The following is a 144179-nucleotide window of genomic DNA, read 5'->3' on the forward strand; positions in this document are numbered from 1 at the left end:
TTATAATAATTCATTTTTTTCACTTCCATCAAACATATGTAATAACAACATTTTGTAAGTAGATATTAGGTACTTCAAAATGGCCGATCAGATACATAATTATATCTGTTTTGGTGTATATTGATTATAATAGACTTCTTTGTATATTAATTTAGTTCCTGTATTTCATCGTTTGGCATATTAGGTACTCTTCGTAGCGGTTCAGTCTCAAAGCATTGTTGATTTACGTAACTCAATAGAATCCATAAGTTAATATTTTCTACTATTTCATTGAAGCTTGTGGCTCACCGTCGTACTATTGGATAATATTGCTTTGAAGTGACGTAATTTCTATCGGTTTCTTGAAATTTTTTGAAGAGCAGTTCTATCGAACCATTTGCCGGGAGACACGAGTTAATTATAACTTTTTGCTTTTTGTCTGCCCTATTCGCGAAATTCGTTTTACTAGATTTGGCAAATTCCACAAACGACTATAGTATTTTATTGAATTGTGATTCAAATTTGAACGAATTGTTGAAGATTTCGAGAGCTGAAAACAGTTTTTCAGATATTTTGAACTACGCTGACATTGTCAATTGGATGATTTAAAGATGATAAAGTTTATGACTCCTGCCTACATTTCAAGTTAACCTCATTCTGAAACTATAAACAATAAAAAATATCATCATTCAACGAGAGAGTTTTGTTCAAGTTGCCAACCAACATTTTTCATGATAATAACTATTTCATTGACATAACTTTCTAGGGAATCTAGTGAATGTTGTGTGTTATGTTTGATTTCTAGGGATTTTTTTGACAGATGCTATGCCATTCACCAATTTCACAACGTACATTTTTGAGGATGGATAGAAGTGTTAGAATATCACGCAGTTTCTCATTTTTAATTGTTCTGGAATAATTTTTACAGTCATTAAACGAACATCTAGTTTTAGTGAGATGCTTAGCAGTTTATGCAACCAACAGAAAAAACTAAATTCTATCTGAGCAATTATGACCAAAACTAATATGTTATGTATATATTTTCAATTTGTATACACAATTATATGAAAATTAGGACAATTGAAGCGATAGATGTATTTTCATGAAAAATGTAGGTTGACAACTTAGACGAAACTCTCCCAGAATGTGAATAAATTTTGCTGGCAAGTATTTTTTGACTACCATGAGACCTAATGAGAATCTGATCTGTGAACTATTTAAATTATCGGCTACTAGTGAGCCAATTTATTGTAAAATTCTAAATGAGATTGAGCATTTCCGACAGGAGTGTTATTTGACGCCCGACGTAATATGAATGGCACTAATAACCGATTGGAGGATGATTTTTATTTTGAATCTGATACTGATACTAGCTTTCGAGTTCAAAGACAGCGAATAGTAGCGGGAGGCATTTTGAATATGGAAAATATTTGTCGAGCAATTACGTAAAAAAATTCAAATAGAAATGAAGGAAACGAATCGAATGTGGACTAAAAAAACTAAAATACACGCTTTTAAAGAACATCGAACTAAAAAGTTAATTTGTTTGGAAGTAAAGGGAAAATTTGCAGTAATACTTTCAGAAAACAATTCAGTCTTGATATTTTGATTTGAAGTTTCATTCAAAATATTAATGGACTAAAAATATTTTTTCAGTGAATAATTTTATTTTTAAACCAATCTCTTGATTTGATATGTATGTCAAGCACCTAAATTCTAATTTTTCGATTTTTTGAAATATTTAAGTAACTGAATTTTCTAGGTCTAAGTACAATCCATATTCTGGTTTGCTTTCAAATAATCGAATTAGATTTCAAAATGTATCTTCCGTTTCGTTCAAAACTTTTTTTTGTAGTGAATCACGGTAATTGAAAATATTTAAATATTTCATCTGAGCTATTGGCGGGCGCCATCTGCCCGCGAATAGCTCAAGCAATAATCAAAGTTACGTATCTGCCCGCGAATAGATCAAGAAATATCAATCTTTAGACAATGCAATGAGGTTACGTACAGCGCCATCTGCCCGCGAATAGATCAAGCAATAATGCCGATAATTCTGTCAATACAGACCTCGAGCTTGAGAGTTACAAACGAACATAGGTACATACAAACATACATACAGGTGAAGTTAATATAAAGCGTGTAATAATAATAATAATAATAATAAAAAACAAAAATAAATATTGTTCATTATCCGACAAACTTTTCATAAGATCACTTGGCATATTTGAAATAGGAATGTCTTCCAATTCTGAAGATTTGTGATTAACCTGTCGAAATCAGAGTTAGCAAATTTAACGTTTTCAAAATTTATTGCTGTTCAGAAGTCTCATGATTTGCAGGATAGAAAAGTGATATTTTCAGATCATTACTGAAGTGTTGAAATAGCATTTTTTTCTATACTTTTTAACTGTAGATAAGAGCTACCTAGCAGGGTGTAAGTACAGTTTATCGCCATCGTTACACTATTCGCGCCGAAGCCATAGACACCTATACGTTACGCCTTTGATGAATAACAATGTAAAAAGGGAGAGTTTGAAACACGAGCGTTGTTGAAACACTTCTCATCAGCCTATTTCTGTTTAAAATCTGTTTTTCCAGCTGTCGCACCCCTACGAACGATAACCCTCAGAAATCGAAACTTGTGCGAGCTAAGGATTAACGAGGTCTTACCTTTTAACGTGTGATTCCTAACACAAGTTGGACGATAGCAAGTGAAAATCGATCGTTCAGCCTGGTGCTTGAACCAACGACCACCACTGCGATTAATTCGAGTGAGTGAACAAAGCACCCACGTGGAACCGACCGGCTACCGATGTACTAAGATGTCTGTGGTAGCTATGGTTTGTAAGCTATGTAATGTTTTCACATGGTTACTCAAATGTAATAAAAATACCATGACGATATAATGAATTCTGACAAAAATAATGAATTCTGAAAAAACCCTTCCTGAGCCCATAGAAATAATTTCGACTAGTGCAAAAATATATTTACTTTTCATATTGGTGCTGTAAGGTCATGTTTTTCATATCAAAATCACAAGTGAAAAACAGATTTTAGTCGTCAGTATCAAAAACAAAGCTACTGTGGTAACTTGGTTATGGGTACCTATATTTTAACTTCAATGTGAACCAATTTTATTATTTGAATTGGAGCATACTCTTCTTAGTTGTTGACTGGACAATTTCAATAGCATTGAATAATGATATTTTATTGTTACCATAAAAAAACATTTTTTCAAACAACGAATGTATATTCTCAGATAATAAAAAAAACAACCGGAAAATTTTCGTTATGTGGACACCTGGCGATTTTGAAAAAATTTTTAACTGTACTTAGTATTTTGATGCGTAGATTACGAATCCGAAAGAAAAAAGCGGCGCTCTCCCTTATTTAAAAAGTTACGGCCCTTCAAAGTTCAGAAAAGGGCAACTTTTCAGCCTTCTTTTTCACTAAATAAACTATTTAAAAACACAAGCATTTATTCACTAGGTCACCTTTACACCTTATTCCTCCTTCTTTAACACTTTTCACTTCAATAATCAATATTTTTCTTATAAAAAACTTAATTTAAAAACGAATGTTCCTCCTGGTGACATTATTCTATTTTAAGGTTAGTTACTAGTGACATTTCAGAAAAAAGCGGTTGGTATTTGCCGTCGCCTACTATTTCAAATTCGTAATACACCACCAAAAACCAATTTACGATCTAAAGAATGAAGGTAAAAAACATTTGAATTACTTCAGGAATATGGACTGCATCAGTCGTACCAACCATATCATTAACCTTAAAAACGTAAAATATAGTGATATGTAACCAAAAAGCAGCTCCGTACATTTTTTAACATTTTTATAAGAAAAATGTTGATTATTGAAGTGAAAAGTGTTAAAGAAGGAGGCATAAGGTGTAAAGGTGACCTAGTGAATAAATGCTTGTGTTTTTAAATAGTTTATTTAGTGAAAAAGAAGGCTGAAAAGTTGCCCTTTTCTGAACTTTGAAGGGCCGTAACTTTTTAAATAAGGGAGAGCGCCGCTTTTTTCTTTCGGATTCGTAATCTACGCATCAAAATACGTAAGTACAGTCAAAAATTTTTTCAAAATCGCCGGGTGTCCACATAACGAAAATTTACCCTAGTATGCAACAGTTAACAAAAAATCTAAACATCAATGATGTACAACACTTTACTGAATTCCATCATGTATAGGGTGACCATATGTACTTTTTTTATTAGGACAGTACTTTCTTTTTAAACACTGTCCTACGATCTTCGAAGGTTTATGAAGTACGCCTAAATGTACTTTTTTTCAGAGATACCTACTTATTGTTTCAATAAAAAAAACGAAATAATTAAACTGATTTTGGTCACAGACTACAGAATTGTTTACAATCAGTATTCTGTGATTTTGTTGTATAGCATAGCGATTGGTTTGGTTTAACCCACTGTGCAGCCAGTGATCGCCTTGCTGTGAAACAGCGCGCAACAACGTGACGCACGTAAACTAGCTTGCCGATACGTTTATCTCGCTGTTTCATTTTACCGCAGTTCGACCGCTATTTGGCCATCCCAGTCACAACGATTTTTTAGCATTTCTTTTGATTACGTTTGCATTCGCTGTCGGCTGTCGATAAGATTCCTAGAAAGGGTATTCAAGACAACCTCGGTGCACTGTATTCGAACATCGCGGCTAGTCTCGCTCTTGACGAATTCTCGGTGGTAGTATTACTGGATATCTCATCAGCATATGACAATGTCTCAATTCCTAATTCACAACAACGTCTCTTGGAATATCGTATACCCGAGGACATCACAGACCTTATCATCTCCCTCCTTTGTGACCGACAAGTATATGTCATTGATCCTTCCACTGGAGCCAGAATAGGCCCAGGAACTGCAAATAGTGGACTCCCACAAGGTTCGCCCCTTAGCCCTTTGCTCTTCAATATATACTGCGATCCTTTGAAGCACCTCGTGGAGGATGGCATAATGCTTCTAGGATATGCTGACGATTTTGCCCTGGTCGGCAATGGACAGAATATCAATAGTATTATCGGCAAACTCAACAATTCTATTGCCGAGTTTCTCCAAACAAATGGCCTTCACTTGTCTGCGAATAAATGTCACGCCATTACTTTTCGGGACAGGCGCAGGTCTATCTTGTGCCGGCGGTCGGTGTATATAAATCATACACCAATTCCATGGTGCTCTCAAATTAAATACTTAGGTGTCATTTTTGACGATCGATTATCGTGGAAACCGCATGTTCAGATGATTAGTAGGAAAGCCCAACAAGGCATCAACCTATTGCGGTCTCTTTGTAGGACCTGGTGGGGTGCAGCTCCATCCACACTTCTTCAGCTATACCGTGCTCTTGTGCGGCCTCACTTAGATAACGGGGGTATTCTACTCGGACGCTGTTCTCAACACGTGTCGAAACAACTTGACAAGATACAATATCAGGCATTACGGGGTGTGCTGTGCTTCATGAGGTCCACCCCTATAAATATAATCCTGTCGGAGGGAGGGGAAACCCCTTTGTGGATTAGACGACGATGGTTGGCTCTCAAATGGGTGTCTTAACTCCTCTCGTATCGCAACCCTATCATCCACCTCGTTACAGAACTTCATGATACCTACCTTCAGGACCCCCAATATTGGACGAGGAGTAACCTCCCTCCCATCCTTGAAGCATATCACACCTTTTTCAATCAATCAATCAATCAATAGAAGACATTCTCCTTCTCCCAACCCTTTCCTGCTATACTGTTCCCTTGGATATCCTTAAATTTCAAATCCCCTTCCATGAACTCAAGTTATCTAAACATACTAACAATAAGACGGATTTCGTTCGTTTAGCCGACCAGATGTTTCCAAATTTTACCCCATGTCTACACAGACGGCTCTAGAGACCCATTTGGCAACGTTGGATTTGGAATCTATTCACCGAACACAATCGAAGTCAGCGACCGACTTCCCTCTACTTTCTCAATTTGCTCTGCCGAACTTTGGGCTATCAAGGAAGCACTGAAGATTATCCTAGGACAGAACATCACCAACGCTGTGATATTTAGTGACTCCAAGAGTGCACTGTCCAAAATATCACGTCAAGACATTTCGGCCAAGATGGACCTGTTATCACTCCAGGCTAAACGCCTTATGCTTCGAGCCCATGATCAAGATTTTAATATTGCTTTAGTGTGGATACCTAGCCATTGTTGCATATCAGGCAATGACAAAGCAGACTGCCTGGCTTCCCTAGGGCGCAGCAAAGATCTCACCAACTTCCCCCAAGCGGATTTCCGAGAGTTCCACTCTGAACTTAAAGCGAATCTTTGGATTAGCTGGTCAACTGAATACTCCCGACAAGGTCAATACAAGGGCACTTCATATTATTCTTCGATTCCACATCCGCTAAAGAAGCCCTGGTTCACTACTTTCACTTCATGTTCTCGAAATATCATCACTACTATCACAAGAATGCGGAGCAACCATTGCCTATCCATGGCACATTTTCATAAAATTCGGGTGAAACCTCATGACAGATGCGAGTGCGGGGAACGACAGGACCTGTGGCATATCTTCTTTTCATGCCCACAGAATCAAGACAATATCCTCAGACTTCATAATTCTCTTCAGACTACCCATAATCGACCTGGTCCAATATCTCTTAATGACCTGCTATTCGATCTTTTGAACTATCATAATGTTGAGGCAATACATTCCTTCCTTTCCTCCTCCCATTTAAAGCTGTAATTATTTTGTGTTTGGTGCTTCTGTGCGGTGATCAGTTTTTTGTGATTCACCTGTGACCCACCGTTTTAAGTGCATGGACCATTGAATGACTCCTACACAATGTATCTTACTGGGATTTTCTCACTTTTTAGCCATACTCCCAACCGAATGTGGATGGGTCCATCCCAGGCTCACTTTATTGTGGCCACGTTCGGCTCTAAAGTATCAAATTTGTTACCCACTGGCCGGATAGTCCTGGTAGCTGAGGCCATTACAAGAAGAGAAGAAGAAGAAACCCTGGTGTAGGCAACACTTAGATTTTGTTTTGAACTTTTTGAAGGAACCACCTGGATCATTCGTTGATTGACTGTTGAGGTGTTTGCATCGTGCTGTCTACCCAGGAGTTTTTTGCGACGAAGTTGGATTCAGGTGTGCTTTTTCCTACTAATTTTTCACATTTTCTCAATCTAAAATTTCATTCTCTTTTAACATAAAAGAAAAAAAAAACATTTTCTTAGTTTGAGCTAATTTATAATCATGAGTGTTCATTCGGGTGGCGGTTCCCCGCCACCCACAAAAAAATCGTTTTTGCCGGATGATAAAAACTTGAATTATGAAGAGGATCAGGAAAATATTACTTTGGACGAACTTAATGATAGGGAAGTTGAGGAAATAATGAGTTTTAGTAACTCAAGGGCAACTCATTCATCAGATAAGGAAACAGAGGACGATTATAATGGAGAAAAAAGAGAAATTATTCTTTACAAAGAAAACGACCTTGGACCTTATCTGGTGATAGTAGAGGCCAACGAGACCTCAGGCAACAATATTGGTCGATTCAACCACCTAAAGATAGCAAAAGACATATGTGATTTGAAACTTAACCATATTATTAGAATTAAAAACAAAGGAAAAAATAAGATAGGGATTGAATTTAACAATAGGCATGCAGCCAATGATTTTGTTACAAACAAAGATTTAATTGAACAAGGTTATCAAACATTCATTCCGTATAATAGAGTAACATGTAAGGGAATTATTAGAGGAATCTCAGAGGGTATTCACGAGAAGTATTTAAAAAAAATTATCAAAAGTCCATATAAAGTGTTAGGTGTCAAGAGAATGAACAGGAAAGTGGTAAAAGGGGACATAATAGAATATCATGCAACTAGTACTATTCAAATTACTTTTGAAGGCATTAATCTCCCCAAACATGTAGAAATCTGCTACATGAGCTTTAACATTATTCCTTTCATTCCACCAGTCACCCATTGTTTTAATTGCCTCATGTGCGGACATACTAAAAAGAACTGCAAGGGAAAACGCAGATGTCACAGCTGCGCAGAACAACACGAGGATGAGGAGGGTTATAATTCATGTCAGTCTGTAAAATGTTTCAATTGTAAAAGTGAATATCACAAAACTCTCAGTAAAGAATGTCCGGAATTTGACAGGCAGAAAAAAATCAGAGAAAAAATGAGTCTAGAAAACCTCTCATTTCATGAAGCCATTCAATTCTTTCCAAAAAATAACCACTTTAATACTAACAATATAACTGAATTCCCTACCCTTAGAAATAGATCAGAACCTCCCCCAAACAACATAATTACTACTTCCCAAAGAAGACATATCTACCATACAAACACAATTAATAAAAGAACCTTTTCTCAAACAATCAAAACTTCCAAACTTCCAAATGAGATGGAAAACTTAAACAAATACCTAATACATCCAAATGGACAAATACTACAACCTAAAACAGAAGTCATGCTCAACAGGACTGCTAACACAAACGCGGGAACTTCTCAATCTACTTTTAATGTTTTACATCATCCGAACGAGGAATATAATATTATTAAAAAAATGAAAGATTTACTTTCGGGACTTCCCGAAAGTATTAAACCAAAAATAATTAGTTTATTAAACACGTATGAATGGTTGAAAAATTCCCAACATCCTGACGAAACGAGTCAGGATGAATACTAATTAATTAAATCAATCTAACAAAGGGGAACTACAGGGGAACAAGAACAGTACATTAATGATAATCATTCAATGGAATATTCGAAGCATAACTAGTAACAGAGATGATCTAATTAAATTAATTGATGAACATAACCCAGATGTAGTAATACTAAACGAGACTTGGTTAAAAAAAGACAAACATTTTCAAATTAAATACTATAATATTTTCAGGAAAGACAGGGAAGATGGATTCGGAGGTATAATTACCTTGATTAAAAATAATATCAAAGTAACTGAAATTAAAATAAACTGGGACGAACAATGGGGGATATGAACGGACACCACCCTTTGTGGGGTAGTAGCTATACTAACAAAAATGGTAAAATTATTCACGATATATTAGAAAGAGATGACCTCGTAATATTAAATGACGGAAGTGCCACAAAGTTTTACTATCCCCAAAATAATAATAGCCCAATAGATCTCACAATTGTATCAAACCCAATCGCCCTACAATGTCATTGGAGGGTATTGGAAGATTGCGGTAACAGCGATCACTATCCCACCATGTGCACATATCAAAAAAATATTTCAGAGTTTGAACACATCAATAATAATTTAAGAAAACATAGAAATTTTAATAAAGCCAATTGGAAAGGATATTATGATACGGTTCATAATCTAATTGAAATTAATGAAAAATACACATACGAAGAACTAATAACAATCCTAAATCAGGCTGCAGATACTAATATACCAGAAAAAAATACCACTTTCACTCAAAAAAAACCTTCGAATCCGTGGTGGGATAATGAATGTGACGAACAAATCAAAATCAGGAGGGAAAAACTCTCATTATTTAAACAATTCCCCACTCTAGAAAATTATATAATAACAAAAAAACCATAGCCCAAACCCGTAGATTTAAAAAAAAAAAAAAAGATCAAGTTTTATTTCATTCTGCTCCACCCTAAATAGGGAAAGTAATATTTCTCAAGTCTGGAGAACATTAAAAAAATTTGCTAATAACTCAGACACATATAGTAATAACAAGAAATTACCTAACAGTACAGTTGCTAAAGAAATTCAAGACAAACTCTCTATATGTAATATATCTCCAGAGTTCACTTTACAAATAGGAACCTCAGATTCGGATCCATTTTCCCTCCCAGAACTCAACCTCGCGTTGCAACGCAGGAAAACCAAAACAAGTCCAGGGTTAGACGGAATTTCTTACAGCATGCTTACGAATGTACCTGAAATATTCAAGATTAAATTATTAGAAACATTTAATGAAATACTTAAGGGGGTAATATACCCAAAGAGTGGAAAGAATCGCTGATTCTGTGCTTACTTAAACAGGGCAAACCGGACGGTGAAACCAATAGTTATAGACCCATAGCTCTAACCTCCTGTCCTCTGAAATTATTAAAAAATAATTAAATACAGAGTAGAATGGCAAATAGAAAATAACAATACATTATCATTGTATCAATACGGGTTTCGTAAAGGTAAAGGAATTATGGACAATATATCACACTTAGTAACATACATCCAAATAGCATTTGGATTAAACCAATCAGTCATAGTGGCCTTTCTAGACATAAAAGGAGCGTATGATAATGTAAATATACATAAACTATACAAATACCTTTTGCAGTATGGAATAAACTCAGATATCAGTAATCTTATATTTAACATATTAATGAACAGGGAAAATATAATTATGGACAATGAGGGAGAGAAACATGGTCCAGCAGTAACAACCAAGGGTCTTCCACAAGGGTCCCCACTTAGCCCTACCCTGTTTAATATTTACATTGCTTCACTTTTTCAAATAATTCCCACTCACAGTAAATTAATAGCATATGCGGACGATTTAATAGTAATGGTGAAAGGATCAGATATTTCTGACATCAATCAAAAAATTAATAAAACCCTAGATATTATCCATCAATGGATGGATTATCACGACCTGACCATTTCACACGACAAATGTGAGGGTATTTTATTTAATAAAAAAAAATACAAAATAAATCTCTTAACATAAAGATAAATAATGCAACAATCAATTTAAAAAACGAGGTTAAATACCTAGGTATGGTCATAAATTTCAATCTGAAATGGGATAAACATATAGACTACATTACTAGAAAAGCAAGGGAAGGACTTAATGTTCTGAAATGTTTCTGCAAAGTATGGTGGGGATCTGATCCTAAAACTATGATGCTAACTTACAAGGGACTAGTACAATCACATTTAGATTTTGGCTCCATGTTCTTCAAACCCACCACTAGATGAAACTTAAACACTCTTAACAAAATTCACAATCAAGGGCTAAGGTTAATAACAGGTACAATGAAATCCACACCCATAAACGCATTACTAGGGGAAACTGGGGAAATAAAATTAGAATATCGTCAACTCTTGTTAGCCTCCAAATTTCTGACATACAGACTGGCATGCAACTCACCAATAATCCAACTTATCACTACCCTTAAAGCAATCTGCGATGAGAAATTAGGTTACTGGAAAAATAGAGAAAAACCATATTTGGTAACAGTATTAGAAAATCTTCAACCTTATAAAACTTGGGTATACACTAATGAGATTCCTCCTTGTTTCAGCTTTAACTTTAAGACCTACACACATGAAATGACAGTAATAAATTTAAATATGGAAAAAACAAATTTTAATAATAATATGATATTTGAAATAGCCACTGAAGAATTTAAAAATCAATATAAGTTCGTATATACAGATGCATCCAAAAAGGAAGGAAAAACGGGTATAGGGATCTTTATACCAGATATAGATTATTCCTTTGTGACGCAGAATTAATAGCTATCCACGAAGGTATTATGACATGTTTAAGAAAAAATTTAAAAAAAAATTTAATACTTACGGACTCCAAAAGTGCATTAGAAAAAATCTTGCTGAAAAAGGTCACGTCCAAAATCGACCACATTAGTCTTTCGATCAGGAATATGGCATATCACGCTTCTTTAAACAATATCATTTTCAAATTTGCATGGATACCTGGACATTCAGACATCATAGGGAATGAGAGAGCAGATTGCTTAGCAAAAATAGGAACCAACTTGAACATCCCATTAAAAATCAAAATAGACAACAACACAATATACTCGATTTTAAAAAATAATATCATAAAAAAATTTGAGTCGCTATGGGAAAATGACATTATAAAAACAGGTAAATCCTATAACAAAGTACATGAAAAATACCCCAGTAAAATAGCAATATTCTCCCTACCGTACATAGATAGGAGACACATCACCACCATAATACGGATGAAAACCGGTCATTGTCATACTAAAGAACATCAGTACAAGTTAGGAATAGTTGATCACCCATACTGTGAATGCGGTCTAGTAGAAAACGTAAACCATATTTTCCTGGAATGCCCTATCAATGTTATCCCTAACAGATATTTATTTTGAACTTATTAAACATGGTATTAATTCCCCCTTTAACATATTTCAAGTTTTCCGTAATCTGAATATACAAATCACAAAGATTCTTATCCAATTTTTGGATTACAATAAAATCAAACTATAAACCTTTAATAAACTAAATTCCTATACTTAAATTCCTTCATATATCCCAGAACATTTTGTTTGTGTATCTTTGTCAATCCCTAACATTCTCATAGCACGAGAAGAAGTAGACGAACAAACACTAAGAAGACGACAGCATGATTCAGAATTAAAATATAAGGGTTGTTACTGAGTGCTAACCCAGACAAGGACAACCCCCCGTATTGAGCTGGCCCCAATTGCGCCTGAACAGGAAGCATCGACCAATAAAGAAGAGAGAGAGAGAGAGAGGAACCACCTGTTGCTTTCAACTATACTTACGAGAGTTTTCCCAAGATGGCGCTATTCTGAATTGTTCGAGTCCCCGCTGAGTCAGTCAAATTAATTATTATCTGTCATTGTCAAAAAAAATTTCAACTTTTGGTATTTTGATATTTTTTGTCATCCAAATCTTTACATTTTTCGTATTTTTTATTATTGTTTTCGTTCGTTAGTTCTCAGTTATTTTAGTTTCGTTACATTTTTCAGTACTAATAAGGAATAGTTTTATATAGTGTATAAGGATACTTTTTGTAATATGGGACAATTCTTTATTTTGTGTGGACAGTGTAATCATCATCGAGTAATCATCTGTATTCAGTGCCAAAGGTAAATGAAACATTTTATTATTACTGTCAGTCCACCAAGGATAAACTATGTTTGTATCAGCCTACACCAAAAACAAACTTAATATTTTGAATAATCCTTCACCCTTTCAAATCCACCTTCTGCTACTAGAGTGTCATCACTTTCTTAATCATAATATTAAATTGAAAATAAACATTCACTTATGCTTTTTTTAATTTTTTTTATTATATGTATATTATGTTACACTAACGATAAAAATAAAATAAAAACAACAATAAAAATTAATTGGCGCTCCGGGGCGACTTCATTGATTCCAGTGGCGCATTTGCTTTTTCAGCTGCAGGAAAACCCGGAAAAACCTGCAGCACCACATCATCTGAAGATCTTGATCTAACAATGTCCTCTCTCTCATAAAACAAAATGTAGGGTGTCTCCAGAGGCTCCAATAAATTCAATGCATCGCCAGAACACTTCGTGACACGACTATCGTCAAACTTAAACCAGTCCGTTTCTTCTTTGACCAAGGCATAATAATGACCACATTCAACGCCAGAACCACAGTGAACAATGACTGCATGAATATTATAACAGTGGTCTGCTAGGTTGAAATGTTCATCTATTTCGAACCTTCCAAAGAGTTTCTTGCTTCCGTTAGAGGTTGAGTCTTGTTTGAAAATCATCAGTCTTATTATTAGATTGACTGGTGCCTCAGCTATACTTGTTTCCTTATAACAGTCAGTTAGTTTGGCGCATGTTTGACAATACAGTTGATCATCACCTGTTAAAAATTCCATTTTCAGATGATTTAACAATAAGCTTTGCACGGACTGGTAATTAGTCGTATTAGGAAAAGCTAGATGAAGTTTTTTAAATACAACTTAATACCTAGTTGCAAGAAAAGTCTACTCATAGAGTCATAGATACCTACAGATGAATATTACAGTATGCAGATGATTTATTGCATTTCTACAGAATTATTATGAGAAGTAAGTTTACACTTACATAAAATTTTAACATCCATTTAAAATATCATGAAATTAATATCAGCATAAAATTTAAAACAAATAAAAAATTAAATCTATATCAACAATTATTAAATCATAGATTAAGTTTGAAAATCACTGACTGAGTAGGGCTCCATGTCAAACAAATAGTTCCCCAATCCTAACAGAATGTTGTATATTTTTGAAATCCTGTGGAAAATTATTGTAGAACTCGAGGGTGTATTGTGGACTTGTATAAATATTTTTTTTATTGGGTGGTTAAAAGACTACTCATGTATGATGAGAAATCTAATGTTCTCTTAAATATATACTTATAGTAATTGTTAGCATATAGCATTCCAAGCAACCAAACAGTATGCTCTTTTAACTTTACTTGTTCTCAATTGGTGATTTAAATGGTTTTATTTGTGCATTGTACCTGATCAAAATCTGTAATTTATAGTATGAAAATAAGAGAAAACAGTGGATGGATGCTGTCAGGAAATATCTGCCTGATGGTGCTTTCATTTGCTCAAAGCATTTTCCCATCCATTTCATTGGTGAGAAAAAGCTATTGAAAGGTGCCAAACCATCATGCATGTGAGTATTCAGTTTCTACAGCACTACCTATAAATCCTATCGAAGATTTGTATATTTTTTCAAGGTGCACTTATAGAGAAGTATTTAATTGTACGAATTTCAAGAAAACGTGCACCATTTCCAGAATCAGTTTTCTAATAATTTCTGTAGTTGGAAAGTATCCGTTGAATAAGGTATCAAAAGCAAATGTGATCACATACAAATCAAGAGAGAACACTTGGTGTTATCAGAATGATAAATATCTAATTATTCATATATGAAATGATAAATAACCCCTTCTAGCTTTACCTACCTAGAAAAAAAAAGTTCTTTTCAACCGGCTGTTCTCTAACGGTGACCCTCAGAAGTTCGCAGTTGGAAACAAACACTTTATGCCATTCATTTCTCTTGAAGATAAAAGATTGCTGTTTTCCGTTCAACTCAAGCATATCAATGTCCCTTTACAAATTTCATATAAGGCTCATAACGGACTTTAAAGAAAGTTATTGATAAGATAATATGAGAAGAGATATTTATGTAACCATTATTTAATTAAATCATGTTGAAAAAGGGATATGTCACAAATTGTCCGAATGTGTGGAGTTTAGTTATAACATTTCATATTATTTTTCATTTCAATGATCGCAACTGCTGTTTTGTTCAATATTTTACATCATATTTTCCCTTGATACCTTTTATAAAAATACATCATTATTCAATACGAGCTAATAGGATATCATTCTATAAGTAAAAGGTGATAGTGGAAGAAAGGGGTAAAGTTGAAGAACATTTTCTACAAATGCCTGATTCACAGAAAATTAACTTCATCAACTTCACCCTGCATTTCCTGATATTTCATATTTGTCAATATCTGTGTAAGCGTACTGCTTACACATGGAAATAATAAATACGGGATCATTATTATAAACACTGAAAACATAATCAAAAAGAGGTGTATCTTTTAGAATCTTTCTTGGTTATAATGAAATGCCAGTAGGAATTTAAAAACAATTAATGGAAAAGTTGTTATCGAACAAAGGGTTATATTTAGGTATTCATGCTAAGAATCGCACGTTAAAAGGTAAGATTTCCTTAATCCCTGTTCACACAAGTTTCGACTTCTGAGGGCTGCAGTTCGTAGGGGAACGACAGCTGGTTGATAGAAAAATCAATTTTAACAAATACCATTTTAGTTTGTCCATGTTTATTTACAGGGATCTCAATTTATTCATTTGTATATATGTGAACCCCAATTTTTGTTTACAAATATAACAAAGAAAGCTTGTACTGTAAACACTTATACTCTACTACTATAATTATTATAGACATATTTATGTGTGTTTAATGAACGACAATTAAAGTAATGAAAAACATTTACATGAGCAAAGAGTGAGATTCTTAAAAATATTTTCATTATCACAGAAGAAATTGATTTTATCAGAGTAGTTATTTTCAAGTTTCAACATTTCAGATAAAGGAGAATGATACCACTAGTTAGTTAGGTGATATGGTCTAATAAATAACTTTATTTGTCTAATGGACCTCCGTGGAACGTTGGAAATTATAAGGGAGAGAATTTCTGGACAATCAATGAAACCAGATATAAATTTGAAAAGATAAACTAATGATTTAGTGTAACTTCGATTCTGAAATCTGCATGAAATATTTCTAAAATCGAATTGAATGTATGAACCCATCCTGCCTAATTTTGTGTTAGTTAGTTTCCTGGTTTTGCCCTGATCATTTTCGGTAAAAATATTTGACTGCAACTGGGGTAATCATATTCAGTTGCGTTGATGAAGTAATCTTAGAGAATAAAGTTGATACTGAAATTAGTTTCAATGAATATCTCATAAAGAGTACTTCGTCAACGCCGCTGAAGGTGACTGTCGTAGTTGCAGTCGAAACGTTTGGAGTTTACCACAGAAGACAACAGTAAAACCCGAAAACCAACCAAAACATTGAAGTCAGTCATGAAATCATACTACATGAGCTATTGAAAATTATTGATGAAGGATGCTGAAATTTTCCCAGATTCAAAGATTGATTTTCATTTTTTTATAACTGGTTTTATTTTTCAGTTTGCAGTTGGATTATCCAGTGGAAAAAACTCCGTTTGAAACATGAACAACTGAAATACTTGAATCCCTATATTTAGTTCTGTGATCAGTTTTTTCAAAGAATATTTGATAAAGCTTCTGCCATATATCTGATAAGGATTGTGTGATTATTTATATAGTTTGATCAATTTAATCAAATAACATTTATTGATCTAAATGTAAAACATGTTTTAGACAAGTAAATTGATGGATATATAGCCGTTACTACGTGGTAGAAGATCATCATGAAAAATTTAGATTTTAGACAAGTTCTATTGTGAACATGATGTGATAGTCATTTTTATAATAAAAATAGGTATTTTGATATTTTTTATTCCTCAGTGAAACCGCTCCTGAACTTCCACTAAACGTTTTTCCTAGTCCATCCTAGTCACACTCTGTCACAAAACATCCATTGGTAAATTCTAGCAGTATTCAACTAGAGAATATTCCTAACCCCATCTTGGTTTCAAATACTTGATGACTTCCAGATTAAACCAAGATCATTTGGAGGTGATAATGTTCACATATCCATAACAATTCCATCCCGAGTCAATTCAAGTTGGACAAATATTCCACCTAATGTCCCTCTATTCTCTGATAAAACCGCCCAGGGAAAGTAATGTTAGTGGAGGAGAAATTATGAAATCCCTTCTTCATATTTTTTTTTGAAACGTTAAAATATTCCCAATGATTTTTTTCTGTATTTCCAAAAATAGAGAGACTTCTGAATGACTTTTTGAAAATCAACTTCTATAACAAATAACTTTTTTTTTGTGACATTCAGAGTAAAATAGGTTTTAATTTGTTGTAAACTTCTTGTGACATACTGCATTTATATATAACACAGGTACATTCATTATCTTGCACGCTGTTGATTCACTTTTCTTGATGCAATAAGAATATGATGAAAATAAAAAATGTAAGGAACCTACATCAGATTCTTGAAGGAAATATTGTAGTTCTATGAGTTGTGATATAAATAAATATTGCTATCACACAAATAAGAAATTTCATGTTTAAAAAGATCATGATTAGCTTCTGCCCAAAATAAAACGATTTTTTTCTGGAAACATAGAGTTTGAGACCTATGTGGCTGGATAAAAAAGTTTTTCCATTCCAATACCATACCAAAAACATTTATTCGAGTATATAATCTTTATACCTACCACCTGTTTTGCGGAATTCGTTCCGATAAACAACCAGTGTCAAGTACATAATAGGTTTGTTCTAGCAAGAAATTTCGGATGTTTTGAAGCTGGTGTTATGTACTGGCCAACTGCGCATGTATGCCGTGAGACTGGTTGTAAATAGTTTGGGATTCATGTCCTGCTAGAACGCTTATTTGTGTTGATAAATGTCAATTGTCATTTAAACTGACTTATTAGTTGGAAATTTGAAATTTATATTTTGTGCAGCGAAAAGTGAAGGTGAAAACCGATAAAAATAAACATATTGAATTGGCTTGAATAGTCATCGGCTTGGTCAAAATGGAAAAATTCAAAATAGAAGAAATGTTAAAATTGGAAAAAGAAAAGTTATAAATAAAAAAGAAGAGAAATGAACTATTAGAAACAAGAAATAATTTGCTCAGACAAATGAGCAAAAATAAGAATTCAGATGTTGATAAATATTCTGAATTCAATGTTAGTATGAGGGATTTAGTTTGATATCTTATGTCATACATAGGTTTCCTGTTATGTGATATTATATAGAAAGAAGTTATTAGTTTATGTGTTAGGACGAGTACTTTACGACCTGATTAACAGCCCGTTAAAATAATCAGTGCTGGGGCTGTGCTGTCTCTCTAGCAAATGACAGGATGTGGTGTCATTCTCAGCACCGATTATTTTAATTGACTCTTAATCCGGTCGTAAAGTACCCACCCTTGAGCAAATTATATTTTTATACTGTTTTAAAAATCATTCTTATTTTACCTGAATGGATGTTTATTTAACGTATGCCAAACAATGAAATGAACATCAACAAACAGAAATATTACAATTTTATTGCTATCTTAAAACTTGTCAAGCTACAAAATTTCTGTGGTCTGCAGCATCTCTATTGATGTGATTATCTTCATCCTCTTCCTCATGGTGATGAAACAGCATTTCGACAAGTTCCTCATCATTGGATGATTCAGAATTATTTCCCCAATTTGATTCAGAGCTTGATGACTCTGATGACATTTCGGCTAATCCTACCTGTAATAATGGAGTCGAATAGTTGATGCTTAGTTGAAAATCACCAAATGCTTGCTTGATTTTCATTCAAAAACATAAAATCATTTTACTCACTTGAATTTCCAAACGCAAATATGAAAAAATTGACAGTTTTGAGGATTGCCGTTCTATAAAAAACAAGATTTTCAAACCAATTATCAGGCCACTAAATATTTCTATTTTGGTTTCTCATTTCTTTAGTACATAACATAACCAACAAATCCATATTCCAAAATCATAACAAACGTGATATCGGATCACTCGATCACTCCGAATATTTGCGCATGTCACAAACTGAAAATCCTTACGAATTCCTCTGGACTACTTCGACAGTTCTCATACGGTTTGCAAACTGGATTTCGTCTTCGCTAGAACATGCGACTATTGGTTCGAATCCTGGATTTGCTTTGCTAGAACGCCTATATTCGTATGCGCATGCTTCGTACGATTCCGTATCGTTTGAAATCGCTGCTAGAACAAACCTATTATCACCTGATGTCAAACGCATAATGAATAGTTTGAAAAGGAGGAAGTAGAAAAATATTTTCAATTCACGCAGTTACTTATCACGGTGAACTAAAATGTTCACCTTTTTTACAAATGTATTAAGTTCTCTATTACAATTTTCATGTTTCAGATTATGAAAGGTAAAAATACCCAAAGAAGGTCGATAATGAATTGATAGCATTGTATTGGAGCAGGCAGCAAAAGTTCAGTATCTGGCCAAAAAATCAGTACTTATCATATTAATTAGTCGCTAATTGTTTTCCAAAATTTTCACCAAATCTACAACGCAGTAACGTAGTTCAACATTTCGTTCTGTGTATTGAAGTGAAATTGTTTTATTCTAATAATTCAGTCGTATACTAGTTCCGGTTCTAATGGTGTTTAAGAATAGCATATTTGAATAGTATGTGGTGAAAGATTTCAATTAAAGAAACAATTAATTCATCCTATGTTTGAAGGTGGTTGGCGTTTCGTGGTGAATTTCATTAGTTCGGACCTCCATTGTCTAATATGATATAAATTAATTTGAAATCCCTGAGAAAATTTGTAAAAAATTAAAAATATTAGATGAAAAATAATTATATTAGGTCAAAAAAACTGAAACTACATTGAAATAAAATACAAGCATGAACCGAAAAATTTAAATATTAACACGAATTGAAAATTAAAAATTGAAAAGTTCCAAGGCAAGTTACTTCACGACGTTCCGATTGTTAGCTTCAAGAATCGTCTTCGGGTGATATTTCATTGTAATTTCAGTTTTTTTTGCTTGATATAATTGTTATTTTTCAGCTAATCTTTTCAATTTTTTATAGATTCTTTCAGGGATTTCAAATCAATTTATATCATATTAGTCAATGAAAGTCCGAGCTAATTAAATATCTCATCCTAATTGTTTATATTTTCAAGTTTTTTCATAGCAGTTTAATAATGGTAGTGCTCTTCTTCTTACATTTACATTTTTAAATTGAGTATTCGAAATAAAATAGTGGCTTATAATCTGTTTGCATTAACTTTTCTGAAGCTGCTATTAACATACCTTGCGCCCATATGTCCTACTAGTCGATGAAAAAAAACTCATTTCACAAATTATGAGACTTTTTCAGTCTCATCTTCTATGCCTCAGTATTACATAATTTCATATTTCACATTGAATGAATTTGAATTTTGTGTAGCGCGTCATATTTTTTTGTCGGGAGGTAGATGTTTCTTTTGAAAGATATTTGACTGAATATAGTGGGTATTTTTTGAGACGAAAACAGTATTTTGTCATTCATAAACATATAATTTTTGCAAATAACAGATAATATAGATTTCTCATCATTTCTCTGTGAGTGTAAACGATAAGATATAAAATTTTAAAGATATCAAGTCGAATACGAGTCGGTTCCGCACTAATACTAGTCAATTTTACATGACACGCTGAAACATTGTCTAAATAGAGTGAAGCACATAAGATTTCTCCTTCTCAATACTTCGGAATGTATTTAAGAGGCAGCATCTACTATTCATTTCCAAAGTTATTGCTGGATAAAAGTGATCAGTGTCTTCACCAAATTTGAAAATTTCAAATTCAAAGTTGAAATCAAAGCTAACGACAGTGAAATAGTATTTTGAGGATAAAATGGCAGACGAAAATGAAACGAGGAGTTTTTTCACACTTCTTCGAGAACTGAAAATGAAGCATGATGATACAAGCCTTTTCAAATTATTAACCTCTATTCAAAGCCGAATAATGTGCAACGCATACGAAATTTCGAAGTTTGTAGAGATGGATTACTTGGAATACGTACTGAAGGCATTAGAAACGAATGAGAAGAATATAATCTACGTTTCGTTGAGAATCATAGAAAATTGTGTCATGGATTATGATAATACTCGTAGGCTAAGAAGTACCAGAAGTTCAGTAAGTACCCGTTTTATTTACCTTTTTTTGAACTACGTAACAAATTCCAAGATAAAAATCGGCTGAATCTGCTAACAAATAGATGAAGTGAATAAAAAATATTACATATTTAGGAAACTGTTTCACACATCATCTGTCAAGGGCGGAACTGATTTTAGAATTAAATTTTAGAAAAAGGTGTACTTTATTCAAATTACAGCTAATAAGTGAAAATCTCAGAAATAAACTATCTTCATGAACTTCCATCAAGTATTAGAATTATGGTATAAAATTTCCGAGTTGCTGTAGTTATTTTAGCCGACACAAGTTGAGGTAATAACTAGTTAATTTATTGAATAATTCATCATGCAAGGATAATACTTTCAGATTTGTTCGATTGATGACCTATTCATTTTGTAGCAATTCGGTTACGGTTCTGTAATTTGGAATGGAAAATACCAATCACAATTGAGAACTTAATTTGATATACCCTCCTTAGACTCTAGGCGAAAAATCTTTGCACTAATTTTTATATATAAAATTATCAATAACAATATGAATTCCGCAGAATTATTGTCACTATTACCAATTAATCCAAGTATCCTGAATAATGCCCTATCATAAAAACACATTTCATTCTGGTTTACCCACATAACAATATATATTCCAGGAATATTTCATGAATATACATTTAAGGATATTGTATTATGCTATTAATATGTGGAAGTGCTCCTGGCGAACCTTTGATACATGCTAAGAATATTCCTGGGGAAATATTCTCAGAATATGTAAGGTATATTCTATTGAGAATATTCCAGGATTAGAACTCGAGGAATATTCATACAATATTCGGGATATTCTAAGTTAATTGGAGGATTATAAAAAAAGGTATCACCATAGAATATTCTTCAAATATATTTTATGAATACTGTAGGAATATTTGGTATATTCCAAGAATGTGATGAGTAAATGCTATTAGGCAAATATAAATATATATATATATATATATATATATATATATATATATATATATAAATCGAGAAAGAAAGGTTAATGCAGTCGAACTGCATGAACTCCAATTTTCATGGAATTATTTTCCAGCAGCTTGACTGCATTAACCTTTCTCGATTTCATATCATTTCTAGAAACATGTGGATTCGTTTTCCGATGACATTTCAGGTTAGCTTCCCAAATTTCTGCCACCGCAGTTGTCGGTTGATTGGTCAAACCACCAACACTGACATAATGACTTGGCAAGTTGACTTGGGTGTCACACCAATAGGTGGTTCCACTTATGTTTCGCTTGCGTTTACGCAGCTATTTTTATCAAGTACTTTCTTGGTTTTTCTCATTTTGTCTTCAATCGAGGACAGCCTGCCCAGTACTGACGATGCCCAATAGGGTGAAACAGCTGTATACCGGTGGCTCTTAAATTGAAATCAATATGAAAATGATCAAAAAGTACTAATCTATTTATATATATATATATATATATATATATATATATATATATATATATATATATATATATATATATATATATATATATATATATAGAATAGTTGTTGCAGGGAATTTCGTAAACTACATATAGGTCAAACAAAAAACAATTTGAAAACCCGCATAGCTCTTCATAAAAGTAATTGTAAAAATTTAAAACGAAATTCTTGTGCACTCACACAACATGTTCTAGATAATGATCATTCAGCCAATTATACTAAAACCAAAATTCTCCATTTCGAACCAGATTCAAATAAAAGGCAATTTCTGGAAATGGCTGAGATCAAAATTAAAGAAAACAATATCAACAAAAAGACAGACATCGACAACCTCAGCAAAATTTATTCATTTTTACTAACAAAAAATATAAATCTGAATACATCCTGTAATAGTAACACAGTATAAATCCCCATAATGAACGATAATAAAAATTTGAAAAAGTATTTCACATTATTCAATGTCAAAAAGTTGTCATTTTGATGTTGAAGACTTCTTTCAAAATTGAAATTTTCAAATTGAATATTCTCAAATAGCACAGGTATTCTGTTTTATCCGTTATTATGTTTTATATATATATATATATTTTTCATGTCCTTTTTATATTACAGCCCTCGATAAAGCTAATAAACATTAGCGAAAGCTCGGGCAGCTAAAAAGAGTAAATATTTATTCTAATCAGACCGAATCCCCGAAAAACTACTATTCTATACATACATACGGTCGTTACACTATCAATTATATATATATATATATATATATATATATATTCCTGAATTTTCTCAACACTCTTCACGATAAGATGGAATTCACGGTCCTTGATCTTTTTAATATTTTAGGTGGATGATCCAAAATTAAACTTTAGCTTTACCCTTTTTTGTGTTTTTATTCACCATACTCAAATACATATATATATAACATAACCTTACATACTCTAAATAACAGTTTTTCTTTAACTAGAGAACTTTTAATATAGAACTTAAAACTATGACTGACTTATGTCAAGAGACATTGTGACCAACACAATGTTTGGCTTTAGGGACTTTTGGCGTCACCTTTAACACCCCCCCTCGCTAAAATCCCTAATGCCAATGAGGAACTTAAAATTTTTAAACAAATCATAACTTAAACCTTTTGTTAAAATATCAGCTTGTTGATATTTTGACTCTATATATTTAATGTCTATATAACCCTTATCTAAATTTTCACATACAAAATGATACTTCAATTCTACATGTTTTACTCTCCTATTATTGCCGGGATTGTTCACTATAGATATACACCCTTGGTTGTCTTCATAAAATATTACCTTTCCTGGATCAAAATTAAAATCAAGTAAAAGTTTTCTTAACCATAGGCCTTCACATACTGAGTTACTTAGAGCCACCAACTCAGCTTCTGTGGTAGAAAGTGTGACACAATTTTGCTTTCTAGTTGTCCAGCTTATTGTGTTTGAAAACAATTTAAATAGAAATCCACTAACAGATTTTCTGTCTTGTAAGTTACTACCCCAATCGGCATCAACATAACATATAAAATTCAATGTATCTACTCTTTTATATTCTAAACCTTCATACATAGTGTTTTTTAAATATCTTAACATTCGTTTCAAGTGTTTCCATGATTCATCAGTTGCCTTGTCTTGAAGGCTGCTAAAATAATTTAGTGCGAAACATATGTCTGGACGTGAACCCACCATTAGGTACATTAAACAACCTACTAACTGCCTAAATGGTTTATTTGTTAAATTATTATTTTCAGGACAAATATTTAATTTTAATTTTTTATCTATTGGTGTGTTCACTCCCTTACAATTTACCATATCAAACTTAGCTAAAATTGTTTTTATATATTTTGATTGAGAAATATTTAAAATTCCTTCTTTCCTATCATATTTAATTTCTAGACCAAGGAAATGTTTAAGTTGCCCTTTGTTCTTCATTTCAAAACGATTCATTAACTTAGAAATAATTTCATTTAAAATTATTAAATTAGGCCCTGCCAATATTATGTCGTCTACATAAAGCAAAAGATACATTCTTTCACTGTTTGAATCCTTAAAATATAAACAAAAATCATTTTCAGATCTGATAAAACCTATTTCCAACAAAAAACTATTAATTTCATTATTCCAACACCTGGATGATTCCTTCAGGCCATAAAGGGACTTCTTTAATTTTAATATTTTACCTGCATGTGATGACATACCCTCTGGGTAATGAATATACACTGGAGACTTTAAAATCCCATTTAAAAACGCACATTTTACATCTAATTGCAAAAAATAATAAGCTAATTGATTACCTAAACTTAAAAGTGCCCTTATGGTAGTCATTTTGCCACTGGTGAATAAATATTTCCATAATCTACATTATTTTGAGCAAATCCCCTAACTACTATTCTAGCCTTAAATTTATCATTTTCATTTTTCTCCAATGGTTTTTTAGAAAATACCCACTTTGTATCTAAAATATTACTAATTCCTTTATTTTCAACTATTTCCCACGTTTCATTTTTGTGTATTGCTTCTAACTCTCTATTTACAGCTGATAACCAAGAATATTCATCTTTATGACCTTTTATTTCCTCATAAGTCTTAGGTACGTCTTCTATGTAATTTATGGCATTGAAAGCCATATATAATTCATAATCATTATACCTGTCTGGTAATTTTATCTCTCTTCCCCTCCTATTTATCATTTCAATTTCATTTTGTTCTAAATTTCTGACTTCTGTATTTCTTACTTCCTCTATATCTCTGACTTTCTCTATATCAATGGTATCATTTACTTTAATCTCATTTTCTGTATCTATTTCCTCTGACTTAATTTCTATATGATTTTGTTTAAGGTAACAATGATTCTCGTCAAATTTAACGTCCCGAGCATAAACTATTTTTTCTTTTTTAATATCCCATAACCTATAGCCATTTTCAACATACCCAATCATAATTCCCTTTTCAGTTTTTTCATCAAATTTTCCCCTTTTCTCCTTAGGTATGTGATAATATGCTGTACTACCGAAAACTCTCAAATTACTCACATTTGGCCTTTTATTATACCAAAGTTCAGCAGGTGTGATCTTATTTTCTAAAGCCTGGGTAGGACTTCTATTTATAATATACGTTGCAGTTTGCACTGCTTCCCCCCAAAATTTCTTGGGCAACCCTGAATCGAATATCATTGCGCGGCCCCTTTCTACTAATGACCTATTCATTCTTTCAGCCTTACCATTTTGCTGAGGTGTAAAAGGGATTGTATAATCTACTCTTATACCATTTTCTCTACAGAAAAACTTTAAATCATTAGAAACATACTCGCCCCCATTATCACATCTTAGTTTTGAAATTTGACTGTTAAACATTGATTTTGTCATATTAAAATATTCTTTAAATTTGCCAAAGACTTCCCCTTTATGTTTTATTAAATATACTATTGTAAAATTAGTGAAATCATCAATAAATGTTAAGAAATAATTGTATCCCTCATTTGAAACTGGACTTATTGGTCCACAAACATCTGAATGAACTATTTCCAAGACTCTATTACTTTTACTTCGGGTTCCAAAAGGCAACCTAGACATTTTTCCTGTTATGCAAGGCTCACAAAAATCAACTTTCAATATAGGTATATTTTTATCAACTCCTTCTATTAAATCACCTTTTATTAATTTTTCTAAGCTATTAAAATTTATATGGCCAAAGCGCCTGTGCCATTTCATAAAATCATTATCATTGCTTATTACATTCAAACATTCAGTTTTGTTTACATTAAATTTTATTTCATACAAATTTTCTCTTTTTCCTAAACCTATCAAAATACCATTTTTATCATAAAGTTTTACTTGTCCACTTTCAAAAACAACCTTTATCCCTGCCTGCTCTAACCTTTTTACTGAAAGTAGATTTTTTCTTAAATTAGGTACATAAAATACATTCTTTATTTCACATTCAAAATTTTTTCTGTTTACATTACTAAAACCTACTATATTCCCTACTGCAACTGCAGCTAAATAATTATTTTGTTTTGCAACTGCTATCTGTATAGGGTGATCTAAGGTAACTAATTGAGAAAAAATTGTCTTTTCATTCACTAAGTGATCTGTACATCCAGAATCTATATAAAATGTTATTTCATTTTTACTTAAAACATTTTGCATTGCATTTATTTCATTATTAAAACAAATTCTGGGTTCATTTTTATTTTCAAAATTAGAAGGTTCATCTTGGTTTTGATTATTTTCATTTTGCACATAATTTGTGTTGTGTTGAAAACTCATACCTGTGTTTTGATATCCATTTTGATATCTACCTCTCATCTGGCCTCGAAAATGCCCTCTTCCATAATTTCTTCTATAGTTTGTAGTACCTCTATAACTTGTATTTCCTCCTCTATAGCTTGTATTTCCTCCTCTATAGCTTGTATTTCCTCTGTTTGTAGTTCTTACTCTGCAATCTCGTTTGAAGTGTCCTATTTTACCACATCTAAAACATCCCTCTGTCATAAAAGCTACTTGATCTGTACTTCCACTGTCTTTGTATTTTTCTGTCATCATTTGCCTCTTTTCTGCCTCACCCTTTAGTTTTGCTTTTACTTTATCGTAAGTTAATGTATCAGAATTTTCAATTATTGTCACAACTGTTTCATAGGACTTTGGTAACGCTATTAATAAATTACATATTATGTCTTGTTCTTCTAGTTTTAGCCCACTAGCCTTTATTTTTCTCAGTACCTCTTCGAACTCTGCAAGGAAATTATCTAGAGATTCACCTTCTTTCATTTTCATAGATAGTAATTTCTTTTTCAAAAATAGTTGTCCTTGAATTCCTTTCTTCTCATATATCTCTTCTAATGTTGCCCACATTTTATGTGCTGTATTCTTTTCCCTTAAATTTTCTAGCTGTGAATCATCCACACTCTGTATTATTAGTGACTTTGCTTTTGAATCCTTTTTTAGTAATGCTTCTCTTTCTTGTGCTGTTCCCTCGATAACTATTTCAGCCTGGACCACATCCAATACTCTGTTTTCATCTAGTATTCTTTCTAATCGAAACTTCCAATTATAGTAATTACTTCCATTTAATGGCTCAATTTGGAAACTTCTTACATGTGCCATTTTCACTTACGACTTATTGAACTTTTATTCCCGTTTGCCCAAAACTATTATTTCCTTATTATATCTCCTTTATTTACCAGTATCCTGGGCCCATAACCTTTTAATATTTTAGGTGGATGATCCAAAATTAAACTTTAGCTTTACCCTTTTTTGTGTTTTTATTCACCATACTCAAATACATATATATATAACATAACCTTACATACTCTGAATAACAGTTTTTCTTTAACTAGAGAACTTTTAATATAGAACTTAAAACTATGACTGACTTATGTCAAGAGACATTGTGACCAACACAATGTTTGGCTTTAGGGACTTTTTGGCGTCACCTTTAACAGATCTCACTATCTCAAGAAATAATAATAAATTTCACTTCAACATATTTATATAGAAGAAATTATTGGTATTCAGATCAATTAAACATAGAGCATTTATGATTACGTTATCAGAGACAGCTTTTCAAGAAGAAATGAAGATTACAAAGCAAAAAGCGCTAAATAACCATATTCCAGACTTATTTGAGGATCTGATATCCGATGAAAACAGAAACTGATCAGAAATAAACTATATCGAAGTCATGAATAAGCTGAGAAATATGCTAATATAAGCTAATATATGCTAACATAAAAAACTATTTTTCAAAATTGAACATCGCACACGTCATTCACTAGTTGAAATAATCAAAGGAACATGTTATTCAATGCAAATCCAAAAGGGATGAGTGGACAAATCGGACATAAAGGGAGAAATTTGCACATTTACCTGACTAACAATATGTCGTTGAGAAAGTTCTGAAATTTCGAGTATATCCGGGATTATCCGAAAAAATAAACAGAAATTTCGGAAAGGGGTTTTTATGTTTTCTGACTTTATTTCTCGAAGGATTCGAAAATGAATTGCACTTCCACATTGCCACTTTTTTTCTGCTATATAATGGTGTTTTAATGTATGCTATCTGACGTTTCGTCTTCCGGCCACCATCATCAACTTTATTTTTTCTTATGGGCGCTACATTAAATTCTTTCTGTTTTGAATAGATCCAGATTTATCATTCTTTTCCGAAAAATTGGAGATATTGAAAAAAGTAATTCTTATCATAATAGGCTTTGACTTTGATGTTTCTAAATTTGACTTTCAATTTGTTACACTCAATGGCATTTTGTTATTGTACAAGAATATAAGTCATTAAATTTTTAGCGAAAAATAGCTTTCACGAATGAAGAAAAAAGAGATATAATACATATTTATTACAAATACGATAGAAACAGTATTATGACATCGGAAATGTATTTAAACTTGTATCCTGAAAGACGACAACCACATCGAACTATGTTCAAGTTATTGGATCAAAATCTCACCGAGTTTGGTTCGTTTGAAAAGCCAATGAAAAAATACGGAGACAGAATCAACAATCAAAATTTAATAAATGAGGGGGGTATGAGGTGAATTAGACATTGTGTCCTTTTCAAACAAATAACAATAATTAAATAAAATGTAAAGACAAAAGTAAATCACAGCAAATGCTCCAAATGCTGGCCTTGTCCATGATAAAACAACTGTGCTCTTTTTCGAATATTATTCACTATACGATTGATTTCCCTCCTCCTCAATCTCCCGAACTCCCTAACAATGCTATGTTGAAGGTCCTCAATATTTTGATATTCCCTCTGACCATAAACTCTATTTTTCAGTGTACCCCATAAGAATGTATCCATAACACTAAAGTCTGGAGACCTTGCTGGTCGCCTCACCGGCCCATTATTCCTTATCCATTTATCACCAAACATTTCAGTCAGGTAATTAGATACCCGTCTGGTAGTGTGCGGTTGAGCACCATCATGTTGAAACCAGATGTTGTTAGGTATAGTTAGCCAGAGGAAGATCATCCAAATATTCTTCGAAAATCGACAATAAAAACTGGTGATAGGTTTCTCCTTTCAGAATTCCGTCAAATAAATGAGGACCCAAAATTCTATCTTTGTAAATTCCTGCCCACAAGTTATTACTAAATCTCTCGGAACTGCCTGGGGCTGTTTATGCTCCAAATGTGTTCGTTATTTCAGTTGAATATCCTTCAATTCGTAAAAGTGTTTGAAACATGTGTATTTTGTAACATTTCAAACCGTTTTTTTTTAGATGTCTCCATGCACTTGTATGACAAATATTCATTTCGGAGGAAATTTTACGTGTAGATTTTCCCAGGTTCATGGCTATCTGCGAGTTATTAATTTTTATTGAAAAGAACACAATGTCTAACTTACCTCATACATACCTCATTTATCAAATTTTCTTCAGTTTCCTGGTCCATTCTGTATCCGTATTTTTTCCTTGGCTTTTCAAATGAACCAAACTCGGTGATATTCTGATCCAATAACTTCAACATAGTTCAATGTGGTTGTCGTCTTTCGGGATACAAGTTCAAATACATTTCCAATGTTCTAACACTGTTTCTATCATATTTGTAATGAATTTGTTGCATATTTCTTTTTTCTTTTCTTCATTCGTGAAAGTCATTTTCCGCCAAAAATTCAATGACTTGTACAATAGCAAAATGTTATTGAGTGTAACAAATTGAAAGTCAAATTTAGAAATAGCAAAGTCGAAGCCTATTATGATAAGAATTATTTTTTTCAATATCTTCCATTTTTTTAAAAAAGAATGATAACTTGTGATACATCATTTAAAAAGTAAAATCTGGTTCTATTCAAAACAGAAAGAATCCAATGTAGCGCCCATTAGAAAAAATGAAGTTGATGATGGTGGCCGGAAGACGAAACGTCGGATAGCAAATCTGAAAACATCATTATGTAGCAAGGAAAAAGTGGCAATGTAGAAGGACAATTTATTTTCGAATTGATAGTCAGGTGTTAGTCAGGTGAATGCGCAACTTTGCTCCAATTTAACCGTCTTCGTATCTCTCATAGTTTTTGAGATCCCAATGGTGAGGATCGAATTTGAAACATCCTGTATATAGACTAGAATACGTGCAATAATAGAAGGAAGAAGAATTTATTGAAAACATTGGAAATGAATAAATTGTATAAAAACCCCAATTCCAAAACCCTCATAGACCAGCATCTCTCCCCTTATGAATTTTTGACAATTATAATAATGATTATTATTATAATATTTTATTTTCCAATTCACAATTGAAAATTGTATTGGATTCTTCAATACAAGTTTCTAAAATAAAATGAAGTTGAACACACACATAATATAAAACTAAACAATTACATCAGCAGAACAAAGAAAGGAATGAGCAGATAACATGTTAAGTTTGTAAATATTCCTTTACAGAATTGAAACATTTTGTCACTAGGAAGTCCTTCAATTTATTCTTGAAACAATAGAGTGTTTCACACTTTTTCATTCCGTCGGGTAATGAATTGTAAATCCAGGGAGTCATTGCTCTAGTAGGATTATAATGAATTTTTGTACAACTGAAAGGAATAAAAAAATGGTCTATTGGAGAGTTTTGTTTGCTATATTTTAAACTAAACCGTAACAGATAGGAACACGAATAAATGGAAAAAAAAAGTAACTGTCATCGGGAACAATATAATGGTCGAAGAAAATTTACGGGGACTCTTGCCCTTCTCTAGTTATACGGGAAAACCCAAAAATGCCGTTTTTCGTTATTCTCGAATGGAATTGTTATTTCGGAGAATATGAAAAAATTCGAGGTGTAGTATGACGATGTAATAATAAATATTCAATAAAACGTTTCCTGTCAACATGGTCACCATCAACTTGTTTTTTTAAATACACACCTTTCTTTTTTATTACAGATATTGATAAAGCGATAAATTCACAATCCAAGAGTATATCATATTTGATATTTTCATAGCGTTTCATTTGAAATAACTACAATCATTAGTGACACCAATCAAACAGAATAATAATTTATTTTGTCATGAACTTTTGGGGAAAATGAAACCAATACTGAAAATAAAAGCTATATGGCAATCTACATTGAAACTTTATCCTTCATGTATCCCTAGACAAAAATCTAAAGGAGTAAGATCTGGGGATCGAGCTGGCCAATTGGTCCATTGTTTCCGATCCATCTTCTTGGGAATATTGCATCTAAATGTTCCCTTACTATTGCTGCATTATGGAGGGGAGCGCCGTTCTGGCGGATAATCAGTGGTCATTCATCTAAGTAGCCATCGAATTCATTGAATAGAAAATGAAGATACATTTCACTATTCAAATGAGTATTGTAAAAGAAAGGACCACGGATGTTTGTTTCCACAATTCCTCACACTTTCAGTAACCACACATTTTCTTGTTTTCTCTCTGTCAAATGCACCGTAGTCCCTCAAATTTCTTTCTAATCGTCTGAACATTTGGATGTTCAGAATAAGACGATTCGGGTATAGCTCAACATACATATTCCTTGCCAAAAGAGAATTTCGATTTGATTTTGCATAACTAAATAGCATATCAGTTCTTTTATCATTTGAATAAATCTTTGATATGTTCATAAACGTGTGACAATTCTCAACAGATGTCAACAACTTCTGCCATAGAAACCAAGCAAAGCATTCCCGTTTGAGTTGGTGAATGAATTGAGATGCTATTTGATCATACCAAATTGTACAACAATCGAATTTTGAACAATAACTGATATTTTCGTTACTTCCAGAATTGAGAATTATAAAAATTTTACGAATTATAATGGATTGGAAAAAAAATAAGCCTTGAAAGAAGGATTACGGTAATACAAAAATTTCTAAAACGAAAAAGAACAAATTTCATTGTGTTAGGGTACCTACCTGTCGAATTTATTGGGTTGTCTGAATTATGTTTCGAAGAAATCGATACAATTTACAAAAGAAGTAACGACAGGACCGTAATTTAAAATTGTTGGTGATGATGATGGTAGTTATTTCAAATGAAACGCTATGAAAATATCGAATGTGATATACCCTTGGATTGTAAATGTATTGCTTTATCAATGGATGTAATAAAAAAAGTCCGTATTTAAAATGAAGTCGACGGTGGCCATGTTGACACGAAACGTTTTATCGAGCATTTATTATTACATCATCATAGTACACTTTGAATACAATAACATTTTCTCTTTCCATTTTTTGATATTCTCCGAAATAACAATTCCATTCGAAAAAAAAACAAAAACAGCATTTTTGTTTTTTCCCGTATAACTAGGAAAGGGAGGGAGTCCCCGTAAATTTTCTTCAACCATTGTATTGTTCCCAATGACAGTTACCTTTTTTCCCATTCAACCGTCTTCGTATCTGTTACTGTTTAGAATACAGCAAAGTTACCACATGATAAAATTCAAAAATTAACAGTGATGGATTTTTAGGTTCTTGAAGTGATCTTTACAGGATGAAAGTTTTGAAACTCCAACTAAAGTACCAATAATGCGCTTCTGTGCAATAAAAACATCTGATGATGAGGTGGATTGGCCCCAGAAGCGCACCCCGTATCTTAGTCTGGAATCAATTTGAGCATAATATAATTTCAGGAGTTGTTCTTCGTTAAGGACGGGTTTAAGTTTTCTGAATTGATATCTGTAGGAGTTTAATTTAGATTGTAGGTTAGGATCCATTGGTACTAGTACTAATCCACAAGTATAATCTTCTAAATAATTTTATTGTTTTGGGATTATCGATAATTCAGGTACCATTTTGTTATTTCAGGTACCAAAAGCACGTATAACTACTATTTCATTGTATATTCAAGAAGGTGTTTGTGAAAAATAATTGAGTTACTTGAAAATGATTCAATAAACTAACACCGGTCGTAACAAATAAAAAATCATTGTAGAAATCAGACAAAAGCTATTTTTTCATCCTTCATTCAATACTTTTAGAGGCACAGTTTTTTGGAACGAAATCTGATATGATACCTTATTGCAGACATTTATAGGACATTAAAGTTACTAGTTATGATAATGATAGGCATGTATTGGGAGAAATGGAACAGGAACAGGAAAAACACTAAAATGGAAGAATGAAATTCTGTTGGTCACTTATAATCTTGTTGTCAGAAAATAACAAGCGAGACTGTCTATAGAAGAAGAAGCTGCTGTCTGCAGACTTTTAAGAATTAGTGAAATTCCAAGATTTGGTAGCGTGGTATATATAAGTCGTAAAATTTCTAGAAAAAATATGTTGCTTTATTTCCATACGATGATTGCTGTAGGTTTTGTTTGTATATCATTTTATTTGAGTATGGTGTTTCATAGAGAAAAAAAAATGATTATCATTCTTAGACACAATCAAATATATTCACGAATCACTTAAGGATGATAAGTCAATATGCTACTTTTGATGTTTTGATAATTACTGTGAAGAAGTCGACTTTGAACCTCATGTCCCTATCAAATTTTGCTTCATAAATATAATAGTGTTTTCCTGTATTGATATTGTGTTTCATGGATGAATGATTTGAGAAGAGAGATACATTTAACTTATATTTCCAACGGTTTCTTTTGTAGCAATGCTTTCATTTGTCACACATTTTTCCAAATTTTTTTTATTATTCCCTTCACCTCTTCAATATTTCTGAAGGAAATAACTCGTATTGAAGAGCCGTTTTATGTTTCAAACAAAACAAATAATTTTTCAGTCCTGCTTGACAAAACAGTGAAACATGTTTCGAGAAGGTTTGGAAATTGTTATATTAGAAAATTTTTATAGTAATATTCATCAAGTATCTGCCATTCCATTATGATGGAATGTTATTATGATATTAAGTTTTTTCTATACATTACTTAACTCGTGAGCTACTTGAATTCGTTCAGATTTTACTTTATCAAAATATTCGATTGGGTTAATTTCTGGATTATATTTTTGAATGAATTCCATATAATAGTACATGAGTTCATTGATCATACTCAATGGTTCATTTGATTTTTTACGTTTTAGGTGGATTTCAACATTATGATATCATTAAACAGATTGATGAGACAATATCCCGAAGAAACTTCAATCAATGAGAGAATATTCTATATTCTTGGAAATATGTGTAAAAGAAATAGGGAGTATGCTTACATAATCACCACTAGATATCCAGAATTTGTGAAACGGTCTTTAGTGTTTTTGGAAAAGGCTCCAAGTGAAAATTGTTCTGAAACTGCTCCTGACCCGACTTTACTGCTTATTAGGTAAGAAGCAGAGAATGATACTACATTTTGAGCTATGAACTTGATTTTTCATTTCCTTTAGAGAGGCTTTGATTGTTTTGGAAATATATTTTGGAGTTTTCTGACCTGATTGATTCAGAATAATCAAATTCTATCATTTATTGGCAATGCAATTTCCCATTGAGTTGTTCAAACAAAAAATACATGCAGGTGTACCTGTCCAATGAAAAAAATGTTTAGCATTTCAGGCTAACCAGTAGTATCAGAAACTAATGTTATGATCAGGGAATATATCGAAATAAAAAACCGGTTTACGATTGAGATATATTTTTGACTACCCCAAATCAAATAGACGTTCACTGTAACTCAATACATTCGAGTAGAGAGTTAGATTTTCAAAAAACTATTATCAAATGGGAATATAATTCTGTTTTTAGTAACAATTTTATCCTCATCATTTTGTATGACTACCAAAATTCACTGGTTCACACTTATTTGAAATTTGACACAGAGAATGAAATGTAAAATATTATTGTCAGATGAAAACTGATTCAGCAATATCGAGTCAGTTGGTGATTGGTCATAATTGAAATGTATGTCAGCAAATGTATTTTCAGCGACATCGCTCACATGAACTTAGTTTTGGATTTTTCCAGATATTCTCATATATTTACCCATCTTTGATCAATGAAAAATTCATTTCAGAAACTATGAATATAGTGGAGTAGTTTCAGCCAAATCAACTGAACGGTTTTTCTTGATATTCTTTCCAACAAATCAGATACGCTGAAAATTACTTTTTCCAACCGTCAAACTGATGTTTAACGGTCTGGTCTAATGACCAGATTGCTATCATGCCTGAAAATAATCATCAGCTGTTATGATCTCTTGTTAGCGAGCAAACGGTAAATGACATAGTTTCGAAAGGAAGGAATTTCACAATTTTGGAATTGAAAAAATTTGAAACATTAGGAGAGCAGTTCGTCTTGAAATCTCCAATTTATATCATCATCTTACTGTTGATTTGATTCCGTAAATTCATACACTTATATGTTTATATACTTATAAGGGAAACATCGTTTATTCTTTTGGTTTTTTAGATTTGCTGTTAATTTCCCAAAATCTAATTTCTTCTGAGGGGTCCGGTTTTGATTAAGTAGAATACTGTCGTGCTTATCAGTTACTTTTCAATTCGCTCATTTACTTTTCAATTCGCTCATTTGCAGTGGAATTTGATTTTGAAAAAAAAATTATTCTCGTAACTTCTTAGTGTTTACATCAGTCACCTTACTAAAACCTGCAAGTCAATTCATTTTACCATAAATTGTCCTGTTGGGGCAATCTGGTTTAGCTATCAAGGACAAATATCAGCCCTTCTCAGAGTGTCCCAACTCACATGGTCAGGGCCGTAATACAGCACCAATGAAATTAATTTCTTTACTATGAATGAAACATTGAATCTGAGTACTTCTGACCCAAAACACACCAAAACTGTTCTCTTCTGTACTGAACCAACCTAACTCATCGATATTCTCCACAAAAAAACAAGATATTTTTTCAATGCACTCGATAATATCAAACTTAAAGACTATCTAGAAGCGCTAGGAACACAAGTCGACCCTAAAAATATTTTATTCTCATCAAGGATTTCAAACAATAGAATATGCATTTACTTAGCAAGCGAATAAATAGTCGATGACTTTTTCCATGAGGCAGAAGAAAAAATTATAGTAAACCAGGAAATTCTATTGGCAAGAATACTCATAATTCCCAATGAAAAATTAATCATTCCGAATATATCTCCTACGATTCCCCACGAGAAGTTAAAAACGGAGCTGCGCAACCTGGGCTTACACTTGGTCTCTCCATTATCTTTCCTAAGAATTGGATTCTCCAATCCTAATTTAAAACATATCCTTAGTTTTCACACCCAATCACACTATTATAATTATTCCACTAGTAATGCAGATAAACTGAGACAACCGCTGAATAAACTAGAAATGTCTACACGAAATTCACTGAACCTCAAGTTGTACAACCATTGTACAACCATTTACCAGTTGACCTCACTCAGCTCACTACTCCATCATTCAAGATCCATTATCTACTGATTTAGAAGCTGTGACAATCACAATTCTGGGACCGCAAAAATTGCACGTCTGCAATGTATACATTCCCCAAATCAGAATCCAAGTATAGTAGAACTGTCCAACCTCTCCAACCAACTACCTACTCTACATATAATATTAAGAGATTTCAACTCACACAACCACATATGGAGGTCGACGAAAACAACACAAAATAAGCAAAACAGTAGAAACCGTCATCTGTTTAAAAAATCTGTTTTTCCGTTAACCAGCTGTCGCACCCCTACGAACGACAACCCTCAGAAGTCGAAACTTGTGCGAGCTAAGGATTAACGAGGTCTTACCTTTTAACGTGTAATTCCTAACACGGGTTGGACGGTAGCAAGTGAAGATCGATCGTTCATACTAGGGCTTGAACCACCGACCAACACGGCAGTCAATTCGAGTGAGAGAACAAAGCACCCACGCCGAACCGCTTGGCTACCGACTGACCTAAATCTTAATCGACTAACCTAAATCTTAATCTTCTCAATAACGAAGGAATACTAGGTTCAATACCACAAATAGTGTATTTTCAGCAATCGACCTTTCTCTTTGCGAATTGCCCTTGGGGCATTCTGCACAAGTCCACCCGAAAACTTACAATGTGAATCAGGCGAACCATCTTCAGCAACCCGAAGGCAGTTTTTAACCCTCATCAATGCTGCTTCCATAACAGCGAACCCTGAAAACCCAGCATACCATAATGTGATTGCCCATAGATTTTCGTCAACATATGCTAAGAAAAAAAGAGCTGACCTCCTTTTTTGCGAAAGACAAAAATCAGTATTTGCATAATTTGAACCACCATCAACCAAAAACCTTTTCCGACCCGAATATCCCTAACCCCACTTCATGGAATACCCCAAAAATTCTCATTGATACAAACCTTAACTAGTTCAATAAGAGAGATATCAAGTACGAAGTCATCAAATGTAATTTGTATGAGATGATTCATTCGAAATGCCAGTAGTATGACACAATTTACATGGACGCATCCAAATCTGAAGACGGTGTAGGATCCGCTTTTACCAGTCTTCAATCTAGTTCATTATTCAGATTCCCCCTAGAAAGCTCAGTGTTCACTGGGGAACCTTACGCCATATGGAAAGCACTGCAGTACAGAGAGAAGAACAATTCAGATTCTTTAAGTGCCCTGGAAGCAATCAACTCATTATACTCCAACCATCCCATCAATCGTCATATGAAAGAACTGATCAATATTTTCTATAAAAAAGGGGTAGTCATGAAATTTATATGGGTTCCTTTTCACAAAAAGGCTGAGAGATTAGCTGAAGAAGCCACTATCAGGTTTCATAGTTTTCTGTACTATCAGTACAGAAAACTATGTTGTCTATTCAGATATGAAACCGCACTATAAGAAAATCCTCACTAAATTATGGCAAGTTTAATGGAATGAGTCTTGCAGTAAACTTTCCAAAGTAAAAACAAGTGGATACATCTTCCGACAAGTAGGAAAACCCGATCATAATATCCCGCCTGCGAATAGGCCACACTCGCCTCACCCATGGATACTTCATTGCCGGCGACACCTGCCATATGTGCGAAGTGTGCGACTCTCCCGTAAATTTAGACCATACCTTAACAAAGTGTGTGCTATATTCCAACGAAACACTAACTCAGGGCATCCCGCCTTCAATTAACAACGCATTAGGACCTAAGTGTAATATTGAAAATACTCTAAAGTATTTAGAAAATGTCCACTCGTTCAACTTTATATAATACCACTGCAACTGACGCATTGTTCAGTCGCTAATAACCCTGGAGGTTGATGCGACTTTTACTAAAGTAAATAAAAAAAAAAATTTCTCCGGAGAAAATATACTCCTCCCTCTTGTGTTTGATTTTTCTAGGTGAGTTAAGATGATAAACTGTATCTTTTTATTCTACTTATGTTCACTATGAATTTTGTTATTGAATGCTTTCATTTCTACATTTTGAAGGGTGATTTTATTAATTTCAGAAATCTTTTGGACTGCCATACGTTTTCGGAGCTCTTCGGACCCTTCAAGGCGATGCATGTTCTGTGCTCCGTGTTTATGAAGATCACCGCGGAATGGGAAAAGACCGGCGCCAAGGAGAATTTTTTGAAGGAAATCATCGAAGCGTTGCAATACTTTTCATGCTTCCACATCAGTTACGACATTTTTTTCAATATGAAAAATATCGAAGGAGAAAACTGCTCAACGTTTCTAATAAAAGTTCTGCTCCTGTCGCCAAAACATACAGTGAACATCGTTCAACACTTTTATCGCTCTACAAATGAGCGTGAACTGCCGATTCGGGAGATATTGGATATTTTCAACAATAAATTGTTGAAATCAGACTTGAGAGGTAAATGAATGAAGGTTTTTCTCTATAAAATCTCAAATCGCTGCTGAATCCAATTTAGTTTTGAGTAATGAATTGAAAATATCACTACTATACATTTTTTTCAATTATTGTACATTTTTATAGGAATTCGTGAAACAAGATTTATATCATTTGTTTCTCTTTCAAAATAATACATGCGCCATGGCTCCTGAAATGATACAATGAATAAAGTAGGCCTGAAAATTATATATTGCTGCATCGGAGTCTCACTACAAATCAACAAGGTGAATATCCCTATAAAATATATCAGTATAACAGCAATCATGACAATATAAATAATTATATCAGAAACTATACCTATGTTGAAAAATTTAATCAATATATTACACTGATTTTACTCTCCAAAATATATTTTTCAAGCTTTATTAATAATTTCTCAGAGATCACCTTTTTGAATGGAGTCACTTCAGTTCTGAGGGTGCGACAAGTAGCTATGAAAAAAAAATTCAAATGAAGTTACTACTCCTCTGTCCATGGGTCTATAGCCATTCAGATTCTTTCATTACTGGTATCCGGAGAGCAGACGGAGAGGGAATTATCAAACCACTAGCGTCAACTTTGTCTTCGTGGATTCAATCTTCAGACAATGTTTCACAAAGCTCATTCGCTGTTGCCGTCTACTTCTACTTTCACGATGATTTTGGGCAGCCTTGCCATGCACGAAACGACTGTGCATTTGCACACTGTTCTGGGATATAAAATAGATTCCACAGGTTGCACATATTCCGTTCTTGAGGTACTGATGGGCAAATAATTCATAACGAATTTGCTTAAACCCTTCCAGAGCAGGCGACAGATCAACATATAACCTCACATATTTCAATGCACTCGATTCGTCTGAGCATTAAATCACCTGCAAGAAATGTTACGATTCACTTATTACGATTACTCATTTTATTTTCAAGTTTTCAGTTTCCAATTTCGTTACTCAATTCTTCTCATTCTGTTTAATTCATTTAGTCCTCAGTATAACAAGGTAATATGTAATTCGCCATTTTATGGCTGCAGCCATCTTGAATTTGTATATTTTTCAAAGGGTACTACTATTTTACTAGTCAAACCCCGTCATTTGATACCTATATTGAGGTAGTTGTGAAAAAATATTCAATTCGACATTTTGTAGCTGCGGTCATCTTGGATTTACAATGATACAGAATGTATCAAATAGTATTGTCATCAAAACTAAATGTGTGTAACAAATATCAGATCAATCTGTCAACAGGAAGACTGTCAAACTCCAATTACAAAATTTGACCTAAACAAACAGGGTAACCTAAATGAAACCGTTCATTAACATACAATACAGTCGGGGGATTCCCCGTAAAATATAAAACATAAAATCTTGCCAACTTCCTGATTCTATTTTTGAGTTTGAGAATAATTTTAAGAAAATTTATCTCGAACGGTTTTTTTGAAAAAAGAAATGATAATAATGATGTAGATGATGTACTAAAATTCAAAAATAATTCGGAAGGTCCTAGGTAGCAGTCATTACACCGCTCTCCTCAGCAATCGACGGTATTGATTAGATGATGCGATAATAAAATCGTTGGGCGTAGCGTAACCTGAGTAAATATGTACTGGTACCGCCGCAACTGCTATCTATTTGCATTTCAAATCTATAATATCAATTAAATCACATGCTGTAAGCGGCCATATTGATATAGATCAAAGGACACTATATTTAATGTACTAAATTGGATGAGGATTATTATGTTGCTCAAAATCCCTTCGTAAATAAGCCATTATTTCTCGTAAAAAGTAAAGAAAAAAAAAGGTTATTGTGGGTTATCCCTAAGAGATAGACATATATCATCGCGGATTTTTTTCTAGACCTTTTCAAAACTCTTGTACATTATTTTGATATATCTCGCAGGGTTCAGCCTGTCTTTCCAACGAGAGCGTAATAAAATGTGTTTATTCACATCGTATTAGAAATTATCAGTGTTTCTCTACTACATTATGCATGTTATTATAAACCTTCCTATTGAATCACTCTATCTATTAAAAAGCCGTTGCGTAGTTTTGAAGATCTAAGCATACATAGGGATACACAGCGAAAAGCGACTTTGTTTTATACCATGTGGTGATATACGGTTAGTCGTATTTTGGGAAATAATAGAATTCATATCCTGAAAATCGATAAATGCTCTTTTCATACAATGAATATTATGGTGTTCTTCCAAAAACTCCGGTTATTCCAGAAATTGGTACCAACTTCCATAATTCAAATGAAACACCCTGTATATTTAGATATAACCTAAATTGTTGAGAAAATGCCATTATATTCCTTGTTCGATTAATGACCTATTTATTCATTTTGAAAAAATTTACATTGAATATAAGACTAAGACAATAACTTTCATCTATATTTACCAATTTCTCATTTCTTACTACCGGTTTCGGTTTGGTAAACCATTTTCAAGTAGTGAGTACTACAGCTTTCAAAATCTGAATCTCTATGACACTCTAAAGAAACTTTGTTGGAGTCTGGATGATATGAAATTCCCAAATAAATAGTAGGTACTTGCCGAAAACCCATTTCTCCTCACATTTTCCTTAGTTGGGTTCTTTAAGGTTCGTGACAAAACTCCTCCAGAATCCCAAGTCCGGTCTTGTTCCCAACATGAGATACATTGATGCACCAACTGCTCTCAATATGGAAAGTTGTGTATTTTTTGAATTCCGTATCTGGTTTTGGACTTTTTTTGCCTTTCAGTAACCGCTCAACAACCAGTGAAGAAAGCACATGCCAGGGTCAATTGTCAGTTCTAAATAATATGTTGCTGAATTTTAGATCAAATTTAAGTTCTTTTTTTTATTTCACATAAATCTCTGTTATATGTGAGTACTATCAAACCATAATCATCATTTACTCATACGATGGCTTTCTTGCCATATATATCTTTGCTGTATGAACATGGATCGGTTTCTTTAATTGTGAATCCTTATTTTCCCAAAAAGTTACAAAAGCGGCTGTACCAATATCCAGGAACCTGCATCAAACCTGACAATTTTTTTTTTTATTACTACGGACTGTAATTGCCTTATCTACTATATAAAAATTGATGTTTGTTGGTTGGTTGCTTGGTAAGTGATAAACTTACATCGCTTACATTGCTCAACCGATTATGATGAAACTTGACATGTATGAGTAATTTTTGATAGAAAATGTTTTTAGGCTATCAATTTTTCTATAACTCGCCACTAGATGGCGCTGTAGAATAATTTTTGAAAGCACTGTTCTATAACGCTGCGCACGCCTAAGTTCGTTGATTCTGATTCTGTAAAAACATTAGAACAGCAGCGATACAGCAACATAGTACTAGTATTATATAAAATGATCTGAAATCTCTAAAATAACCAATACAAATGAAAAATTAAAAACAATAGCTAAAAATAACAGTTATATTTAGCAAAAAATCCCTGAAATAAAATAACAGTAAAAAATAGAACAATCAAATGAAAAATATTCCAAAGAGATGGAGCAACATGGAGCAACACTGGTTTGAGAGGAAAGTCAAAGAAGTCGCATACATGTTGCCCAACAAAGTATTCAGCCAAGCTAACTTAAAAATACGCGACTGGAATCAAGCGAAAAATAGCCAACTCAAGTCAAACAGTAGTCTTCCACGAAATCGCCGAAGAAGAAAGATGAGGTAGGTGAAAGTACTCGAATGACCCATAAATAATTATCTCTCGGGGGATATGTCCAGTCATCATCCGAAGATGATTGTGGATACGAACAATTGAAACATCGTGAAGTAACTTGGCTTGGAATCTCGTATTTTTTTATTTTTTGTTCAATTGTTCTGTTATTTACTTTTATTTTATTTCACTATAATTTCATTTCAGGTTTTTTTTGCTTGATAGAATCGTTATTTTCGATTATTGTTTTTAAATCTTCATTTGCATTGGTTTTTTTAGGATTTCAAATCATTTCATATAATAGACAATGAAAGTCTGAACTAACGAAATTCATCATGAAACATTGTCGATCACCTTTAAACAAACTGACAAAAGTTATTTTCTTTATCCTATAGCTATCATATTCATTCGATGAAGCATACTGAGAAACTCATTTTCGCCAATTTTCGGGATATGAATTCTGTTATTTCCCAAAATACGGCTAACCGACGGACATCGCGTGGTACCCTGTATACAGGGTGTTCCTTAAACACATGCTAATATTCAAGGAGGTAATTCTTAGACCCATTTTAAGAAAAAAACGTCCTATGGTCGTATGTCCTAAACGCCTTAACTTTTGAGATACAGGGTGGCAAAGTTTTCAAAAATAATCAGTCTTTTAATAATAACTGAGATAATTTTGTAGACATCTTTGGCATATTTGGTACATGTGTTCCATGCCTCAAGGCGCATTTCCTGATGTACAATTTTCTTAATTTTCTCTGCACATTTGATCTGCTGGGTTTATTTCTTTGTCCGACGCATGGTTTTCGCTCAAAAAATTAAAAATCGCTTTACTTAAGGATAAATTCCTTAAAAATGTGATGCGGTATCGTGCATCGACTGAAAGCAAACTAAGAGATCAGATTTGTTGAAAAATAATTGAGGATCTAAAAGGTATTCGTTTGTTGTCAGATGCACTGTTCTCAATTAAAATTACGTCATAACGCAGCACCGCTTAATAATTTTTGAAAACATAAATTTAGTTATCCTGGAATAAATGACGTGTAGCAGAATTTATTTACTGCACCTCTTGGAAATATGCGAGTTTGTTGATATGTGATTTCTTTTAAAGATTTAAAGCAGAAAAAACAGCGTACCCACCATAGCAATAAAAAACGAATTCTCTGTATGTACAAACGTCAGTAGCTAATATTGATGTTGGTTTAAAGTAAGGTGTTGGTGTTAAAAACTGTCACAGCGCGTTTTGATTGATTTTGAAGTGTTATTGAAGTTATTTTGGTAGTCCGCTGTTTTTCTGAATATCAGTAAATATGGTAAATTATACGAATGCGGAAATGGCGCAAATGCATTACGTATATGGCCTTGCCGTTGGTAATGCAACAGAAGCCAGGCGCATTTATCAGGAAAGATATCCTAATCGTGCCTTACCAGATAGCCGGACCCTTTCAAATATTCATCGTCGACTTGGGGAAACTGGTAGTTTCAAGAAAGGGACTCTGGAAGGTAGACCTCGTGTAGTAAGAACTCCTGAAATTGAGGAAGCGGTGCTGCAAGAAATTGAGGAACATCCTGAGACGAGTACGAGGAAGATCGCTAGAACTCTGGATATTTGTCATCAAATTGTTTAGCGTATTTTGGTTGATTTTTTGTTATACCCATACCATATTTCAAGAGTGCAGGCATTACTCCCCAGAGATTTTCCACAGCGTGTGAACTTCAGTCAGTGGTATCTACAAAGTATTGCACTAAATCCGCAGTTTGAGACACAAATTTTGTTCACAGACAAAACAAATTTTTCGGAATGCCATTCAAAATTTCCATAACAATCATGTGTGGGCTGAAGAAAATCCCCATGCAATAACCGAAACCCATTTCCAACACCAATTTTCGGTTAATGTATGGGCAGGAATTATAGGTGATCATCTAATAGGCCCATTTTTTTCTACCAGGAAGCCTTGATGGTCGTTCTTATTTACACTTTCTCGAAGAAGACTTACCTGGGTTATTGGAAGATGTGCCACTTGCGTTAAGGAATCGAATATGGTACATGCACGATGGCGCCCCTGCTTATTTCAGTGTAATTGTCCGAAACCATTTAAATACAGTTTATCCTAATCGTTGGATAGGTCGCGGAGGACCTCAGCAATGGCCAGCAAGATCTCCCGATCTCAACAGTTTAGATTTTTTTTAAGGGGTCACCTTAAAACTCTTATGTATAAAACTCCCGTTAATACTTTAGAAGATTTAAGAGAGCAAATAGTTGCCTCGTGTGAAACTATACGGAATACGCCGGGAATATTTGAACGGGTGCGTAATTCCATGCGTAGAAGGGCGGAAGCATGCATACTAAGTGCAGGTGGCCACTTTCAACAATTTCTATAATCAGTTTTGGTATTATTACTAATTAACAAATTTGTGCTAATCGTTTAGACTTACTGTCACAAAATAAAATAAAACTCGATTTTGTGAAAAATTTATTTTTTTGCAGATTATGTTTACAAATATTATTAGGGAATTGGTAATGCGTTATGAAGCAATTTTCAGATTCTCATTAATTTTAGAATTGATCTAATTTCTTAATTTGCTTTCTGTCGATTTTTATTTTTTTGAGTGAAAATCATGCGTCGGACAAAGAAATACCAGGAGATCAAATTTTCTCAAAAATAAATAAGGATTTCAAAAATGATTTTATTTTGAAAAGAAAGCATTGGCGTAGTACTTTTTCCCCAAAAATATTCAATGCGAAACCCGTAGGGATGCCACTGTTTGAAAAAATACAAATTTGTGTACATCAGAAAATGCGCATTGAGGCATGGAACATATGTACCAAATATGCCAAAGATGTCTACAAAATTATCTCAGTTATTATTGAAAAACTGATTATTTTTGAAAACTTTGCCACCCTGTATCTCAAAAGTTAAGGCGTTTAGGACATACACCCATAGAAAGTTTTTTCTTAAAATGGGTCTAAGAATTACCTCCTTAAATATTAGTATGTGTTTAAGGAACACCCTGTATATGTATACAGCTGTTGTGCTCGGTTTCGATCGCGTGGATTCTAGTTTTCAGGTTTCCCCATATTTTTTAGCTGCGAAAAGTTGTCATTCATTTGCCTATCTATGATTTATGAAAAACTAGTTTTGCATACTATAATGGTTTCAGTAAATATGGCTCAAACATATGGTTATGTTTGGCATATTCAGTGGAAGCATAGTTCACTTTTTGAAGATTTTTAAATAATATAATAATATCAAATACAAGTACGAACAAGTATTTTTTGGTCTGTAAAATATTTTCAAATCCTTTTGATTGACTGTTATAGTTCATGGAATTAACAGGAGTAGGCTTTGCTTTAGAGGTGTCTGGCAAATGAAATATGATTGGCTGTTGGCTGGCGAGATTGAATAATTCAGTTTTAACCTTTACGTTGTGTCTTAGTATTTCAAAAAATGTTGCAAAAAGTTTATAAAAAATGAATAGAAGGAAAAAGCTGAGTTGTGTTAACAAATATTTGCTGTCTGGAGCTTCATCCTTAATGAATTGATTTATTTGTTCAGTGGTAAACGTCGACGATTTCTTCGGTTTATAACCATAAGATTTGCGTTTCAGAAAGGCACGTAATTTTGAATATTCGCTGATGTCCACATTTTTCTTGCTATTAAGGATACTTCTCAGCATGGAGTAAATTGCCCATAATGACGATTGTTTCAAATTTTTGCTAAATCTTCGAAATGAACGGGAAGAACGTTTTCGGACAACGAAGTTATCTCTTTCTTATTTCGCCAACTCATAAAATTTTAGAAATTAATTCGTATTTTTCTTTTGCTTTTGCTGGCAGCAAATCATTTCTCGCAATATTGCTATCGTTATAACTCATTTTGAACTTTTACGAGATACTGAATGACAGCTTAATAATTGAAACAAGTGGTTGTTGATTCATAGATATGACTAGATTCATTACCAACCCACAAACTGTTGAACAATGAATTTACTGAAAATATGATTTTCATTTCGATTCTACAGGATGAATGTATTCATGACATCATATTTATCAGAGTAAATGTTACATATCTTGTAATTTTTTAGAATACACGTGTATTTTAAATAAGCCATTATCTACCTGCTGTCAAACACGTAATGATTCGTGTTACATGAAAGGAGTAGAAAAACAGTATTTTCATAGTTTCTTTCTCAACAATTATCAGGCGCGAAGTTCTCCTAATTCTTCAAATTGACATAACCTTTTTATTCATGAACTGATTGAAATGAATATAAAACTCTGTTGAGTGACCACTACACAGCACAATTCAATAGTGAAAAATTCACCAAATTAGGTCGAGCGGTTTTTTTAGGTAAGCACACGTAAACTCAATACATTTCTTAAATTCATTGCTTAAATAACGATCCCCGATTATAATTCTCATTTGAGTTCAAATAGCGATCAGTTCCACTTTTGTTATATGTACCGACAATGGTTTCCTGAAATTAATATTTTGCAGAACCTCAACTTAATATACTGGTGTTCCTCTAATGATTTTCTTGTTACAGAATTAACATGTGAATGTGAAATTTACATCGAGAGTATCTGTGCCATTGTGTCTCGCTCTCTGAAACATAATTTGGAACAACACAGGCAGTGCATCAAGGTGTTGCTCAAAGTCATAGAAACATTTAGCTATACTTCCAAGAGGGAAATGAAATGCCTTCTCCTCATTGTCAGAACTTTCGCCGATTGCCATTATGATGTCGAGTTCATGAAAGATCAATTAGACTGCAATATTATTCCATCACTGACGAATAGTCTGCATCGTGCCCTGGGAATACCGAATGAGCTGAAGTTTAAACTTATGGATGCTTTTTTACTACTCAATCGTCTAGGCCGTGACACAATAACGGTAAGTTTTCACAAATCAATAAAATCACAAGGAATACTGTAAAAAGTAAACAGTTATAACCCCAAATTACAATTCACTTTAGAACTGGAAAATAATAATATAACTTTTTTGGATACAAAAATAACCCGCAGCGATGACAATTCATTAATAATAGATTGGTATATTGAATCAATAAGTTCAGGGAGATATATTAGTTATAATTCGTTTTATTAAAAATCGATGAAAATAATCTAATTCTCTGTCTAAAAAATGGAATCAAAAAAACTAGTTCATCCCTCACTGTAAGAAAAAAATTCCATTTATTGAAAATTATACTGATACAAAATTCTTTTCCAGAGTAATTACTTGACAAAATTATTTTTACTACTGTCAGTAACACAGAAAGTATAAAGAATTTGAATTCAAATTGAAAGATGAAACGGATACTACAAAAATGTCTAATGTGATTTATAACAATTGTAACTTGAATTATATTGGAACAACATCATACGCATTAGCACAACATTCTATATACATAGGACATAAACCAAATTACTCTAATATCAAAGTTTCACATACAGAAAAAAATATTCCCAATCGCCTTTTTCTTGAAATGGTTGAAATTAATAAGTCTTCTCATTGTATGAATAAGAAAACTGACTTCAAAGTAATAAGGTAGTCGGATAGTCAAGTTGCAATATTCCCACCTTGATACCCACGACAACCTTCCCATATGAGGGTTTTTGCACGTCAGCTACACCTGACGATGCCTCAGATTCAGCCGTGCAGGGCTTTTTCACCTCAGGTTTTGGGGAATTATAACTTGAGCGAGAACTTTTGCTAACCTGATCATGGGGGGTTTGTTCCCCACCTGAGACAGATTCTGCGTACGCCGCTCAAGAATTTGGTGCAAGGCGGTTTTATAAGGTACTCCACTCTTGAGGAGAAGACTCAATCGTTTCCTGGCTGCACCACCAAACTTTTTTTGAGGTTCAGTTGTTGAATCAGGAGTTGGAGAGTTGAGAAGCTCTGGATCCTAAACTAAATTTACAGGGAGGTCAGTTGGAGTCGTAAACTCGACATCCATCTCCTCTGTAGACTCGCCCCTGAACCAAATTCACAGGGAGGTCAGTTGGAGTCGTAAGCTCGACATCTATCTCCTCTAGAGACTCAGCGTAAGAAATAATTTTTAAGTTTACTGTGTCCATAAAAGTCTCACGAGTAACTAGGGAAACAAGGTCAATCACGGCAGAGCCCCGCATTACCGTGACAAGGCGATGCTACGACGAGAGGGCGCCCGGTATCTCGAAGGTTCCGTAGAGACAGCTGATAGGCTCAGTGTCATTCATCTTCTCGGCACGGATACACGCACCTTAGGATTAAGCCATCGTTGGGATGCCATTCAGTTAGGTAATAACAGAACCACAAGTGATTCTGGCATTCCCGTATCCAGCAGGGCTGCGTGGAAGCAGGCATCCGATGGCCTGTTTGCTCAACTCCCACGTCCCAAGCCAATGCACTCGCCGAACAGTGCACAGCATGCACAGTGGTTCAGGCAGTGAAAGATGAACAAGGATAGCCAACCCGCCTACAGTAACTTACTGGAAATAAATCAGAAACATAATAATAATGAAAATTGTATCATTCAATGACTCTTTCTTTAGAGTCAAAGATTATGAAATCTTCATACTAATTGATATTTGTCAAAACCAAAATAATCCCATATATGTTTAACTTTATTCATCAATTTATATGTTTCATTTATTGTTTTTCACTCATTTTTACTGTAAGTATGATTTGTAATTATATTCAATGGCGAAAAAATTCACAACTCAATAAATTATATGCCCTGGAGAAACTTCCCGTTAGAAGCGAAAGCTTGCCAAAGTATAGCACAGTTTTGATTTTTGATTTTTTTACTGAGAGACCCCGTTAATTCATTTTACTGTACCTACATTTCTCCAGTCGCTAAGATTAACCATTTTGTAATCCTACCTATTTCTGTATGCTTTTGCAACTGAGTTTTATTTAGTAGTTCAGTTCAGTTTGCCAGCTGCCCTTCTGAATTATTTTTTCAACATAATTTCTCTCTCCTGTAAAATGCAACGTTTTTCCAGTCAGGTATTCATATGTATATCGCCCCCTTAACACTGAGTCATGCAAAAAAAATACAGAAATGTGTGTCCAACGAGAGAGGGAAAGAGCCTGCCTGTCAAGACCGTATGTGCGAGAGAAAAGGAAACCAGACAGACCGGCGCCGTTACGTGTTACGTTTCCAAGCGGTTCACCCTTCCATAAGAAGGTATCACTTCAAAAATTGAATGACCTGAAAATAATTCATGTTTGCATTTGATGGCGCTCCTTTTGTTATTTTTCATAACACCTATAAATCAATGGGAATCTTTCAAAGAAAGGAAGAAAGTAATCAATTTTGAAACAAGTAACTCTATACATGGATGTGTAGATTATACAAAGAAGTAACTTTAAAACACAAACTGGAAGAAAAAGCCGCCCTGAAAAAGCTACTTTCATATAAACATTGAATTACATAAAAGAAAAATTATTTCTAAACAAATTATATAGAAGATATATAGAAGATATATAGAAGATACTTTTCTCTACTCACTTGGTATTCCAAACATTCGTTATGAAATAAAATCAGATATCATTCACCGGAGTTCTACACTAAATGAATGGTAAAAAAATGCACTTACATGGAACACTTCCATCCTCACTAGTAGTCACCGATGTTTCACCGTAAGACACTTGCCTTAAGGCTCTTCAGTACCAATCTGGATAACATTATAAGAAAAACACACAATTCATTCATAGGTGAATGAATGTCATCGATGACATAAGTGAATCAAACTCATTCCGTGACATAAAAAATCATGATAAATGAATGAACTGTGTGTTTTTTTTCAATAATGTTATCCAGATTGGTACTAAGGCAAGTTGTCTTACGGCGAAACATCGATGTCTACCTGTGAGGATGGCAGTGTTCCATGTTAGTGCAACTTTTTACCATTCATTTAGTGTAGAACTGTGAGTAACATCTGATTTTATTACATAACGAATTGTTACGTTTATTTTTCGCATTGAGAAGAATCACCCATATTATATTTATAATCTGCAATGGTCTTCATGACCGTAAATTAGTCTAGTGTAGAACACCCTTTAGTTTCTGCCTGAATGAAGGGCTACGTTGCTAGTATACTATTTTCGCTACATAGGTGAGTAATCTAGTCACTGTTGGATGGCGTGGGCATGGTTGAATTAATAAGGTGGTGGGCAAGTACGCCAAACTAGAATGGACTGATAGGGGGACACTTCGAGAGTGAAAACGAAAAAGTTTGGCCTCCCTCGACGGAAAAACGGGATTTTGGTATGCAACAGGTGTTGAAGTGCTGATGTTAATTTTGTATTTTACCTTCTGGAATTGGTTTCCAGGATTTCACTTAGCCTGTATAATTTTGGGCAAGTTTTCGGCATTTGAGTCGTATAGTTTCAGTTACGACAATTGTTGGTTAATGGGACTGCCCGTCCAGTTTATCTGGGATCATTTTTCATATCACGCTTGGATAATCGTATTGGCCATTTGATTCACCTCAGCGGATTTATTTGTTGCCGAAGCCGTGAGGAGAGAAAATTCTTCCCTTCTGATGGGTTGTAGAGATAGGATCCACAGGGAATGCCAACCGCCCCTTTTTCCAGCAAGTACCATTAATGATGTTTACTCCTGGTATTCAATTATTATTTTCAACTGAACCGACTTTGACCATATCGGAGGAATAGTTATTTTTGGACATTTTCGGGTTTTGAGACCCTCAGTAGGTCATTGTTCCATTTAACGTATTTACAAATTGTACATTCAAAGAATTGTCATACAAGGGACTCGTTCCTTGAACTACATCAATAGTTTATTTACTTATCCTTACTATATATAAGTTAGGATCTTTTTTGGGGGGCTATCGGACACTGTTCAATTGAAGTCTTGCCCTGACCACGCGATTTAATGTTTGCTTTAAAAGGGGTGGATCCTGTAAACGTGATATGGCCATACCATGGTAACCTCCCCCTGACTGTAACTTTATCGCATTTGTCATTCTGATATCGCCATTTATTCCACCCTGAATGTTCCTGATTGCTTACCCATTACCATAGTTACCGCCTAACGTTACGTAAGCAGGATTGTCGTGCTATATACGTGAAAATAAACAGTGTTGGCGACTTGTATATATTTTGATTTCACTATGTTTCATTCTAATTACTCGACATCATTGTGTTCCACTATTTCTAGGTTTCGCGAGTGGATAATTACAAACAGGCACTGGATAGTAAGGTAAACCTTGTGGCGGATAGTAAGGTAAACCTTGTGAACTTTCATATGGACCCCGCCTTCTCCACTGTTATAAAGCTAGGACGGCCCATGCCGGTGCGCTGTCGCTTTCAAGGGTAGAATAAGCCACCCCTATTAAAATTTTGAATTTTGATACTCTAGCAATTTTCGATACTTTTGAAATATTTCGGCATTTTGAAATTTCCTCAGACTTTGAAACATTTTTCGATTTGTATTGTTTTCCCAAGTTTTGTACTTTAACAATTGTTGATACAAATATTTCGGCATTCTGAAATTTATTCGGACTCAAACATATTTTTCTTCTACTAGTTTTCGAAGTTTGATACTTTAAATAATTGTACATTCTTAGGAATATTGTGTTGGTTTAATAACGATTGATACATTGAGGTAGACTTCTTTGGAACTGCAGTTATTTTTTTGTATTGGGGTTGAAATTTTGATTGATACTGAATTTGGCGTCATAGAATGTTTAGAATACAAACTGGGTAGAGAATAGTGTCTTCTGTATAATTCAGTGTTCATATGAAAGTATTTGTTTCAAAATAATTTTTTTTCGTGTAATTCAATGTTTATATGAAAATAGCTGTTTCAGGAGGGCTTCTTCTTCCAGTTTGTGTCTGAAAGTTACTTCTTTGCATGATCTACACATCCATGTATAGAGTTACTTACTTTCAAATTGATTAATTTCTTCGTTTCTTCCCACATTTAAAAAAATATATTCCTTTTATGATACCCATTCATCTTTCAGTGGAGTCTTTTCCATGGTGGCCTTCATGATTTCCATCCTGGTTTCAGTTGAATCCTCTTTCATGTCAACTCCAGATCCTTTGAACATATCTTTTTCACTATATGTTATATGTCATATCAAACTTGCATATCAGACGATCATCTTACTTCTTTACTATTCTAGAGAATGCTTGTATATCTGCTTCAACAATTTCGAATACCCAGATTTGAATTCAAAAGTTTCGCAATCATTTCAGATGGATTTTCATTTGCCCTTTCTTCAATGTCGAATAGCAATGTCAATAGGTACGTTCGTTCTCGTACTTTAGTAGAGAAATCTTTTTTTTTTATTTTTAATCATTGAACTAATTCCCATTGATTACTTTGACTTTTTGTTCTGACTCGGCGACTTTTGTGGCTGTAGTATTTGCTACGCTGTCGGTACTACGATTTCCCTGATTGAATATTCTTAAAGAATTGAATTCATACTGGTACTAACAGTATTCCTGACTTCATCCGTCATTTCAGGTGTTGTCACCCTATTTTTTACAATGATCGGTTTGCCAGTAGAACACGACGATACAATTGATATGAAGAAAACTTTTGATCACTTCAAACTAGGAGCGCAAAACGTGTTTACTCGCTGCCACCCATACACGCTATATATTGTTTTTCAATCCTTTAGTATTATGTACTCATTTTTGCAACATCATTATCATTTATTGTTTTTCTAGTTCGATGAATCTGCGACGAATCAGGATAACGAGACTAGCAAGGTTCCTGAAGAAGGACACGAACCTGGATGTGTCGTAGGTAAATAAATTCACTTAACATTTTTATAATACTCATTTGACTATTTCAAAAGAGTAGTGTGTAATGAGAGGTGATAATGTTTCAGTCGACTCATCTACAATCTACAAAAAATATCTCATAGACTTATTAGTTAAGGGAAAAATTTCGAATGATATAGCTGGAAAATGTGACGTAGAATAAATCCGAGACAAACATTGTTTTCCAAACACCAGAACTGCAGTTCTCTTTTAGACGCACCAACCAAGTTGACTTTTCGAGGAGATGAAGTGTTTACACGGAAATTAAATTCCGATTTAAGAACTAATGAAAAGTGTTTTGTCTTGTGAGCAATTATGATTGTTTTCAAAGAATATGAAGTCTGAAAAAATTTAATTCTTCGTAGTTTCACTAGTTTACCATAAAAACGTCCGTGAGGTGTTCATACGTGATTAGCAATATTTAAATCGTTTCAGCTCAATAATGTATACAACATTCAAACTGAAAGAATTGAGAAGTTACATGACATTCTGCCATCATTATATTAAATTGTTTGAATTTGCCATTTACATATTGTTTCATAAATATACCGTGTACATAACTTCCAACAGGTTATTTTCTTTGTTTATCATCATTATTATGTCAAGATTTTAAAAAATTCCTTCCAACTCGATTTCCGCATTGATTTTCTTTCACAGTTGATTTCAACTGTGGAAAGTTTGATTACTTTCAAATAAGATTTTGATTACAGAGTGTTTTTGTAACGGGGTAGCAAATCTAAGGGAAAAACTTATCACAGCTACAACGGAAGTAATCTACTCCTACCAAAGAATCAATCCCGCCAATCCCCAGCTCGGCTCGAAAGAATTGGTCCTCGTTATGATGCAAGGTATACTGTATCTTCCATACGGGCATCGCTACCAGATGAAAATCGTCAATCTTTTGAACGAAATTCTCAAATGTCCCGTCTACCGCGCCCCTTTGATCCAGGCCAATATAATTGGGCAAATTTATGAACTATCGAGATATGTAGCACTAACCACGAACAAATGCCTGCCCTACTTTTATGAAAATTGGGCTGAAAAACTCCTACAGTGTTTCTTTTACGTGATAAATTCAGAGTCAGTCCATGGAAGTTTCGAGCACGCTTTGATTAAGGGGGACAAAAATATGAGAAACCAGGCGGCTTTGGTCATGCCGTATATAGTGAAGTAAGTATTTTTGCCATTCATTCCGGAAAAAAAATGTTTTATGATTGTAGGGATAACTATAAACATCCAATAAATATTACTGTAGTTTTTTCCCAACACCAAACCGTTATTTTTAACACCTTGACACGTGTTTCGATCACCAAGTGATCATCTTCAAAAGTTTGATTTTCGTCTTGAAGATGATCACTTCGTGATCGAAACACATGTCGAGGTGTGTTTGACAAAATGGTTTAACACGGCTGAGGCCGTGGATTTTTGGAATATCTTCCTGACGTTTCGCTGACGCGAGTGGCTAGCTTCTTCAGAGGTTTAACCATCATGGCTTGCTGTTTGATGACTACCTTTTAGGCTTCGTAAAGTTTTCCACAGCTTTCAAACTCGAAAAGCAATGACACTGACATGTCGAGGTGTTAAAATAACGGTTTGGTGTTAAGAAAAAACTCCAGTAATATCCATTACTACACCACATAAATAAAGCAGTATAACTGGACATAAATGTCCAGTTATACTGCGGTTCATACAACTGTTTGTTTTCCGTTTCAAGCAGAAATATCAATAATATAAATGTTTCATCGCTTTTTTGACAAAAAAGACAAGAGGAGTTTGTTTTTGTATCAACGACGTGATGATGTTCTGTGAAAAGTCTTCGAAGTCTTTCTAGATTCTTAAATAGAAAATATGTATGGAATTTAGTAAAGCCGGTTCATTACTGATAGTCTTAATGAGTATTTCATTACAATTGTAGAACAGATTCATTTGAGAAAATCTTGACTGACATCGAATTCTGAACAAATATTTCGCGCATAAGCCTAAACAAAATATTAAAAACTTTCATGAATTATTTCAGAGAAACTATGGAAAGTATACTAGAATGATATTTTTCAAGAAAGCCGAACATTTCGAATCAGATTTTCAAACTAAGCGTTTTATGCTTCTTACGCCTTGATAGTAGTAATGTATGTGTTTTTGTATATTTTCCAATATTAACACAAATTGTTGGATTACTTGATCTCTATACTGATAGAATTTTGAATTTTTTTTCGATTACTATAGTCGACCAAATAAATTGATTCAAATTCTGATTTTACAGAGAGGAAGGCCTTTTTCATTTAATGGACACATTTGGAATACTCATCATTCTGGAACTCATAGAGCAAGATAACGAATATAGGGAGGCAGCTGTCTCATCGATTTGCTTCCTAGCCAGGAAGATAATTCGTATTCCAAAACTCAAGGTACAGAAGGCAGATATGCTGAATGACAAGTTTTCAGCAATGACACAGGACACAAAAGAATCGAGATTGGTCACCTTCAGACTGGACGACGGCTCGGTGATTCATGCCAGCCATGAACTCCTAATGGAAAAATCAGAGTATTTTCTCACCCTGTTCAGTGGGCGCTTCAGAGAAAGCGTCGAGGATAGAGTGAAACTCCCCGACGTCGACTCTGAAACATTCAAACGACTCCTAAACTTGCTTGAACACCCAAAATTCGAAGAACACAAAGCCGAAGACCTATTGGACGTTCTCCAACTGTCGGATCGCTTTCTGCTGACGAAGCTGTACATCTGCCTCTGTGAATGGATTAGTTGTAACGTGCTGAAGCCACACAATGTGAGCGACATCTATCAGTGGTCTCTAGAGACAGGGCTACATCAGCTCAGGGTGAATGCCGTTAGATTCGCCCTGACTTATGATGCCGATGACGATGTGAGATTGGAAATGTTCCGAGAGTTATTCGATCTGAAGCACACGAAAGTGCTCTCGAAGGATATTTCCGATTTGTTGGGGAAATATCTACAGAAAGAAAACCCTTCCTGCTCCTGCTAAGCGGGAAGGGTTTCCCATCTCTATGGCTGAATCAATGTATCAATATTGATCAACTATTCCTAATGTGTATCTATAAGTGAACATAAAGTTTACAACGACTATATTTGCTTCTTTTCTCTTCACAGGTGTCCATATTATCTCATCTTGTAAGGTGTACCTTCAATTATAGCTTATAGTAAAAGATAAACCGAGATCATCGTTACAACAAACCTTGGCTATTTTGCCAAAATGTATCTAATGTATATTCAAGAATAATATCTTCTTAATATAAGCTCAGTCATACTCAAGTATCCATACTTGGCTTTCTGATGTTAGTTTGTTGAAAATAGGTCGTTGAAATCTGTAAAATTGAAAATGAATACATTATTAAGTAAATTTTATTTTATTTACTGCGAAATTATCAACTTTATTGATGTATTTCTGTTTGTTCTAAGGATTTGGACTACGAAAAATTGCTTACACAGCTAGTCGATATTATTTATTTGTATTTTCACTTATTTATTAACGTATTCAAAAAACACTTCATTGTGAGATTTTCACTAAACAGTTTCAAAAAAACGCAACACTTGTTTCTGTGTTCGACATACAATGGCTTCTTAGAGCGTGTCTTTACACAAGTATAGACACACTACAATGTTTTATGAATGCGTTAGTTATGGATTTTCATCAAGTATAAGCCAATTCCATCATATACTTATTCATTGTTCCATTCTTTCAATATTTTTTTCAATAATTCATTCAGTTTATTCAGTGTTTTCCATATTCTGTTGAAAGTTAGTTGTTATTTCTGCACCACTAATAATATATTGTTTTTTCTATATTACTTTATTTTTTTTCACTTACCTGTTAGTATAATATAATATGTTTCAATTATTGAATAAAATAATGTTTTCATAGGCGAGTTTTGATGATATAAATATTAAAAAAATTGAAAAAATTCAAACAAATTTGTATGCACTAGTATATTGTACTCATATACAGGGCATTCCAACGAAAACTTGGCCCATCTTGTAAGTCAGAAACGGACGTGTATTCGAAAATTTCAAAGGACACGTCTATTTTTATTTCTAGAGGGACTAATTCTGATATGGAACTCATACCCGAAACTTTACCCCCTGCGGTCAGCAACTAACCCATCTATTTTTTCAAGGGCATGGAGGATCGAGTGATACACCATTTGAAAGGTTTTTTGTCCCTCTATTACATCTAATTTTTTTGAAATTGGTTCATTCGTTATTGAGAAATTAAATGCTTTATTTAAGAAAAAACAGAAAATTCGCTGTCGCTCATTTTATTGAGGAAATACACAAAAGTAATATCAATGGTAACACAATCAACGGATGAAGTGTTCAAAATGACCTCCATCTAGTTCCATACAATTATACAGTCTACTTTCGTAAGCGTTCCTCACATTATTGAAGAAGTCCGGAGTCAGAAATCGACATTCCCGACCTATTTTCTGTCGCAGTTCTTTTAGATTTGTAGACTTGGTAGAGTACATTTTTGACTTCAGGTGTTCCTACAGAAAGAAATCCATGAGTGAGTGAGTGAGTTACTTTAAAGTAACCATTCTGCAAGAAAATTTTAGTAAAGCAATGGATGCAAATATTTGGCCTATGAATACTTGTATAAGACGTTTTTTATTCCACAAGAACAGGAATCGGCAGACAGCAGATTGACATTCCAGCCGTCAATTCTATTCATCAACATTCAAACATTGAACAATGCTAAAATAAGTGAACTGGAATTGTTTTTGAATGATTTTAAGAATATAAAGCTAATATGTATGAATGAAACATGTGCTACAAGGAGCTCTATTTCAAATTTGAAAATACGTGATTTTCACTTAGTAAGTGCTTTTTGCCGAACTAACACTAAACGGGGAGGAGTCGGCATTTGGTGTAGTCAGAGCTTCGTCGTTGAGGCGATTGATATGAGTGAGTTCTGTATAGAGGGTAGTTGCGAAGTGTATGCCATATCATTTAAAAATAAGAAGAACCAAATGTACAACATCATTTGTTGTTATAGACCTCCAAGTGCAAAATACGAAGAACTTGAAACTATTAGTTAGAATTATGGATAAGTATTATAAACCTGCTGTTAAATTTATCATTTGTGGTGACTTCAATTTAGATTATTTAAAATTAGGAAGTAACTATGTGAACTTTTCTAATGCTTTGCTTCAGTATAACTTCCGTAACTCAGTTTTTTGGCCAACCAGAGTGACGGACACAACAATCTCTTCTATTGATCATATATACTTGAATTTTCCGAATAAGGGATCTACATGTGTACTCGATTTTCCATTTTCAGACCATAGAATGATCTTGTCCGACATCGATTTTGGCATCACAGAGTCCCAAGTTGTAAAGTCCTTTTATGGTCGTTCATATAACGAACAGGCACTACAGGCTTTCAGACTCGATCTTCAGCAAGAGGATTGGTCGCAATTGTACAATATTATTGACTGTAATTCTGCATTTAATTATTTCCACGACATATTTCTTCACCACTTCAATATAGAATTTCCTTTATTGCTGCGTTTCAAAAAACATAAAACTAGAGACTGGGTGACCCCAGAGGTGAAATGCTCTAGCTTGAGATTGAGGGAATACTTCAACCTTCAAAAAATGTATCCGGAACTTAAAAAATCGTATTAGACTATGAAAAAGATGCACAAACTGCTCGTAAAAAACACCAAAAAACAAGTCTATCAAGCTAGAATTGAGTCTAGTAGTAATTTATCAAAAGAAACATGGAAAATGGTATCTGAATTACAAGGTTCAATATTTAACAATATGTCAAATTTTGAAATCACTACGTCTAGCGGTGTTGTAACTAAAGACCCCAACATTATTGCAAACGAATTCAATTCTTTTTTTATAGAAACTCCTAGGAAATTGGTCGAAGATTTAGACGTGACAACGTATAATACTGGCTCTCTGGTGAATGAATCATCTTCAAGATTTTACTTATACCCGTTTAGTGAAAGTGAATTTTTTGAACTAATGATGAAGAAGCTGAATAATAAAAAGTCGTCAGGGAACGATGACGTTCCGGCATTCATGCTCAAAAATACGCAGGACATATTAGTAAAACCTCTTGTTTTTCTTATCAATTTAAGTTTTCGTTTTGGTGTATTCCCTGAAAGATTGAAAATAGGCAAAGTTGTACCTATTCACCAAAAAAATAATAAACAGTTGATGAATAACTACAGACCCGTAACAGTAACATCAGTTTTTTCAAAATTTTTTGAGCACTGTTTTCTAAATAGATTTTTAAGATATCTTGACAGAAATGACATTACTTCGGATACGCAGCATGGGTTTCGAAGTGGAAAATCCACTAATATCGCGATTCAATCCATATATGAAAATTTAGCTGATAGCATAGATGCTGGCGAGTGTCCTGTTGGGATTTTTTGCGATCTCAGCAGGGCATTTGACTGCGTCAATCCTCAGGTACTATCAAGAAAGTTACATGAGCTGGGTTTTGGGGAAATTTGGAATAATTGGATCGATTCATTTATGTTTGGCAGAAGCCAATATGTAACCATCACCAATGTAATTAATGGTAAAAAAAGAATAATGAACTCTCAACGGATACCTCTATCACTCGGAGTACCACAAGGTTCAGTCTTGGGACCTGTACTATTCCGAGTATATATAGATAAAATTGACGAATCTGTTCCTGATGCAAAGTGTGTGAAATTTGCTGATGACGTTGCCACGATTGTAACAGGCTCCGACCAAACAAGTATACAACGAAAATGCGAGCAAACAATGAGATCATTGAACTGGTGGTTTTCCAGTAACTCGCTTGTTTTCAATCCATATAAAACAGTAATTATTCAATTTTGTAATTATCAAAAAATTCTTGACCCACTATATATTGATGTGAATAATCAGCTGCTTCCATTGTCAAAAAGTACTAAGTTTTTGGGTGTTGAAATTGACAAAAATCTCAATTTTAAAGTACATTGTGATGGCCTTATACCAAAATTGCATTCTTTAGCATTCAAGCTACGAATCTTAGCTATATTCTCAGTCTAGATCAACTAAAAATTATATACTATGCTGAAGTGGAGTCGAGATTGCGCTATGGTGTACGTTTCTGGGGTTGGTCAACCAACGCAGGTAAAGTTTTTTTGGCTCAAAAAAACATCATCAGAAGTATCACTGGTATAAGTTACATGGAGTCCTGTGAACCTTTTTTCAAGAAATTACAAATACTGACTTTACCCTGCTTGTACATAATGGAAATTTGTGTCTACGTTTTTCAAAATAGAAGTCAATTTTCTTTAATAGGCTCTACTCATACAATTAACACTAGGCCAAAAAAAATATATCAAGTTCCTCTAGCTCGAGGGCGGATTGCTCTTAAAGGTCCTAATGTTGCAGGTCCTCGTTTGTTCAATATTTTACCAACTGAAATAAAAGAAAGCAAAACATTAGAGATGTTCAAAACAAAGATTAAAAATTTTTTAGTTCTGAATACGTATTACAGTGTTGATGATTATTTAACGTAAGTGTATGTGTGGTGTGTGCATGCGTTTTCGTGTGTGCTTCTAGTTTTAGTGTAGTAGTTTATAATTTTAGCTTTACTGACTATTCCTAATACAATTACTTATGAAATTGTCGAGCAGGAAAATAAAGGATTTGATTTGATTTGATCAGGTGGAATGTTATTTCATTTTCTACTAAATTGTTATCATTTTCTGAAATTTGTGTAATCATAGGATCTCCACAGTCTTGTAATAGATTTAAGTATGTTAAGTGTTTATACAATAGAAGAAACGTAGAGGTTGAGTTCGGTGAATTGAAAGATTTTTATCAACATCCATGATAGATGAAGAGTTTTGTAATTTAGTTCCGATTCTAATAAAAATTGGTATTCTGAAGTCGAAGATTAGATATTTTTACAAGATTCAAGATGGTCTGATTCCATTTAAAATTGGTATACAGGTGCTTTTTGGGCCATGATTTTTTATTACGTTTTCATTGACTCGCTTTCTTGTCTGTTTGTTCTGTACAAATCCTGTAAAGTGAAATTTGTTCAACTTCTTTTTGAAATTTGGCAGATGTTCATAATTTCTGTGAATGCATTATGCAATTTTTGTTACAGAAAAAGAAAATAAAATGGATGTGATATATGATAATGGTCCGAGTCTATTAAAAATTGGTTTGTGGGGGTTTTTGGAGCCAGATATTATGAATTAATAGTCAAGATGACTAAAATCAAGATGAAGCTCCAAGATGGCTACGAGTTTAGTGATTTTGATCCGATTCGATTGAAAACTGATATGTGGGGGTTTTAGGGATTCATGATTGTGAATTTTTGGACAATTCTCAAATTCAAAAATGCAAAATAAATCTTTACTTTCAAACTTTTCCAAAATTTTTATGATTTCTATTCCTGAATGTTTAATATTCAATATGAATGCCCTCCAAAAGAAATATTCTCAATTAAAATTAAAAAATTATTGCGGAATTGGAAATTTTTCATCAGTTTTATTAATAAAAAAAAAATTGTATGGTCTGTGCGTCTGTATAAAAAAAAAGATGACAGAATCAATGAAACCATATGAAAATTGTATTCTGTTTATTTGGATGAAAACAAAACAATAATAATATAATTCTTATCAGATATTTATTCACCTTCAAAAAATTTTTACAGAAAACATATGTTACAATAGTCACACAACAGTTTTTTGTTTAGGTACAAAATTGTAGAGTATTCTCAAACTAAAAAATATATAAGAATAAAGAAAAAAATTGTTAGTGTATCAAAAATTTGATATTTACATATATAAAACCAGTCACACTTATACATATATAAACAGTTTCAACTTTAGAGGCACGCTGATGGAAAACACAGAAACATCAATCACAAAATCTGCTCTCAACAAGCAAAAAATAAGTATTAAGACCCATGAATGAAGAAAAATGGCATTTATATCATATAGTGGATTCGGTAGCAATGATTGTTTCAGTTGATATTTGATTACTATAATTATTTATGTTAAAAATGCTAAGTTTGTCAGTTTTTGTCCCTGCCCTTGTTTTTATACTTGAAATATCTTTACAGTATTTGAAAACTTGTGTGTGTAACAACACATCGCTTCCCGGCAAAAAAAGTGTCGGAATACAAAAATAGCTGTTTCGAGAAAATGCAACTTTAATAGTTTTTTGTTCATCTGGACGTCAATAATTCAAAAACTTTAATAGTCAGATTGCTGAAACATGGTGTGTAAATAGCTTATTTATATATTCATTATAAGGTTTTGAATTCAATAGCAAAATTATATTTTTTGGTAACTAACTTTTAAGAAACTTTTGATTTAATGAATATTGTGACTCTTTTTTCGATTGAAATTTCTGTAGCTTGAAAAATAATACACATTATGATGTATGTAATCACCTTTATTTTCATTATCAAAATTCTTCAACATTAATTAAAAATAAAGAAAAAGTAACCAATTTATAAACTTCTCATTGAAATAAAATAAAAACAACAAAAAATAACTCCTTAGTTATAAATTACTAGTTTTGGCATAATCAAAAATCACTCTCAAAACACTCGTTGGCCGATAACAATAAAAAATATTAATCTTAGAACTAACATGAAACTACATACGTCTAAATGCAATCATCATCATTACTTTTATTGGTTAATTGTCTTTACTTATAAAATTCAGGCACATACAATAAAAAAATAACTAATTAAAACCCTCTCTTCAACATATTTTTGAAATAAGGAAAAAAAAACAAAACAAACTTCTTCATAGGTGAAATAATTCTTTTCCACGTGAAATCAACTAAAAAAAGCTAAATTATTCATCTAAGAGATTTATAAAAAGACTCATAAAAGGTGGGAATATGGTTATTGTGTAATAAATCCAAAAGATCCTTCAGTTTATTTTCTTTGAGTTTCGGTTTAGATCGATATGCGAGTTTGAGAGATATTGAATTAAAATTTTTTTTTCGCGTTAAAACTGTTTCGGAGAACTGATGATCTTTAAAAGAGGTTTCAAACAACAGCTTTGTAGAATCGTCCTGCATTAGTTTGAAAATATTCACCTCAGAAATTTTAAAAGACTTTGCTATAGTTAACCCAATATCCTCAGACAGGCGCTTCAATGAATAAAAATCAGTAGATGACATTTCTGTCACGGTATAGGGATTGCCTTTCTTCTTAGCGGATTTAATAGCTTCAACGTATTGACTGGGAACATAAATTGGACCTGACCTGAGTCTTCTCTGTATTTGTTTTTCTATTGTTGAATGAACAGAATCAGCTTCATTTTGTGTATGTCCAGTAATTAGGTACTTATGTGTTATAGACTTTATTCTAGGGAATTTTAAAAGCTCATACAAGTAAATGGAAATTATGAATCTGTTTTTGTTCTGACCACAACAATAGTCAGAGTAGAATATTAGATCCAAGCCTGGTCCATCGTAATTCACCACCCTATTTTGAATAAACTTGATCAAACAAGATCCAATTTCATCAGATCCGCGGTTTGCTTCTCCCTCATGCCAATAGAAACAATCGGTTTTATCATCACTAATTAGAGACACAGTGAAATTTAAGGTATTAAGTTTGGATTTGTAATAAAAAATAGATGTATTGCCTCGTGGAACTTGCAGGACTGCTTGCAAATCATAAATTGCAATCATTTTATTTGGACCAGAGGTTTTTCTATCAGCGTCTTTCTCAATTCGGGAAAGGTCCTTCTCTTCAATGTGTTTCAAATACTGGACTTCTAAGTCTTTTTTCGTATCACCTTGGGCGTTCTCATAACGTACACAAAGTTCAAATCTGTCTTTTTTCGGCTTGAAGAAACTGATATTAAATTCACCATTGAAAATTCTTGAGTACAATGTTTCATTTGCATAGGGTACGTTATTAGAGTCACACAAGGTTTTATAATCTCTATAAAGATCATTGAGCGACTTTCCCCCATCAATATATTCCCTTGGCGAGTTTTTTCTTATGTAGTGAGATTCCATTCTTGGTATTGAATTGATATGATCTCTGATACCCTGGCGAATAGATTCTGCAACTTTGCTATGATTGCCGTGTTTGCCCCAAATGTCTTGTTCAAGAAAACCGTCTTTAGATTTTTCAATAACTGTTCTGATGACACGATCATTAATATCTAGTGTTGCCCTGAAAAAAGTTTTGCAAACTCGAATAGGCTCTTCATTAATTTGGAAATAAAAGCTATGGTTCAGTTTTCGTGGTTGAATTTTACCCGTAAATCTAAACGCAGGAATAATCGCTTTCATGTTCTTATGAATAAAATTACGTTGAGCAGCCAGGTCTCCTAATTGCCAATAGTTTTCAAATATTTTAGATCTATTAACATCGTTTATTTTTTGAGTACATTTTAATTTGCATTTTTCACCACACGGAGGTTTCAAGCATTTCGCAGACATTTTTTTTTGTGACTTAGAACGAAAAGTGTAAGGTTTTCCGGTGTTTCTTAATATTTTTGCTTATTTGACAACCATTCATTCACACAAGATTTACGTTTTTTGCCAGATTTACGTACTGGACTCATAATCTGCTCAGGAACATTATTGTTAGGTACGTTTTCTTGGTTACACGGCAGAGAGGATAGTACTGTATCATTAGAACTACAGCGAGTTTCAGGTAACCTAGACTTAGAAATAGTATTGCTGCTGCTGATACTGCTGCTACTGCTGTTGCTGCTATTCGACGAGGAAGTCGATGAAGAGGAATCAGAAGATATAGACCGCTTGCGCTGTGAAATATTTTTAGAAGTAGAAGGAGTCGCAGCCAAATTCTCTGGTACACCAATATTTACGTAAGGTTGGGTTTGATGCTTCTCTTCCGACAATATTGGTGAATTCCGCTTAACACGTTTTCTTATAGTCGGCCGACCAACGCTACTGCCTGAGGTAGAACTCGTATACCCACAGTCAATTTTAAAATTTGGGTCTTCAACACTGTCATCACTGTCTTCGAAATAAACATTTTTTTATCTGATGTTGTATTTCCATCTAAAACAATGAGAGTAATTCGATTTATCAAACCTTAAAATAAGAGTACAATTTAAATATCAGTTCAATATTAACAAACCTGTACAGAAAGGTTCTCTAATATTTTCAATAATACTTGGACTTATACATTGCGTACCTATGCATTATGTTCTGATCTTCAGTTTCGTAATGCTTATTTTCACATTTTTCCGAAGTAGATGTGTCGAGATCTAAAAAACAAAATAAATAAGTATCCCTGGACAACTGACATGCGGCCGTCTGATTCCGTACCAGAGCAAAGTTCGAAATTTCGAAATACTTTTCGTTTGATCCGGGAATCGAACCCAAGACCACAAGAACATGGTCCAGTTCATAAACCACTAGCAACATCGGTGCGTAACATTACATTTATTTATATTTGACTATAATATGAAACACTAACCTTGCATTAAAACATCATCGCCTTTCAAAGCATTTTGATTACAAATATTTTATTCGTTACATTTCTCGCTAGCCAGTTGTAATATCAATGCTGCCCGACTATTATTATTCATATTGATCCTAAAAAAATGGATAATTAGTAAAGACTAGTACTAATAAATAAATAAAATACGCAACGTGGCATTGAAAATGCGTTCAATTTCATACTGAAAAAAAGACCGAACACAACATATAACTCGTGATTATTATAAAAGTTTACAACAAAACGACACTACATGTGTTGCGTTTTTATAAACTCCCCTAAATCGCGATTATAGATCAGAAACAGTAAAAAAAGAGACCCTTTACAGGTTATGTCTGTTTTTTGTATGATCTGGCAATATTTACAATGCTTTTTCGTCAACAATACAGTCATAACTCAGATTGTGCCGCCTTTTCAGTAACAATTCTAATATTAGAATGTAAAACTTACCGATAAAAAGTCACATTACACGTTAAAACACTTTTCTGGCGACACAGTACTCGTGTACTCTGTATTAACACAAATGTGACACTGTTCACGCCGGTGTTCGGAGCAAAACGGCTCCGTGAAAAAGAGAACTCAGTACCATCTAGCGGTAACCATGCGCAACATAATAACGACATTTTTTCAGCCGGACAAATGAAATACGCGCTATTTAATGCTGTGATTATGTCATTTTGTACCTAATATATGTTGTGACACTTTTCTTGCCGGGAAGCGACATCAACAATATATTTTCAGTGTTCTTTACATTTTTCTTGTGTCTCAAACCATTTAGGAAGATACTTAAAAAGTTGTTTATTTGCTTTGTCCCTAATATTGCTGATTATGTTTTTGGCACAGTATTTTTTGATATACTGGTTATAAAACAGCATTCTCTTATGTGAATTGCCTCATAAAATTTGAAGGCGTTTTCAAACCACTTGAGTTTCGAATATTGTAATTTTTTATAAAAAGTCAATAACTCATCATCATCTGCCAAATATTCCTCGCTTTGTAAAATAACTTTACATTCACGACATTTAAATGGGTCTAAAAATTTTTTATCAAGTAACCAGCAAGGTTTACTTCTGCGCAGTATTCCACTGTTGTTACTTAGTGATTTTGGGCTCAGACCAGGCAATGTGATGTTGCCTGAAAAAGAAAAAATACTAACTGGTAACTCATTAAAACAACTTGTTGAAGCTTTTATTTTTACAAGATTTTATTCAGTTTCACCTATATCGGTATATGACTGTGTCTGTAATCAAATCTTGCAAGTTAAATTTGACACACTTTTAATCATCCCATTGATTTGATATTTGGTAAGTGTAGATAATTCCGATTAAAATGCATTATGAAATTTTTGTTAGAAAAAACAAAATAAAATGGCGGCTCCATTATGGCGGACAAGTTTTGTGATTATGGTCTAATTCTATTCGTAATTGGTATCTGGGGGGTTTTCAGGGTCGGAGATTTTTTATTTAGTTTTACCTGTTTTGGTGTCTGACTGTGTCCACATACTCTACCTTGTGTGACTTTTATAATAAATATCCATCATTTCGTGTTTTTTCTTTAATAAATTTTAGAGTAGTAAAAAGCTATTTTCAAAATTTGATATCTCGAAAACGGTTGAATTTAGGAAATGATATGCTATATCAATCTTGTTCAGAATTTCAATACTAATGAAAATATGGAATAATACATAAGGTGTTCTATTGAAGAAAAAGCAACTTCATTTCTTTAAGACTTTTTGACTTATCCTGTTAACCTAATTTTTATTTAGTGTGGTAGAAATTAAAATGGCAAATTTTAATGTATAATTTTTCACATTAGGTATATGGAGAGGGTGTACCAGAAGGTGAAATGTTATATGTCTCAAGTTTATTTGGAAAAACAATGGCCGTTTAATTTCATTTTGGTGACTGCATAATTTATTCAGGTCGTGAATACCTAAATACCTATTCTCCAAAGTTGCTGCAAAATAACATATAGTGCACTCATTATCATTTGTTGAATAATTCATTTTGGAATACATTTGAAGGGATCTAATAACATGAAATTTTAAATATAATTATAGAATATATTTTTACCTTTTTTCGATGTTCTGTCACCACTCACTCACAATTATTGTCTTATAAAAGTACAAATAACACAAACTAATAACTACTAAAAGCACAATTAAACAAACTGATTACGAAGAAAACAATTGTGCTTCTGATCTCAGAATCACAAAAATTCACTACTAATAACCTTTATGTCTATAAATTGCAACGCAAATGAGCACGTCACGAAGACAAAGCCTGTCAAGAACATAAAAATAATCATTTTCAAGAGTGAATTTTCATATGAAAAGTTTTTCACTTATTGGTGAGTTCGGGACTTTCGAGGATAATCAGTGAGCCTAGTGACTCTCGTTAAAGAAAAGTTTCTGTGAGTTTTTTTTTGTTTTTTACATAAATTTTGCGTCTGTATTGCAAGTAGTGTGTAGTGCTTGATTCAGTATGGGGACTGAACCTCCACCCACGGGTGGAGAGGAACCTTCTGACATTAACATGGACATATTTAATATAACTTTCTCCCTCATCTAAAGATATCCTCAACACCCTTCATCAATTATCACCCATCCACAAAACTGCCTTTGAAACATTAGAAGCCGAAGTAGCGGCATTATCAGAACATTTCAAGGATGATGCAATTGTTCTCAAAGAGGTCGAGGATTTACAAAAGAAATTAGACTCTGCCAAACAAAGGAAACAGTCATACCATGACACCGACTTTGGGTCTTTCACAGTCATTGCTGAAGGCACCAATGCATCTAAAATCCATCCAATGGACCTAGGCAAAAAACTTTTCACCTTGGGGGTAACCAATATCACAGAGATCAAGAAAAAAGGTGCTAACCGAATTGGAATCACTTTCTCCTCTTCCAGAGATGCTAATGATTTCCTATCTAATCAAGCATTCCTTAATCTAGGTTTTAAAACTTATATCCCCAAAGGATCCTTACAACAAGAGGAATTGTTAAAAATGTGGCCCTTTCCATCACTCCGGACGATATTATAGAACATGCCGAGTGCTCTTCTGAAGTCATTGATGCCAGAAGGTTAAATAGAAAAATTAGGCTGGGAAATGAAGTCTCATATGTACCATCTTACACCATGCTAATCACTTTTGAAGGCCGGTCTAGGCCAAAGACCATCAACCTATTTTCCTTCACAACTCTCGTTGAAGCCTATATTGCCCCAATAAACCAATGCAAAAAATGCCTCAGATTCAGCCATTCCGCCAACTTCTGCAGGGGTCAGAAAAGATGCTCACGATATAGAGATATGCATGAAATTTGCAGGAACGAGTTGAGGTGTATTTTTTGTCATGGACCTCATGAAGCCACTGACTTTGCTTGCAAAGAATTTGAATGACAACTCCTCATCAATGAAGCTATGGCTTTCCATGACCTTTCTTACTATGAAGCCTTTGAAATATTTCCTCCTCTAATTCCCAAGGAACCAACTAAGCAGTTCAACAGGATTCCTCAAGTTTTTCCTCATCTACCAGGATCTTCGCAAACTCCTTCGAGGCAATTCTCTTCTCCTCCACAAAATCAGAGAAGCTATACGAGGGTAGTTTCAAGAGCCAAAAGACAGCGACCAAACACCATAGAAAGGATTTCACCAGGCTACGATGTGACTGTTCACAAGGAAGCCCTTTTTCCCCAACCTATTAGAATGCCTTCCTACAACACAGCCTCATCATTACAATCCCTCATTGCCCAATCTTCCTCTCCATACTCCCATAATCCCTCGGCTTCCCAAATACAAGCATCGTCGTCTGCAAACAAAATTTTTCATCCTCTCCCTCTGAAAACATTGACCATGTAATTACAAATCAATTGACACCCATTCTGAAAATTTTTTTCGATAATATTATTAATGCCAAATCTAAAAATAATGGACATAACTCAGAAAGTCAGTAAAAACCTTTTCTCTCTCTCTCTCTCTCTCTAATTATATGGACTTCCCACTTGGGCGCATTTGTCCAGGCTCCTCCTATCAAATTGACATCAATTTGACAGAAGCTTCGTCGGGAGGGGCGCAGCTGTCTTGCTCGAAGCAATGCTGCCACCCCTTTTTTGTCACACTTTTTACAATAAAAAAAACAATGTGTTTTTTAAATGTCGCCTTCTAATCAGGAGACATTTTGATTTACTACGTATATATTTATTGGGTCGCCTCCTTCTCGGGAGACCTTCTGATTTTTGAATTCACATATATGACCCCTTTACGTGGTTATCCGAACCACCCGGCCTGGATACCGGCGTGAATAAAGGGGTCCTTGAACTTCACTTCCACTTTAGCACTCCACGTGGACATCCGGTCCACCCCGGCCTCCAACCGGCGTGAATGGGAGCACTATTTAATTAAAACCACTAAAACAATGTTTACTATAACTTTTGTAACATTTGCTTGCACGTTATATAACGGCGGACATACACAACACGAACTGAGTTCCACCTCCAACAATGGCGTCCGCGTACCTTCTTTGAACGGTCGCTATCGGCACGTCCTTTCACCACCATGTCAGAAACGAAACATCTAAAAACCTTTTCATGCATCCATCCAGTGTAAGAGATTGCATTCTCACTTTTTGCCTTGCCTGTTTCTTTTTTCACATATTATTTGTTCTGCCTCTTCTCTGGTTCATTTTTTGGCAGGGCCTGTTAGAGGTCTTTAACCAAATTATTATGTATATGATTTCTACACTCCTTCTTCTTCTTTTTTTTACTCTCCGATTTGGACCGCTAGAGGTCTCTATCCAGTGCATTATCTTCATGTTTCCATACTTCATACGATGTTGGCTGCACTTTTTCGGACAAACTGAAGTACTAATGTTTTATAACCCAGGGCACTACCAATTACACAGGAACCTCGTTTTTGATTCTGGTTTCCTTTTTTCAATTTCACAATGGATCTAAGGGTTCTTCATTAGAACATGAGGAGCTATTTCAGCAATCGTGATACCTTAGTGTCCCTAATCAGAGATCACAAAATCGATATTGTCGCTCTTAACGAAACCTGGTTGAAAGACATACACAATGTTTTCATTAGTGGATTTGACTGCTTAAGACTCGATAGGGAGGATGGGAAAGGTGGTGTGGCCTTCTTCATCCGCACACAGTTGCCTTACAATGTTTTGGATTTGTCCCATATCTCCTTTCCTCGAAAAATGCAAGTCCTCGGCATAGAATTAGTGAAATTTTCGATCTTCAATATTTACCTTCCTCCCGATGTTGCTCTTCTTCCTAATATTCTTCTGAATACTATACAGGTATCTACAAAACCTTTTCTTCTACTGGGGGATCTGAATGGCCAACACCATGCTTGGGGATCCACGGTAAATAATCGAAATGGATGTATTTTATTTGATCTAGTTGATTCACAGGGATGGAGCATCTTGAACGATGGTAGGGGTACGCGCTTCGCATCACCAAACAATAATGTGAGCGCGCCTGATATTGCTATATGTTCCCCTCTACTTTCTTTTGGTTTTCTTTGGGACCTTGTTTACGATGCGGGTATGAGCGACCACTATCCAGTTATTTGCTCGCTCCAGACGGAGCCTCAGGACACATGTCCTAATGGTATACGAAATTCTCCTTACAACATCCGAGTAGCGAACTGGACTAGTTACACGGATCTTTTCGACCTGACCTTACCTCTCAACGAGATCTCCTACTCTGCGCTTTACCAATCTATGATTTCTTCTGCAGATATCGATATTCCCAAGAAACATATACATATAAACAACCCAAACCACGCCATCCATGGTGGAACCATGAGTGTTTCGAAGCCATTTCCAAGCGTAAGGCTGCTTTTTCATTATATAAGGCCCACCCTTCCATGGAAAACTTTATCAACGTTAAGCGAGTTCGAGCGCACACTCGATTAATTCTCCGAAGAAATAAGACCAAAGGATTTCGTGATTTCTGCACTCAGCTATCCCCCTCTACCCCAATTTCCAAGGTATGGTCCTCCGTCTGAGCCTTCTCTAAATCCAGATATTGCATAGGACGAAGTGCCCCTCTGGGCTCCCACATTGCGGTGGATTTCCTTCACGCTCTTACTCAACCAATTTTTGATTCTCAGTTCATTTCAACCGACCATTTGTGCTCTCCCAGTTCGCCTTTTAGTACTGAGGAGTACTCCATGGCTCTTCGGTCTAAACGAGATTCAGCTCCAGGAAATGATTTGATCATCTACAGCATGATCAAATATTTGCCAGATAGGGGAACCAACAGCCTCCTTCAGTTTTTCAATAATTTATTGAGCAAACAGGTTATAGTTCCGACGGAATGGAAAACCCAGGTAATATTACCCATTCCCAAATCAGGCAAAGACTTACGCACTGTCCAGGGGTGGAGGCCAATCGCCCTCACCTCATGCCCAGTAAAACTTCTTGAGACATTAATAAAAAATCGAATCGACTGGCTTTTAGAACATGAGCAACTCCTCAATCCCCTCCAAACCGGCTTCCGTAGAGGAAAGGATATTCAAGACAACCTCGGTGCACTGTATTCGAACATCGCGGCTAGTCTCGCTCTTGACGAATTCTCGGTGGTAGCATTACTGGATATCTCATCAGCATATGATAATGTCTTACTTCCTAATTTACAACAACGTCTCTTGGAATATCGTATACCCGAGGACATCACAGACCTTATCATCTCCCTCCTTTGTGACCGACAAGTATATGTCATTGATCCTTCCACTGGAGGCAGAATAGACCCAGGAACTGCAAATAGTGGACTCCCACAAGGTTCGCCCTTAGCCCTTTGCTCTTCAATATATACTGCGATCCTTTGAAGCACCTCGTGGAGGATGGCATAATGCTTCTAGGATATGCTGACGATTTTGCCCTGGTCGGCAACGAACAGAATATCAATAGTATTATCGATAAACTCAACAATTCTATTGCGAACATTGCCGAGTTTCTCCAAACAAATGGCCTCCACTTGTCTGCGACTAAATGTCACGCCATTACTTTTCGGGACAGGCGCAGGTCTATCTTGTGCCGGCGGTCGGTTTATATAAATCATACACCAATTCCATGGTGCTCTCAAATTAAATACTTAGGTGTCATTTTTGACGATCGATTATCGTGGAAACCGCATGTTCAGATGATTAGTAGGAAAGCCCAACAAGGCATCAACCTATTGCGGTCTCTTTGTAGGACCTGGTGGGGTGCTGCTCCATCTACACTTCTTCAGCTATACCGTGCTCTTGTGCGGCCTCACTTAGATAACGGGGGTATTCTACTCGGACGCTGTTCTCAACACGTGTCGAAACAACTTGACAAGATACAATATCAGGCATTACGGGTTGTGCTGGGTTTCATGAGGTCCACCCCTATAAATATAATCCTGTCGGAGGGAGGGGAAACCCCCTTGTGGATCAGACGACGATAGTTGGCTCTCAAATGGGTGTCTAAACTCCTCTCGTATCGCAACCCTATCATCCACCTCGTTATAGAACTTCATGATACCTACCTTCAAGACCCCAATATTAGACGAGGAGTAACCTCCCTCCCATCCTTGAAGCATATCACACCTTTTTACCAAAGATAGAAGACATTCTCCTTCCTCCCACCCTTCCCTGCTATACAGTCACCTTGGATATCCTTACATTTCGTTCGTTTAGCCGACCAGATGTTTCCAAATTTTACCCATGTCTACACAGACGGCTCTAGAGACCCATTTGGCAACGTTGGATTTGGAATCTATTCACCGAATACAATCGAAGTCGGCGACCGACTTCCCTCTACTTTCTCAATTTGCTCTGCCGAACTTTGGGCTATCAAGGAAGCACTGAAGATTATCCAAGGACAGAACATCACCAACGCCGTGATATTTAGTGACTCCAAGAGTGCACTGTCCAAAATATTACGCTAAGACATTTCGGCCAAGATGGACCTGTTATCACTCCAGACAAAACGCCTTATGCTTCGAGCCCATGATCAAGATTTTAATATTGCTCTAGTGTGGATACCTAGCCATTGTTGCATATCAGGCAATGACAAAGCAGACTGCCTGGCTTCCTTGGGGCGCAGCAAAGATCTCACCAACTTCCCCCAAGCGGATTTCCGAGAGTTCCACTCTGAACTTAAAGCGAATCTTTGGATTAGCTGGTCAACTGAATACTCCCGACAAGGTCAATACAAGGGCACTTCATATTATTCTTCGATTCCACATCCGCTAAAGAAGCCCTGGTTCACTACTTTCACTTCATGTTCTCGAAATATCATCACTACTATCACAAGAATGCGGAGCAACCATTGCCTATCCATGGCACATTTACATAAAATTCGGGTGAAACCTCATGACAGATGCGAGTGCGGGGAACGACAGAACCTGTGGCATATCTTCTTTTCATGCTCACACAATCAAGACAATATCCTCAGACTTCATAATTCTCTTCAGACTACCCATAATCGACCTGGTCCAATATCTCTTAATGACCTGCTATTCGATCTTTTGAACTATCATAATGTTGAGGCAATACATTCCTTCCTTTCCTCCTCCCATTTAAAGCTGTAATTATTTTGTGTTTGGTGCTTCTGTGCGGTGATCAGTTTTTTGTGATTCGCCTGTGACCCACCGTTTTAAGTGCATGGACCATTGAATGACTCCTACACAATGTATCTTACTGGGATTTTCTCACTTTTTAGCCATACTCCCAACCGAATGTGGATGGGTCCATCCCAGGCTCACTTTATTGTGGCCACGTTCGGCTCTAAAGTATCAAATTTGTTACCCACTGGCCGGATAGTCCTGGTAGCTGAGGCCATTACAAGAAGAGAAGAAGAAGAAACCCTGGTGTAGGCAACACTTAGATTTTGTTTTGAACTTTTTGAAGGAACCACCTGTTGCTTTCAACTATACTTACGAGAGTTTTCCCAAGATGGCGCTATTCTGAATTGTTCGAGTCCCCGCTGAGTCAGTCAAATTAATTATTATCTGTCATTGTCAAAAAAAATTTCAACTTTTGGTATTTTGATATTTTTTGTCATCCAAATCTTTACATTTTTCGTATTTTTTATTATTGTTTTCGTTCGTTAGTTCTCAGTTATTTTAGTTTCGTTACATTTTTCAGTAGTAATAAGGAATAGTTTTATATAGTGTATAAGGATACTTTTTGTAATATGGGACAATTCTGTATTTTGTGTGGACAGTGTAATCATCATCGAGTAATCATCTGTATTCAGTGCCAAAGGTAAATGAAACATTTCATTATTACTGTCAGTCCACCAAGGATAAACTATGTTTGTATCAGCCTACACCAAAAACAAACTTAATATTTTGAATAATCCTTCACCCTTTCAAATCCACCTTCTGCTACTAGAGTGTCATCACTTTCTTAATCATAATATTAAATTGAAAATAAACATTCACTTATGCTTTTTTTAATTTTTTTTATTATATGTATATTATGTTTCACTAACGATAAAAATTAAATAAATACAACAATAAAAATTAATTGGCGCTCTGGGGCGACTTCATTGATTCCAGTGGCGCATTTGCTTTTTCAGCTGCAGGAAAACCCGGAAAAACCTGCAGCACCACATCATCTGAAGATCTTGATCTAACAATGTCCTCTCTCTCATAAAACAAAATGTAGGGTGTCTCCAGAGGCTCCAATGAATTCAATGCATCGCCAGAACACTTCGTGACACGACTATCGTCAAACTTAAACCAGTCCGTTTCTTCTTTGACCAAGGCGTAATAATGACCACATTCAACGCCAGAACCACAGTGAACAATGACTGCATGAATATTATAACAGTGGTCTGCTAGGTTGAAATGTTCATCTATTTCGAATCTTCCAAAGAGTTTCTTGCTTCCGTTAGAGGTTGAGTCTTGTTTGAAAATCATCAGTCTTATTATTAGATTGACTGGTGCCTCAGCTATACTTGTTTCCTTATAACAGTCAGTTAGTTTGGCGCATGTTTGACAATACAGTTGATCATCACCTGTTAAAAATTCCATTTTCAGATGATTTAACAATAAGCTTTGCACGGACTGGTAATTAGTCGTATTAGGAAAAGCTAGATGAAGTTTTTAAATACAACTTAATACCTAGTTGCAAGAAAAGTCTACTCATAGAGTCATAGATACCTACAGATGAATATTACAGTATGCAGATGATTTATTGCATTTCTACAGAATTATTATGAGAAGTAAGTTTACACTTACATAAAATTTAACATCCATTTAAAATATCATGAAATTAATATCAGCATAAAATTTAAAACAAATAAAAAATTAAATCTATATCAACAATTATTAAATCATAGATTAAGTTTGAAAATCACTGACTGAGTAGGGCTCCATGTCAAACAAATAGTTCCCCAAGCCTAACAGAATGTTGTATATTTTTGAAATCCTGTGGAAAATTATTGTAGAACTCGAGGGTGTTGTTGTATTGTGGACTTGTATAAATATTTTTTTTATTGGGTGGTTGAAAGACTACTCATGTAAGATGAGAAATCTAATGTTCTCTTAAATATATACTTATAGTAATTGTTAGCATATAGCATTCCAAGCAACCAAACAGTATGCTCTTTTAACTTTACTTGTTCTCAATTGGTGATTTAAATGGTTTTATTTGTGCATTGTACCTTATCAAAATCTGTAATTTATAGTATGAAAATAAGAGGAAACAGTGGATGGATGCTGTCAGGAAATATCTGCCTGATGGTGCTTTCATTTGCTCAAAGCATTTTCCATCCATTTCATTGGTGAGAAAAAGCTATTGAAAGGTGCCAAACCATCATGCATGTGAGTATTCAGTTTCTACAGCACTACCTATAAATCCTATCGAAGATTTGTATATTTTTTCAAGGTGCACTTATAGAGAAGTACTTAATTGTACGAATTTCAAGAAAACGTGCACCATTTCCAGAATCAGTTTTCTAATAATTTCTGTAGTTGGAAAGTATCTGTTGAATAAGGTATCAAAAGCAAATGTGATCACATACAAATCAAGAGAGAACACTTGGTGTTATCAGAATGATAAATATCTAATTATTCATATATGAAATGATAAATAACCCCTTCTAGCTTTACCTACCTAGAAAAAAAAAGTTCTTTTCAACCGGCTGTTCTCTAACGGTGACCCTCAGAAGTTCGCAGTTGGAAACAAACACTCTATGCCATTAATTTCTCTTGAAGATAAAAGATTGCTGTTTTCCGTTCAACTCAAGCATATCAATGTCCCTTTACAAATTTCATATAAGGCTCATAACGGACTTTAAAGAAAGTTATTGATAAGATAATATGAGAAGAGATATTTATGTAACCATTATTTAATTAAATCATGTTGAAAAAGGGATATGTCACAAATTGTCCGAATGTGTGGAGTTTAGTTTTAACATTTCATATTATTTTTCATTTCAATGATCGCAACTGCTGTTTTGTTCAATATTTTACATCATATTTTCCCTTGATACCTTTTATAAAAATACATCATTATTCAATACGAGCTAATAGGATATCATTCTATAAGTAAAAGGTGATAGTGGAAGAAAGGGGTAAAGTTGAAGAACATTTTCTACAAATGCCTGATTCACAGAAAATTAACTTCATCAACTTCACCCTGTATTTCCTGATATTTCATATTTGTCAATATCTGTGTAAGCGTACTGCTTACACATGGAAATAATAAATACGGTATCATTATTATAAACACTGAAAACATAATCAAAAAGAGGTGTATCTTTTAGAATCTTTCTTGGTTATAATGAAATGCCAGTAGGAATTTAAAAACAATTAATGGAAAAGTTGTTATCGAACAAAGGGTTATATTTAGGTATTCATGCTAAGAATCGCACGTTAAAGGTAAGATTTCGTTAATCCCTGTTCACACAAGTTTCGACTTCTGAGGGCTGCCGTTCGTAGGGGAACGACAGCTGGTTAACAAATTTTAACAATTTTAACAAATACCATTTTAGTTTGTCCATGTTTATTTACAGGGATCTCAATTTATTAATTTGTATATATGTGAACCCCAATTTTTGTTTACAATAAATTATATAACAAAGAAAGCTTGTACTGTAAACACTTATACTCTACTACTATAATTATTATAGACATATTTATGTGTGTTTAATGAACGACAATTAAAGTAATGAAAAACATTTACATGAGCAAAGAGTGAGATTCTTAAAAATATTTTCATTATCACAGAAGAAATTGATTTTATCAGAGTAGTTATTTTCAAGTCTCAACATTTCAGATAAAGGAGAATGATACCACTAGTTAGTTAGGTGATATGGTCTAATAAATAACTTTATTTTTCTAATGGACCTCCGTGGAACGTTGGAAATTATAAGGGAGAGAATTTCTGGACAATCAATGAAACCAGATATAAATTTGAAAAGATAAACTAATGATTTAGTGTAACTTCGATTCTGAAATCTGCATGAAATATTTCTAAAATCGAATTGAATGTATGAACCCATCCTGCCTAATTTTGTGTTAGTTAGTTTCCTGGTTTTGCCCTGATCATTTTCGGTAAAAATATTTGACTGCAACTGGGGTAATCATATTCAGTTGCGTTGATGAAGTAATCTTAGAGAATAAAGTTGATACTTAAATTAGTTTCAATGAATATCTCATGAAGAGTACTTCGTCAACGCCGCTGAAGGTGAATGTCGTAGTTGCAGTCGAAACGTTTGGAGTTTACCAAAGAAGACAACAGCAAAACCCGAAAACCAACCAAAACATTGAAGTCAGTCATGAAATCATACTACATGAGCTATTGAAAATTATTGATGAAGGATGCTGAAATTTTTCCAGATTCAAAGATTGATTTTCATTTTTTTATAACTGGTTTTATTTTTCAATTTGCAGTTGGATTATCCAGTGGAAAAAACTCCGTTTGAAACATGAACAACTGAAATACTTGAATCCCTATATTTAGTTCTGTGATCAGTTTTTTCAAAGAATATTTGATAAAGCTTCTGCCATATATCTGATAAGGATTGTGTGATTATTTATATAGTTTGATCAATTTAATCAAATAACATTTATTGATCTAAATGTAAAACATGTTTTAGACAAGTAAATTGATGGATATATAGCCGTTATTACGTGGTAGAAGATCATCATGAAAAATTTAGATTTTAGACAAGTTCTATTGTGAACATGATGTGATAGTCATTTTTATAATAAAAATAGGTATTTTGATATTTTTTATTTCTCAGTGAAACCGCTCCTGAACTTCCACAAAACGTTTTTCCTAGTCCATCCTAGTCACACTCTGTCACAAAACATCCATTGGTAAATTCTAGCAGTATTCAACTAGAGAATATTCCTAACCCCATCTTGGTTTCAAATACTTGATGACATCCAGATTAAACCAAGATCATTTGGAGGTGATAATGTTCACATATCCATAACAATTCCATCCAGAGTCAATTCAAGTTGGACAAATATTCCACCTAATGTCCCTCTATTCTCTGATAAAACCGCCCAGGGAAAGTAATGTTAGTGGAGGAGAAATTATGAAATCCCTTCTTCATATTGGAGATCTGAAAGAAAAACAGTAAAAATTTATATTCTATATTGAAATAGAAGCAAATATCTCCGAAATTGAAGAGGACTTCTCAGGTATTGATGCTTTTGCTTATTTATGTGGATATGTTGCAAAAAAATTAAAGGCAACACCAAATGTGGAGAATGTGTGGATTCGATATTGGGGAAGGGAAATGAAGTATTCAATTCCCTCATAAGAAACAAGAGAAGAGGATTTTTAACATTACCATCACAAAAAAATTAATAGCTTTCTTCACAATGTTGAAGCCACAATATCAGGTGTTTTTGAGAGGAAACTTAAAAAAAAATTGCTTTTTAGTAATTTTATTCAAATTGTCAAATTTTTCTCCCAAAAATATTGTAGGTTGTGTACACCACAAGGAAGAATTGTCAAGAGAGACACTGAGGGCATATTTGATCTCTAGATTGAATATCTGCTGTGCTAAAGAGCATAATGTAAGAGCCCTCGAAGTAAGGACATTAAATACCATTTCACCTCAGATTGATCAAAAACTAAGTCAACTTTTGAACGGTTTGACGTAGAAACATGAAAAAACGTTTGGGGGCTATTACGATACTATTTTTTGAAAAAAAAAAACAATTGTGATTGCTCGATAGATGGCTGGGGGAGGCACTTCAACTTTTTTCAAAATTCTACTTAATTGGCATGGGGGTCAAGTGTCAAATTAGTCTATCAGTGATGACCTGCACATGCAATCATAGCAAAAAATATGACTCAATGAAATCAAATTAAAATAATAATAATGGAAGATACTTGAATACCTTTGTTCAATTTATGCTGGAATTGTAGATTTCAATAATCATAAATACAGAAATCTTATAAACTTTAATATACTTTTACAGACAATAAATAGTTCACATTCTTTCTGAACCAAAGAAGTTATTCAATACATCTGATGTTCAAAGGAAGGTAATTGACCATCTTACATCTATTGTAAATTAATAAATTTTGCCTTGTAATTTCTCTCAAGTTATTTGCAGAACTCAAAGGCTTGCATGACGAGTTCAAGGTGGGACTGTAGTGTTATTTCTCTTGAGTGATTTTGTGTATGTAATGAGATATGTATGTATAAGAAAATCAATGTCCTGATTCATGAGTAGAACTGCTAGGTGTGATATACATACATCCATAGTCACTATCAGTAGATGTATTTTGGTTGAATATCTATTAGAAAACAGCTGTGTTTCTACTCATTACATTGTTCTTCGTATATAAACCGCTTATTCCAAATTTTATGCATCAAAGAGGAAACTTTTTTATTATTAATTAAAAAAAATCAGTTAAAAGTTGGTGCTTATCAAAAGGATCACTTAACAGGTAATCGAAAAGTTTGACAAAGAATTCACCGGGAATATTTCTTTGTAATCTAGTGAATTATTCAGATTTTGAATATTAGGAAGGTCCTCATTAAATTGTTTTATAATTTTCTTTTAATCTCTCTGGTATGTCATCACCTCATTATTCAAATCATTTTCGGTTAAAATTCCGTATTTCCGTGGTTATTGAAATATTTGTTGTTTCATGAATTCATAACAGTATATGAGAGATAATTGCTTTTGATTTTCGTTCTTTTTTTGAAACGTTAAAATATTCCCAATGATTTTTTTCTGTATTTCCAAAAATAGAGAGACTTCTGAATGACTTTTTGAAAATCAACTTCTATAACAAATAACTTTTTTTTGTGACATTCAGAGTAAAATAGGTTTTAATTTGTTGCAAACTTCTTGTGACATACTGCATTTATATATAACACAGTTACATTCATTATCTTGCACTTTTCTTGATGCAATAAGAATATGATGAAAATAAAAAATGTAAGGAACCTACATCAGATTCTTGAAGGAAATATTGTAGTTCTATGAGTTGTGATATAAATAAATATTGCTATCACACAAATAAGAAATTTCATGTTTAAAAAGATCATGATTAGCTTCTGCCCAAAATAAAACGATTTTTTTCTGGAAACATAGAGTTTGAGACCTATGTGGCTGGATAAAAAAGTTTTTCCATTCCAATACCATACCAAAAACATTTATTCGAGTATATAATCTTTATACTTACCACCTGTTTTGCGGAATTCGTTCCGATAAACAACCAGTGTCAAGTACATAATAACATCTGCCAACATTTCTTGGGTTGAAATATCAAGAAATTACACGAAATTTCTTCAAAACTTTGCTTGGGTTGAAACTTCAACTAATAATTCACCAGAACTTGGACACTTATCTTTCGATTTAATACTGACAATTCATCAATAACACTTAAAACCAGTGTTGCCAATGGATGAGAATGAAAAGATCCTCTTCTGGACTCGAAATTATCCGATTTTGCCCGAAATTATCCGATTTGTTGAAAACAATCAAAAATAGTAAATCAATACTATATATTCAGGTTTCGTACAAAATAGAAGGCAGGAATAGGTATTTTGAAGCAATAATGAAGGTATCATTGAAATACACTAAAAAAAATATTGAAAAAAATAACAAGTTTACCTAAAATACTTCTATTCTAACTAAAAAAAATATTTGGTAGCATTAACATACAAAAAAAAGATTGAAAAAACAAAAAAGTTACGTGTACCTAAAACTAAAAAATCTTTAAAATACATTAAAAAAACAAAAAAACAGGAAAGTTACACGAATGGTAGGTACATGTACCTAATTTGTTATTTTATCTTTTTTTTTTCATAGAAAAAAAGGAACATTTTACTTAAAATAGCATCTGTAAAATAATAATATATAATAATAATAATATTAAGTCACCTACCAACTTGAAATGTATTTCTTTCAACTACTGCTTGTCTTGCCAAATCTTACACTCCAACATTTTTTTGTTGGTTGAAATTTAACACAACCCCCACTGTTATCTACTCCTTGTTTGGTAGCTAAAATAGCCCTTAGAGTAGAAGTGTTTAATAAATTTCTTTTATCTGTTTTTATGTTAAAAACATTGCTGAAAATTCTTTCAACACTCGCATTGGAAAATGGCAAGACAAGCAGTAATGATAGGGTTTTTTTTAAATTGGGAAATAATAAAATGTCAGCATTATTCTTCAAGTTGAAAATTTGTGACCAATATTGCTCACAATCTTAAAAGATGCAACTTTTGGATCCAATATATCTATGATATCAAAAATTGGCTCTTTAAAATTAAATTTTTCTTTTGTTTTTTGCCAGATCAATATAAAACGACAAAATTGATTTTAAAAATGTAACAATATCGTTTCTTTGAATGTTCGGATTTTTATTTAAGTCTGCAAAAGATTCTGTTGCTGCCATCCCCAAATAAATATTTTGCAATGGTAGGAAAAAATCCGGATTTTCATGATTCAGTTTAAAAATATCTTTGGCTTTTTTTATGTTTGATAGCTCGAGAAAATTAGCATATAACGTTTCTAATAATACAATCGTTTCTGGCTTTTCAGATTGAAATAGCATGTTAAAATCGTCATAAGCCACAAAGTATAAGACATGAATTCCAGATAAACTCTGGTAAATGGATTCTTCATTGCTTCTAACATACTATCTGTTGTGTGTGATGGGTCCTCAAGCACAGATTCCATTAAATATTGTTTAAGTGGCTCATATTGTTCAAGCACTCTGTCAATGCATGCTTTTATTGATAACCATCTTGTTACGGCTGGCCAGAGTATTTTATGTATTTCAACATGGAAAAAATGTTGAAACTCTTCAAATTTTTTTCTACGCAAGGAGCTCCTGTTGAAATGACTGCCTACATTACGAAGTAGGTCTTCCACCTGCCTTGGTAGCTTTAAACAAGCTTTCGAAATTGCCAAATGTGCCATATGACAGGAGCACCTGATACATATTATTTGAGGCAACTCTTTTTTCAGAAGAGCAAATACAGAATTATGTTCTCCGACCATAACATTAGTGGTATCCGAAGAAAACCCTACCAAATTTGTTAATGGAATTTTCTTGAATATCAAGGAATTTTTTAAAATGTTGAATAAATCAACAGCTGTGGAACCATCAGCTTCAACCAGATCAAAAAAAATTGTTTTAATCATATTTGCACTGTTATCATAATAAATGATTGAGAAAGCACACTGCTTTTTGATGGAAATATCTGTCGTTTCATCCATTATCAACGAAAAGAAAAATCCTGGCTCTCTTAATTCATTATGGAAATCTATCAGAAAATTAGTTCCCAAACTATTGCATACAATAGCAGTGGCCTTGGTTCTTCTTACACTTAACTTTTATGCAATTTTTGAATCATGAAAGATATTTTTTTAAAGTGGGCACAAAGTATCCATCAGCAAAAAAGGTAATTGGTTTGTAGCCAACAGGGCACAAAGTTTGATTTCCGCGATTCTGACGGCAATTTCTTCGCTGTTTTCCGTGAAAAGTTCTGTGATCTTGGTGCTCGTAGACATTTTTTGCCAATTTAATTTGTGTTTTTCACTATTCGAGTGTTTAATAAGGACAGTTTTATGAGCTACCACATCCATATTGCATACGTTATAAAAGGCAAACTCTGTTCCTCGACCTGCTGGTTTTGAAGACTTTTCCAACCAACCCATTTAATTTGGGATTGTTGATCCAAGAAAGTACGAAGCCAATCTTCTTTTTCCAGGATTTCCAATTTTTTTCTTTTTTCTTTCTGGTTGAGAAATTGCAGCCTAAAATAAACGAATGTAATACTGAATTATCTATTCCAAATATTTTTGTTTTAATCAACAGTAGATTATTTGTACCTTTATGAAAAAATACTCACAAAATCATTTCCAGAGGTTTGTTCTGTCTCTGTCGCAAAGGACGTCGAAGGTTCCCCCCATTTATCGGCACCCCTAGGTCTATCACAGGTTGTGGTAGCAACGGTACTACAACCTGGTTTCTTTTGATCATTTGCCTTTGGCTTTTCGTTCCCGATCACAATCTCTGAAGACGGCTTAATTGGTAGTTCTGGTATCCGTTTTTCCTTCTTCTAAAATCCACAACAAAAAATAGTACTTATATTATCATATTATAAAACTCTTGGTACCAAATCATATTACTACTTCTATGTTATTTGCAAACTTTTAAAGTTTTGCCTTATAATCAATAAGCCATTTGTCCATTTTTTTATTTCCTTAGGATGTGCAAATGAAGCAACCAACAACGCTTTTATTTAGAACAACATTTGAAAACTTCTATTCACTTCAAATCATTAAACGACCGAAACAATAATCAATTATCAATTGCGTAGGTAAATATAATGAAAGTGGAACTTCAGTGTGGGGAGAACCGCTCTATACGCGACATCTGATAGTGAATAGCGGAATCTCTCGCGTGACGGACACTGCGATGGGATAACATGTACTTTAGAATTCTACTTTTCATGGAATAAAGGAAATTCGACAATAGAATTCTTCGTTACACAGAATCTCATTATCTCAACCCTATGCTTCAACACGAAATATCGCTGTTGTCAAGTCTAAACATTCAGTCGGATCCTAATTATCCGATTTTCGACAGGGTGAGAAAACTATCCGCCAACCCTTCAAATTATCCGCAAATCGGATAATTATCCGCCAATCGGCAACACTGCTTAAAACACCAAACATTCATTAACTCACTTCTTAAGTTATCCTAAAAGCACAGTATGAAAAATGAATGTAGAATTAAATATAAATACAAATATACCCTCTGTGGTCTATGATTACAGTTTACTGTAATGACTGCTTGCGTTGCGCCATCTGAAACGGCGCTGATCTCTGCTTATCAAGTTAGCCATAAATCCCTCATTTTACCCCAAACTTTTGCAGGTATAAGTAGATGCACCAGGGTTTTTAGACATCTTAGCCACGTATTGTCTATTGGATCGTAGCCATCACAGACTTGTGGCCTGTGGTAGCCATCAAGCCATCACAGACTACAGAAACGAGTTTACAATCAGTATTCTGTGGTAGCCATTTTAGTTTTTGATTTCTTGTGGGAGTGCATATTTAAGATACCCGTTCATTAATTTGTTTTTGATAAGTGGGAATAGAATTATATGGAGTGGGATCACTGCTTCTTCTGGAAAATCACAACTTTTTTTGTGAAATTTCACAGCAACTTCAGCAATGGAATCCAGACTAATCCAGAGGTGAGTTGGGGTATGTTTTTCAGTAACTTGAGATTGTATTTGATTTGAATACAGAAGGCGGCATTATTTTTGGTTTCAACTATACATTTTTCAAATACGTAATACGAAGCTTTCTTGAAACGATCCAGGAATAACACATTTTCAATATTATCAAAACCATGTTTCTGTACCAAGAGGGAAAAAGGTTGAAGGTACTAGGTGTTCGGTACTATTTTAATATTTTGATCTACTTTTTGTAGACACGTCTCTAAAATGAACTGTTCTTCCACTCAACCTTCATAAATTATCAGTAATGATTTTACACATAGTGTGTTTTATTTTCAGAATAAAAGGTGAAGAGAAAAAAAAGTTTTTGATAAGTTTGTATACATAAGTGATGGCGCAGAAAAAAATGGGCATATTTCAATGAAATGAAGATGAAAAAAAAAAAGAATAAAAAATGACTGGGGACTCGCACCTGATTACTGTTGATTTTGAAGTAAATATAACTTTAGGTGATTTTTGGAATGTGAGATGCATTCGTGTTTTATCTTCTGGGAGATTTCATTATTCTGGTGATTTGAAATGAAAATCAGCATTTGAATGTTTGTGTTCTAAAGGCTGGAGGAGTCAAAATATCTAACCTCAACATTCAAACTGTGGATGTCTGAACCAAAAGTAATTTTTTTATGTAGATAATACAGGGTTTTATTCATAATAAGTTTATTCATAATAATGAAGTTTTTATAACTCAGAAAAAATTATTAGAGAGATGGTTGAATCAAACGAGTGATCCTGCAAAACTTTTTTCATAAATCTAGAGAATCTCACTGTCTCATATTTATATATACTCACAGCTATATTATATGCTCATAAAAATTAAAATAAATACACTACTGAGGCAGTGATACACGAATACAATACCAAAAGCAAGGAGATCATTAGAACAGCTAAAATGAATTCGGTGAATACTGAAAAACAATCCGAAGGATTAAAAAATCTGTTTAAAAATCTGTTTTTTCCGTTAATCAGCTGTAGTCCCCATATAAACGACAACTCTCAGAAGTTGAGAAACTTGTGCGAGCTAAAGACTGACGAGGTCTTACCTTTTAACTTGTGATTCCTAACACGGCAAAATATATAACTCTTTCGAAAGATCAAATTGAAACAAATTCTGTTGAATGTGGAACCATATGATTTGAAAAAATATATTTTGAAGCAAATCACTAAAATAATGGTTTTTATTTGATGTCTTTTCTTGCAATGTTGTGTGTACCATGTATATAGTGTGTTGTATAAAGAAATGTTCATATGAAATAAAAATAATATATTATATCAAGAATGGAAAAATGTTTCATTTAAAAAACTTGTGGACCGGAGCATTTTACAAAATAAATGAAGTCATTGGTGCAGTTTGGAAAATTTAACAATTTAACGAAATGGTACCTTTGTAGCTAGTTTTTCAAATCATGTACTATTTTATTATGAAGAACAATACATTCTTATCTAATCTTATAATCCTATGAGTGAAATTTGCACTATGTACATGTCTCCTTTTAGCCATGTTCAACTGTTTGATGTCTTGTAATTTATGTGATATCCTCTAACGTCTACAAATTCCAAAAATAAGTGATGTATAAAGATGAATATTATATATTTATATCGACTCAGGCCTATAAATGCTGGGTTTTTGTTTTAAAAGAGCAAATTGCTTCAACCTATTTCGCCATTTTATAACATAGTCTTATTGATTTTGATTAATATATTTATGTCCAATATTGTTTTTCAGATGATTGGCTTCACAAATTTGTAGACTGTGTACTATTCACACTTTAATGTTGGTTGAATGGTTGTTCAATTTCGCGAGGCTCTCAAGATCATTTATGCCAGTGTGCAACTTAGGAATTGTGTCATGGAAGGTCTTCGCGTCTATGTGCTTTGTAGGAAACCGTACCAACTCACGTTTCTTTCATTCGAAACTTCATTTTATGTTATGCTATGAGATCGCGGAGGATGCTGGTAGACTCCGTCGACTTTTTCATTGTATTATTTGTAGTCTCTTCCCTCTCGTTTTGTGGTGGATCCTTGGTTGGTCTCTCTTTCTGTATCCCATTCACTTGTCTCACTTCTTTGGTTGGTCTCTTTGCCTTCTGTTTGTGTCTGGTCCTTTTTCATGGCGTATTTGAAAACGGGGCACCTAGTCATGTTCTTAAGACCAGCATTTCGCACATCTGTTTACTTTCAGCCGCCTCTTTAGCTTGCACCTCGCTAGTCCTACCTTCAGGTATCCCCCGAAAGAACTGTTTTGGTCATTTGTTTTGGCTCCCTCCCTGTTGGGGATTTATGGAAGATGGCTTCCGTCATCTTCTACAGGTCGAGCACGACATGCTTTCCACGTGGTGCATAACCACCTTTCGGTCCGTTGCAGTCTTATCTTTCAGTTTGTTCCAAATGTCTGGCTCCGTGCCGTCGTGGTTTATTTTATTTGTCTTTTTTGTCAGTTGGACGTTATTCCTTTGATTCTGGTTGTCTGCTGCCCAACGCTTTTGTCATCGAACAGGTCTGCCAGTTCTGGAAGTTTTTCCTTGAACTGCCGTTGGATGCTTCCATTCATTTGTGGGTCCTTTGGTAAGGCAAGGACTTCTTTGACTGCTGTGTTATTTGCTGTTAAAGGGTTGCGGATAATCACTTTAGTGTCTTCTGACAGTCCTAGTCTTTGCATATAATGACTCAGATGACAATTTCCTGTGAGAAGGCTTGTTAGACATCGCAGTTCATCCCTACTATAGTCCAACTGTTTGGTATCAGGCATCAAAGGGTGATATACATCATTACCATCGGAATTGACCAATCATTGTAGTGCATTTTTTCTGAAATTTTGTGTGAATTTTTTATTTTGTTGACATGTGATCAGAAATACCTAGGATTGTTACATATTCTCTCTATGACTTATACGACTTTTGTAACATTTTGGCTAATGGATTTACAGGTTAGAAACAGTTATATAATCCTCATCCAAGCCAAATTGTTGGTAGAGTTTATGATACTTTTTTTTTTCTCTGACCAACTGCCATAACTGAAGAGTGAACCAAGAAGTAAAATTAGATCAATTGAATTTTTTTCAAAGGTACATGAAGCTTGAAAGCATTACACAAGACTTCGTAGATATAAGAAACTTCTTGATTGATATCATGGTGGTAATTGAGCATATGCAAGTCCACACAAGATATGTATGCATCTATGGAGCCATAGTCGACGTTTTTCAAATCATTTAAAGTATTCATTGTAATCGAGTGTATAGCTAGAAGTGTGTGTTATAATGCTAAATGAAAGAGAAGAGTGATGAGTGCTAGCCTGTAGTAGTGGGTCCATTGAAAGTTGAATTGATATGTCATGTCTGTTGAAGAAAACTACATCTAAGAAGGTATTTTCACTATTAGAAATGCTACTAAGTTGATATAGATTCAACTAACAACAACAATTCAATATCAAAGCGGGTGAATTCAGGTTACAAGTGACATTTACCCTCATATTATCATTATCTCATTTGACATCAGACATAGTCCTCAGCTAGAATGAGCAAGCTGTTTGGGTACTCATTATGAATATCTTCTTCAGTTTCACAAGTCTTGGGGGATGATGGTGGAATGTAAGCACAGCCAAAAATAATTGAGGAGTTGCCGTATTCGGTTATCACAAAAATATGTTCAACATTATTATGCACTGTTATTGAGTTACCTTTGATTCTAGAAATGACTAACACTCAGTACACCTCCTCCTAGTTTGTCGCTCCCGGTAGATTCTCTGTCACATCTGAATATATTGTATTGTTTGAATTCCAATTGTCCATCAGAAAATTGACATTTTTTTATATTTGTTTGAGTTATGGTAGAAACATTGTTGATGTATTTTATGGTTAGGTTCATTTCTCTTCTACTTTTGCGGGATTCTAATTCTTCTCTTGAGTTTTTTAATAATTCACGTCTGATCATTTTCTATTTTAACATGTGGCTTGTTGATTTTTTCTTATTTCTCAACAACCTTACAGCCGAATCTGCATTTAAAAAAATACTTTTAATGATCTTGATCTCTCACCGAGTTTTCCTACTCTCATTGATTTGACAATCAGATCAGAGTTGGTAAACCTCAGTTGCCTCTTCGTCCATCTTATTCTGAGGACCATCAGCAATACTCTCTGGTAGGTTGTACACCATTATATTTTTTTGCACCAACTTCTCTTCATGTTCACAGAAGAGTGTTTCGAAGTTTGTTATATCACTTTGTTTTCTAATATTGCTCTGCGGAATATTCTGCTGCCTTATGACAAGTCATCAAGACTTTTTAATTTTTGATTTGTTTTTGAAGTATAGAAATGATCCTCAAACCTTCTTGACAACTTTCACAGAAGTATTCGAGAGCTCTCTTGGTTTTAAGCTGCATACATTTTATATCTGCTGTGGAATTCTAAGACAGCTATCGTATCGTTTGAGACGACAGTAGGAATTCTAAGTAGTAGTTGGTATCGTTTCGTGTATCAAATTTTCGTAATTTCATCCGATAGGTGTAGATCTATCGTTTAAAGATTTCGATATATGTTTCTCTTTTCAATAGTACATGTTTCCCTTTTCAACATTTCAAAATCCTAACCTGAAAACGAAATAGATTAAAGTATTTGCGGTTAAATAAACATTTGACAAGATGATTGATAGCCGTATTAACCCCCCATTTGAGGTCACCTCGCATAAGAGGAGGTATTACAATAGAAAGTAAAATATTTTGCGCTCTCCATTTCTATGCCACAGGGACTTACCAGAGGGGTGTTGGTGAGGAAACTTTTTGCAGTTTGAGTCAAATTGCAGTTCATCGAGCAATACATGAAGTATCAATTGGAATAGTTGAAGTGATGGGTGCAGAATTTATAGTATTCCCTCAGAATATTCGGGAAAGGAATGTATTGAAAATGGCTTTCATGGAGAAATGACATTTTCCGGGAGTCATACCCATGTTGCCATCTGCCTGGTGATGAACATAATTTCATTAATAGAAAGGGTTACCATTCTCTGAATTGCCAAGTTATCTGTGATCACCGTATGAAAATAAATAATATTTTTGCCAACTATTGAGGATCCACTCATGACTCTTTTATATGGAACCACTCGTTGATAAAGAATTATATGCAAGAAATTTACGAATCTGGGAAACAAGCTTGGTTAATTGGAGATTCTGGCTACCCACTTCAGCCATTTCTAATAACACCTTTTCAAAACCCCCTTGAAAATAGTCCCGAATCTAGGTTTGATCATGCCCACATTAGAGAAAGTAATTGCATCGAAAGATGTTTTGGCATCCTAAAAATGAGATTTCACTGTCTTTTGAAGGAGCGTACTTTGAGATACACAATATGTGTGTGGGTGCAAACACACCCATCGATGAAAACGTAGGTGATCCAGACAATGATAACGGTGACGTCCTGATTGCAGAACCACTCAATAATAAAGGACAATTTGCTGTAGAAGGAATGAGAGTCCAGCAGTATTACCAATAATTTTTTTGTAAACCTATACCAAATATGTTGTGATTGGAACATTTATATTGTCATAAAATTGATTTCTTTTGCGAACATACAAATAAAAAAAAAACAAGTATATGATACAGTGCATATGTTAAACGTCGAAAAGTCTATGTAATATTGTCGTTTTGTGAGTTTTTTCACCAACCTGTGCAATAATTCGAATGAGGACCAAACTATCTATTTGTGAAATAAAGAGAAGATTCAAACATAATTATTAATGATATACTCCAGTACAAAATCAGGTACATTCGAACTAAAAATAAACATAGCTTTCTATAACAATAAAATAAAAATAATCTCTGATATTCCACAAAATGATGAAGAAGTACAACAAAACCATTCATTTGGTACCACAAGAATGGAAGGCTGCTTTCTATTTCAGTTCTGGGGAGGAACTTTCTTGAAAAATCACTTGCCCATCCAGAAGCTGTTATTTTTGTTAAATTCATTCATTTATATCATAGCATTTGTTTATTGTTCTCAATTTATTTGCAACATCTTTCAAATTGGAAGCAATATCGCTCAAGGAAGATTTTAATGTATTTTTTATATCTTTTAATTCTTCAATGGTTTCTCTGAATTCATTGTGGAAGTCCATTTTGTGTCTTTTATGTGGTGGTTCCTTATCATCTCACTGGGGCATAGTTTTTGATGTTGAAGGTATCTTCGATGTTGATGGTTCATCAAGACTATTTTCGCAGGACTCTGATTCAAGGGATACAGGTACACCACATTCTGGATTATATAATCCCACGCAGCAGCCTTTTTTTTAATGAATACTTTAGATCTGACCAGGACTACAAACGAAAGCTCTAACAAGTTATAAAAAATCTAAGTATTTGAGACTTTGGTTTACCTTTTGCCATTTTTCAGTAGGTTTTGTTCTATATCCGAGATCATTCAGATTATGCGCCAATTCATCCCAATGTTTTTTATACAAATCCTTTCCTTGAGGACCAACAAATTTACCTGTAGCCAGGAAAGATTGCTTCTCCATGGCCTCTAACATAATTTGCCAATGGGCCTCTCTTACTTTGAATGACATTTTTATAAAGAATAATGAAATTCCCTCAATGACCAAAAAATAAAAAATTGCTGATTTCACTATTCCTAACAATTGGGTACTTCACTTGTTTTTCACATGTAACCATAAAACATAGAAATATTCATGCATAAAACGTGCGAAACACAAATTTCTATGTGAATGTAGGACCTCCTTAAGACAAATTCCTATGATAACCGATCATTCTTCCGTGAGAGAGTTAGAATCGCACAGCTGTAATGAATCCATTGGTTAGACCCATCACATGGACAGTATTGGTCATTGTTTATATTGAGTTCACATTTCAGAGCAACATAGTTTTAGAAATTTTTTGGGTCACTCTGTTTGTAACTAATGGTTCAGTATTTATTAATGGAATAAAAAGTAGTTTTTCCCAGAAGTGTTTCTTGTTAGCTCTATAAAAACACTGTTTGTTGTGAGAATTGATGTTATAAACACGATTATCTCTTCAGTTTATCCATTTTTGTAGATCAAACTTCACATCTCCAAAGATGAACACTTTATGAACATTTTGATACCAGATCCAACTATTGATACACATTACAGACAACCGAAATAGGTACAGATATTAATATATTAAAGAAATGCACTGTATTTTTTTGGGAAAGAAAGTTTTTGGCTTTCTTTCCCAAAAAAATAATCACTCCTAAAAAATATTACCCCTTCAATTCAAGTTAAATTATATAATAAACTTAAATGTATATTTCAGCTTGAACGATATTCCTATAATATGTCTAATATATCATTTAGCATTAAAGTCTAACGTTTTCTGACAGAACAAATATTTTATAGAAGAGTTTCTCAACTTTAAAAAATGTGTTTTCGTTTCTCAACTTTTAGAAAGTGTTTAGTTTGTTTAATATTAATTTTAAAAATCTTGACTTACTAATATTCATAATTATAATTATGACTTACTAATTTTAATTATAACTTTAATTTCACTTGTATATAGTGTTGCATATCTTTTGTTCCATCGATTAGGTTGGATTTTCTTTCAGTTTTTTTAACATTCATGGTTGTAACAGTGGAACCTGTATTGTGTACTTAGTATGTTGTCTCTGGAAATAATTGCCTGAATTTGTTTTCGTATTCATGGGAATGCATCATAACTGTTGCATAATCCTTATCTGCGGGAATAATTTCAATATTGCTGTCGCAACTGAGAGATTTGAGTGAAATACTTTCAAGTTTACTTTTAAGATTACTTTCAACTTGATATGGTTGAGAAAGAACAGTTTGGCAGTCAGACCCGAAATCACCAGAAGTTTCTGTAGATACATTCTGAGATGTGGATTCTATAGCGGTAATCAGATCCAAAGTTGAAACTAATTTACCACCGTCTTTTCCCCAAATGATCATTTCGCATATTCAAGAAAAAACGTTTTTGTTTCTCTTCATATAGCTTTTGGAATTTGGATTATGTTTCTGGTATTGTAAAAATAAATATATGATTTCTAAATGCAATCATAGATATAATTATAATCAGACGGAAGGAGAAATTGAATCATCAAATATAAACAAATATTGAAAGTTTTTGAGTCCTTCTTAATTAATTGTGAGTTCATGTCATATCAGTTAAATGCAGTTAAAGAAATGATTTGAAAAGTATCAAATCCTTGTTTTATGATAGTACTTCAGGTTTTATTTGATCACGGCTTACCAGCCTGGATTTTGTTCTCTTCAATCATGACTCCTGATGTCAAAGTCCGTGTTCATATATTATTCACTTCAAAACAGTAATATTTTTATTCAAATTTAGTATTTCTCTCCATGAAGGCTTTATCTGCGATTTTTAGTTCAGGGGAGGGGGGAAGTGAAAACTCGGAAATGTATATATGACTTATTTTTAGTGGATTTAATTGAATTGATATTTGTTTTTTTTTTTCAGAATTTCTGCACAAGAACTGATCAATATGGAGATACACTTCCGGATGCTGCAGGTGGTAGTATATCGAGAATGCAGATGAGTTACTTTATTGATGTAAATATTTTATCTCGATATTAATGAGACATATTTTCCCATGCAAATGATTGAAATGAAAGTACATAACTTTGTTTGGAAATCAGTACATCCCACAAAGAAGCATATTGGTCAAATATTGGATCGGGAATCGATTCATAATATTACTTTGAGGACCAATTTTGTCACTGCCAATACATGTGTAATATGCTCTATTGTAGGAGGGATTTTTATGATGTGTGCATTTAGATTCTGTAGTAAGAAAGAAGTTATTCATAGATGATTTGTCATGGGTTCAACTGGTATAACTAAGTCAAAGTATACCTGTTTGTATAGCTAATGTTATTTTTCTGAAATTTCCATATACAAAATTCATCCATTAATGTTATGTACCAGTAGTTTCACTTATATAATTTTCAAAATAAATTCAAATAATTTCAAAATAATTCTATATTGTTGAAAATGTTATATCAATATATTTATAACCCTCAATCTTATGAAATGGAATATGCGGGTCATACTGAAATACAATTTGTAAAATGTGTCATCAAATTACAAGATACATGATTCTCTTTCAGAAAAACATCAGAAGTGTATATTTCTTATGAAATATAAAATATTGAATGTGTCAAATCGCAGAATACATGATTCTCTTTCAGAAATACATGTATAGTGTCGTATTACTAATAATTTATATTTGGCATGAAATATTACTTTTGATCTTATGAAATGGAATATGTAGGTCATACCGAAATACAATTTGTTGAATGTTTATTCAAATCGTAGGATACATGACTATCAGAAAAGCAGATTGTGAAGTGTTGTTTTGCTAATATTTTAAAATTATCGTGAGATATAACTCTTGATCTTATAAAATGGAATATGTGGGTCATACTGAAATACTATTTGTTGAATGTGCCTTCAAATCGCAAGATACATGATTTTCTTTCAGAAAAACAGATTTTGGGTGTTTTATTGCTAATATTTTATATTTGTTATGAGATATAATACTTAGGGATCGACCGATACCGATATTTATATCGGCCATCGGTGATATCGGCCTCATTGGCCGATTATCGTATCGGCCGATATCAAAAGCCGATAGACCGATATATTTTCTTATTGAAAAAAAAATCAATTTGAAAAATGAATGAAAAAAATACACTTCCATCAGAAATATATCTTTATTGCCAATAAAAAGTATGTAACGTAAAATCAACTAAATTCTTTGACTAGTAATTAAAAATTAATAAAATAAAACCCTATGCGGATTGCAACTATAAGGTAAAATTATTTCACCTTACTAAAATACAAAAATAACTGATTAATACTAATAATTTAGTTTTGGTAGGTTGTGATGCAAAAACAATAAGCTTTCTGCTCTATCACCAGTCGTTCCACCACTGAACGGGATTTTTATTTCTGGAAATTATTGGATGACTTTGATATAATTTAATTTCATCATCCAGTACCTCAACAAAAGCAGACCTTTGTTTTCGTTTTCGCTTCGAACTTCCTGATGTGCCTTCACCAGCAAAATGTTCGTAAGATTCCCAAAATAAATCATGCACAGACTTTGATGCACCTGAATCCCTTTCCATAGCTAGCGATTTTACTAGTGGCATATTGTCCTCCCCATCACTTTCACCATCCGTAATAGTTTCGATAATGCCGCTGCCTCCCTCTTGAACAGTAATTTTTCTTTTTAATATTTCATAGATTGGTCCGCCTTCATTGTCAAAAAAACTGTTCTTGAAACGTGGATCCAACAACGTGGCCAGCGTAAAACTTTCTTCAGTAAAAATATGGTTGAATCGTTTTTCCAAGTTTTTTTGTAGATCACTCCTCAATGTGTCTACACCAGAAAATATGGCACTTTTTGAACGGTTGCTCGAGTACGAATCTAATGTTTTAACTAGGGGTATCACCTCTGATATGCAACACTCCCTGTTACTTGAGAGTTTAGTTATTTCCTCAAAGGGTTGTAAAAGGTTGATAAGCTTTTGAACCAAATCCTATTGGTGGAATGTTAGGTCTGTCAAATCTGGATTATCCAAGATATAAATACTGATAACTTTTTTTTGTTCTAGTAATCGTTCCAGCATGTAATAGGTTGAGTTCCATCTGGTTTGTATATCTTGGATAAGTTTTTTTGTTGGGACATTCATTTGTTCTTGTAGCTTTTTGAGTTTATCACAAGCAGTTGCAGAGTGATTGAAATGAGTCACAATTCTCCTTGCTTTGGCAATAACATCTATTACTGCCCTTTGGCAATCAATGGAGTCTTTTATTGTTAATTGTAAAGTGTGAACAAAACAACCCTGATATTTCATTATAGCGCCGACGATCCCTTTTTTCATATTGGAGGCGTTATCTGCCAACAAGAGGTGAATTTGGCTTTTCTTCAATTTCCATTGGTCTAATAGACCTTGAAGTATCTCAGATATGGTGTCACCTGTATGGGTGCCTGGAAAACCTCTACAAGCTAGAACAAATGACTCTCGGTGACTAGATACATTTTTATTCCAAAAATGAGCCGTCAATGATATAAAAGAACAATTGTTGTGTTGACAAGTCCATATATCTGATGTTAGAGACATTTTTCCGATCATCTCATCATCTATTATTTTCTGTACACGAGATTTGCACTTTTGAAAAATGTCTGGCACTACAGTTTCACGCAAATATTTGTCTGATGGTATGGAATATAAAGGAAATCCTTTTTTTAATAAGCGTGTAAAACCAGTATCCGAACAAATGGAAAATGGTTGATTGTCGGTAGCTATCATTTCACCAATTAATTTATGAATTTCCTTAGCCTTTTCTGAATTTATATCCCATTGTCGAATATTTTCAAATGCAGTTTTAATACTTATTTGTGGTTTTTGTTGACAAAGTTGAATTCTGATATTAGACTGATTCGATGTAGATGGGGCACAATTTCCAGTTTCTGTTTCTAAGCTCGCAACTTTACCTAAAAAGTAGTGAAAATATTTACATACACATATTTTTTTTTACAAGTTTTTGCTACATACCTGAATCAGTTATCTAACTATATTCTACTGGGTGGTTTTTCAACAGATGGTATTTATTTCATATTAGAAGTGTTGGCCGTTTTTCTTTTGCCACCCAATGAAACAGATTTTTGGCAGATTTTGCAAATTGCACTTTCGTTTTTCTCATCGTTTCTCAATATTTTTTCAAAATAATACCATAAAGGCTTGTTTTTGGCATTTTGATTTTGTCACAACATACAATGATAATAAATAATTCCACCGCTCAGTTTACTTCTTACTTCAAACAAACACTATAATAATAATATACTTTAAAAATAGTTAAATAGTAAACACTTTGGCCTCTACTTTATTCTATACTTTGAACACAACTGAAATATGGCACAACTTGAAATTATCATGAAACGACAGAAGACAAATACAAGTTAGGACCTGCAGAAACGTCCGACGACGGTAGCGCAACACGTGCATTCAGCAATACGGAGACATTTCCAAACGAGACAGTACAGTTTTAGGAAGGAATATTTTTTGGAAAATTCTGATTTCAAAATGATAAAGGACGAAATGGAAGTATTGCTGGAGCTGAAATGAAGTAAAGTTCTACCCACATAGCTGTATATGTGATATTCTCATTAAATGCGTGAACGCTCATATTGAGTGCCTTATCACTGGATATATTACGACGGATGCGAATTATGGACGTACATGTTTTTACGGTTTCAGCTATGTTAGTACAACTGTACAAACCACGATGGAAAAAAATTAACGGCCGATAGACCGATATATCGGTATATCGGTATTTGAAATATCGGTATCGGCCGATTATCGGTATCGGCTAAAATTTCTATATCGGTCGATCACCAGTGGTAAACAATTTTGGTGTCGGCTTCTTCATGATTTCCGCAGTATAATTCAGGATGAATAGTTGAGATAACTTTATCATCAACATTTGCATAACGATGACATTCATGATAATTCAGATAAATAATTTTATTATTTATAAATGGAGCCATTTCATTTGTTGCCCAGTGTTTAATGAAAAAATTCACTATTGCTTCTTTAAATTTACTGTTCTTCAATTCCTTTGCAAAATCAACTGGTCTTTCTTGATCGGGTCCTACTATTGTATAATCTCGGGCATTATTTCCTCTTAATTGTCTTTCGTAATTTTTTATTGATGGTTCGAAATATTCATCAAAAATTATATCAATTCTTGTACCTCCAAATCGTGTTGCCATGCTCAAAAATCTTTTTGATATTTTATCAAAAGTTTTCGGTGGATCCTTCATTATGCGCAATAGAAAGAATCAATAAGCACTACATTCACAGACCTTGGCGTATCGTGACTGATACCTTTTTCTAAAAATTTTAAAAGTGATGATTTTTCTGTCTTGCAAATTGCTCCATCGATGTGGCACATTGAAAAAGGTACTGGTGTCAGAGAATATGAAAGTACTTTAGTAATATCCACTTGATATTTAATCGATATCGCTAAAAGCCTTCCAAACAAGTCTCGTTGCAAACGAACTTCTTGAATTTGTTGTCCAATTTTTATTTTCTTCTTTAATTCAGTAGAGAAATCGATAAACAAATGAAAACTGAACTGCGCTCCAAAAATATTCCTAAAATAAATAAAAATATTCCTACCTCTGTCACAAGGACACATAATTTTGCCGCAATATATATTTTCTATGAGTTTAACCGTTCAACTATAACAACGAATTGTTCATTTTATATAATTTACAACATATCTTCAATGAGGCCGAATATGCGCTCTCTTTTCAACTCATAGATATGAATGAAGCTGTCTCGCTCGCACTCGCAAGGGAACGTTTCTCTTTCAGAAGAATAGATGTGAGATGAATTGCTGTTCTTTAATATTTGTTATGAAATATAACACTCGATCTTATAAAATGAAAAATGTGGGTCATACTGAAATATGTTTTTTGGGTGTGTCTAAAAATCCTAAGATACATGATTCTCTTTCAGGAAAACATATTTATATTTATGTTATTTTATATTTGTTATGAAATACAACACTCGATCTTGTAAAATGGAATATGTTGGTCATACTTGAATACAATTTCTTGAATGTGTCTAAAATCGCGAGATACATGATTCTCTTTCAGTAAAACAGTTGTGAAATGTATTGCTGTTATTTTATATTTCTTATGAAATATAACACTCGATCTTATGAAATGGAATATGTTGGTCATACTGAAATACAATTTCTTGAATTTGCCTAAAAATCGCAAGATACATTATTCTCTTTGAGAACAGTTGTGAAATGTATTGCTGTTATTTTATATTTGTTATGAAAGATAACACTCGATCTTATATAATGGAATACGTTGGTCATACTGAAATACAATTTCTTTAAAGTATCTAAAAATCGCATGATACATAATTCTCTTTCAGAAAAACAAATGTGAACTGTATTGCTTTTATTATATATTGGTTATGAAATATAACACTCGATCTTATAGAATGGAGTATGTTGGTCAAAATGAAATACACTTTTTTGAGTGTGTCTAAAAAATCGCGATACATGATTTTCTTTCAGGAAAACATATGTGAAATGTATTATTGTTATTTTATATTCGTTAAGAAATATAACACTCGATCTTATATAATGGATTGCGTTGGTCATACTGAAATACAATATCTTTCAAGTATCTGAAAATCGCATGATACATGATTCTCTTTCAGGAAAACAGATGTGAAATGTATTTCTGTAATTTTATATTTGCTATGAAATATAACACTTGATCCTATTAAATGCAATGTGATGGTCATAACGAAATACAATTTCGTGAAGGTCTAAAAATCGCAAGATACATGATTCTCTTTCAGTAAAACAGTTGTGAAATGTATTGCTGTTATTTTATATTTCTTATGAAATATAACACTCCATCTTATGAAATGGAATATATTGGTCATACTGAAATACAATTTCTGGAATGTGCCCAAAAATGGCAAGATACATTATTCTCTTTCAGAACAGTTGTGAAATGTATTGCTGTTATTTTATATTTCTTATGAAATGTAACACTCCATCTTATGAAATGGAATATATTGGTCATACTGAAATACAATTTCTGGAATGTGCCCAAAAATGGCAAGATACATTATTCTCTTTCAGAACAGATGTGAAATGTATTGCTGTTATTTTATATTTGTTATGAAAGATAACACCCGATCTTATATAGTGGATTGCGTTGGTCATACTGAAATACAGTATATTTAAAGTATCTGAAAATCGCATGATACATGATTCTCTTTCAGGAAACCAAATGTGAAATGTATTTCTCTAATTTTATATTTGCTATGAACAGAACAGATGTTAAATGATTTGCTTTTATTTTATATTTGTTTTGAAAGATAACACTCGATCTTATAGAATGGAGTCTGTTGGTCATACTGAAATACACTTTTTTGAGTGTGTCTAAAAAATCGCAAGATACATTTTCTTTCAGAAAAACAGATGTGAAATGTATTGCTGTTATTTTATGTTTGTTATGAAATATAACACTCGCTCTCATATAATGGATTACGTTGGTCGTACTGAAATACGATATCTTTCAAGTATCTGAAAATTGCATTATACATGATTCTCTTTCTGGAAAACAGATGTGAAATGTATTGCTGTTATTATATATTTGTTATGAAATATAACACTCGGTCCTATGAAATGAAATGTGTTGGTCATAACGAAATACAATTTCTTGAATGTGTCTAAAAATAGCAAGATACATGATTTTCTTTGGAGAAAACCTATGTGAGATGTATTGCTGTTATTTGTGATGTTATTTTATATTTATTGTGAAATATAATACTCGATCTTATAAAATGGAAAATGTGGATCATACTGAAATACAATTTCTTGAATGTGTCTAAAAATCGCAAGATACATGATTCTCTTCCAGAAAAACAGATGTGAAATGTATTTCCCTTGTAGAGTCAGCTTCTTGCACAACCAGTGTTACTTGATTCATGATGAGAGAACAAGTGGTCAGTTACTTGCAGTGTGAAGCTGAAAACCTTAAATTATTCAACATTGACATTGAATGACATTACAAGTCCTTGGGATATTTGTGTCATATGACCTCGATATATGAACACGTAAGGTCTCATGACCTTTTATTATGATCATGTCATATAATCTCAGACATGAAATTTCAAACCTCCAATCATTCGACTTTAACATTGATTGACATCACAAGTCGTTAAGATATTTATATCTTATATGACCTTGAGTTATGAACATGCTCTTGCGTGTCTCTTGACCTTGTGTTATGTGTTATGACTTATTTATTTTTCGAATATAAATATACATTTTTACATATAAATAGAAAATGTTATATATTACATAACTTTATTTTGTGTTTTTTCAGTATTGATACTTTCATTATTTATTTTTTCAAATATGAATAATCAATTATACACTTTTAAATATGACTAGAAAGTGACATTCACACATAACTTTATGAGCAACTTCCAAAAAATATTTATAAAAGATTTATTAGGAGATGTTTTCCGAACTTAAAGTGCTTTTTTCATGTAATAATAATAATAACTTTATTCAGAATAAAAGAAGAATGAATACAGACCCTACATGATTGCTCTGAATAAGAATACAATAATACAGATATAAGAATAATATATATAAAGATGAAATTTTCATGTATCTTGCTGAAGTTTTCCAATTCCCGAATTTTAGGAGAAAGTTTATTCATGTGAGCAGATCTCTCTCGTTGAGCTGCAGCCATTTGTTCACACTCCACTTTAAGGAGAGAGACTTGCTCTTCCAGTTCAACAAGTTTTTCCCTCTTCGCTATATATTCAGTATCAGTTTCATTGTAAACGTGATATATCTCTAAAAAATTTGTCTGTCCTGGATCTCATAAATGAAACTCTATCGTATGATTTCACGGGGTCAAGCGGTGGGGGCAGTGTAGACCCTGGACTAACATCCTCGTATTCAGGATTGATCACTTCAACCTGTGGAATTAATGGAGGTGATGAACTAACATCTTGTGTCGTGTTTGAGTAATGATAATTACCTGTTGGACTGATGTAGAAAGTCCTGCTATGACTTCCATATCTTTCACTTTCATTGACTTGTCTTTATCCTTTTTTTCATGTTTCATTGTGCCTCCTTCTAGATGGAGACTTCGAGCTAGACTTTTTAGACTTCTTCGCCTTCTTCATTATCTTTTCTTCACTCTCCCTTTTTTTCTTTCACGTCTCTCAATGTCATCATCCGAACTGTTCTGATTGATTTAACTATGTGGAGATACCATATTCTTCGAATACGTTTCCTCCATCTCTAATATATAAGTCACAACAGATTGTAATAAGTTCGGAAGTGGCTCATTGAGATTCGGGGTGTTAGTCGCCATCACATTATCAGAGTTGGAGGGGTTGTCATTCAACTCCACGTGGTTTGGATTGAAACCATTTGAAAATGATTTAGCACTTGCCATCTGCTTAATGAAAGTCATCGCCGGTTGTGGTGTGTCCTCATCTTCTTGAATGATCACGTTCTGGTTGACAACTACATCCCAACTACACCCATTTGTGATCGGTTCACAGAGCTTGATGGTTTTAATAATGCCTCTTTCAACAAAGACATGGTTCTGAAATCATAAAAAAATAAATAATATAATATCATTAAATATAATTAGCTAACAAAAAGTTTTTGTCTTTTGTTTTCAACATCTTGATACAAAAAAGTGGGAATCTTTTAGAAAAAGCAATTTCAAAAGAAGTAACTCTATACAAAGAAGTAACTTTTAATCACAATGTACCCTTTCTGAAACAACTACTTGAAAAAAAACATTGAATTGCATGAAAGAAAAATTACATTCAAAACAATTACTTTTATATGAACACTGAATCATACAAAAAAATAGTTTGTAAGAAGTCAAACACCGTTCTTTACCAAAATTAATCTCATCGTAAAATATAACCTTTTCAATTTGATATGAATAATATAATAGAGTGTACTTACACCGAGATGAATTTCAGCTGCTAAGATTTGACGGCGTTGATGGCGTTATTGAACTGAACGGAAAAAATCAATTTCAAAAAAGAATTCCGTATAATATCGTCATATCTCGAGGTACTTTTAGAAACCTTCAAACTTGTTCAGACTTTTTATAGTTAGATTACGTTTACATTAAAACACGTTTCGCGAACGACTACTTTCATAAAAAACAATGATAAAAAAAATTCGAAACAGATAATTTTATACGAACACTGAATTATTAAAAAAAATTTTTTGTAGAAAGTCAAAAAACAACACTCCTAAAAATATAACCCTTTCCATTCAAAATGAATAATATAGTAGACTGTACTTACATCGAGATGACGTCAACTGCTAAGAAACGTTGATTGAATATCGGGTTGCTTGAGTCAACTGTATCACTTGACTGTATGACTGCCAGTTAGTTTGATGGGTAAGATATACTACAACAGAATGATGTGTTGTCCCTTCTGATGAGCGTCTGTTCTAGTATTTGGAAAGCTGAGCCCTTTCTGGTAGGGGTTGAATTCGAGTTATATGATTTGTCCCAACGATACAAAATTAAAAATGGTAGAAAAGGGTAGTAAGAGCTTATTGTCGGTAGAAACTAATTTGAGATTTTACATTTGTCCAGAATGCAGGGTCATATATTCACAAAATTGTTAGAATTTCATCATTTATCACCCTTTATAAACAATGTTCACTTCAAAGTCATTACAAGTGGTTGAATGTTCTTCCTAAAATTATCAATCAATATAAGAACAAAGTTCATCGCACCATTGGCATGAAGCCTGCAGAGGTAAAATCATACACAAAATTGTCCATTCATACAAATTCTGAGAAGCAGTATAGCAAACGTGAAGAAAGTTAAATCAAAATTGGAGATATGGTGCGAATCAGTAAATATAACAACGTATTCGCCGTAGGTTATACCGCAAACTTCACCACTGAACTTTTGAAAGTTGTGAAAATTAATAGTACAGACCCTGTAACTTATGAGCTCGAAGATGTGAATGGACATCCAATCAAAGGTTGCTTTTATAAAATGGAGTTGAATAAAGCGAAAGATCCCAATACATATTTGGTTGAGCGAGTTTTCAAAAATAAATGGTTGGGATTTTCTGGAGACCATAACTCTTGGATTGATTAAAGTTCAATAATGTAATCGCAGCATTATTGTTCTTAATGAAAAATAAAGATATTATAATGAAATTGAATTTTTTTATTGAATTTAGAATGAATTTGGGGTTCTATATCGTAAAAAAAAACTAGTAATATTCAAACTGATTTTATTCATTACATATATATCTATTAACGGAATTATTTAATCATTATCGTTCGTTGTGATGGGTGTCACCATAACCAATGGAATGTATGATCGAATAACGTTACCATAGATTTCTAGTCTCCTCATCTGATCTTCACTCTCCAAACACCAACAATCCCGGAAGTGGAAGTTCTCATCGGGATGGAAATCACTAATATATTCACATAATATCCATCCACTTCTACACATACTACATGAATTGTTCCAACAATCTACTTTGTACTTATCACAAAGCATACAACGTTGAATTAGTAACTCGCGATTTGCTTTACAATTTACACAAATATTTCTACAAATTCCCATATTGTTACACACGATTCTGGTAAAACATCTCTAGCACTGATGATGAACGCATACTTCAGGAGTTGAATCATTTGTCTTATTCGGAATTGTGATTCGACTCTGAACTGGAACTGGATTTTCCAACACACATCTACGACACAAACCGGTACATGGATTATTATACGCCTCAGGCCAATAACCTTGACAATTATTACAAAATATAGTTTGATCAATTTTTATTGGATCGCCACACACTTTCGGTTTTGAATTCCATTCTTTCGGAAAAGGCATATTAGTATTCACTATTATATGCTGCAATATTCAAATGACAAATTCAACTGCGCTTTCATGAACCTATTTTTCCTTTCATAAACTCATAGAATGAGTAGAGTGGTGGGGCTACCTCCTCCATAATCGAACAAATCATGAAAATCGTCTGCTGATTCTGAACTTCACTTACTATCCACCTGTACTATCAGTAGCTTCAAGCTTTTCACTCAGAAATAAAGAAAAATGAATTCTGCAAAAATTAATGAAGTTTTGACAAGGTTGACGCTCGAAGACGAAAATAATTGGTTTTCGGATGGAAATGACGAACTTCCCAACATCATTATCGAAGGAGATGATATCATCGGAGGAGAAAACGATATAATCGATGTAGTAGATGACATTGTTGTAGAAAAAGACGGTGGAGCCATAGCTGTTGCTGATAATCTGCAGGATATTGATGGTGTAATGGATCCGGAACTTCAAGATGAAGGTATTGATGATGATCCAGTGACAGACAATGGCAACATTGTCGGTGGTCGAACATTAGTGATACGGATGAAAATCTTTCAGACCTGTACTGTATGACGGACTCTCATGTGCGTATACGAACCATTAATGATAGCATCCACATGTTATCTTAGTGTTGTTTCAGATTTTATTCCTATCGAAATAGGAATAATGGGGGTGAGTATATATTATAGTATATCGATGATGGAACTGGCGCAAACGTGGTGCGAATCTTGTGACCGACCTCTGACAAACTTTCGCGGATTAGATGCACGCATTATTTGTAACTATGTCCCTCCACAATGAATTGTTATAATAAATATTATATTCATTATTGTCGTTGTTATTTTAATAATGAACCTTTTGATGGAGAAGAAAAGCCCTTCTCAACGAAATATCATTGACACAATAAAGATGATGAACTAAAGTGTATTGTTAGACATCCAAGTTTTTATTAGTAAGTTGATTTCGAATATATCTTCCAATGATTGGTGGGGAAGAGATAGCATAGAATAAATCGCTATGTTGATGCGAATCTCAAACATTTTTATTGCCATCTTTCATGTTTCACATTGAAATTTGTACTGAGCTTACCTAATTTTTCAATTTGATCATCTATAAGTGATAGATATAAGTAATCAGTTTTCAATAAAATAATGTCTTAGGTTGAACACTGCTCCAAACCACGCAGTATTCCGTGTGCACCAACCAAATTATGTACTCCGAGTAAACTAACATAACCTAACCATTCTGATCATCATCGATAATGACTATTTCAGGATCCGGAAAATCATCTATATCACAATGATTTCTGGGGGGTCGGCCAATTTATTCATCCAAATACGGTTCTATACGGTCAAGGCTGGGTGATTCTCGAAAGATCGGTAAAAATGTGTTACTTGATTCATGATGAGGGAACAAGTGGTCAGTTATTTGCAGTGTGAAGCTGAAAACCTCCAATCATTCGACATTGACATTGAATGACATCACAAGTCCTTGAGATGTTTGTGTCATATGACCTCGATATATGAACACGTAAGGTCTCATGACCTTGTATTATGATCACGTCATATAATCTCAGACACGAAATTTTGAACCTCCAATCATTCGACTTTAACATTGAATGGCATCACAAGTCGTTGAGATATTTATATCTCATACGAACTTCAGTTATGAACATGATCTTGCGTGTCTCATGACCTTGTGTTATCAAATGTCATATACATGGAGTTTTGACTCTGACGATTGACTTTGTCTTCGACACATAACTTTTGAATGTAATGAATCTTAATCTCATTCTCTTATTTGAAAAAATATCCATTGATTGGACTTCATCTGAGTCGTCAATCTCAATATAGGATTTGGAATTTTTTGAACTGTGCCATTGACGGCATTTAATAATCAATGCTTCAATTATTTTATTTTTCAGAGATTGAAAATAAATACCTAATTGTTACTTTCATTGTTTTTTTAAATAATCAGATTTGCACTTTTAGTTATGACTAAAAAATAATATACATAACTACTCTATTTCGTTTTTTGAAATAAAAAATGATTACTTGTTACTTTTCTCATTTATTTTTCAAATATAAATATACATTTTTACATATAAATAGAAAATGTTATACATTACATAACTTTATTTCGTTTTTTTTTAATAAATGACTAATTGATACTTTCATTATTTATTTTTTCGAATATGAATAATCAGTTATACACTTTTAAATATGACTAGAAAGTGACATTCACACATAACTTTATGAGCAACTTCCAAAAAATATTTATAAAAGATTTATTAGGGGAGGTTTTCCGAACTTGAAGCGTATTTTTTTTCATGTAAAAATAATAATAAATTTATTCAGAATAGAAGAAGAATGAATTAAACTAAGAGCCTAAATGATTGCTCTGAATAAGAATAAAATAATACATATACTATAAGAATAATATAAAAAATATTATGATACACGGATAATAGAATGCAAATGTAGAGGAAAAGATAACAAAATATTACAAGAGATGTAAGATGACATTATCCTGTATCTCCGTGCTTAAGTTTTCCAATTACCGAATTTTAGGAGAACATTTTTTCATGTGAGCAGATCTCTCTCGTAGAGCTGCAGCCATTTGTTCATACTCCACTTTAAGGAGAGAGACTTGCTCTTTCAGTTCAACAAGTTTTCCCCTCTTCGCTATATATTTCGTTTCAATTTCATCGTAAACGTGATATGTCGCTAAAAATTTGTCTCTCCTGGATCTCATAAATGATTTTACGGGGTCAAGCGGTAGGGGCGGTGTAGACCCTGGACTAATATCCTCGTATTCAGGATTGATCACTTCAACCTGTGGAATAAATGGAGGAGATGAACTAACATCTTGTCGTGTTTGAGTAATGATAATTACCTGTTGGACTGATGTAGAAGGTCCTGCTATGACTTCCATCTCTTTCACTTTTATTGACTTGTCTTCATCCCTTATTTATGATTCATCTTGTGCCTCCTTCTAGATGGCGACTTTGAGCTAGATTTTTTTGACTTCTTCGCCTTCTTCATTATCTTTTCTTCACTCTCTATTTTTTTTCTTTTACGTCTCTCAATGTTATCATCCGAACTGTTCTGATTGTTTTAACTATGTGGAGATTCCATATTCTTCGAATACGTTTCCTCCATCTCTAATATATTAGTCACAACAGATGGTGATAAGTTCGGAAGTGGCTCATCGAGATTCGGGGTGTAAGTCGCCAACACATTATCAGAGTTGGAGGGGTTGTCATTCAAGTCCACGTGGTTTGGATTGAAACCATTTAAAAATGATTTAGTACTTGCCATCTACTGAATGGCATAAACATTGATAGAGCAATGATTCATAATCTCAAATTTAGGAATGTTTCAACTTTAGTGGAAAATCCATCCTGCTACATTCAATACGGTAGAAAAGTGAGGATATGATGAAATTTTACACACTCTCACACTGGCAGGATACAAAGCTGAATTTACAGCCCATGCAAAACAGTACTGATCTTTGTTATGTTGTATTCAACATTAAGTAGGGTATGTATGGGAATGAAAATAATACACTCACTTTCGTGTCTTGATTCAGAATGCCGTTTATTCCCTTCTACAGGATTGTCAAGTGTCACATCAAGTGTCATGTCACTCTGAGAGTGTGTTCCGAATCCTAACTACATTTACATATATCACATCCCCCTCTTTTTATAATGACAAAATAATTTTTTTTTTCAGTTATTACTAAGACCTTATCCCCTTTTAACAAAAATAAAATATAATACTTATAAATCTAATCTATCAGGTTTTTTAACCATACGACCTGAAGAAGTTTGTTTAGGTAAGTTTATTGGAGAGTTGCGATCAGTATTTTCTTCTGATAAGACAGGTTCACTCTCTGAAAGATTATCGGAGATGCTTTCAAAATTTTGTGACTCACTTGATTTAACCCTTAATTAGATAGGTCGAAAATTTAACTTTAAAACGAAACTATGAGTCCCGGGGACTCACATTTTAAAATTGGCTAAAAAAAATATTATTCTTGATGATATCATAAACTACTATTTTTTTGTTACAATATAAGTATTTTCGTTAAATAAAACGACAATTATATAAAAAAAAAAACTTTATTCTAATAACCGAAACACTGCATTTACTAAAATAGGAACATAAAGTGTATGCTTATTGTTATATCAAATAAAAAAATGTAAGATAACAAAAACCTTATAATATTCTATAAAAAATAAACATATAATATACTAAAAAACTCAAAAAAAATATTAGTTTTGGTAACATATATCACAAGAAAAATCGTGCATATGCTAAACATGTAAAAAAAAATTATTCTCTTTGTACGCAATTATTGCAAATTTTTTTTGCGCATGACAAACAAATGGGTTTAAAACATTTACAGCAAAGGTATGCTGTTTTTGTTCTTTTTTTATAATGACATAAGGTACAATATTGTCTTTGGTCTCTTGGAAGTTTCTCAATTCTTGGGTCAACTTCTTCTGGTACTTCTATGCCTATGATACTTGATATTGAGGTTCGTAGCTGGCGAGGAATCTTTGTGTTGTATAGGCGACTTCTAAGATTATTTTCATTAAGATTAGCAGCCAATGCTTTTAAAAAATTAAGTCTGGATAACTTATTAGCCCTTTTATGGCTTTGGTGCAGTATATAGGCATTTAGACCAGCCATATCTAAAATTCTAAAAAATATAGCCATGGGCCAACGTGTAGTTCTGCGGCTACAGCTGTAAATCGAACACTTCTGGTCAATAGAATCTACACCTCCTTTTGTATTGTTGTAATCTTCTATAATGATGGGTTTACCAGTATTGGGGCCAATTTCATTACTATGGTGCATAGAAGAATAAAGAACCACCGCTTTATTTTTCTTTGGGACGTAACTTACTAAGGTACAATCATTTGTAAATCCAAATAATGCAGTGCCAACATCTCTATTTTTATTGGGAAGGAACTCTTTAGGAATTATGGCTTTATTCTTTTTTAGAGTCCCAATTGTAGTTAGTTTCCGTTCTCGTAGGGAAGTAAGTAGCTCCATTGAAGAGTACCAATTGTCTGTTGTTACATTGCGGTTTGAGTTGAAGATAGGCCTACAAAGCCGCAAAACCGCTTGGGTGGGAATAGACTTTCTTATGTCTTCTGGAAGTGACTTGCTTGCATCAGAACCTTTTCCAGTATACAAATAGGTATTACAAATGTAATGAGTCCTAGAATCTGCTAAGCATTGCATTTTGAGGCCATATTTGGCGGGTTTGCTAGGCATATACATTTTAAATTTGCATCTACCTCTAAATGCAATAAGCATTTCATCAACTGTCGCATTGGCGCCAATACTATAGCACTTTTGAGAATTTTCATTGAATAAATCCAAGACTTCAGAAATAGCGCATCCTGGATCTACAATTTTGCGTGCTTCTCGGTTCTCAAAATCATCAAATTGTAATGCGACCAGTAATGCACAGAATCTTTTGATTGACATAGAGGCTCTAAAGATTTCACGCCCAGTTCCATCTGTAGCAAATAGTGAAAGTATACTTTCGCGATTAGACTTGAACACTGCACTATAGAAAAGAAGGGAAAAAAGGGCCTTCAGCTCAATAATATTGCATTCTCTAAAATTGTACTCCCCAACATGTATTGATCTTATTTTTTCAAGTTTTTTGTTAGTCCATTTTAGAACAATATCCATCATACGTAGATCAAAAATGTGTTGAAAAGACTCCAATGGGCTAAATGGATTTTCTTGAGCAACGGCGGGTTTATTACAAGGAAGACGAATTATATTATGCGCTAAAGTTCTAATATTTCGTGTTGGAGGTTTGGAAGACCACTTGAACCTGTTCTTACCATAATAATAAGTATTCGATGGTGTTTCGATGATTGAAGTATCGGGCTCCTCTAATTCTGGATCTGAATCATTGGACATTTCTGATTCTGTTTGATGTTCACTTTCAGTATAATCACCATCATCAACATCTGATAGCAGCTCTTCTAGTACATGTTCTTGTGGCTGAGTACCAGCATCATCCTCATTTTCGTCCAAAGCTTCCAACTCCCTTAGCCAGGTACTAACGACGGTTTCGTAATTATCATCTAATGGATTCACCCTACTTGGGCCAGGTAAATTTGCCATTTTTTGCCTAAAAACAAAATATTTATGTAAATATAATCGTACCGTAACAATACACTATGAGTCCCACGGACTCACCTCCGGATGGTACGTACCGTAAATAATTTTTCGAAGGAGCATCCGTCCGGCGGTCGATTCGGGATCTGACTGCAGGAAGGTTCTGTAACGCACGGCGGATTTGGCGCAAAACAGTGGGGGTCACGAGCGATTAAAATTTCAGTATGAGTCCCCGGGACTCAGGTGTCTAAGTAAGGGTTAATATTTATTTATGACATTGTGTTTGTAACGAGAATTTTTAGTCTTATACAATAAACATATTGTCAGCCAATCAATCAAAAATCTAACATTTTCGTTAGGTGTCTGAGTAGTCCGTTTTCACTGAATATTTTTAGCTTCCCCAATGATGGCAACATTTTTCTATTGTAATATAGTAATCTGCAGCCACGCAGAATATGTTTTTGCATCTAGAGCACCTTGTCACCAAGAGGATAACTCTGTTCCCAACTCGAAGAACCGTTCCCTGGCAGATTTGATTCTGATGGATAACCGAAAGTTGCTAGAAAATCTCGAGGAACCAAATATTTAGGTAGTAATGCCATAAATGTCTCCGCGGGAACGTAAAATGAAATTGATTGGGCAAGAGGTCCAACTGTCAGTTTTCTTGACCTTTCTACCAAATATGATAATGGTCTTTGGTGTGTTCGCAATGAAGGACTAGTCGGTTTCACAGTTCAGTTTCGTAATTTTATAGTGTTTCTTTAAAAAAAACAATTTTACAAGACTTTTTGGTGTAGCTCTGTACGCGTCCAGCATGATACCGACAGAGAATAACCTTGCATTCATTTCAAGTCTAAACTAGATCGTTCGATCTTACAATGTTGGGCATAGTTTCGTTAATGCCATATTAGTCTATAGAAGTCAACCAAATTCATGCTCCCCTACAAATATTTATGACATAAGGTCACCCCGAGTTCATATTTCTTACAAAACTCCAAAAAAAAAAAGTTTTCACGCCTTCTCAACGCCATAACATATACCCAAATTATGATTTGATGAATACATATAGAGCGTTAAAACGTAGACCAAGACATTTCCTAAGCCACTTTTCTAATGGCAGAATCCAAATCTCCAACATACACAATTTTTTCGTTACTATAAACCCTTGTATATATATATTTTTTTGTTATATTCATTCAAGTTTCTCGTTATTTCACTGTTCTCAATTATATGTTATACTAGTCGTGTATCATAGTCAGTATCTCGCCATTATTGTAATAAATATACATGTTTGTTCATTTGGTTTCAAAATCCACTTTTTCTCGAGTCATGATATCAGGGGTGTATCATATATCTATTACGTATAACCTGTATATAATTGATGAATGTAGGGTGTCAAAACGTAGATAAGTAATTTCCCAAGACATTTTTTTTCTTATGGCATAATCCAAATACACTGTAAGAGATTTTGATTTCTGGTTTGTTTCATTCTATATAATATCAATCCCATTTATTTTTTTTAAACATATATATGGCACAACCAATGGTCCACCATCTCTAAATAGCAATTAAAAATTGTAAACAAAACACATTTCCTGAAATAATCCATATGTTATTTTTACTGATCCTGTCTCTACAATACACTGTTTTATCATTAATTTTTTTGCTGTATTCATTCTATATTCATGCTGTATTCAGTTTCTTGTTATTCCGCTGTTCCCAAATATATTCTATACTAGTCGTATCTCGCAGGCATTATCTCATCATTATTGTGATGATTATACATATTGGTTCGTATGTTTTCAAAATTCCCTTTTTTTTCATGTCATGATGTCAGGGTATATCATATGATATTATCTATATTCAAGGTTATTATTTCAAAATAAATTCTGTATGGTGTCACAACTTCATGAACTCCCCCACCCCTGTATCCAATTCCGTATGACCTAACCAATATTTCGACTTGATGATCCCACCCCTATATCTGTCAGCATAAATCCATACTAGAATGAGCCAAATCATAAATGAAATACCATTGAAAGCATGAGATTCTGTCCTAAAATCATCTATCACACGAAATCAACGGCCCTCTAAAACACATTGTGGAATCTCAGTATCCGACAACTACGCCATCAGCAGTTCACGTTGCTCTCGAAAACAAGTCGTTGACTACCACGTCAACGACTTGCATTCTCCATACCTCTTATTTTTCCCTATATCACTATGAAGTAGTAGTATCTCCTTGAACTTCTACCAGTAGGTACTTCCACTACTTGTGTTGATGTTCAAAACCGTCTAAGCTTTCGGAAAACAATCAACGCAGAGTCTAACATACACACCCATGTATACCCAATGCTCTCTGAATTCGTTACAACTTTCACTAAGACTATACACACTATGTACACCCATCTGATGGCTTAACCATGATTTTCTCTTCAATGTCGTACGCAACACTAGTGATGAATTAGATGAATATGAACTGAAAATTCGGATATCTCCTTGACCAGACCACATCTCGACGGTCAATCAATCCGTTGGGGCACCTATAGCATCAAGTGTCTCGTTCTCACCCTTCTTCTGTTTCGCTCCATAGTTTTTTTCTCATTTTTGAACATGTTGATACATAATCCACATCATACGGTCTTCGGAATGAATCATATTCGAAGTTGATATTTTGGCTTTCATCATGACACCCATCATTTGCAGTAGATGAAGAGGAATTTTGAATTTCATATCGATCTGCGTTCGGATTATTTTCTTTTTTTGATTCATTGGGGATGAAATGGAAACGGATCTGCCATTCCTAGTCTTCCTATTCTAACCATCTTGGCTTTTTGTTGAAGATTATTATGTCCGACAATTCTAGTTCGATAAGTACCTCTTGTTGGAGTTTTTCCATTCCAAAGATTTCGTTCGAAACACAATCTTCCATATGCCTCACACTCGCCAAGGAAGTGAGATGAAGTTTCATCGTCTTCTCCATTTGCTCACAGAATATCATGTGTTTGAACATGAATTGGAATTGCATTTGGGAGGCAAAGGAATGAAATTGAATATGTTAGAAAGTTTGAAAATTAACAGAGAAAAGAATTCCCTGAACTCGTTAATGACCAAACAAACCTCAATTCTAATCTAATCTAAGAGGACAAGCCACTGGACTTTATTAATTTGAAAGTGTTTTACTGAAATAATCAACCACAATATATTCTGAAGTTGAGTAAACCACATTCATCTCATTGCAACCAAGGACTATCACATTGATACCTAATAGGAAGTTCATCTGTATTCTGCCAGATTCCCACATATTTTGGCCAGGCAAATTGTCATCTGTGAATTGAAAACTAGTTTGATATCTCTTGTTCTGAATTTGACGGAGTTCTCTTGGGCATATATTGGTTTCTTCGATTGAAAATGCCTGAAATCTTGGATTTGGAATTATATTTTTAGCGAAATTTGTATCATATCAAACTTTCCTTTGAAGCTTCCTTGGAAATAATGGATGAAGAACTGTAAGCAACATAAGATCATAATATTTTCAATAGATCTGGGGAGGTCACAGTGTAGATAATTCCAAGTCCACAAGTCCCATACAATATAATTTTTTTTTATGAAAACTACGTCACTGTTACTCTACACGCGTTTCACTCGCCAAGTTGATATCATCGTGATCTACAAGCTATTGATTATCTATAAAACTACCTGCTCATATCACGATTTTTCATACTTTTTGAAAAATAGTTTTTGGATTCTTTCATTTCACCTCAATAAATTTTTCATGCTGCTTCCTGTACCAAAGAATCCAAATAAAGTATTCATGAATCGTTTCTTTGTACAATGGTTGTTATAATAATGAAAAAGTATTGATTGTTTTTCTCTCCGAATGTACAAGTAACAAAACTTAATAATCCAGTTGATATTCCACTAATATACATGAATAGGTAGAATATTATTTACACAGCTACAGCCAGAGATTCTGAAAAATTACTGGAAATAACCCATACAGAGGGCGCTCAAAGCGGTGACTTTTGGTATTCCACAAATATTGGTGTGTGTAGTAACATGCATGAAGGGTCTTAGTGGCATCTTACACATTGAAACTATGAAGTAGGTATCGATAGACTCGTCATCAGCTGAACTATGCGAAAATCACCGACAAAATTGTGGTATGAGCGTGCAAGTATACCACAATTGTGAAGTCTGCCACAAATACTGGTTTTTATATACACAGTGTTCCACTAATATATGTAAACGTACACACACACACACACACACACACACACACACACACACACACACACACACACACACACACACACACACACACACACACACACACACACACACACACACACACACACACACACACACACACACACACACACACACACACACACACACACACACACACACACACACACACACACACACACACACACACACACACACACACACACACACACACACACACACACACACACACACACACACACACACACACACACACACACACACACACACACACACACACACACACACACACACACACACACACACACACACACACACACACACACACACACACACACACACACACACACACACACACACACACACACACACACACACACACACACACACACACACACACACACACACACACACACACACACACACACACACACACACACACACACACACACACACACACACACACACACACACACACACACACACACACACACACACACACACACACACACACACACACACACACACACACACACACACACACACACACACACACACACACACACACACACACACACACACACACACACACACACACACACACACACACACACACACACACACACACACACACACACACACACACACACACACACACACACACACACACACACACACACACACACACACACACACACACACACACACACACACACACACACACACACACACACACACACACACACACACACACACACACACACACACACACACACACACACACACACACACACACACACACACACACACACACACACACACACACACACACACACACACACACACACACACACACACATTCTTGTTGCGTAATCACTATGGGGACGCCTGACTCCAGTGTGAATTATTGGGTCATCTGTGTTACGATAACAGTCCTGTGCAATTTTTTCCGCCGATATCAAAGCTATTTGAAACGCTTCTATACACTTTGATTTTTAGTACTTTTTTTGAATACCGACCTATGGGTCCAGACCTCTATAGTATTTTCACAGAACGATTGGTGAGTTAACACAGTTTAACACTCCTCATATAACTGGAGTCGACCTCATGAGTCCAGACCTCACAATTATTTTTATGGCACTATGACCAGTGTGAACACTCTTAAACAATTAGCAACCCACCGGACTCCCCTTTATGGTACGATGTATGAGATATATACATAGGTAGTGTTGAAAATTTTCCATCAATCAGTTACCTTATAAACAAGTCAATACGCACATGGTATTCAGGAACTTCTGTCCTCCAGAAACTTCTGCTATAATTTTCTTTCTTTCTAATTCCAAATTTAATATATGATATAACTAGCAGGTGGATTTTTTTTCGATTGACATCAATCATAATTACGTAGGTATTAACTTTTGTTATTGAAATATACTCAAGGGAAATATACTCAGGGCGCCTTATGAAGTGTAATAGGAAGAAAAATATTTAACGGTGTCACAGAAACTGTAATAACAGAGTAAAAATATGCCAATAGGGCATTATCATGCACCAAATGACTTAAGGTCTTCACATTTCACTTGTTGCAGATAAAAACAATCACTTTTGATTTATGAAGTTAGAAAGAAATAAATCATATATTCGTGATCGACATCTTACATTGCATCATACGTTAAAAGGTAAGGGTCGCGTCTTCTCTAGCTCGAACAAGTCTCGAGGACTTCTGAGGGTTAAGGGTGCAGCTGATTGACATAACAATTTTAACAATTGCGACAGTACAAAACACTTTTCGACTTTAAAAAAGGCCTATAAAGAAAAAACTTATTCGAAAACTAATCATATATTCATGATCGACATAACGTTTTGATGCCACATATACAATAAAATAGCTACTTTCGGTTTTCAATTCTGAACGCCCCATTACATCGTAATGGGCTTCAATCGATTTGTTCTAATGTCAAAAACATGGTTAAACATTTTCAGATGTAGAAAGAATTCTAGACTTACTTCTTTATCATTAGAGATGATTTTTGGATTTTTGACGTGCATTCCTGTGCAATTGTTATTTAATTTCAAATCATTCATTAGCAGTGGCTCAGCGCTTACGTGTTGGCCGTTGAAACTTCTGCAATTGACCTGGTTCGAGACCGGAATGTGAGAGAATGAGACTAAACGTCGAGCGTTTATATCCGAAACGGCTATTACATCTATCAAACGCTTGTGCAAAACAATACAATTGTTATAATACTGAAACGACGAGCTTCTACATCCAAAACAGTTTTTAACATCTGCCAGAGAGATGGGAGCGCTAAAATACGGAAACATTGAGCGTTTTTATCGAAAATGACTGTTACATACATCTGCCAGACCCTTATGCAAAGCTCAATAAATGGAAATCTTCAACATACACGGCAGTTTTCAATTCCCAATGAACTGTACTCTTTCTCATCACTTTATTGGGGATATTTAATCTTTATTAAATATGTGATTACAATAAAGACGTTTTATATATCTATTTTTTTATAATTTTCATCATTGATAAAATCATACTTAAAGTTACTTTCTTCGGATATGAATTCTACAGTGACAACCATCTCATGATGGGTGATCCAAAATATGTCCACGCTATTATCGTGGATATCATTTTAGATCACTCAACAATGTGTTGTGAATTATTGGGTTATCTGTGTTATAACTGACTGAACGATTTTCAATATTTCGGTTTTAAGTTCTTATTCTGCAAACCTAGAGGTGTCAGGTTATAATATTTCAGAAGCACGAAAGGAGAGTTGAAGCAAACACGCTTACACTCCTAAAATAACTGGAGTCAACCTTACTGGTCCAGATCCCACAAGTACTTTTGTGGCACTATGGTTAGTGTGAAGCTTCTTGAGCACTTAGTATCTCACTGAACCTTTACCAAATATAATGATGAAACTTTCACACTATTAAATCATATTATACAACTCAATGAGTGGATGGATCGAACAAATACTATTATTTTTTCAAAGGTATGATTCATTTTTTAATAATATGTCGTTCAACATTATTAAAAATGTATTTTCCCTCACCTGCCTAGGGAAATTTTGACTCAGGGAGCTAGAGGGGAGCGTCGAGATAATGCTGTGTTACAGTATCCAAAATATTGTTCAAAATAAATTTTTTTTTTCTTTAACGAAACCCTCTTCATATATTTTATTTTGTGTAGATATATTTTTCCCATTTTCGATTCAAATTCATGGGGAATAATGTTCGATATCTATTGAAGATATTATCCTAATATATCTAAGACAACCTTACTTTGGTATAAGAATCGAATGAAAATCATTGAACTTGTGATGAGGAACTCCACTTGATGATCACATAATATTGTGGTCCAAGAGACGTCGACCTTCACCTATCTGTTTACCGGATGAAATGCTTTTTATAGGGTTTCATAAATAGGCGAATACGCCTATAACGGCTTGCCTATCAAAATGTGGACCAGACTATACATGGTGAGAATTAAAAATTTGCACCATATGGAAAACTTTTTTATTATTGATTTTTCAGAAAATTGTACCCTTCATAAAAATTGATGTATTGTAGAATGCTTGCATATGAGTTGTCAAAATCTCAAATTTCCGAACAGTGTACAGGGGAGAACGAAAAATAAGAATATTGATCAGGTGTAAACCACCTCTTAGTTTTGATATTATCAAAAAATTCATTTAAAGAAGTTGTTTAGAAATGATATCAATATTCGAATTTGGTATCACAGCCAGCCAGGGTAGTTTACTCTTGACAAAAATTTTATTTTTTATTTCCCGAAAATAAAACGGTTTAGACGAAGAAAACAACACAATTTCAGCAGAACTCAATTTATTTTCTAACAATAATACTTTTATTTTGTCTGTTTTGAATAAAAAAACAAATTAATCATAGTTTGTGGTTTTCACCTCCGGTTGGGTAAAAGAACAGAAACTGAAGGGTAAATATAAAAGAGATTGAACCACCAGAAAGTCCTTTGGGGAAAAGCATGATTCTGTTATGAATTACGTTTTTTTTTCATTTTGACAATATGATTATGTACACAATACTTGATATCCCTCCACGTTCGGGAGTCCAAGATTCCCTGTCATTGTTTCTTGCAGTCTTCTGCCGTGACTTTCGTAGGCACTATACATTTTTTGATATCTCTACTAAAAAATGTCAGTACAGCATTTTTTTCAGAGGAGGTCCATGGTTTCTTCATTGAAGTATTCGTGGGGACTGAAAAAGTAAAATTTATGTAAAGAAATAAAAATAAAGAAAACTTGTAGTCTTTAGATACACTTATCAGACACTTTCAATACTACTACCTTTCTTTTTTTTTCACTCCTTTTTGAGAATTTGGCGACGTTTCACGTCCTAGATTATGATATTCTTCGTCGAAAATGTCTAAACCTATAAAATTTAGAAAATATTACAATAGTTCGTAGTGGCATTGCATAAATAAGTATGAAACGGGAAGGAGAAGAGCGTTCTAAGAAAAGTTAACAAATGTATTAATTATCGCAAAATCAATAAATTTAATAAATATATGGATATACAGTGACCAAAAAGTATGTACCATATTTTGGAAACAACGTTATTATAATACGAGTATTGGAAAAAATTCTCAAAAAAAGTTCATGCGTGTCCGATAATCGAATAATCGATTTTGACACGTGTCACGTGATCGCTGCTATGGCGGAAAATTGAAAAATGGCTTTGAAAAGGCAAAAAGTGGGATAAGATGATAAGATATCGAAAAAAGTTATTTGAAAAAGTCGCTTGATGTTCAGTTTTATACACATAAACAAAGTTTGAAGAGATAATGTGAAAAAATTGAAAATAGCTATTTTTTTCCTATATCCATAAAAATATATCTATAATTTTTTCTCATGAATAGCCGTGCTGAAACATTTGTATTCAAATGATAATGGCTAAACTTTCTCATTTTCCCGACATCAGAGACCACTCAATTTAAAAAATTGGATTTTATCAGAACCCTATTACATTGGTTCGTGGTTACAGTCATATCAGAATTCCACTATTACTGCGACGATGAAGCAATTCAAGATTATCGTGTTTTTTCGATTATAATCAATTTTGGATGATAATCGTGCAAGAGCATTTCATTTCGCAAACAGTCTTGAAAACTGAGCCTCTTTAATTTGACGCATCATTTTTAATTAATTTTTTTTATGTAGTACAGCATGGAAAAGATGAGAACGTTTTGTTATTATTATCATTCAACTACAAATCTTTCATTGTAGACAAGGTACTCATGAGAAAAAACATTGTCATTTTTTATAAGGATAAAAAAATATTTAAAAAATAGCTATCTTCAATTTTTAGCATTATTTCTTCAAACTCTGTTTTATGTATAAAATTTAATTCCAAGCAAATTTTTTAAATAATGTTTTTCGATATGTTGCCAGCTTACCCCAGTTTTCCATGACAATATTGAAAATCATACAATAAATTGTATTGATTAGTTTTTAAATAAGGATTTTCATCAAGTATCGGCCAGTTCTATATAATATTTTTCGATTTGCCGCCATACCATCGATCACGTGACATGTGTCAAATTCGATTATCGGACATGCACAAACTCCAATACTCCTTTATTATAAACTTTCTTTCCATATACATATATATATATATATATATATATATATATATATATATATATATATATATATATATATATATATATATATATATTCATATATATATTTTAATAATGCAACTGGTTCTCCTTTTTCCGTATTTTAATATTATATTTCACAAGGGATCTGAAGCTTTATATCTTCTACAAATTATCTTCGAGTGCTTTAGACAGCTGGTCGTACTGTCATCTTCTTGGCAGTTTGAGGAGTGCCAGAGTATTACCAGTATGACAATCAGAATAGCTTGAGAAAACAAACCACATATTCAGAATCATTTCTCCGGGCGTCCAGGGCCACTTTTACTCCAGCAATAAATCTCAACTCCCTCATCAGGAGCTCTACCAATTTCATATTTTGGTATGACAATCGAAATCGCTTGAGAAGAGGAGTCACATGTTCAGAATAATTCTTCTGAGCTTTTGAGGCCAGTTTCACTCCAACAATATCTTTGAATATGACAATCAAAATCGGGTGGGAAAAAACACCACATGTTTAGAATATGTTTTCCGGGTGTCCGGGGTCGGTTTTATTCCAGCAATATTACTGACCTTCTTTGTTGGGAACTCTACTAGAGTTTTATACAATGTATTAGAAAAGAGCGTGTCATATTTTATTCAAATGGAACACTCTGTATTTTGTTATTCGAGTACACCTGATAATATAAAACACTCTGTATATTACTGCTCGTCTGCTCAAGCCACAGTAGCTAGGTTAAAGGAATTCGATTGACCGGACCGGTCAAAAATCCGTATACATGTCGTGGCTAATTCCAGTGATATTGAATTTCACTGACAGCTTCACATTTTAAGAAAAAGTTGAATATATCACAAACGGAGAGAAGTCGGTATAGGAATACTTCAACAAAGTCAGCTTATTTTTTCTCAAAGAAGTCGAAAATTCAAGAAAATAGCCGGTGTGCCATTAAAAAAGTATAACTTTGATATATCACGCTCTATTCAAATACCTTGTATAAAAATCATTATTTTCAAAATATAGTTCAGATCGATATACATATATTGCCCCAGACCGTTTACTGAAAAAAACTACCTACCATTTGGCCACGAGAGTCCTGAACGTTCAGCTTGACTCACTCTAAATTTTTTTCAAATACTGACAATGGTATTCCGTAAATTTTTTAATGGAATATTCCTATGCTATAAGACAGAAAAATAGTCAGTGACGTCAGTCACTAGTTGTACAACCCAATAAGAACGACTGAAAATTCCTTTTCTCTGTCCTAGACTCGCTTGTGCACCCTAAAACTAATAATACGGCACTACTATTATTTCCACCTTACAGTTTACCTAACAGACAGATTAGTTATTTGTCCAAATCAAACGTTATGAAGAGATACTTTACTAACCTCACTGATCCCAAATATCTCACCTCGAGGCAGCAAAAATCATTAAATTTCCAATATTCATCGAAATGTTCATTTCAAATATTACCAAGGATTTTTCAATTGTTAAATGAATTTTGTAGATAATATAACGATGAAGGCAAATTCAAATAATTTGTTCAATATTGGAATTGTTTGTATATAAACTTTTCTTAGTGGAAACAGGCTCCATGGACATGTGCTATAAAACTGTAAAATTGTAATATATATATATATATACCTATGTATTTAACTATACTTACCATTTTCACTAAGAACTGCAACATAAGAGCCTTTCGGAAAAAACATATTTCACTTGTTCACAATTTGTTCGTTCACAATTGAATAATACCTTTTGTAAATAACGATGTTATGCCTGCAAAAAACTGACCAACAGTGATCCCGTTAGGTTAGATTTATTGGAAATACGAATTCTCCTTATTGAAGACCCCATTAGGTGTGAATTAGTCGAGAATGCTAGAAAGGGCGCTAATTTTGAAAGATTATATTTGGATGTCATATTGATCTTTATAATGAGCCTTTCCAGTCATTTTCAGAAAAAAATATATTCCCAAATATTGCATTCTCTTGTACCTAACTCGTATGCAATTTTCAATTTTTTATTTCATCAATTTATCGATTTGAAAATTATTGAATACGCCAAACTAAACTACCGAATTCAAACGATCAGACGCAGAAGAACATGCGGAAAACCATGTCGGCTAGTTCACGCTCACGGGAGCGTTTGAATTTACACCTGTTGAATCACGTTTTCAATAATGGATAATAATATAGGATAATATATGTTTTAGAATTGAATTGTTTCAAAATAGAAACGCATCCTTACATTTTTGCTGTGTTCCAGACAGGTAAGACAGTTTGTGAGCGTAGATCACCGCCAAGACAAATTGTTTTTTTAAACGAATCTGAACGTTTTAGTATATATATTTGAAAGCTGTATTATGGGAGGAGTATTCAAAGATGGGTCAGATCTACGCCTCGTGAATCAGAATAGCTATGGTAACGAAACAAGAAAAAGTTATTGAAATACACTTACGACAATTGATCTACCTATCAAGAAAAGGTATTTTCTCGGATTACAGAATCTGAAGATCATTTTCCATCACGACACGGAGAGTTTCTATTCGTGCATGTTGAAAGGTCATGAAAGTGCTATATGATACAATCCCCGGGATTATTGCTTTTGTTTGTTTAAAACTGTTTTTTCAGTTAACTGGCTGTCGCCCCCCTACGAACGACAGTCCTCAGAAGTCGAAACTTGTGCGAGCCAAGGATTAACAAGGTTTAACTTTTTAACGTGCGATTCCTAGCGCATGAGATGATTTATTCAACTAAACCTAGATATTTCTGCAATATTTCGACTTTTTTTAATCATCCAACAAAACCGTCTTCGTTTTTTCTGGGTAAAAAAACTTTTATTTTAATTCTATGAAAATTAATGGGCGATTGTAATTAATACTTCAAAATCTCAAAGTACCTAAATTTTCAACCATAATACCAGGAAAATTCCTATTCTCACTCGTGGATACTGGACTCGGCAAAGTCGATTGAATCAAGACTACGGCTAGTGGTATATAATTTCCGAAATTTTTGGTAGTTCACGTAAAGTGACCTATATTTTTACCGATATTTCAAGTCATTCGTAACTTTTCAACAATTGGAACAATAAGTACTCTATTTCCATAATGAAAAACCTCAAATTCGAATGTTATGTATCAAAACCAACTACACCAGCCTTTTTCATCATGTTTTAGTCATAATTCGTTAACAAACATATTCTGATCTGCTCTGCAAATTACCAACTGCATCATATTTCATTACTATATAGAAAACTTTCATTCATTCCTGCCTACATAGTAAGGGGTATTTTGACATAAAGTTCTTTTTTATTGGTTTCCAAGTAAAATATATTTTGTTTTATTTTATCATTATTTATTATCATTATTATTCATAGACATTCAACGAAAGTCATTTTTTGTGGAGGAAAAAATCAGTTTTTTATCGACCTTTTTTTGGGTAATGGTTACCTTCCACAATCTGAAAAAATATAAAAATCATAATGGAGAACTTTATACAAGTGTAGAAGGGCAAACTTTTTAGTTTACCCCGATAAGTTACTGCGTAAAAATCAAAGTATTTTTCACAAAGAAAAATCTTCTATTTATCAGTAACTTGTCGTATTTTACAATTTTGCCTATCAAAAAAATATTAAGAAATTATACTTATCTTTTACGTTTCGGAGGCCAAAATCTGCCTCCGTCTTCAGAAATGGATAAAAATTCGAATAAATATGCAGTTATTCCTTTTTTAAGAGCTTATTTCTTTACTTCTTCGACAGATGTCAAAGAAGTTTTGAAATATGAAATTATGTCAATGTTGTTGATTGACAACTGAAATATTCGATGTAATACAAGGTACTCTCCGATATCAGTTTGTTGCCATTTCGCCACTATCCAAAGTTTTCTTCAAGATGGGTAGCCAAGTACGATCTATTTCTAAGGAGCTATTCGAGATACAATTCTCTCCAGACATGAGAATATACGCTGATTCTTTTAGCTTACGTCTCTTAGAATGAGGCTCATTGGTAATCTTTCTTGTCCTATTCCATTCCACCCGATGTTCACCGATTGTTCATAGACGTTTATTCAACTTGCGGGTATGGGGTAGTATATGTTCAAACCTTGTAACTAATTTTTAGACCAGTTCCCCAAGCTAATTGCGCTGAAATTGGGTACACATATTATTCTGTAACTTCGGTGACAATGCGAAAACATATCGATTGGGGGAAGAGTACTCAAAACCCCTTCATTCTCGAAGAAATTTTTGAAAACTCATGAAAAGAAAATTGTGAAAATCCGAAAATATTGTGAATAACATCGGAAAGACGAATAATTTTCGTCGTTTGGCCTGTATGTATCTGTTAGGGTTGGGTACGTGCTGGTTAGCTGGATGGTAAGGAATAGCAAATATATGCGTGCCACTTCTGGCTACTTGACGCACCTATTGAGACAGGTAATTTGAGAAATTCTAACGCCGAAAAGTATAAAATAATATATAAGTGAAAAAATAATTTGAAAAACAAGCTTTCATTCATAAACTAAACTAAACTGAAAACTAAAAAATAGAAGGCATTGTATGAAAAACGAACAACATTATAAAAAATGTTTTTTTTTTCTCGAAACCTTGAGTTGTGAAACGCCATTGAACCAGAAATAATAACTTTTTAATTCACTATTTTGTGAACAGAAGCTTGTTTCTAAAGACTATTTTACGTTCATTTTATTTGTGAAATCATCAATACGTTGTTTGGTGTTGCTTATTAACGCAGTTATTCAATAATCGGATAAAAACAACAAAACGCCAGCAATAGTAATGTAGATAGTAATAATAGAAAAATTCATTGAGGCCTCTCAATGATTACCATTCATTTAGTGTTCACACACTTCAGCCTCAAAATAAGACATAATATATAATATTGAATTAAACAATACGAGTCTGAAATACATAGATACGTCGCAGAGGGCAGCACTGTGCAACCACATGACAGGACCCCACAGAGTGTTTTACATTCAGTTGATCACACTCGACTTCTAACACTGACTGTAACTATGTTTATGGGACCTACCCCCCAAAGTAGGTACCATTCGAATCAGCGGACCTCGTAGAATACGTTAAAAATGGTTTAGAACTGTGAGGTTTTGAAAATGACCCCATAATTCTGGATCACCCCACAAGGATATTTATAGTCGATAGGATGACCCCTTAATGATTGGGTGCCCTACGCACACACACACACACACACACACACACACACACACACACACACACACACACACACACACACACACACACACACACACACACACACACACACACACACACACACACACACACACACACACACACACACACACACACACACACACACACACACACACACACACACACACCCACAATGTTCTCTGAAGTCGTAATCACCAACCAGCCGAGCAAACTTTATCGTAATATTCAACCATATCTACCAACCAGCCGCATTCACTTTCAATTTCCCTCGCTACCGACGAGATTATAGTCGAAGACTACCACACAGACGTCCCGCGTTCGATACCCCAACGGAGAATTTTTTATGGCGTAATATGTTACCTACAATATCTAGTGCCAGACTAGAGACTTACTTCAACGAGACATCGTTGAAGTAAGGCTTCTTCTACTTACAGGGCTTAGTAATAGGATACTTACGCTCTGAAACCAATCTTCAGTATCACAAAAAACGTTCATAATAATCACCGAAGCCATTAGGTCTTTGTAAAAATCACGTGCAATATGATCTGAAAAACGTTCATTAATGTCTTTACTGAAATTTTTCATGAGGTGTGAGCAACACAAATGTATAGTAATTCGATCATTCGGGAGTTCCTGGAGTACATCGGTTGATGAAATATATGTAATTCTCAAATATTCTAATAAATCTATTCGGTTACAGGCTTTGCAGATGGCATGTATGTTGGCAAAACTGAAATCAGTTACCACAGATCCGAAAATGGGCCACTTATTTTGTTCTTCGCAAAAAACTCGAAAATCATAAAAATCATTGAAAATTGTCTTTGAAAAGTGCGAACCCGAAATCATTTCAAATACGGAAATATACGCCCAGTTGAAAGGTAGTACAGCGCAATACAAAAAAACTGTTTTCGTCTTTACAGTTGGTTTTCTCACGATACCGCCAATAGCATCAAAATAAATTATGGGTAGATTATTTAATCCGCTTTTATCAAGGTCTTCGAATTGTTCTTGACTATACATTTTCACGTTGAATGGTACAGATACTTGCTTTATCCCTGTGTTCCTCTTGCATTTTCACTAAGTCGACTATATCATTCACATATCGATCCCAATGAGATTCCGCTTCCGATTTAATTTTTCTTATCGTACAATCTGACTTTATGTCTTGTAGATTACCTAATAGTAAGATTCGTTTTTTAGCCGATAAAATGGATTTCCTTTTATATTCTGACGGGTTTTTATGCAAAACTTTTCTTTTAAACATAGTACGTTCGATACCTTTGACATGCATTGTGATTTTATCCGGATGGCAAAAATTATTTAAACTAGTATATACTTCAACTTTTTTATCCCGAATTAAAATTACAAATTTCTTGCATTTATAGTTATTGTTTTTGCAAAGAGCAAATATTTTAATTGATCCATCTTTAAGATATTTCGAATATTTTATTACGATGACACATACATTATTGACAAATTTCTTTATACGGTTCCGAAAATATGAAGGATAATATTCACTAATTAAATGCTTTTCTTTTATTATATAAGCAAAGTATGAATCTTCAATCGAGAAAGATCCCTCTAAAATTGTACAATCTTTATACGAACTAGGAGGTAAATCGTCAATGTTTTTAGAATTAATTGCTAGAAGATTACTTGTGTTTGAATCGGACAAGTTGAAACTTTTAGGAATATTGAAACTTTCAGGTGTTATATCTACTTTTGCAATCTGATTACTACTGTTCTCGTATTAATAGCAAAATAATGAATCGATATCGATTTGATTGATTTCTTCATTTGAATAGCTCGATAGTTTCTTTATTGAACTAAATGGGACTTCTGCTTTCTCACAAGGCCGAAAGTTATCAGTATTTATGGTAGTTGAACAGGAAACATTTTCATTTGAAAATTTTGAACGCAAATTATTATTTTTTTGTCAAATTCAGTATCCTCAAATATTTCTTGATTAATATGACCAACATTTCTGTTATCACTGTAATATTTCGTCAAGTAATAATAAATTCTTTTTATATGATTAATATTTTTAGAATTTAGACCGAGAGCCTGACAGACATTTGTTATTACACGCCCCTTCGATATATGCAATCTAATTTCATCTGGATTCATATCTAAATTTTGTAATGTTTCAATTATTTTTATTTTCCTTTCACTAGTATATTCTTCTCCACGTGCGAGTTTTATTATTATTGATTCAAGTTGAGATTTATTTTCATGAATGTGTCTGTATACCTGACTAGGATATTTTAATGTGGCAATTCTTATGTTTTTACAAATGTATTTAAAAATGACATGATTTGGTTCGAAGCCGATAAGGCCGTTGACCGTACAACAGGGATCAAAGAGCAAAATCGTTTTCGCAATTTTCTCCAATAACTTATAATTCTTATTTGAAGCAACCATGGTTGCAGTTTCAAGAATCTATAGACGAAAAAGTTTTCAAATATATGTTTCAGAAACACAAACTGAAATGACATATGCTCATATCAAGAGCAAAATGAAACTGAACTCTAGACTCTAGTCTAAGGATTATAGGAAAAAATATAATTTATTCCATTTCTCCCACTTACACTGCTAATCATGCCATGTACTCCAATGTTGTCACTGTTTCATCACAGAAAAAATCTACTTTACTGATTTAATGAATCCTTCTGAAGAGGGTGTCAAATTTCGCAGAAATTCCTGGAAATGTGTGTATCGAGCTGACAACACAGCATATTCACAATTTTAAGATTCATTCCCAATATTGCTTCATTCCCAATATTGATCAGGACCTCACTAGCTCGATTGCCTGATGAGAATTTGCAGGTGTCACTTATTAACTTTGCAATCTCCTTCAATTCAATAGGTGCTGAGTAGAAATGATTATTAATTATTGTTGTATTTCCAGTGCAATAAGTATTACTTTTGTGCTTCCTATTGTTCTGAAAAAAAATGTGTACTCATCACCCAACATTTTATTTTCTATTCAGGTCGTGAATTTCGAAAAATTATTTCTTGAAATCTAACCCTACCAAAACACTCTCGTAAACTTGATATGTATGCCAACAAACAAATTCTCAAATGTAAGGTTCAGACCTTCTGTTGTGTGTAGTGTGAAGAACTTTGAGAATTTCACGTAAATATATTTAATGAATAATAATATCGACAATATATTTGAATAATATGCGAGAGATAAATCAAAATGATGTGTACGTCTCTTCGACTTGTAGTGGACTGTTCCGGGCCGATGTGAAACTCGTTCCTCGCCTCTCCCCGCTACGGCTCAGTTGTAACTGTCTGCAGTGGAATGTGGACAGGGTCGTAATCGGCACAACATGGCCCCCGCCTTGAAACACTCCAGGGTTTCAAAATGGGTTAGAGTTGATGCGGCAGAATGCAGATTTTAACTACGGGACGTTTTAGTTCTCCGGTGGTGGTTTTGATGGTTACAGAACGTATGACACCATCGATACCTTTGTGGATTTGTAAAATTCTGCCCATCTTCCATTTCAGTGGTGGTAGACCATCCTCCTTAACGAGTACCATAAGACCAATTTTGATCAGCTGAGGATGTTGCATTTTCCACTTCACTCGTGTTTGAAGATTGGAAACATATTCCTTTGTCCATCTAGACCAAAAGTGTTGGACGATTTGCTGGGTCCTTTGGAATCTTGAGAGACGATTCTCCTTGAGGTTCAATAAGCTCGGTTCTGGTAGCGCTGTCAGGCTTTCACCAATTAGAAAATGTGCCGGGGTGAGAGGAGTTAGGTCATTGGGGTCAGTTGAAATAGGATAAAGCGGTCGGGAATTAAGACACGCTTCTATTTGACATAATACGGTGTAAAATTCTTCAAAATTTAAGGATGCATTGCCCATTACTCGTTTTAAGTGATACTTGGTAGACTTCACGCCTGCCTCCCAAATACCACCAAAATGTGGTGCATTAGGGGTAATAAAATGCCATTGAATACCTTCAGTTGTGAGATGTTCCGTAATATTTTTCTTGTAGGAATCAAAGAAAAGTTTTATTTCATTATTGGCGCCTACAAAGGTGGTACCGTTGTCCGAATAGATTTCTGAGCATTTACCTCGCCTGGACATAAAACGCCGTAGACATGCCAAAAAACATTCTGATGTTAGATCGCTCACGACTTCTAAATGTAAAGCCTTCGTTGAAAAGCAGACAAATAATGCAATATATGCCTTGAAAGTTTTGAAATTTCTTCCCTTTCTATCACGTAGTTGAAACGGTCCCGCATAATCCACTCCCGATATAGAAAATGGGCGTGACGGAGTCATTCGCGACGGCGGAAGATTAGCCATTATGTACTCTTGTGTTTTAGCCTTACACCGGAAGCATCGCACGCATTCGTGTACAACCCTTTTTACTAAGTTGCGGCCTGATAGTGGCCAAAATCTTTCTCTTATTGATGCCAAAAGGGCTTGAGGACCTGTGTGAAGAAGCCTAATGTGTTCCTGACGCACAATTGTTAGGGTAAAATGACAATTTGAAGGTAGGACTGCTGGATGTTTCTTTAAATAGTTATAGTTAGACTGTTGTAATCGTCCACCCACACGAATAATCTTATTCGTGGTATCGTAAAAAGGATTTAGGCTCAAAATTTTACTCTTTTTGTGAAGTAATTTAGATTGTGATAGTTTTCGAAAATCATCAGGAAAGTAAACCCTCTGTATAATATGAATAAGAAAGTATAACGATTCATCAAGCTCAACTGTTTTTAAGGTACCTTGACGTTTAGGATCATTTCTGTGTTTAATATTGTTCAAAAACCTCAAAAAATAGGCAAAGATACGTTGCAACTTCATTATAGAAGAGCGTGATTCAATGAAGTTTAAAATATAGTCGAGAAAGCCATCGTTTGTGTTAACGAAAGATACAGTCTTATTACGCACTTCAGGAAGTTCGAAAGATTGAATAGAATTTTCAAGTTCCTTTGATGGCCAATTGAGTTCACACTGAACAAGCCATGAAGGACCGTGAAACCAGAGTTCAGACTTTGTCAGATCGATTGGCGATACTCCACGCGATAGTAAATCAGCTGGATTATCCTGCGATTTGACGTGTTTCCATGACTTAGAATTCGAAATATTCTGTATTTTTGCAACCCGATTGGCTACGAACGTTTTTAGAATATGTGGAGACGTGTTTATCCATGAGATGCATATCGTGCAGTCACACCAATAAATAATTTTTTCAATGTTCCAACTAGATGAACGTGCCTTGTCTACAAGCTCGGCTAGAAGCAGTGCTCCAGACAATTCCAATCTAGGTATTGTTAACACCTTTAGAGGTGCAACGCGAGTTTTTGCACAATATAGATTGGAAGTACAGTTGCCGAGTGTATCGGAACATCTTATATAGATACAAGCGCCGTAAGCGGTTTGTGAAGCATCGCAATACCCGTGGAATTGTACAGATACAGGGTTGGGACATGATGCTTGTCGCGGTATTTTTATCGAGTTTAGGCACTGCAATTGAGATTGATAATTCGACCATTCAGTATGTAGGTTGCTGGGAAGTGACTCATCCCATGACAACTTGAGTTTCCAGAGTTCTTGTAGAATAATTTTTGCCCTAATTGTAACAGGTGAAAGAATCCCAAGAGGGTCAAAAATCTGAGCGGTTAGTGATAATATCTGACGTTTTGAAATTTTAGAACCATGTTGAGAAGTATTGATACAGTATTGGAGACAGTCATCTATCGGATTCCATAGTAATCCGAGTGTTTTATTTTGATCCCTGTCACCTATGTGTAAGAGATCAGGATTACAATCAAGAAGCAAATGTTTATTATTTGATATCCATTTTCTCAATGGAAAACCGTAGGAGAGTAGAAGTTTAGAAATATTTTCTTTAATATAATTGATCTCCTCTACAGTGTCACCACCAGTGAGAAGATCATCGACGTAAAAGTCGTGTAAAATAATGTCAGCAATTTTTGGAAACTCATGCTTGTTAAGATGTGCAACTTCTTGCAGTGATCTGATAGCCAGAAACGCTGAAGATGCCAAACCATACGTGATTGTGTTCAATTCGTAAACCTGAATTTCACTTTCAGGATGGAAACGCCATAATATCTTTTGGAAATCGCGTTGTGATTCATGGACAAACACTTGACGGTACATTTTTGTTATGTCTGCACTCAGAACATAATTGTGTTGTCGAAATCTCAATAGAATATGAAATAAATTATCTTGAATGGTGGGTCCTACCATCATGATATCGTTAATTGATATACCAGTCGTGGTTTTAGCGGATCCATCAAAGACTACTCTCAATTTTGTAGTTGTCGAATCTTTCAATACGCAATGATGCGGAAGAAAGAAACCTGAATCGTCACTTTGATGTTCAGCTAAAGACATGTGACCGAGTTGAATATATTCTTCAATGAACTGGTGATATTGTACCTTTATGTTGGGATTTCTTTCAAGTTTTTTCTCAAGATTGCGAAACCTGTTTTCGGCTATTGTTTTAGACTGACCGAGAACAAATTCATTTTGTTTAAATGGAATTGTTACTACAAAGCGACCGTCTATGGTTCTCTGTATGGTTTCCTTGAAGTGTTTCTCACAATAGTTTTCTTCATCGGATAGGAATGAAATTTTTGGAAATTCCTCTAACTCCCAAAATTTTGCAACTTGAGATTCTAAATTATGTGTTGAAATACAGCTGTGGTAAGTTTTGAAACTTTCACTTGCAGTACGTAAAGGACCTGATACTAACCATCCCAATTTAGTTTTTTGTAGTGTTGGAAGACCATCGCCAAGTTTTATTTGACCAATACTCAAAAGATCCCAAAATGTGTCTGCCCCTATCAATATGTCTATGGGAGCAGGTTTATCGAAATGTGGATCAGCCAAATTCAGTTTACCCGGAATATTCATTTTTGTTGAATGTAAAGATGAGGAAGGCAAGTAGCTCGTTATTTGAGGCAGAACTATACAAGAAATTGTTTTTTCAAAATTATTAATATTAGATCTGAACCTGAGTGAAACAGAAAATTGTACCTTATTACTCATTTGGTTTATACCAGTGACTGACATATTGATTGAATGCCTTTTCAAACGTAAGATATTGGACATTTTTTCTGAAATAAAATTCACCTGGCTCCCACTATCAAGCAGAACTCTACAATAATGTGTGTTATTAAATTCATCAAAAACTTTAATTATTGCAGTAGAGAGTAATACCTGAGGAGGAGTAGATAAACTAGTAGTTAATGTATGTTGTAAGTTAAATTCATCGGCATCTACATTAGACGCGCCCGAATTATTTAAAGTTATGTCATTAACAGGTTTACCACTCTCCCCTACCCGGTTGTTTTCGAAATGTAACATACTATGGTGTATTTTTCCGCACCTTCTACAACCCGCTGACTTACACTCCTTTGTGCGGTGATTAGAGCCCAAACAATTTATACACAGTCTCAGACGTTTTGCTGTACTCAGTCTTTCGACTGCCGTCAATTTAATAAATTCCGAACATAAATACAGCGTGTGATTATTTTTGCATAAAGGGCAAACTATTTTATTTGAGCTTGTAGCGAAAGATTTTGTTTGTCTTTGCGATTGTTTCATAATACGCTTAGATCCTTCCCCGCGTTCAGAATCTAGAGATAATAGAATTCGACATCGTTCTTTCAAAAACTCTAACAGGTCTTTACGAGTTGGTATATTTTTCGAATCAGTTCGAGATTCCCATTCACGTTTTGTCGTTTTATCAAATTTTGTTGTTGCCAGATGTACAATTAAGTCATCCCATTGGTCTATAGGACGTTTCAACACTTCCAAGGCATTCAGATTTTTTTCAATACCATCAAGTAATGAATTCAATCCATAATATGACTCTTCTTTAAGTGAAGGTATTTCAAAAAGAGCTTTTACATGGTTTTTGATCAATGCTTGTTCATCTTCAAATCTATCTTTCAGTAAATTCCATGCAACTTCATAGTTGTCGTTGCATATTTGTAACGACGCAATTTTTTCCGCGGCATTTCCTTCTAAAGAAAGACGCAAATAGTGAAATTTTTTAACGTTAGACATAGTTTGATTGTCATGAATGATTGACTTGAAACTATCCCGAAAAAACAACCATTGATCAAGTGAGCCATCAAAAGTAGGTAATTTGAGTTGTGGTAAACGAAAGTTTGAATTATTATCGTTGGCTAAGTTACTATTAGTACCAGAATTCTGTGATATGCTATCGTTAGCGATCTCTTTTGAAGTTATAAATTTTTTAACAGCAGAGGTAATTGCATAAAAATCGTTTTCGAACTTTCCCCTTTCAATAAAATGGATAGTGAGATGATTAGTTTCGAAATCCGCGTCATCAGCTTCAATTGGAAGTTGAGCGAGGTTAAATTCCTCCAAAAGTTCCTCGGCTTAACAAAGCCGAAGTACGAAAAAGAAAGGAAATGATTTGGTAGTGACCCAAAATGTATGAATTCACCAAAATGGGTGAAAAAATAAATGAAATATCAATAACACTGGTCTGCAACAAAATCCTCCTTTAGATAAAAAATAGACTTCTATGAAGAGTTGAACATGCTGAATCCAAATCTGTTTTCCATTTTTGATGACACGTATACTTTTTTTTTTAGGATTTTTATTATTTCTTATAATTCCTGTTTTTCTCTCATATTTTTTGTACTAACACTGCTTATAACTCTGCTTCAATCAGCTTATATATATATATATATATATATATATATATATATATATATATATATATATATATATATATATATATATATATATTCAAATTTTATTCACATTTTGAAATTAATTTAATTTTGTTGTAGTTACAAAATGCCAAGATTCACCTAATGTATTTTGCTACGTATATGGTGAATTTGTTGTAAAATCACAACAGAATAAAATATCAAGCCTAATTAAAACTGCGTACGAAGGTTTTTTTTGGGTTTTCAGTTGACAAAAGGGATAAAAATTGGCTTCCAAAAATATGCTGCAACACTTGTTCAAGAACCCTTCGAGGTTGGTGTGAAGGAAGTCATAAGTCCATGCCATTTAAAACACCTATGATTTGGAGTGAACCCCAGAATCATGATAATGATTGTTATTTTTGTATGACGGAGATGAAGGGCTACGAAAAAAAATAGGAACAAAATTAAATATCCGATCATAACGTCTGCACGAAGGCCAGTTCCTAGAGGCAATGAAACACCTCTCATGTATATTAATCGCAACGAAATTGTTGATGATGAAATTGCTTCTTCTCAACTTACGAGTGATCTATCAGTAGCTTCTCTACAATGAAATCTTCGTCTTTATCTACAAGGTCATCAGAACTTCATCTCATTACGCAATCTGATTTAAATGATCTCGTCTGGAATTTGGGACTCCTAAAATTAGGAGTCCCAACTTCTTGGATCGAGATTAAAGCAATGGAATTTATTGGATAAAAATACGAGAATATCATATTTCGTAACAGACAAGAGGACTTTATGATATATTTCACCAAAGAGGAAGACTTGGTATAGTGTAATAATGCTGAAGAACTTCTACAAGAACTAGGATTCCCTGAAGGGCCTGAGGAATGGCGACTATTCATTGATTCTTCTAAAATCAGTCTTAAAGCTGTCTTACTTCACAATGGCAATAAATATCCTTCAGTGCCCCTTGCACATGCAACAAATATGAAGGAAAATTATGGAAATATGAAGTTATTATTGCAAAAAATTATATATTCACAGTACATGTGGAACATATGTGCTGATTTAAAAGTAGTGGCAATGTTAACTGTACTGCAAGGAGGCTATACCAAATTTTGTTGTTTTTTATGCGAGTGGGACAGTCGCGCTAGAGATAAACAGTACGTTGTTAAAAATTGGCCACAAAGGGCTAGTTTAAAGCCCGGAGTCAAGAATGTAAATGAAGAGCCTTTAGTTCGTAGTGAGAAAATTTTTCTTCCACCGTTGCATATAAAGCTGGGACTTATGATAATCTTCGTGAAAGCAATGGATAAAGACGGTGAAGGCTTCCGGTATCTGAATTCAAAATTCCCCCGAATCAGTGGCGCAAAATTGAAAGAGGGCATCTTTGTAGGTCCTCAAATAAGAGAGCTCATGAAGGACGAACATTTCAAAATTAAATTGAATGATGCTGAAAAAAGAGTTTGGACCGCTTTTGTAGAAGTATGCCATAATTTTCTGGGGAACAAAAAAGATGAAAATTACAAAAATATTGTTCAAGAGCTTCTTGCGTCTTACAAAGCGTTAAAATGCAACATGTCCCTTAAAATTCATTTTTTGGACTCTCATCTAGATTTCTTCCCCGCAAATCTTGGTGCAGTAAATGAGCATGGAGAAAGATTTCATCAAGACATATTACACATAGAGAGACGTTATAATGGTAAATGGTCAGAAGCAATGCTTGCTGATTTTTGCTGGTTAATTCGCCGTGAAACACCGATGGAAAATATGAAAAGAAAAAAACTACGAAGTAAAATACTACATTCTACTGCGTATTAGAATAAGATAGATTTTTTTTTTAATATTTGATACCAATTATATGTAATATTCTAACAATTATTAAAGTTAAGATTTCAATTACAAATAAAAAAGGAGTTTTCTTTTTAAATTCCATTACAAAAAAACTGTACGTGATACATAATTTCCAAAACTATATTCCTTTTTAGCAGTATCAAATCTATAATAAACCATCACAATAATAAGAAGGAGGGCAAAAAAAAATTTTTTTGCAGACCAGTGTAATGTGCATGAAATAAGAAATAATCATAAATGAAAGCAAAAAATAACACGTAACAACAACGAAAGTTACTTCTTGAAATCTTCGGATGATAACTTTTATCTCCCGAAGATTGTTCATAATGTGTGATACTACATATTTCAATCGTTTATATCAATCAATACCTGAATTTATTTTTCTCTACTTAGTCTAGACCGATTCCATTAATAGATAAACAAAATATTGCGATACCATAGCAACGAAGAATAACTTATCACATCCTAGGAAAGCTGAACTATAAGATGTATGAATGCTGGAACGTTTTTCAATACTTATAAGAAGTATAAAATTTTATGTGAAAAGGTCAAACCCAGAATATAGGAACTTAAAAAAAAAGATGTCGATTGAAATTGTTAAAATAAAAAAGAAGGATCGAATCAACACCTGTACTTGAAGAAGTCTCTAGTTAAGTAGTCCTTGGACTAAAATAAATACATTGCATATTTCCTATGAGGGAAATGAATAACTTTCAACACTTCCTATATCCACCAGGTATGGTTTCATTCCGATGTCGTGTCTTTTCACAACTGAAGAGAAGTTGAAGAATGCTTCTCGAAGGGCCAGCCCGATGCTTATCAGTATTCCCCTCACTTCGTTTTCGACTTCGTCTTCCCCTCACTACTTCCAAAACACGCTCATCCCTCATGATTCCGAATTGCAACAATTTGTCTGGTATTTCACAAGATGTAAGTTATATACGTTGAAAAAAACTTGAAGTGAAATAATAAAACACAATAAATTTGACAAAATTTTTCATTTGTAGGACATGATCTAGAGGATATGTACCGAACAAATATTACGATGAGGAATGGCATCTTTGGTGGCATCTACATCACCACAAGAAATCCTTTTTCAACAATTTAAAATGTCGTAAGGGGAATCTTTTCTCGGCACCAAACCATTTTGCCCTTGCACATTGCGTATCTAGGGACTTCAGAATGTCACAGGGCATAGCAGTACATTTCAAGTAAGTGTTTTGTATTTTGGTTATTCAGAGGAAAATATAATTCCATTTTAGGCGTAGATTTGGACGAATAGGCCAACTTTTCCGACAAAATCAGAAGTCAGGGGGGTTAGCCAATCTGTTCGTGGGAGGTAGGTGGATATTTTATTTAGTGACCAAGGACCACTATTATCAAAAGCCTAACAACAGGGTCATTTTCAACAGTCTCCGCAGATTACGAGATTTCGTCGATGAGAACGAAGTAAATAATTTGGCAATTCCAGAAATAGTGTGCGGTCGGGATCACAAAAACTGGAAGCTCATCAAACCTATGATAAGTTTTCTATTTCGACATAGCAGTTGCCAATTGTACATCTATGAGTGAATTTCATCAGTGGTTATGATAGGGCTCATGGCGAACCTTCCACAAAAAAAGGTAACGCACCCGAATTAGAAAGGTTGATGCAGTCAAGCTGCTGCATTAAAAAGTACTAATCTATATATATATATATATATATATATATATATATATATATATATATATATATATATATATATATATACCGGGTGTCCCAGAGCTTTTAGGCCAACAGATATCTCAGTCACCTGCAGAAAAAAATTGAAAAAAAATATGTGTATAATAGAAGACCACCAGCACTTTCATGTAGCAGAGCAAAATCCACCCCCTCGCGAGCAACCCCTGCGAAACCACCCCTAACTTTTGTTTTTCAAATGGCAACCCCATGTTGTTTGTCGTTCAACTGACAGCTCTTGTTATTTCTCAACCAACGATATATCATAATTGTTCGAGAAAATTGAATACGTTAGTGGGTACTATTAACTGGACTGATCGAATTGTTCTGCATTGTAGACACCAGAAAAAGTGGACGCTACGCAGAAAAAGAGGCGATAAAATGTTAGAACTTTTTGTGCTTCCTTTCATTCCTCTGATATCTGGATGACACATTGCCATCAGTCGTGATATTGTTGTTGTATATCAAAATGCCTTTTACCTTCACTCTCAACGAATACGTTGATATGCTTTTAATTTATGGTCAATGCCGAAAGAATAAACGTGCTGCGGAGAGGCTGTATGGGCAGCGCTTTCCTGATCTTCGACAACCAGGTCGTAATACGTTTTCGTATGTAGAAAATACCATGCGAACGGGATCATTTCCAGGAAAAACAGATCAAGTACATCCTACTCCCGTGCGAACTGAGGAAAATTGCATAAATGTGTTGGCCTACGCCGAAGCACATCCTCATATTTCGGTTCGTGCATTGGCGGTAGAGATTGGGATCAGTAAGTCATCTGTGCAAAGAATTTTCAAACAGTACAAGTATCATCCCTTCAAAATTCATTTTCACCAAGGACTCAGACCTACCGATTTCGAAAGACGAACGGCATTCATTGCTCACATTCAAGTTTTAGTCCATGACAATCCAAACATCCTCAATCAAATCTTGTGGAGTGACGAATCTCGCTTCTATAATAATGGTACTGTTAATCGACATAATATGCACTATTGGTCACAGGACAACCCTCACTGGATTAGAGAAACCAATTTCCAAACAATGTGGGGTGTGAACGTGTGGTGTGGTTTACATAATGGACGACTCATCGGGCCCCATTTTTTCCAAGACACTTTGACGGGCCACCGATATTTACATTTCTTGGAAAATTGTTTACCTGCCCTCCTGGAAGATATTCCACTTGAAGAACGACAACAAATGTGGTGGCAACAAGATGGTGCTCCTGCACATAACCATAATGTAGTTACTACATTCCTCAATGATACTTTTCGAGACCGTTGGATTGGAAATAGTGGACCTGTGCGATGGCCTGCACGTTCTCCAGATCTCACGCCACTGGACTTTTTCCTGTGGGGATATCTGAAACGAGTTGCCTTCGAAACACAACCAATGAATATTGACGATTTAACCCAAAAAATTTTAGAGGCTTGTCATACCGTTACTCCGGAAATGATTAGGGCTTCCTGTACTCGCGCGCTGATTCGGCGACTTGAAGCATGTGTGGCAAGTGCTGGCCAACATTTTGAACATTTTCCGTAGTATCATGTATCAAAATACAGATGACCTTAAACATTAATATTTCATTTGTGTTTTTATTTTCTATGATTCTGCATGTCATTCTACCTACCATGATACATCATTGACCGAGAAATGAAAAAGACTGTGAGTTGAACCAAAACAAACATGAGAGTGCCATTTGAAAAACAAAAGTTAGGGGTGGTTTCTTGGGGGTTGTTTACCAGGGGGTGGATTTTGCTATGCTGCATGAAAGTGCTTGTGTTCTCCTATGATACATATTTTTGTTTTAATTTTTGTTCTGCAGGTAACTGAGATATCTGCTGGCCTAAAAGCTCTGGGACATCCGGTATATATATATATATATATATATATGTATATACATTTATATGTAGGTTTTCTCTCGAAGCGAGGTGTCAGTTTCATTCAATATGAGAATGGAAGAAAAACGATATTCCGTGCGTTGTTTGTAAACAAAAATTAGTGATATAGTGACATTCAGAGAATATATATGTAAAGTACAGGAATTTGAGAGACGTGTCCAACAATTAAGTAAAGATATTCAATTATATGAGAAAAAGAAAAATGTTCTGAAGCAGTTGTATGATTCAGACATTTCATCGAAATTCATCTCAAATGAGAAGAATTCAGCCTCAGAGTGTAGAATATGTCGTCACCGATGCTGAAAAACAATAATATATATTGTTTCGTATGTAAACGTACCGAATGTGGGTGAAATTCCAAGGAAATGCGCGTGACGGCTAGTGATTGAAGATGTAAACAATGGAGATTGATTCGTTCGACATCAGTTAATGAGGGTCAAGTTAGCAGTATTTGCGCAGGCGCAATTCCAAAGAATACATCATTCAAATATGAATTGAAGTTGATATTTCGTCAGTTAGATACAAAAAACTGCTGAATATGTACCAGAACACACAACAAGGCTAGAAAAAAAGAAGTCATAAATTCAATTTGACATTTATAGATTTATCATAGTATATACGATATCAGCATGTATTTTGATTAGAGTTGTATAACAATTAGAAAATTTATTAAAAAAAATGATATTTTGGTTGAGTGGTCCCAACATCGAATGGTCATACACAGAGAAAAACATTGGTTTAGGAGAAAATTCAAAGAAGCCGCATACATGTTGTCCAACAACGTATTCAGCCAAGCTAGCGTAGAGATACGCAACATCAATCCCATTATTTTTCCCGAATGCACCCAGGGTTCTTGTGTGAGAGCAATATCAAACCCCGCCATCACTTTGGTAAGGACAGACAAGCCCCCCTTACTGTGTTGTAGGTTTGTTTGTATTACTCCCAACATTGCTGTTAAGACCCTTCAGGGCCTTGAAGATGACCATGCCCAGCCCATACCTTTCAAACATGTTCCCCTGCAAGGCCCTGAAGGAACTTTCATTCGTGGAGACGGTCAGGATTTGTCCTTTCTCTTCCACTTTTTCTGCTCAGGAGGTTACAGTTTTCCACTCCCAGGGTAGGATTCTGCTTACTGAGGCGTGTTCCAACTGTAGCCTCCTCGTCTTTTTAGCCCGGAAAGGAAACTAGGACTCTCGGTCTCTTCGGGAGTTCGTTGGCCTCGACCACGGTCAAGTCCGCCCCCTCCCAAAGATTGCCCAAGTTTTCAATGCTTCCTCTCAGCCATTATTTTGTCCCTTCATTCGCACAGGTTATCCATAGGACTCCTGCGTCAAATGAGGTATTTTTAAATTGTAGGTTCTCGAGGCTACCAGAGGGAGTATTGTCTAATAAGCGGACAAGTCCCTCCTGGATCAGGTCTGCTTGACCCTGACTCAAGGTGACCTCAGGGTATCGCATGTTAGTGACCGCCACCCTCATGCCCCTAGCAGTCTCACTATAAGTCCCAGTTTCTTTGGAAGCCCTGGGTTTTTTCAGTACCTTCTGTGGGGAGTTTTTACGTCCTCTCTAGGTCTCTTTTTGGCCCTTTCCACAGAAGTTGCTTCAGTTTTTTTTATTTTTCTGCGGTCTTTTGTATTACACGGATTTTCAATCCACGTTCCCGCAGCTATTTTCCAAGGAATACACAGGTGAATATAGAGGCCAAACAATCGACTGGTCTTCCAGTCCACACTCTATCTCCAAGAAATACGAGGGTGAATATAGAGGCCCTAATGTGATCCTCAGCCAATTGACTGGTTTTCGAGTCCACAATGCATCTCCAAGAAATACAAGGGTGAATATAGAGGCCCTACTGTGATCCCTAACCAATCGACTGGTCTTCGAATCTACACTCTTTCTCCAAGTAATACAAGGGTGAACATAGTAGCCCTACTATGATCCCCAACCCATCGACTGGTCTTCGAGTCGACACTCCATCTCCAAGGAATACGAAGGTGATCATAGTAGCCCTACTGTGATCCCCAACCAATCTACTGGTGTTCGAATCTATACTCAGTCATCTCTCAGAAGTACGAGGGTGAACATAATAGCCTTACGGCAACCCCCAACTAATCTACTGGCATTCGAACCAATATTTATCTGTTTCCCAGGAGTACAAGGGTAAATATAGTATCCCAATGTATTGAACATACCCTTCACGATAACCTACACAGAACCATTACATCAGCTACCCTAACAGGCACCTCAGTGTCTATTCAGTTGAATTTATTCGTCATCATTTTGTTATAGAATCATATATTTTTTATTACATTCCATATACATTTGATCTGTGTTTTATTATTTTGTTCAAAATGGAAGGAAATACCGTTATATATATATATATATTTAAAGGAAATTTAAATTTTTATCCTTTTCTGAAAACAAAAAATTTTGGCGTCCAGCCAATATTCAATTTCAAGAACCTTGCTTCACACCTAACACAATCTGAAACTGGCAAGTCAGTCCAAAGAACACCACTCCAATCTCCACTGCACTAGCCTGATCAATCTGCTGATATGAATAACGTGATCATTTATTTATTTTGTCAAACCGGGGCACATCTGCGGAAATATTCAATACATTTTTTTAGTGTTTTACAAGTATTTTATTATAGATGATAGAATAATACAAAATAATCAAAGCTCTAAACACAAAATTTTTAATTGGCATGACTTACTAACTAAGCCCCCAGTAGTGGCGTGACTTCTAAATCGTATTTTTGTATTTTTCGGCTGAACATTTTTGTTTTTTTAATATCGGGTCTTGTTTTTAGATACGTGTGTAACTCTATACATGATTTACTCATATTTATTCTCGTAATTAGAATAGCTTTCAGTACTGTGACACTTAACTGTATTTTATCAGTGGTTCATATTTTGTTCATTTGGGAAAAAACTCTTTCGACTGCAGCGCTACTACTAGACAGACACATAACGTACTCAATAATTATGTAAAAGTTTATTAAATGAAGGTTGTTAGTACGGTATAATTCAACCCAACAATTTTCAGTCGATACATTCTCGGCATTCCAACCAGAGATTTTTTTCATCTGTCGCATAACTGGAAATGTATGTAAACTCATCAAAGACTTTCGTATTTTGGCTGCTGCTAATAAACCCTTGCGTGATCAGTAAATCTATTACTTTCTGCACCTCTTCCCACGTAGGCACCTTTGTTAAGTTGGCCCATTCTGTGTTGAATTGACGCCACTGCTCTAAGTATTCTTTGCTTGTT

The 144179-nt window shown here is 34.1% G+C and overlaps 6 protein-coding genes and 3 long non-coding RNA genes across 13 annotated transcripts; 4 read left to right on the forward strand and 5 right to left on the reverse strand.

The window, feature by feature from the left end:
• The first annotated feature begins 3571 nt into the window (after positions 1-3571).
• Positions 3572-111814, forward strand: LOC111508882 (uncharacterized). Of its 3 annotated transcripts, XM_074178566.1 has the most exons (3): positions 85513-85979; positions 94482-94574; positions 111467-111814. In XM_074178566.1, exons 1-3 carry the CDS (start codon positions 85887-85889, stop codon positions 111581-111583), a joined length of 303 nt encoding a protein of 100 aa, XP_074034667.1. In that variant the 5' UTR covers positions 85513-85886; the 3' UTR covers positions 111584-111814. The 3 variants fall into 3 exon arrangements, with proteins under 3 accessions (XP_074034661.1, XP_074034667.1, XP_074034655.1); XM_074178560.1 differs by lacking the exon at positions 85513-85979 and adding an exon at positions 3572-4051 and having other exon boundaries at positions 94482-111814; XM_074178554.1 differs by having other exon boundaries at positions 85550-85979; positions 94482-111814.
• LOC111503708 (uncharacterized) lies at positions 7067-16845 on the forward strand. 3 transcript variants are annotated; one of them, XM_074178540.1, is made up of 3 exons: positions 7067-12880; positions 14306-14442; positions 16503-16845. In XM_074178540.1, the coding sequence occupies exon 1, from the start codon at positions 7248-7250 to the stop codon at positions 8694-8696; it is 1449 nt and encodes a 482-aa protein (XP_074034641.1). In that variant the 5' UTR covers positions 7067-7247; the 3' UTR covers positions 8697-12880; positions 14306-14442; positions 16503-16845. The 3 variants fall into 3 exon arrangements, with proteins under 3 accessions (XP_074034641.1, XP_074034645.1, XP_074034649.1); XM_074178544.1 differs by having other exon boundaries at positions 16510-16845; XM_074178548.1 differs by lacking the exon at positions 14306-14442 and having other exon boundaries at positions 16510-16845.
• On the reverse strand, positions 18509-19233 carry LOC141483766 (uncharacterized). The gene is made up of 2 exons (XR_012466280.1): positions 18818-19233; positions 18509-18724 (listed from the first exon to the last, which is right to left on the reverse strand). It is a non-coding gene; the product is annotated as an uncharacterized lncRNA (long non-coding RNA).
• On the forward strand, positions 19242-57717 carry LOC141483735 (uncharacterized). The gene is made up of 7 exons (XM_074178536.1): positions 19242-21155; positions 34646-34884; positions 38974-39344; positions 47583-47929; positions 53729-53807; positions 54535-54994; positions 56085-57717. Exons 1-7 carry the CDS (start codon positions 20874-20876, stop codon positions 56821-56823), a joined length of 2517 nt encoding a protein of 838 aa, XP_074034637.1. The 5' UTR covers positions 19242-20873; the 3' UTR covers positions 56824-57717.
• On the reverse strand, positions 58099-73091 carry LOC141483764 (uncharacterized). Its single transcript, XR_012466278.1, has 2 exons — positions 70811-73091; positions 58099-58342 (listed from the first exon to the last, which is right to left on the reverse strand). It is a non-coding gene; the product is annotated as an uncharacterized lncRNA (long non-coding RNA).
• On the reverse strand, positions 82636-85094 carry LOC141483761 (uncharacterized). Its single transcript, XM_074178579.1, has 2 exons — positions 84627-85094; positions 82636-84531 (listed from the first exon to the last, which is right to left on the reverse strand). Exons 1-2 carry the CDS (start codon positions 84755-84757, stop codon positions 84348-84350), a joined length of 315 nt encoding a protein of 104 aa, XP_074034680.1. The 5' UTR covers positions 84758-85094; the 3' UTR covers positions 82636-84347.
• LOC141483768 (uncharacterized) lies at positions 85986-93191 on the forward strand. The gene is made up of 2 exons (XR_012466281.1): positions 85986-86170; positions 86304-93191. It is a non-coding gene; the product is annotated as an uncharacterized lncRNA (long non-coding RNA).
• Positions 108043-108520, reverse strand: LOC141483758 (uncharacterized). Its single transcript, XM_074178575.1, has 2 exons — positions 108382-108520; positions 108043-108321 (listed from the first exon to the last, which is right to left on the reverse strand). Exons 1-2 carry the CDS (start codon positions 108418-108420, stop codon positions 108043-108045), a joined length of 318 nt encoding a protein of 105 aa, XP_074034676.1. The 5' UTR covers positions 108421-108520.
• An 18304-nt stretch (positions 111815-130118) lies between the features above and the next one.
• On the reverse strand, positions 130119-134807 carry LOC141482516 (uncharacterized). The gene has a single exon (XM_074175955.1). It carries the CDS (start codon positions 134805-134807, stop codon positions 130119-130121), a length of 4689 nt encoding a protein of 1562 aa, XP_074032056.1.
• Positions 134808-144179: the final 9372 nt, after the last annotated feature.

Source organism: Leptinotarsa decemlineata, unplaced genomic scaffold (genome assembly GCF_025532065.1).
Source record: "Leptinotarsa decemlineata unplaced genomic scaffold, Ldec_3_MD MMD2_P_RNA_scaffold_14, whole genome shotgun sequence".
NCBI lineage: Eukaryota > Metazoa > Arthropoda > Insecta > Coleoptera > Chrysomelidae > Leptinotarsa > Leptinotarsa decemlineata.

Excerpts from the sequence above, each read along its gene's own strand:
- LOC141483761 (XM_074178579.1), bottom strand. The coding sequence starts at position 84,757 with ATGATCAAAAGAAACCAGGTTGTAGTACCGTTGCTACCACAACCTGTG. Across the intron at positions 84,532-84,626 it reads AAACCTCTGGAAATGATTTT|GCTGCAATTTCTCAACCAGA; the intron begins GTGAGTATTTTT and ends CGTTTATTTTAG.
- LOC141482516 (XM_074175955.1), bottom strand. The coding sequence starts at position 134,807 with ATGTCTAACGTTAAAAAATTTCACTATTTGCGTCTTTCTTTAGAAGGA.
- LOC111503708 (XM_074178540.1), top strand. The coding sequence starts at position 7,248 with ATGAGTGTTCATTCGGGTGGCGGTTCCCCGCCACCCACAAAAAAATCG.
- LOC111508882 (XM_074178560.1), top strand. The coding sequence starts at position 105,718 with ATGAATTCTGCAAAAATTAATGAAGTTTTGACAAGGTTGACGCTCGAA.
- LOC141483758 (XM_074178575.1), bottom strand. The coding sequence starts at position 108,420 with ATGGAAGTCATAGCAGGACCTTCTACATCAGTCCAACAG. Across the intron at positions 108,322-108,381 it reads CTTCTACATCAGTCCAACAG|GTTGAAGTGATCAATCCTGA; the intron begins GTAATTATCATT and ends TTTATTCCACAG.
- LOC141483735 (XM_074178536.1), top strand. The coding sequence starts at position 20,874 with ATGGCAGACGAAAATGAAACGAGGAGTTTTTTCACACTTCTTCGAGAA. Across the intron at positions 34,885-38,973 it reads CCGACTTTACTGCTTATTAG|AAATCTTTTGGACTGCCATA; the intron begins GTAAGAAGCAGA and ends TATTAATTTCAG. Across the intron at positions 54,995-56,084 it reads GTCATGCCGTATATAGTGAA|AGAGGAAGGCCTTTTTCATT; the intron begins GTAAGTATTTTT and ends CTGATTTTACAG.